At 41.7% G+C, this 144,179-nt stretch overlaps 1 protein-coding gene across 1 annotated transcript; it reads left to right on the plus strand.

Moving 5' to 3' along the window:
- Nucleotides 1–3,349: 3,349 nt before the first annotated feature.
- On the plus strand, nt 3,350–77,893 carry SLC1A3 (solute carrier family 1 member 3). Its single transcript, XM_059919248.1, has 10 exons — nt 3,350–3,431; nt 5,022–5,293; nt 23,984–24,121; nt 60,230–60,434; nt 63,800–63,842; nt 66,591–66,883; nt 69,401–69,634; nt 70,182–70,376; nt 73,459–73,593; nt 75,551–77,893. The coding sequence occupies exons 2-10, from the start codon at nt 5,113–5,115 to the stop codon at nt 75,753–75,755; spliced, it is 1,629 nt and encodes a 542-aa protein (XP_059775231.1). The 5' UTR covers nt 3,350–3,431; nt 5,022–5,112; the 3' UTR covers nt 75,756–77,893.
- Nucleotides 77,894–144,179: the final 66,286 nt, after the last annotated feature.

Consider the following 144,179-nt stretch of genomic DNA (forward strand, 5'->3'; position numbering starts at 1 on the left):
TCTGTACGTACAAGGTTGAGCCAGGCACAGGTTCTCCAAGGAGCTCTGGGTCCTCGTAGGGAGACCTGGTAAATAGGCTCCAGCACAGAGTTCCCATAACTTTCTGTGGGTCCCTCCTACTGCCCACTGTGTAATAATTACAGATGTGTCTGTGGGCTTCTAGAGAAAAGGGGCTGGTATTTGGAGCTCAGGACTTGCTCAAGGTTTGTTGAATGAGTGAGTAGGATAAAGGTTAATTATAGTTCACCTCTATAGTTGGGTTTTTCAGGCTTCACATAGGTTTAAGATAAACCCAAATCATTAAAAACCTAACCAGAATTCACCATCGATTTTTTGCTGTTTTGCTTTTTACATTCATAAGAAGGAAAAAATTTAAGACAAAATGAAAGACCAACTACCACAAGTACTGTGTCTACTCCTGTTACCTCTAGTACTTCCCCTGGGGTTAAATCAAGTCCCCTTCATTGTCTTAACATTCTACAATTTCCAAATTGTAGAAGGAAAATTGACATTCCTTATGGTGATCCTAAAATGTAAACTATTTGAGCAAGGAAGGACAAAATCTCCCATGAAATTACAAATAAAAGTGGAAAATATTCAATAAATGTTAAAAGGATTTCTAATCATATTCTTCCTTAAATTCCAGAATTCCCTTATCTTGACTGCTGAAATGTGATTGTTCTGTACTATGTTACAACACTTACTTGTTAATCATGATCCCTCATACTTCAAACTAATGGAGTTCAAGGATAGGTTGGATTTGGTTGTTTCCTGTTATGGTGACATCCCCCACCCCCCAAATGAATTTACCTACAGCATACTTTATAATAGCATGTTCAAAGAAAATTCTCGGAAAATTTTTCAAAAGGAGCATTTGCCACATCTTTTTTTTTTTCTTTTAAACTCTGGAATACCAAAATTAATATGATTTCCTAGCTCTGTGTCTCCTACCCAGAGTAGCTTTATATGAAATACATATAGAGACATATAGAGACATGTTCATAATTTCTTGCTGTTTCACTTATTTAGTATTTCTAAGAAGGAAAAAATGTTTGAATGCTCATGGGTCTTACTTATAAAATAGAGGAAAAGGAAGAAATATGTGTTGAGTAAACCCAAGTTGTCCTGAGGGCATTATTGTTATAGCTTTCCAAAAGAGAAAGTGGTAATTAAAAGAAGTAGTTCCCAATATTTCCCCCAGACTAAAACCTTGTAATTCAGATGAACTCTGAACTGAAACTCTTTGCATCTCATCTTCTCATTGGGTTTTTATTACAGCCAACAAAATTTTCAGTGGTGAATTATTTCCCTTCTCCGGGGTTCACCGGACTCCCATAATGTCTGTGCAAACTAAAATAATGAAATGGTTTTTAACCAAGCTCTGGGGATTAGAAAAAAGGAAAAAAGAAGGGGCACTAGGGACTTCTCATCTCTATGCTAACCAAAGTGTGGTTTTTCTAGTGCTTTTTCTTGCCTTTAAAAAAAACAGAATTAAAAACAAAAATGCCACTTGGCTTGAAACTCCATTGAAAATCATATAAAGATTTCATTTTTAAGTTCTCTTGAAATACAGGTCACTTCCACAAGAAATGTGAACAAATTAGTCTTAAACCCATGGCTCAGAGAGGACTTAGTGTAGTAAATAAATGCTTTAAAATGTAGTCATGGCATTGAGAAATGACATCTGCTCCATGTACCTAGACCAGAAGCGCGAACATAAAAATAAGTGATTTTGTTTTAACACAGAAGGTTGCAAAGTGTTTTGTTTAATACTCTTATATTATGTCATTCATTCATAGGAGTGGAATTTAATGTTTACTATGTATCAGGTATAAGACCCATTCTTGCCCTCAAAGAACTTACAATTTAGTTGAGAAGCCAAAATTTAACAAGATTTTTTAAAAGAAAGGGGCAGTAGGAGACTGTGTAACTCTGTGTTAAACTATGTGATATGGATGTTAAGTGACCTAGGAGATAAGAGGAAGAGAAAGATTGCTGAGGGGTGGGATGTAAGGAGTAGATATTCTCAATAAACTCTTAAAATGATGCAAGTTTAAAACTTGTTATAATTGCTGCTAATTTATAATTTTAGCATTTACATGATTCACCGTTGCTTTCCAACCAGGAGCTGTTCAAAAGAGTATATACATGCAACAGTTGAAGCTTGGCAGGACACATACCTTTAGAATCTCCCTGGATTTGCTAATAAGGGAAAAAGACATACTTTCTTGTTGGAAAACAGACACAAGAATTAAGCAGATTTTGCATGGGGAATATGAGATTTAATAAACAGGAATACAGAACTCTGGCTGTAATTTTTGGTATGAGTTTTGTTTCTATTAAACATTTTTCTTCATACTAAACAAGTTCTAAGTTTTGGAGTTGAGTCAGGCTCAAAAAATTTTCTTTTTAATTTTTAAAAATCGATTTCACAACCTATTTCCTTCTTAAGAAAGGTGGAATAGAAGTGCAAGTTATATGCTCAAGGCAATGAGAATTTTCTAGTTGCTAAAAATGATGGGGCAGGAGGGGGTGTGGGGGACATTTAGCCTCCTTTAAAATTGAGGCATCTGTCTGCACAGCAACTTATCTTTTGAAATTACCAAACTTCAAGTGTGCATTTATACTCTTGGTCTTAAAATGCTTTTTACTTTAGTAGTTTAGCAAAGATCCTGGCATCTTTGTGCTTCTTACCTTTTTGAATCTTTGCAACTCAGACGGTGAGCTAAATTAGATTTGCTATAATAGAGTTTAAACTGCTAAAATAGAGGCATGTCTCAGCTTGTGTCTTGAGTAAGTTTAGGCAAGGTTAGAGAATTATAGTAAGTATTTTTTTTCTCTATACTTGATTGCTTTCCGGGTCTTCCCAAGAAATGTCAGTTATTTCCCCAATTCTAAAAAGAGGGACTCTTTCATAACAGTTGTACAATCAGGCAAAAGAGCACACTCTCGTGTTTCCTTAAGGGGAGGAAACCTGCCATAATGTGAGATAATTAACTTTAGCCTCAGAAAAGTCTTCTTTGAAACGTTCTAATCAAGACTTCAAGCTTTCTGAGTGTTGTGTGCGCTTTATTCTTCAATTCTTCCTGGTCCCGGTTTTGCATTTCTAATGAAGGTGAACTGACAAAGCTGGAAAAGTGGTCTAAGGAGCAAAACAAAGCCAGCAAGCATGCTTCTGGTGCGCCAAGATTAATCAATATTCCAGAAACCTCGGGTTTCCCCCCTCCTTCCCTGTGGTGTTTTCATTTTTCCCCACTCCCCCTTTCCCGGGCACAGACTCCGCCCCTTTTCTTAAGTTGCCCCGATAGTAATTTGCAGTTTCAGAGCACATGCACGCCTTGCTCGCTGCGTTTTGTTGCTCCGCTGTACCTGCTGGGAATTCACCTTGTCATTGCCTGGGGTATCTTCCACCCGTTACAAAATCAGAAAAGGTAAGTCTGACGTCCTGTATTCCTGCTGGGCTACATTTCTCGTTCCATTTCTCTGCCAGTGTATTTTGTTTCCCGAGCAGAGGAGTAGCGAGAGTAAAAGCTAGCCATTTTGGTAGATAAAGTCCATGTTAGTAATTTAATGCATTGAGCGTGTGGTGTCCATTTACGCCGTGTCCTCTCTTAATCTGGAGTTGAGTCATTCGGGGTGGATTGGGGGCAGATTGTGGTTGGAGCTCTAGAAAAGAATCAAGGCTGAGCTGGTCTGTTTTAAAGTGACTGGGAAAGGGAATCAGAGATTAGTAGGAGGGGAAAAAATTTGGTCTCTCGCGTCTCCTCTTCTTTACTTCTCCCTAAACTTTTAATCTGCTGTGAAGTCTTGAACGAGCTGTACGTCTTATTATCACTGACCCCAGCCAGCAATTTTATTTAAAAGTCAAAACTGTTAAGACTAGTCTTTTTTTCCGCACTTGGATTTGCCAAAAGCTTCTTGCTTTCTAGTTACCTCCTCCACGGACGCACACACTGGCTTTTCGCGTTGCCAGATACACACGTCCACAGGCACGACTTGATTTTTTACTTGGATTTATCATGGGAAAGGTTACGGATTAGAAATCTTGTAAAACAGCAGAAGGAATCCCTTGATCTTTCAAAACAGCTGATTTCCACCAAGGAGAGATTTACTTAGATATATTTGAATAACCTAGGAGCACTTTAAAGAAACTAGAAACCACACGCTGTAACGTTTGGAATGAAAATTGAATTCATCTCACCTATTCTAGAGATCCTAAATTTTAAAATACTGAGAAGTGGGTGATAGTTTCCTCAGAAGACTCCAGCATGTTTGCCACAAAGACAAATGCTACTTTGTACTTCTACTTGGGACCAAAATGAAGATGAATTATGATTTCAGATAATTTATAAATGTGCCCAGCGCACTTAGCTTATTTTATGAAAAAAAAAAAAGTTACCACGTGAAAGAGTCAAATGTATTTCCCAGGGCCTGTGGGTACTTGTGTTCTTTTCATAAGCATATTTACTAGTTGATATTATCATGGTTTTTTTCTTAATGCAGAAAATAGTTACTTTATTATATATAACAGCAACCTCTGACTGTGAAATCTCAGTATCTTAATTCATTTCATTGACCTGGTTATGCCTTTGCCATGTATACAACATGAGCCATTAAGTATAATTACTGAGCGTTTCCTGTGCGTTTAATTCAATTGGACATTTATTGAGGGGGAACATTGTGCAAAGTACTTGGCTAGGTTCTGGGGGATCGGGTGGGGGTAAGGGTGCTCAGTCACACGCAGCTCTGATGAGCCCTTTTATAGCTTCACTGGAGAGGGAAGGACAAATGTTTAAAAATGTAACACAAGTACCTGCTCATATATTCTGGATTTATGCACATGTCTCACACGTGGTCCAGTAAAATATGCACATTCTAGCCTTGAGATCTGGCATTGCCACTCTCCAGCCCTTGATTCCTACTGAGATTATGCAGTTTGCCAACAGCTTCCCCTGGTGTCGGGCAGCCCTGATTTCTCACCCCTGGAGGCTGTAATTCTTGTCTCTTTCTCTCTCGTCTAGTTGTGTTCTTGAACACCAAAGAGGACTGGCTTTCTGGGGCTGATTCTGTGACATTGAAGTTCAGAGAAGAGACGCTCTGCAGAAGTAAAACATGACTAAAAGCAATGGAGAAGAGGCCAGGATGGGAGGCAGGATGGAGAGATTCCAGCAAGGGGTCCGTAAACGCACACTCTTGGCCAAGAAGAAAGTGCAGAACATCACAAAGGAAGATGTTAAAAGTTACCTGTTTCGGAATGCTTTTGTGCTGCTCACTGTCACCGCAGTCATTGTGGGTAAGTCATTTGATAACAAGCAAAAAAAACAAAAAACAAAAAAAACAACTGGATCTTGTTTCTCGGGGGCATCTGACTGCCTGGGAATATTATCAGATGAACTGATTGTAGGTATTCAGAAGGATAGTCCAGGCTTTCCTCTGAATTTGAAGATTCTTTTTTTCCTTTAAATGACAGTCTGTTGGCACATTTGGAACAACATGTGGTAAACACGTGGGAATCTGAAAAAATCTCATTAGGCATTATGCAAATCAATTGATTGTGTGGAGAAGGGAAATAAATCAAATGTTTCTCCATCTCATGTAAGGATAAAAGAGGATAATTTAATCTTAAGACCTGAGCAGTTAAGTAACAATAGAAACAAGCAAGTACTCTAGATTTGGCCAAAATGTGATCATTATGCAATGTCACTTTCACTTAAAACTAATGTACACTATTGGTACACCCAGAACGAGACACAGATCCCTAATAGTGATTATATTCTAACTGGTGCTGACTTACAGCTGAATATCAACACAGACATAGTGGCCGAATCTTTTCTGTTTGTACACTGTCTCGTCCAGTGACTGGGAAAGGCAAATTAGGGGAAATGTAAACACAGATCCCTCATTCATTGCCTCTAAGCGTCTGCCATAAATAGCTAAACCTTTTTTGAAACTTTTCAGTCTCTTACTAATTTAGCATTGTTGACAGCAATCTGTACAAATAAAACATTATTGTTTTGTTTGATTTATTGGTATCTGAAATTATAGTTCATTATAATTAGCAATTATATCTGCTACTTGTAGGTAGCGTTAATCTTCCTTTAAAATATAGCTGAAAAATCTACTTACTTGGAATTTTTGAACCAATATGGAAATCCTTAGGCTGGTAAACAGATAAGCCAATGTCATGCTGTAAAAAATGCTATAACTTAAATTTCTACTAATCTGCCACCCAAAAAAAGGCTTTAATCTCTACCTTGGAGTTTGCCAAGATCACCATCAAATATAAGAGATAATGACAATAAAAACTAAGAAAATTCTGTAGCATGTAAATATAATTATAACTATCTCCAAAAATAGGATTCTTAGATTGCAGACAAATAGGAATATAGCAGAAGAGTAGTTTGTCACAAGGCTTTAGATATATTCCATTTCAACATCTTTGGCTCCTTTTAGTAATTGTTGGTGATTAATGACTGTTCAATTAATTCCAGAGATGTTCAAAAAGAAAGTTTCCTGATTGACTCAGAGAAGTAATGGCTTTCTTTAGGTCTCCAGGTTTGAATACCTTCCCGGAAGAAGTATTTCAGTGCTGTATCATTGTCTTGGAAGTTGATGTAAAATACAGTATTCTCATCTCGGTTTTTTTCTTTGAATTACAGTCGTTGTCAAGCCAAGTAATGGCTGTGTAATAATAATTGTGAGCGATTATACAGCACTATTCCAGCTACTTTCTAGGTGTTTTGCTTATATTAGCTCACTTAATCCTTAAAAAAGCTTATGAAAGCAGTGGGTAGGTATGATTACTCTGATCCTCATTTCATAGCTAAGGAGACTGAGCACAGAAAGATCAAGCAACTTGCCCAAAGTCACGCAGCTAGTGAATGCTAGAGGTGAAAGTCAAACTCAGGCTGTCTAGTGCCAGAGGCCATTCTCTTAACCACTCTGCCATCCCGCCTCAGTGCTCTCCTGACTAGCTGACATCTTGTGAGAGTTGCCAGGAAGAAAAATGCTGCCATGTCTTGGTAGAGGCCAATTACCAAGCAATGCTACATGCATTCACATAGCTTTGTCATTTTGCTCTATGATTTACTCAGTTAAACTCAGCAGAAAACGTATAATTCTCCTGCAAATGATTAAGCTGCATTCCTCTCATTCATTTAACAAATGCCCATTTATTTTGCAACCTGATACGTATAAAAATAGAACTCAGTGATACTGGAGTATGTTTGGAAAAGATGCAGAAACACTGATTCAAAATGGTGTTCTAAACACAAGAGTTCCATTTCTAGGACAGAAATGTTTTCAGGTGAAGAACACAGAAACGGAAAGTGATAAAACCTGAACATGGAAAGCAGATCAATGGAGAAGGAAGTTCTTAAGTGATTACAAAGAAATAACATCTCTGATAGAAGGAAGATAGTGCCAGGATTTAAGAGTCCATTTTCTCTCTGAGTTCTGGGATCATTTCCTAGCCCAATGAGGACTTTTCCTAAGATTTGTGAGAACTGTGACGAGTTGGCTGCGCTGGGGTAGATAACTTGGCAGGATGCCCTCAGGGTTGGCTTTACTAATGGAAACTGAGGAGGTAGAAGTAACAAGAAGAAGGCACTAACAAAGAAACAAATAAAGAGATCTCATTGACAGTCAGACCACTGAGTCTACACCAAAGACTTGGAATCACAACTTAGTAGCAAACAGATTTAGGAGAGAAGGAAGAAGCCTTCAGCTATCTCTTGGTGCCTCTTGCACTGAGGGCCCAGTGAAAACAAAGGCTCATTTAGCTTGCCACTGGGTACCATGTCTACATCAACCCTTAAAGAAATAATAGGAAAAGGACATGTCTGGGACATCAGCTCTCAAATTTGTTTGCTGCAGCACAAGGAAAAACTGGAAAGATGCTAGGAAGGAAGGAGAAAATAGTTATTTTCTCCAAAGATGAAATGACAAGAAAGAACTACAGCTATTACTTAGTTTTCTTTTTTTAATTTCATTTTTATTTATTTATTTTTAAAATTATTTATTTATTTATTTATCTATTTATTTAGGCTGCACTGGATCTTAGTTGTGGCATGCATGATCTTCGTTGTGGTGCACGGGCTTCTTTCTAGTTGTGGCGCGTGGACTCTAGAGCACGCAGGCTTAGTTGCCCTGCGGCATGTGGGATCTTAGTTCCCCGACCAGGGATCAAACCCATGTCCCCTGCACTGAAGGGTGAAGTCTTAACCACTGGACCGCCAAGGAAGTCCCAATTACTTAGTTTTCAAATTCTTAGGTTTTGATCACTTTTACTAAAAAAGACTGGGAAAATCTACATAGTGGGGTGAATTTTTTGTTCAGTCTGTTTTCTTTCATCTTTTTGAAATAAAATAAATGTGCATTTAGTGTGTGGGAATAGAAACTAGAAATACAGAGGAGTAGAGACATGTGAATCCATATATTCAAAAAAAGTAGGGAATTGTAGATATTGCACTACCAATTCCTCTACAAACACAGGCATAGAACCACATGTGCAATGTGATGTCATTTCTATGCAATGACATTTCTAATGTCATTTCTAAGCCATGTCAAAGTCTGAAAGTGCCAGGCTGCAAAGCCCATGTAACGGGAGCAGACTAGCAACTTGAGAGAAGGCAGTGGCAAGTGCTAAGTCCCTTTAAGATAGTTCATCATTAAAGCATTAGATGAAGTGTCTTCCAGGGCTATTGCAGACAGCTGTCAGACAAAAAACACACTGAGTGGTCACTGACTTTCTTCCTCTGGGAAGCACTTTCTACTTCATACTGTGGTCAGTTGTGTCAGAGGGACCTCAGACATCTCCCTGAAAGAAAGAAAAATCCTTTGTCATGTTCAAGTCACAGAATGTCACTCATCTATTATCTGCTAAATAAATACTTTTTTTTTTTTTAAATTCAACGCTATTCAGCAATTTAACAAATATTGGATGTTGTGTATCTGGCTCTATGCTACACAATGTGACATCTCTGCCCTCAGGTCGTTTAGTAGGAGAGAGGGATGAAAAATGAGATGACAAAGGAATATATGGGGTTCAGAAGTAGTAATAGAGAAATTCGTAACATTTTTTGAAATGAGATCATATTGTATATACAGTTCTATATCGTATATGATGTCTTTCTGTGTTGGTACTTTAGACGTTCTACTTTGTTATTAACAACCACATGTGGAACCATAGATGTGCCATGTGGTAACATTTTTAAAGGGTGGCTTTTGATGAAGGATAGATCTGGATTCATATGCCGGCCGTACTTAATCACCGTGTGATCCTAAAGAAGGTGTTTACCTGTTCTGAAGTCTCAGTTTTCCTCATCTATCGTTACATGTATAATATATATTGTGGACACTTATGTGGTGCCAAGCAGTGTTGTAAGTGTTGTTAGTATGTTAGCTTTATTTAATCCTCACAACAAGCCAGGGAGGGAGGTATTTTTATTCTCATTTTATAGATGAGGAGACCGAAGCTCAGATACTTATCCCACAGTTGATGCATTTTGACCGGGATTCAAATCCATTATTCTGGCTCCAAGTTCATGCTCTTACCCACCACAGTGTTCTGGATGCTTGGTCCCTCCTCTCAGGAAATGTTCATTCTTGTTTTATTACCCCAATTAGCTAAGGATGTGCACTGACACATCAACAGGAGGGGTGGAAAGGAGAGATTGAATTGAGAATTCAGAACAAGGGTCACTCCTGAGTCCTGGTGGCTGATTGCATGTGAGTTGACAGAGAAGGTGGATTGCAGGTCGATGGTCTGATTTCTGGCTTGGGTGACCGAGTGGCGTTGGTACCGTCAGTCATGGTGGAACACAGGAAGACGGGGGAAGTAATAATTTCAGTTTCGGACATGTTGAGTTTGAGATGTGGGCTGCCACTGCAGTGGAGATACAGTGCAAGAGGCTCACCATAAATAAAGATTTGGAAGGTAGCCTTACCATCTCCAGACTGAACGAAGACAGGTTCTGTCTTTGAAGGTAAACGAATAATGATCAATGAATCAGGTTATCCTGCTGCATAAGCTACTCGGTAAGTGAGTCTATTCGGAGAGCAGTATTAACTCTAGGGCCCGTCTTTATAACTAGAAGCAATAATCTCCCAGAAATGCTGTCGTGGTATTCTGAGCCTTGGACATGTAATACAATATCCAGCCGAGTCAGTTAGTTCAGCCAAGCAGGTTCATCAATGTAGTGAACTATCAGCTGCTGCCTGGACCAAACTAGCCAACTGCTTGAGTTAGTGGCCCCCATGCTGACACCTTTCAGCTTACTAAGAGAACGGCATCTCCACCCAGATTGAACAACAAGAATCCAAAGAATGGTGAACAGATTTCTGGGTTCAGATTTCCAGTTTCTTCAACACTTCCTGGAAAAGAGAAGAAGAGAAGGAGCTTCCAGAAGCTTGGGGGAGGATGGCCCCTGAGGCAGGCCCTCCCCTGGTGTTACCAGAGCCCAGCTAGTGACTGTCACTCACAGAGACTCCCTGGGCAGAGGGCTGGGCTGGAGGGCGAGCTAAGAAGCAGTGGATTCATAATGCCCTGCTCTGGAGAAGTGACATAGGGATAGGGTGTAAGGACTAGAGTCTTTTTTTTATTTTTTATTTTTTTTTTCCTCTGCTTCATTGTCTTCCCCAGGGAGCAGAACTACAGAAAAATTGTTGGGGACAGCCATAGCAAATAGCTGACTTGCATTAGATCCCTGCCCTCCCTCCCACCTTCTCGAAAAGCATTCCAGAGAGCTGCCTCCCGTCCTGGGGATAGAGTCCAGGACGGAATAGGGGAGTAGATCAGAGCCACGGATTCTGGAGTCAGATGCTTAGGTTTATGTCCCATTTCTGGAACTGAGCCTCTGTTTCTTCATGTGTAAAATGGAATAATTATAACACCTCCCTGCCAAGATTCTATCCCAGTTCTGCCACTTACGACCATGTAACCTTAAATAATTTCCTTAAATGCTTGGCAGGCAAAGTGTCCGAAGAAACTGTCAACCCTTCGTCTTTGGCCTCCATCTGTGCTAGCGCGTCAAGTGAAGATACACGCGGGTTTCATGATGCTGCTCGGCCAGAGGACTGAGAGCCAAGGATGAGGGAGGACTGGGTGAGGGGAGGGGAGAAGATGGTCACCTGGTTTAGGTCTGGAAGTGTCTTCTGTTTCCTTGGCTAGAGGAGGGAGCCAAGAGAGTCGTAGGAAGGGACTTAATAGTTGTAAAGGGCTTTGAGAGGCAGAGATGAAAGCCTCAGTGTTAAGTGACACAGTCATTATCTGTCCCTTACCTACCTGGCCTCTTGAGCCAAGCAGAAAGTAATCCCCAGGCAGCTGTTATCACAACACAGACTGCTCAAGGGAGGGAGTGATGTCTCAGGAAAATGGGAAGTTGCTGAGAAAATGGTTTCAATAAATGTTGTAACATACTCAATAGTGCATTTTTGTTCATACCACTCAGGACCCATCAGAGTTCACCACCTCCCTGGTTTCTCCTTTTCTCCAGCATTTTGGTGTCTACTGTTCATTAACTGTCACCCCCATCAGAGTGGAGCCAAGCAAGATGAGGGGTTCTGGAAACTTGGAGAAAATGTTGCTGATTTCTAACAGCGTTGGTAAAGGTTATTTTGAAGTAGGGGGTAGAAGGCTTAATGTTGTTCTAAGAGTGTCTCTGGGTTTTATTTTGCTCTATTTTCTTCCTGTTAGTTCACATAATGAGAAAACTGAGCAGGCAATTTCAAATTTGTTTCTTTTTCAAGTAGGTAATCAAATAAGTATGTGTGTTCAGGACAATTACCTGCAATAATAATACCTTCTATTGTTGCTGTGTTACAGTTTACAGAGTGCTTTCCCATTGCCCTCTATAGCAATGTAAGTCCATGGCCAGTTCATCCCCCCTTCTGATTAGTATCTGTGAATGTCTGGAACACAGCTGAGAAAGCGCTGAGAGTCTAAAGGTCCTGCTTACAGACACAGCTCTGCCGTCAGCTCCCTTTATGATTTAAGACAAATCTCTGGACCTCATATTTCCTCATCAACAAAATACATTTAGACTAATGTCTGCCTCCAACTCCAAAATTCTATCATTTGAAGTCTAATTTGTCTTCCTCTAAAGCCAAAAATACGGAATAAGATACATGAGGGTTTTCTTTTCAGCCCATGATGCTGTACCATTGTAAGGACCTTTTTCCTGAACTCATGATCTCCCAACTCATTCTAGCCAGTCTCTCAAATCTATGAAGCAGCTGCCTTCTCTTGCTTTGAATTCTTGACTTTCAAGTTCTTGACTCTGGGAGTGGTGACCAATGTTTCCTAAGCAATGTTTGAGGACACAACTGAGGCACACCTCTGCAGAGCCACTCCTGCCCTTCCATCTTCTGCCCACCTCTTATAAATCAGGGGATGAAAATTGCAGGCCTTTGTTTTTGCTATAGAGTAAACAAGGTTGTGAAGAGCCTACGCTATTTGGAAGAGGCAACTGGAATTTAAGCACCGTCTTTTCCAAGCTATACATTCCAGGTGTTAAGAGTTCTTGATATTTATGGAATGCTGGGGTGCCATCATTCACCAAGTATTTGGTCTGACAGCTAGGTGAGCTATATCATTGCTGTGAGATGTGGAAACACACAGAGCACTTCAGGGCACACAGTTTAGTCATTGTGCTCACCCAGGATAAAAATTATGAGTTTTATGTCAAGCTTCAGTGCTATCAAAATGGCCCAGAGCTTATTCTCTAGACCAAGAATATTCCCAGCACTAGACCCAATCAAAAATGCACTCAAGGGCTTCCCTGGTGGCGCAGTGGTTAAGAATCCACCTGCCAATGCAGGGGACACGGGTTTGAGCCCTGGTCCGGGAAGATCCCACATGCCGTGGAGCAACTAAGCCCATGAGCCACGACTACTGAGCCTGTGCTCTAGAACCGGCGAGCCACAACCACTGAGTCCATGTGCCACAACTACTGAAGCCCGCGTGCCTAGAGCCCATGCTCTGCAACAAGAGAAGCCACCACAATGAGAAGCCCGTGCACTGCAACAAAGAGTAGCCCCCACTCGCCGCAACTAGAGAAAAGCCGGCGCACAGCAACGAAGACCCAACGCAGCCAAAAAAAAAAAAAAAAAAAAAAAAATGCACTCAAGTGGTTTTGAAACCAGAAAGAGAAGAATAAAACCCCCAAGGCTAGATAAAGGAAGATATACCCTGGCTGAATTAAGTCAATGTCGGGGAAAGGCACTCCTTTTTTTCCTCTGTGTATCTTATCAAAGAGTTGAAGGTAAATTTAGGAGCAGCGAGTTGAAAGGTACACTTAAGTTTTGAATTTCAAGACTGAGTCCCTGTCTCCTGAGAGGACAACTTCATTCTTCTTGTCCCCAGAGAGATTTCTCCAGTTCTCCAGCAATGATTCCAGGCCACAAACTGCTCTTGCTTCCCAGAGAGAAAACAGTGGGCTATTAGTGAGAGACTTTCTATTCAAAATCTTGTAAGATGAAGCTCATTTGTCCCTAATGAGAGTAGAGATGGACAATTACTGCCCTTCTCACCCTGAAAAGATGGCCTCTTCTTTTAGACACATTGCATCACTGGAAATTCCATTTTTAAAGCAAGGAAGGCAAAACCCCAGGGATCCATGTGCTTGCTGCTGTCTTCAGCGTGTTGATGAATGTGACAGTAAAGGCATCAAGAAGGAAATTATGAGTCTTTGAAGAGACTGCCTATGACCCAAGTTGTTTTCTTTTTTTTTTTCTTATTTATTTACTTTTGTCTTAGATTTGCTTTTTTAAGGCAAATGAAGTAGTCCTGTACATAAAGCTGCGACTCAATAAACTTGCCAGGGCTTTGTAAGTTCTGGCATCGGGATGCTTTACACAACATGACAGATGAGGAAAGAGCATACCTTTGCTGAGTGGTTTACAATGTGAGTTTTCACCTCTGGTATACTTGTAACTCTGGTTAATTGGGTGAAGCAGCACATGAGCCTGTAACGACTGAGTTCAAAGTTTTTTTCAGATTCACTTCCTTGTCTCCAGAAAAAAAGCCTTTTGGTCAGAAAGTGATCCACTCAACTATAAATCTGAGCACACTAGTGTCCCCCCTCTCCATGACCCAAATTAAGGAAACTCATTGTTAAAGCAAATTAAAGCAGATGGGGGACCAACCAACCCAGACCCAGAGTGAGTTTTTAGAAAGATTCAGGCATTTAGCAGAAAAGAGGTAAAATAGAATTCAGTCAGATTTTTTTTAAATTGTGGGCCATTTTTGTGTGTGTATTTATTTTGTTATTTTACTTATGAAATAAATAAATCTACATTGCCCCAAATCAAAAAGAACAAAAGTAAAATGAAATGAAAGTGTCACACTCACCCAGATCCCCCAGGGGTCCAATTTGCTTTGTTATCAGTTTCTTCTGTGACTTTAGAGTTATTTTATAAGCATGAAAATAAATTCATATTTATTTAATTTTTTTTTTTTTTTTGCCTTTTGCAAATTGTACCATAGTATATATAGCTCACTTCATACTTTGCTTTTTTCACTTTACAATATTCCTTGGATGTCATTCCTTACTAGCACAAAAAGAACCTCCTTATTCTCTCAAGGCTGCATGGTATGGGTGAACCACACTTTATTTAAGCAATTCCCAATTGATGGGACACTTAGGTTGTTTCCAACCCTTTGATATCATTTTTCAAATGGTATAATGAATAATCTTGGATAAAAGTTATTTCACCCTGGTAAAGTATATCTGTGGGATACATCCCTAAAAGTGAAATTGCTGAGACTAAGGGTGTACCCATTTGTGATTTTGTATAGCTAATTTATACCCCATAGAGGTTGTAGTCATTTACTCTTCCAAATTCTGAGATTTAAAAGAGTTTGCCCCAATGGGGCTGCTGCCACAGGTAGAGATGAGTGGACTTTCAAGTTTGTGTGGGCTGGCAAGCATATGGCACACAAGCCAAGGCACAGGGAGAACTTGGACATTTTTAAATATATTTCATTTCCAGTTTCTACTCACAACTATATATATTAACCAGAAAGGAAGGCAACAGATTCTGGTGATTTCAGTTACTATTTCTAAAATAGATTTTTTTAAATGACAGTGGATTGGACATTTAAAGACCTGTAGGATTATTTATAAATTATATTACCATTTCACATAGTCTATGTTAGCGCAGTTTTAAGAAGAAAAGCACCAGGCTTTTCAGAACTCCAAGGTTCTTCCGATTCAGTTGTCTCTCAGTGTTGCACGCCGTGCGGATTTGAGTCTGCATCTGTACCCGGCCTGGTCATCAGTCACCCACGGCTGGTTATCTGGGCACCACTGGTGGAACAAGGCTGGAACAGGTATTTCCCACCTCCAGCAACAGGAAATACCAAAGGACAAAAGAATGAGCCAAGCCAGGGCCCAGATCTCTGAAGGATGTGGGAACAGAGGAGTGGGGGAGGGTGGAAAGGTTGACTCAAACACAGAGTAGCTTCTCATCAGGAAATGCCTGGAAGTTTGGGCTGAAACAAAAGGCCAGGGACCAGCAGACCTCTTGGGCAGGTAAATTCTCCATTTTGCCCTTGGCTTCTTTATAAAAATGAGTTAATGGAACTTTACGTCCAGCAGCTTCATCAGGCTGGCATGAGACAGGCTTTTAACTTCTCCAGATTGGGCCACAATCTAGCCAAGTTCTGAAATAGAAACTTTTATTTGATCTCTCAAATAATTATTGAGTACCTGCCATAATAACCGTAATGGCCAAATTGATAAAGCATTTTATGACTTACTACAAGCTTTCGTATGCATTATCAAGGACTTTAGAATTCATTAGAAGAAACAAGATGAATGCATATAAAGCAGCTAAGATAATGCTCAGAATATGTAGCAGAGAATATTAAAGTTCAAGAAGATCGTAGATACTGCCTTTCTGATCTATTTCTCCCATTATTCAGATTAAGAAGGGGGCAGGGAGGGCAAAGAGATTATGTGACTTGAAGATATTAGCTGTGGAAATAGGCAGATCTAAGTTTGAAACCCCATTTTGCCAACATCAGTTACTGGCCATGTAATCCTGGACAGATGGCCTATTTTTTCTAGGGCTCAGTCTCTTCATCTATAAGATGGTGATATTAAGTCCTGTAGGTTTGCTATGAAGATTCAGTCATTTAAGTGAAGTATCTACTAGCGTAATTTACTGGCAGCATCAGGCCCAGAACCCTCATCTCTGACTCCCAGACTATGATCTTTCTACAGCATCACACCTGCTGTCTTTCATACTCAAAAAAAACCTGCCTAGTGAGAGAATTAGGAATCGAGAGCTGTCACTCCTAGTTTGTGAATCTAGAAACCTAAGCATATGAGAAATCATAGTTCAGTCAAGAACCAGTTTCCCAAATCATGAGAGAAATCACAGTTTGGTAGAGAAGGGAGGTCCCTAAGGGTAGGCTCCTACACTCACGGAGTGCAGTAGGGAATCGGATTCACGGTGCAACTAAGCGATTCCTCTGCTCGGGAAACTGTTCAACAGCAGCTGGGGGCCAGGCCTAGAGACTGTGCAGGTCAGACAAAGCCCTTATCATCCTGTGCAGCTCACTTGTTGGTGTGGTGGAAACTGTGACCTTGCTTTTAACCAATAGAACATGGCAAAGGCAATGGATGCCACTCCTGTGATTTTATTACATCATACATTAGATTGTTGTAAACTTGAGGCAAAGTAGTGCTAGTTTTTTGTTTGTGTGTTTGGTTTTTTACTACAAAAATGAAAAGACCCTAGCTGGGAAAGAATAGTATTTTGTCACATAAAACCAATGGTGCGCTATCAACAAAAATATTTGATACTATTATATCCTTGAGCCATCTTGCATTCAAGCAGACAGCATGGCCTCCTTTCTGGCTGAAGATCTACAGGCCAAACTTTTTCCCGGTAGGAGTTTGAATGGGCTTTGACTGGTTTGCAATGTAAATGCTAGAAGAGCTAGTTAGCTCACCTTGGGTGGGCCTTTGGTAGTTTTCTTACAGCTGGCCTCAGAATGTGAGGTCTTCCTCTCAAGATCAATGCCACTATCACTTTTAGATTCTCTTTTGACATCTGAGCTCTTTGGGGGGGCATCGTCTCTTTTTCTGGGGAATTTTGCATTGTGAATAATAATTCTAGAAGGCTTTGGTCTGCCGATCTGTTCATGACAGAGTTTGGAGATAGGGAGGGAACGTTAGTAAAACTTTATTATTTCAAACGCCAACATCCACCAAAAGTTAAAGTGGGTGATTTGGTCTAAAGTTTACTTCAGGTTGTGCTTCATTCTTTTACTCTTAAATATTTTCTGGCTTCTTAATATTTTCAATAATTTTTTTCAGATTAGATATGAACCAAATTCTTAAAACAGGTCTTTAGCTTTAACTTGTGAGTGTCTGGCCTTCAAAAGTGAGCCAGGTATGTGTTCTTTCTGAGGCTCCAGAGTGCACATCGTGTCTTAGTTTAGAAAGTGAAGTGATATTTAATCTTCCAAAGAAGTGTTTGTTGTATAGACTCCCCAGGGAGAAACAGTGAACCTCTGAAGGACTCTTTTCTTGAGCTTTCCACATTAGGGGAGAAAAAGTATTTTTAAAAAATGCATCTTTGTTTGCAGCATTCAACAAGCACAGTTAATTTTGATCACCGTAAACATTTTTGTTAAGATATTTCCTAGATTCTAGAAATCTTGTTAAAATACCAAAATAAGAATACTATGAGATCGTTGGCTGAGAATGAGCAATTTTGATATTGCTCGTGACATCTATGTATTACATAATGTCACCAAGATGCCAACTTTGCAAAGTTTGCTTCGGATGTAACAAATCCTGTTAGGAAGTTCTTCTGGTTTTTATGGTTATTTTTGCAGAGTAATCAATAATAAAGGATCTGTTCTCTTGCACTAAAGATCTTGTAGCCATAAAAGTTTTTATTAGTTCTGGGAATATCAATCAATGTGCTTAAATAAGTGCCCACTAATGGAACTCAGCTCTGCAGAGGCAGTGAGTTGCTTTACTGAAGGGAAGCAGGCTTCCCCCAACCCCTCTCCCTCTAACTGGTCAGAAGGGCAGAGTGGAGAGGGCTCTGAGAAGTCTATGTATCAGGCTGTGAGAACTTGTTTTCAGGGAAGACTCTTCGTTGCTGGGTTCTGTAATCAGAAACCTGAATTGCTTACCCAGAAAAGCCATCTTTGCATATGCAGGGCATCTCCTCTTGACTTGATGCTGATAGCTGGCTGACCTCAGCACGCTGGCTTCACCTCTAACGCTGCCTGTCCCAACAGAAAGCTGAATAAAAAAATGGCTTTTGTTTATTCATTTAAAAATGAACTGAAAAAAAGCTAGATGTGGACTTCATTAAGTAAAATCAACAAAATCTTTCCTCAACTTAAGCTCTATATTTAGTTAACCTAATTCAAAATAGAATGAAAATGTAGATAAAATATTTTGTACTAACTTAGGCTCTTTAAATTAGTACCATGTCTACTGAAAGACCGTGAGTACCGCATAGTGGGTGAGGGTCTGGGCCCTGGAGCTGGGTATGAAGTCCACCTCAGCCACTCAGCTGACCTTGAGAAGAGCTTGACCCCTCTCTATGCTGACTATGGCTCTGACCTATACAGGTTTGTGGTTTTGGCAGTTTACCCTCTGTCAGTGACTGGTTCTCCATCTGTGAGATACGGGTAGTACTATTCCTGGCCTCCATGGCATCTGTGCTTGTGAGAACTTGGCATCTTGCATGTGCTGAAGACTGTTAGCTGTTGTCATTAAGCATGAGAACCTGAAGCATGTTTTCATTTAATGTCTTTCCCACCTTTGCTACTGATGGTTTCCAACGATGAAAATGTGTGCACTGGAGGGAAAAGGCAGGCTACTTTAATTAATAAATTCTATATACATCTAGTTAAATCATTCCATGCAAAGGGACTTGGTGTAACCATTTTAAACAGTGACTTGATACTAATAACCATATTGTGGGATCCTCAAAAAGTAAGAGGACCTGTGGAAGGTTCCGAAGGTGCCTCTGGGACATCTCTAGCAGATCCAAGGTTAGTACTCAAGTGCTTCTACAATTTTGGGGTTAGAGATGCTGAAGACCCAGAAGCCAGGTGCATTTGAGAACTGTCTTCAAGCAAGCTAGTAGAAGGAGCGCTGGCTTTTGTTTGGAAGCCCCCGGGTCAACCACTTACTAGCTCTGCAACCTTGAACAAGTTAACTAGCTTCTGAGCATCAGCATGTTCATCTTTAAAATAGAAATGATAATACCTATCTCATAAAGTTGTGATGAAGATCACACCACCATTAACACATAGTAAGAGCTCAATAAAAATTGCCCTTCCCCACATAATCTTTCCTAAGAGTAGAAATGGCTCACTTGATAAACCCAGAGGCAGTAAGTAGACCAAAGCACAGTCAGGGACAAAACTGATTCAAAGTGTATTTACAATGTGCCATCACTCTAAACAACTCCTCTCTTCAAAGCACTTGACTTAAAACTATCCCTTATAAATAAATGATGTCATCTTTCCACAGTTCCTACTATAAAGAAGAGCTTTTAGAAAGTGTGGTTTCCGTATTGGAGACGGTAAAGAAACACAGACATTCTAGGGTAGATGCCAGGACTACACTTCCAAGCAAGACCAGCTTGACTGGAAGGAGACAGATGAAAAATTTCACCACCTCTTGAGACTTTGCCTCCTTGACTGTCTTTCTGTTGCTCTGTTAGACATTTTTTGGCATATTGGAGAGTTAAGAGACTTTGTCATTCATGTATTGCCCAGAATTCATTCACTGAGCTGGCTTGCTTTCCCTCCGAACATCTAGATGAAAATTGGTTGCACGAAGTGAATGTGGGGTTTGATGGGGGAAGGGAAGGGAAGGTGCGAGGAGCACTCAGGGAGAGAAAGAGGCTGCATACAGCTGGTGTGCTTGTAGACAGGGGAGTAGAGTCAATGTTGGCAAAGGCTGGACTCTGGGAAAAGGGATCAAATGCACCTAGTGTTTAGAAAGAATAGTCCCTTCTTTCATCTACACTGGCTTGTCTCTTGCCCCTAGAACCTGTATCATTAGTAGAGCAGCTATTTTACCAATTTTTTCTGAATTATAATTTAAATGGGTATTTCTGGGCTAGGCAGGATCCTACCCACCCTTGAAAATATTGTTGTACATGAGTAAATACATTTCTAAAAATGTATTTAGAAAGGGTCTTGTAAAACTAAGCTTGTTCTTAAATTGTTATTTGAAGGATATCTAAAATTCCTACTAGCTTGGTATGGTCAAATTTCAGAAGACCAAAATGAGTTTCTTGGGCTTACTGTGCATATTTTTTGTTATAATTGAATGACAAACGTTTAAATGCATGTAAATAAAAGTCACAAAACATAACCAATACCAGTGAAAATACATTTGATTGGAAGTAAACTTTATAATATTTATTTTATTACTTGCATACTTATTATAAGATAAAGCACAGATTTTAGTAACTTGACCTTTATATGAACAAGTAGGAAAGAACCAGATATAACCAGAGCTTTTTATAATTCCTATGTGCTGTTAATACTGTTGTATTGAATAATGCACACTGAAAATTGAAATTAAATACCTTACCCCAAACCGAGTTCCGGGGAGATTAAAGATTTAAGATTTTAAAACCAAGCAAACTATCAAAAAAGGAAAAGTGTATTAAAGGTTTCTCAAACTTGGGAGGGTGAGGGAAATTAAAGTTTATAACTCTTGAAGAAATCACTTAATAAAAAAGATGTGTAGACATTATTTGTAGAACACCTGTATATTTTAAGTAATAATATATGGCAAGCAAATTAGAAAAAAACTATAGCAAATATTATTTTAAACATAGGCAAAGGGTAATTATCTCTATTATATAAAGAATCTATACCAAATATACACACACATACGTAAACTCTTAAACTATCAGGATTTAGTAAATGACTGGTGAAAATACAATTAGGAGGAATGGTCAACATCATTAGATATTAAGTAAATTCAAAAGAAAACAAATATACAGACTATTTACTCATTCAAAAATTCTGCTTCTTTTAACAAGTTTTTATGATAATATTCTGTTCCTAGAGGTATGGGAAATAAAGCCTTCTCATTCACTAATGGGTTATTAAACTGCTGGGCCAATCCATTGGGAAAGCAATTCGATAGCATGAGTTGAGGTAGTCATATGCTTTATTTTTTTTTCTTCCAGTTTTATTGAGGTGTAATTGACATACAGCACTGTATAAGTTTAAGATGTATGGCGTGGGAATTCCCTGGCAGCCCAGTGGTTAGGACTCTGAGCTTTCACTGCTGAGGGCCAGGGTTCAATCCCTGATCTGGGAACAAAGATCCCGCAAGTCTTGCAGCTCGGCCAAAAAAAAAAAAAAAACCACACACATACACACACACAAAGATGTACAGCATAATGATTTGACTTGCATACATCATGAAATGATTATCACAAAAAGTTTAGTGAAAGTCCATCGACCAGGGATTGAACCCATGCCCCCTGCAGTGGAAACACGGAGTCCTAACCACTGGACCACCAAGGAATTCCCAACAACTTTCATATACAACATACAGCAGTGTTAATTTGTCATGTTGTCCATTACATTCCTAGTACTTATTTGTCTTATAACTGGAAGTTTATACCTTTTGACTGCCTTATCCAATTCCTTTCCCCACACACACCCCCTCTTGTAACCACAATTCTGATCTCTATGAGTTTGTTTGTTTTTGAGGTATAATTGACCTACACTATTTTAGTTCCTGGTGTACAACATAGTGATTCCATGTTTCTATACATTTCCAAATGATCTTCATGATAAGTATAGTTACCATTTGTCATTCTACAAAGACATTACATAATTATTGACTATATTCCCCACACTGTACATTTCATACCCATGACTCATTTATTCTGTAACTGCAAGTTTATACCTCTTAATCTCCCTCACCTATTTCTCTCCTCCCCCGAGCTGGTAACCAGATTCTTTAATGTACTGGTTCCCTTTCCCTGAACTACACTAAACAAAATATTCCTAGGTAAAAACCAGCCTTCATATATTCATAATGGTGTTTTTCATAAAAGTAAACAACCTGTGAAACAACCAAGTGTTCAACAACAAAAAGGGTAGTAAGTAAATTTTGATACAGTCACTGGATGTGCTATCATGAGGCTTAAAAGTGATGTTTATGGTGACTATATATGGAAAAGTATAGTCTGCGTGATCTCCGTGTATTTAACTCTGTAAGAGAACATTCTGGAAAGAAGCTCAGGGAAGAACTAACAGTAGTTGTCTTTGCTCTACTGAAGAGACAGGAAGTATGAAAAGTAGTCAAGAATGTGAAATCTGAGTCCAAACTGCCTGGGTTTAAATCCCAGCTCTGCCACTTGAATGGACGGCTATTTGACTTTGATATGGAAGAGCTGTTGAAATTGGGCATGTTTTAACTTCACTATGATTAGATTTCTCCATCAGTAAATTGGTGGTAAATTAGTACCTATGTCCTGGGAGTTTTGTGAGGATTAAATATATTGATACTAATACAGGTAAAGCACTAACAACAATGCCTGGCAAATAGAAAGAGCTCTCAGTCAGTATTAGCTATTTGCTATTTAAATGGTAGAACCAATAAAGGCAGGCTTTTGCTTCCTCTTTTCTACATTTTCCAGATCAACTTTTCTCTCCCGAACATATTACTGTTACATTGGGAAAAAGCAATAAATATTTTTCTGAAGGTCTTGAAAACAAGGTCAGCTGGATTTTCTAGTCATGTAGATTCAACTCGTAATTGGGATATCACGGTATGTAATCAAAGAATGGATACTTCATGTTGTTGGAATCCAAGAATTGAAATTGGAGATGCAGTAACAATTGAAATGAACTTTGTGTCTCATTTCATAAGAAGTTAGGATGGTTCAGTTTCCTTAAAGGACTGCTTGCTTCCTTTGGAAAAACTTGTGTCTACACAGTGTTCTCTCTCCTCCCCCCAACCTCTAGCCTCTAGACTACTCAGTACTTCTCTATAACTCACATGTTTTAGTAAAATTTTTGAAAATATTTACAATAATGGAATAAGCAAATTTGAGGGGGCAAGGAAAGTTTATTAGGGAAAGGGAAGAAGGCGTAAATTATTCAGTACATTTGTTAATTTCTGAACATTTCCAAAGGTACCATGCATAATTTGATTTATGTATAGAGTTATCATTTAAATATTTTTTAAAGTTCCAGGAGCAGAATCAAATTAAGGGGAAAATTGCTTTCTCTTTCCCTTATTATCCCCTAAGTTTTCAGGGAAAACTTTTGGAAAAAGTCTCTGCTAATTTTATAGTCTTCTTTTGCCAGCAACTAGCAAGTCTGTACAATATAGTTGCCAAGGCAATATCGGGACCATGTAGACAGAAAGTGTGGTGTGCAGACAGGGAGATGATGAAAATGGATTAACAGTGTGAACAAGAGGAGTTTTTTTTAATTGTAAAAAATAAAAATAAAATAAAATAAATTAAAATAAAATAAAATTACACTACCCTTTATAAGTGGTTATGCCAGCAGTTCTAACATCTGTTGTTACAAAAGAACTTCATTATAATAAGCCTTTTTTTTTTTTCCTATACTGCCTTGTGTGTGGATACATGATTTGTTTCCTAGGTATGCCCCAATCTTTATGACTGTGTCCTGGGCCATGTCAAAATTGGTTCCCCTACATGCAAGTTAGACAAAGAAATGTTTCATTTGCTAAGACCAGGAACATTTTTTCTCTAAGTTCTACTTGAAGCCCTGAATTCAGCCAGACCCTTCCAGACTATGATTGAAAAGATAGGCATATCCCTTGCTCCAAAGCAGTACAAATATTTGCTGCTTAAATAAATCGACTCTCGTTAGACAGGAGTGATAATCAGCCAAATGCTTGCTTATTTTTCTATGATTGTTACAGTTTCAAAAAAGACTCAACTTTTCTTCTTTGTTTTGTTTTGTTTTGTTTTTCTCCTGCAGGTACAATCCTTGGATTTACCCTCCGACCATACAAAATGAGCTACCGGGAAGTCAAATACTTCTCCTTTCCCGGGGAACTTCTGATGAGGATGTTACAGATGCTGGTGTTACCACTAATCATCTCCAGTCTTGTCACAGGTACCCTATGCAGTTTTGTTTTGTTTTGTATTTTTCATGTGTGCTTATTGCAAAAGATCGCTTAGAAAAACAAACGCTTTAGGTTTCTGCTGGATGCATGCTCTGTTCTAGAAAATAAAAGTCCCTTCAAAATGATGGAAAGGAGGCTTTAGTAATGCATGAATGATTATAACTCTCGTATTTTACCAATCACAAGAGGAAACGGATTTGAACCGCCACGTAATCTGGTCTGCCTCACTACAAAAGAGGCGCACTGCTAAACACTACACAACCAGCCTTCTCTGCCCACAGCGATGTAGTTGACAACAGCGTACAACAGGTCTGTTTTCTCACCCTCTTATCCCACCCAGATAACATCTGGTTGGACAGCCTATTAGCTATTGATGCAAGAATGCTTGTTCTCAGAGCCACCACGACTTGAGCGGGAGCCTTCTTGGAAGCCTCATCAAGAGGTAATGCCCACAACACACTCAGCAACTCTGCTGCCACCAACACTGTATCTTTTCCTGGTGAACCCGCATGATTTCGTTCCCTTCTCCATTGTCCCCCACCCCCGTTGCCTTTTACGCTGGTGGGAGAATGGGGAGGGGGTGGGAGATTTTCCCCATCCAGATATTTTGTCAGTTGACACTTGGATTTTCAAGGCATGGAAGCTTTGCAGGATAGGATTCTTATTTTCTATGAACGCGAAATAACGATTTACGCCTGCATGGGAAACGGTTGAAGAGTCACTGGTACCTGTGATCGGAGAATACAAACAGAACCAAGAAGTTGTAGAAAAATGTTGCTGTACATTCCTCCTTGCCCACTCTTCTCTTTCCCCACAGCACATCTCTGACTTGGAGAAGGAATGTCCATAGACACTGCCCCAGCAGGATGGTTTCTGAGTTTGTAGCTAAAACCCAGAACTCAGGTATTACTGGCCCTGTTTTCTCTTCCGTCCTTGGCTTACTGCCCACCCTTAGGCAGATCATTCTATGAGCTGGCTCTGAGCATCTTTTCCCCTCCCAGGGAGTTCTCAAGGATATTCATAATCTCCTTTCAAGATCTCTGTGTAATAAGAACAGCATAGAACAACTCAAAAGTCTTAGGGCAAGATTCTGACTACTCTGTGCCTTGGAGGGCTGGCCATTACTTGGACAGAAACTATGTCAGTTTGTTTTTTTTTTCAGCGCCTTGCAGATCTCTGCTGGCTTCTACTTGTTCAGGTCTTCAAACAAGTGATTGCATGTACATAAAGCTTCCATTGGAGGATGAATTGCCCATAAAACAATCAAGTAGACAGGATGATTTGGGGCACTTGTTTTTGAAACTGGCCTGGCCCATTGCTGACCAGAGGTAATCATAGCGGCCACGATTCTTATCACAGAAGCTAAATTCGTGCTGATGTGAGGGCACATTCTCATTATCCGTGTGCTGCCATTTTCCTGGGAAACAAGTTCTTGCAGAAGCACTTAGGGGACAGAACTCACATCCACTATTTTGTTTAATGGTACAGGGAGTCCCTTCCCACCATCCCTACTGGCTGGAGTCTGAATTGAGTACCTGCAGTTTTCCTGGATGCAACCTGTGGGGTTTGGGGTTCCTTTATACTGTCTCTTCAAGGGTGAGAACAGTGTTTAGAGGTTTCTGCTTTCTGGTAATTGTGCTACAGTGGGTTTTATAAGAGGAAAGCCCTCGTTTGGTACAACTAGAGAAAATATTAGCTCCCTTTAGTAGCAATCCTAGTTAACAGTTATTTGAAGTGGAATTTCCTGGTATTTTCTAATACTTAATACATCAACTTTGTTGAAGGAATAAGAGCTTTCGTTGAGTAATTTTTCTGGGAAAAAAAAAGAAACCACTATGATGCAATCCCTCTGCATGGTTAAAAAGAAACTGTGCGTAAACCTTGGAGAAATTATCAACATTTATGATATTGGTGTTAAAGAGAAAGGAATTATAAGCTGCAAACAACCAGTATAAAATGAACTTTTAAAATGTAACCTAACTGCAAGTTGGGAAAGCTGCCACTAGGGACCATTAAAAGATTGTCAGCTCTTTTCCAGGACTGTTAAGAGAAAGGGCTTAATTTAGCTTGCCAAAGATCTTTTTAAGGTGTTGGTCTCAAAGGAATAATTTCCAAGCTACATGGTAATTTAGATATTCATGATCAACTGGAGTGAGTGACAGATTCAATAAGAATTTCTTTCATGGTTTTAAGTACAGGGATTCTAAACCAAAGCAGGGTGTGACTCAGTGTGAATGAGGAGGTGGGGGGACTTTTGCAAAGTACACACACCCCAGAGGATCCCTGTGTGTGTTGGGAAGCATTATTGGAGAATGTGCTGGGAGAGAACAAAGTCAGGGTCCACTATTTTAGAATGGAAAAGTAAACTCAGATGCCTCCAATGGCCAAGCAGGTGACGTATATATATGAAGCTGCCCTTTCAGGCTACTTTTTGTTGTCCTACTTAATAGAGTCATGGATACAGAGAAATATTTCTCTTTGACAGGAGAGGTAACAGGGATGAGTGTGATGATAAATGGAAACTGACCCGCTGCAGAATAGCGTAGACAAAGGGAGGCAAGGAGGAGATTGTGACCTGAAAACTATCAGCTCCAGCCAATTGTTGCCATGTGTCAACAAGGGCCAAATCTTCCAATTTTTCAAAAGAATCCAGAAATCCAAAAATTGATAAGGACCTAGATTTTCAAACATTGACATAATCAACAGAACAAAAACAGAGCCAGCCAAACGAAGCACATCTGCAGGCTCAATCCAACTCTTGGGCTACCAATATTGGAACTCAGGTTTCAGTGTCAGTGCTATTAATTATAAGAAATGCACTGATAGATTTGTGCACCCATCAGGCTATCGCTGGGTTTCATATGTTGCCTCATTCCACTGTTGACAGTTGCATATCAAAGCTTAACTCAACATGGAATCAGCTACTGAACATCACGTTTATTGTCTACTAAACAAATAACTGTTGGAAAACTTCTCCTCCACCTTCTGGGTATTACTATGTTGTGTCCTAGCCATGTTGGCCTTTTCTGCACCCGACAGGAACACAAGAACTCAGCACTCTTAAGTTCAAAAGTCCCAGGGTCTGTACAGACAGAAGCTGAAATGCATGAAACCCTTATTGCATTACTTCCATTTGGCATTTTGTTTTAGAAGTTTCTGTACATTTAGTCGCATTTAAACTCTGAGACATTTAAGTTAGGTTTTCATAGTCGGAACATCCCTGTTGGTGAATTGTGGCACTAGACCCCCTGTAAGCCATGTTCTCCTTTTTCTGAATTTGAAATTTCAATCCTTCCAAACATCCTTGGTGTGTATTAGCATTCCAGAAGCTGCCAGAGAGAAGCTGGAGAAAGCCTAATGGCTAGATTTGTACTCAAGTACCTATTTTTTTGAACAAGAAGAATACTTGTATGCCAACATACCGCACAATAAAATAGGGGGTTGGCACCAATTTCTATTGATCTGGTCAAAATTGGCAGCCAGACTAGATATTTCATGCCAGAATTATGAGTTGGCTCGACTGACTTAACCCTGATTAAATTCACTAGATTAATAATTATACTCCATTTCAGGTTGCTCTGTGTAGACATAACTATCACCTGCTCCTTACTTTGGAATTTTTTCAGAAAACTAGTGCTTTCTTCTTTTCTCATTCTAAGTGTGCATTCCTTCTCAATCACTTACCTCGAAAGGAATCTTCCGTGTCTCCAGTTTTCTGGAAGGCGGATGCATCCCTTTTGACAAACATCTTCCAGATCTATAGACCAATGAATTCAGTGGAATGTGGGACTTAACTGTAGTTGAAGCCAACAAGCTACACTCAGCAAAAGGCTCTCTTACCTGAGAAAATAAAAGTACAGACAACAAATGGCGTACCTCAAAGTATGACCCTTAGTGTCAGAGAAATGACAGTTACAATAAAGATAATCTAAAATTTTATCATTTCCTTTAACACAAGAGGGCAAAAAAATGAGCTAGACAATTCTTAGTATTTGGACATGTGAAAGGTTTGTGAAGGCCTTGCAAAAATGAAAGCCAAAATCACACAAGAAAAATTTAATATTTTAAACTATTCATTGTCATGGCTCAGGGATATAGCTGAGGCCTTTGTGAAATACCCCAGGCACTTATGTACAAGAAAAGGGACTGGAGATTTCTTTCCTTTCTTCCCCCACACATATATTTCATTGAAGAAGGGGGAAAAAGTATCCATCTCGGGTGAGGAGGAGTTTCTTTGAGCCTCCTTTTCATTCTCTGTAAAACGAAGGTGTTACTGGTACCTATGTCATGGGTCTGTTCTGAGTATTTATGCCTGGCACACAGTATGTGCTCAATTAATGGTAGCTATTGGCAGTCAGAGTAGCAGCAGTGAGAGCTGTCCTGGTCCACATTGTATAAGTGAAAATTCTAGAAGAAGAAGAGAGCTTCAATTCAGGGGCATGTAACTGAGCCTCCACATTCCTCACGTCTCATATGTCTGTGATCTTTACAGCGATCAGTTTCCTATTAAAGGTAAATTAAAGAAACCATGAGTAATGGAGTAACAACACAGGAAAATTCCTTTCTCTCCATTGGAAGGGATTGGTTTTTGCCCTGCAGTGAGGGATGGGATGACCTTATCACAGCTGCATAATTCTAAATATTATCATTGGTTATACAACTGCCCAGTCTTTCCTGAGAAACTTAGCCCCAGTGTGTGGCATCCTGGAATCCACAGGGCAGCAAATTCCACGTGCTGCTTACATGCCAAAAGCGGAGCCTTCCCGGCTAATCAAAACTTAGACAAACTGAGTCTGTCTCAACACTCGAACACACTTCATGGCAGCCTGGAAACAAGGCACAGAGAAAGCAGCTTCAGCCCAGCTCATTTGAAGCCAACCGTTGGCCCCGCTTTATTTTCTATCTCCATCTGTTTACAAACATGGGAAGGGAGGCTAAATAACATCCATCTAGAGGGAGAGGTTGTAAGATCTAATGGGAAGACCCATCTGAGGGCTAAAGAGATCACCTGACTTTTTTGCATCCCATAGAAAGGAAATCTGGGAAATTAAATGCTTTTTATTTATTTTTAGTGGATTTGGGTTTTGGTAAAGCGTAGACAAATCTATTTAAGTCTAGGTGTCCCAGAAAATGTCTACCTTTCTGTCGCAGACAATTTCATTCACCTAGCACTTGTTGAGTTTTTTTACGTACCAGCCACTCTTCTAGGACCTGAGGATCCCAAATGAGGAAGACAAGGCCCCTGACCTCAAGGAGCTCAGAGTCTGGTTGGGAGATAGACTCATGATGGCAGTGTCACGGGAACAGTGACCCAGGGAAGAAGAGCCCAGTGGAGGACAAAGCAGGGACTGAGTATCAGGCCATCCCTCTTCCTGAGTCTTCAGTTTTCAGGCTCCCCAGTCAGCAGCTTGTTGTTGCTTTCCTCACACCTGGCTCACCATTAAACGCGGTAAGAGCCAGAGGGGGGGCCCCGTGACATTCCCAGCAAAAGTAACCCCGGGAAACATAGCCTCACAGATGGGAAGTCAGAGGGAAGAGGCACCTGACAGGGTTTCAGCCACAGAAAGTTTCCCTTTCAGAGCAGAGCCGCTCAGCTTTCAGGAGGAGGGACAGGAGACTGAGGCTGTCCAAGCTGGAAGGCAGAGCGAGGTGATGCTGTGCGTCCCGGCGCCCGGAACGGGGGTCCCCTCTCCAGCACCCCGGAAGGTGGCCGCCAGCTGCCTCCCGAAAGTTTCATGCTTACGTGGTCCGAACTTGAGCTGCACTTGTCTCCTGTGAGGCCCACCTAGTGGTGCTAATTGTGCCCCATGGAGAACAGTTCTTCAGCCAGTTTCAGGAGGGCATCTGAGCACAGCCTGGAATTTCTCTCCCAATTCTTCTCATGTGCCCACTCCTTCTAGGCCCCTTACCAACTGGGTTGCCCTCCCCGGAATCCCACTGTTTTCCCAGAATTGAACCCAGAGCTCCAGGTGTCACGTGACTGGGTAGGGAGAGTCACCAGGAACCAATCCTCTGCTAATACCAGCTGGGGTTGGGTCCGCTGTCCTATCAGCTGCAACAAACCACTGGCTCAGAGGGGTTCAGCCTGTGGTAACCTAACCCCTCAGAACTGAATGTTTATGGAAAAACTTTTGTGGTAAAAATGGAACAGTTCTTGAACTGAAAGATCAGAAGCCCCAGGCTCAAGGCTTTGTGTGAGGTTTGACTTTCCAGAAGGCTTGGGGTTCTATGAGCTGGGATTTTTTTTTTTTTTTTTTTTTAATAAAGGGGTACTTTTTTTTTTTAAAGGAACTCCTTTATTTATTTATTTATTTATTTATTTATTTATGGCTGTGTTGGGTCTTCGTTTCTGTGCGAGGGCTTTCTCTAGTTGCGGCAAGCGGGGGCCACTCTTCATCGTGGTGTGCGGGCCTCTCACTATCGCGGCCTCTCTTGTTGCGGAGCACAGGCTCCAGACGCGCAGGCTCAGTAGTTGTGGCTCACGGGCCTAGTTGCTCCGCGGCATGTGGGATCTTCCCAGACCAGGGCTAGAACCCGTGTTCCCTGCATTGGCAGGCAGATTCTCAACCACTGCACCACCAGGGAAGCCCAAGTTGGGATTTTTTTTTTGGCCACACAGCTGTGGGATCTTAGTTACCCAACCAGGGATTGAACCCAGGCCCTCAGCAGTGAAAGCACGGAGTCTTAACCACTGGACTGTCAGGGAATTCCTGGGAATTTTTATCTGTGAATTTCAGCAGCTTCAAGGTAGCCTGTGGTTTTGATCGGTTCTGGTTTGTAAGACATTTTTGAAAGTTTCTTTAATAAAATTAACAAGAAAGAAAAATTTAAAACTTCTTTTAAAATTAAATTATTCTCTAAGAAAAATAAGACTCTTTTCCCCTTATATTACCAATTTGGTGATTTCTTTCAAACTACTGTGGAACTACAGGTCTGCGGGCCGTGTTGGAAAGAGATGCTTTTCTTCTGCTCATATGATAATGGTTTTCAGTAGAGCAATGATGAATCCTGATGAATTCTGACTGGAGATGTGTGCTTAAGGACACACACAGACACCCAGTCTATTGACTTTGAGTTGAATGGACTTCTGCTAGGAGAAATGCTCACCTTGGGAATGACTAGGAGCCTGCATTCCATTACAAAAGACTTCTGTGTGTCCCATAAAGCCAAGTAAAAAGATGCTGGAGTTTCTACCAGCAGAAAGAGACAGACATAGAGATAGAGAGAAAGAGAGAAGGTTCTGTAGCCAGACAAGGCTTTCTGTGGCAATGTCATGGGTTGTATGTCTACAGGGGACAGTACGCCACCTTCCCTCTGTTCCGTGTGTAGTGGGTATTTCATGATAAGCAGAAAGAAGGCTTTGGGGTGACGGTATTCTCTGCTGAAGGACTGATCTGCTGGAATGATCCAGCCGATTTTGAGTCTGGGTAGAATCTAGGTTCTCAAGCCTTATGTTTGTGCAGATTTATTTCTCTAGGCAAGATAATCTTCTTTTTAGCTTCTTCATGGAGATCTTTATAATAACCCGAGATCCCCCAGGCTGGAGGCCAGCACACTACCCGTAACTGCACTTGTTTTGCTAACCCAGCAACATCTACATTATCAGTTAGTACTGCTTTCAAATGTCCATTTCCTGGACTCCCTCGTACGGGGAAATAGGTTTTGCTGTCTTTCTATTTAATTTTTTAAACAATTACTTGAGTTTCCATCTGAGTTTTCCTCAGAGGGAAGAAACTTCCCCTAAATTACCAAGGGGGTTTCCTCTCACAGGCCACTGGATGAAGGGAGGCCAGTGTCTGAGCTCTGTGGTGCTGGGGACAAGTAAACAAGTCAGAAGAAGCTCCTGGCTAATCATTTAGAAAGAGTTCTGTAAGAAGAGCATGATGGCAAGATGATTGTAGGCCTCCTAGATCCAGCCTGTTGAGATGACATTTATATTACCAGGACCTGTCAGTGCTGTTGGGGGGGGGAAAAATAAACACACACACACACACACACAATCTTGTCTCATCTATAATACCCCCGGACCCTGTCCCCCACCTATACTCCTTCCCACCACTGGATTATTTTGAAGCAAATACGACATACTTCATTATGTTTCTAAAAGCAAAGAACACGTAAGACAGGAATAATATTTTAAGATGATTTTAACTTGTTTCGTGTTTCTTTAATGTTCTACACACAACCCCCCCCACACACACACACACCAAGAGCTGTCAGTCACTTAGAGAAAGTGTTGCCAGCCAAGCTCTTTACTTTCTTTCTGTTTGTGGTATAAACTTCTCTACCAGTGCTTTACCTTAATTACCAATGCTTGCAGAGAGCCTGGTGCATCTCTATCTAGTAGGAGATAATGCAGTAAAATGTGGATGCTATGAAATTTGGGAACACAATTTTTCATTATAGCACAACATGAGTATGTGTATGTGCTCACATAGCTTTGCATGTTTGTTTTTTCCAAAGTTCTTCTGACTCTGAAAAGTACTACAGTCTGACTGTTGCCTCTACTCTTTTTAATTTGCAACTTTTCCAGAATTTCTTTCTGTGCTTTAAGGTTTCTCAACTAGATCATGTCTCCTTAACCTGTAATTTGAATGCACTGTTCTCAAAGGAGTTTGTGCTAAGAGCTGAAGTTTCATTATTTTAAAACTAACTTTCCTAAAGAATATTGCAAAATTTTCCTAAATTGATACATACCATAAAATCCTTAATATCAGCATACCCTACCTACACGCTAAGTATTTATTTTTTTAAAAAAGATGGAAACATTAGTAGCTTCTATACTGGAATCTTGCTGTATTTTTAAATCTTAGAATATAATTTGGCAGTCTTATCTTGGGACCTGTGCTTAATGACATATCTGAAAGCATTCCTTTGGCATGCTTAGGCTTAGAGCCAGACATTAATGTAGTAGTTCTTAAACATATTTAAAAATAATAAACTGGAAATTCATAACAATAACACTCATGGGTACATACAAAATGTTTACATTTTAAATGATGTAGGAACACATTTACTGTGAGAGAATATGACTTAGTATAAGAACAAAACTATAAGCATATTTCCATGAATAGTATAAGCTATTAAATCTAAGCATGATTGACAATTTCAAAATTTCTAATATCACTTAGGCATTATATTTCATAATTTTTAGCCCCTTTTTTGCCAGTATTCATATGAGTAGAGGCAAGAAACACTTATGAAAAATTTATAGGGAAAAATCTTAAAATTGAAAGAATTCAATCTATTGACTTTATTCATTTTTTTCCCTCTGAATTGGACACATGGCATCATTATTTGATTTTAGCAGAAAACAGATATTCTATGGAAAGATGGCTAATGTCAGTATATAATTTCCCATTAAATAAACACCTGAACACTAACGTAACACCTACAAAGTGAGGTCAAGGGCGTGAAAAGTGCTGTATAAATCACATAAGCATATTTGGATATATAGCAGTGTGTATCAGACTTTCAACTGCTAGAGACATCCTTGTTGCCAGACTTTGCCCTCTACCACTAACTTCCCCTTGTTCCTTGTTCCTTGGAATGATAGAAATCTATTTTACAATAGAAAGAGAGGAGCTTTTATTTATATGAAGTCCCTAAAATTATTTCTTGGTATTGGTAGACTTAGGTTTATCTTATTTTCAAGATGGTTTTTATTTTTTTAACAGTTTTATTGAAATATAATTCACGTGCATACAGTTTACCCATATTAAGTGTGTAATTCAATGGCTTTTAGTGTATTCACGGAGTTGTGCATCCATCATCACAATAAATTTTAGAACATTATTACTAACCCCCAAAAAACCACACACTTCCTAGCCATCACCCCCGAATTACCCCATTCCTCTAGCCCTAGGCAAACATCAGTCTTCTTCCTTTCTTTATAGACCTGTCTATCCTGGACATTTCATATAAATGGAATCATACAATACATGGTCCTTTGTTACTGGTCTCTTTCAAGGTTCATGTTTTCAAGGTTCATCCCTGTTGTGGCATGTGTTAGTATTTCATTCCCTTTTATGGCCAAATAATATTTCATTGTTTGGCCATCCCATATTTTATTTATCCATTCATGTGTTGGTGGACTTGGGGGATTTTTTACATTGCAGGCAGGGAGCTCTTATGAATAATGCTGCTGTGGACTTTCATGGGCCTATGTTTTCATTTCTCTTGGGTATATACCTTGGAGTGGAATTTCTGGGTCATATGGTAACTCTGCTTAACCTTTTGAAGAACTGCCAGACTGTTTTGTAATTGCACTTGTAATTGTAATTTTCATCCCCACCAGCAGCATATGAGGGTTCTAATTTTTCCACATTCTTGCCAACACTTATCATGTCTTTTTTTTTTTTTTTTTTTTTGCTTTGCTTTTACCTGCAAAAGATGTATGCTTTAGCTAAAACTTTTGAAGTCATAAGATATGTAGTCTGGGTACTATAACTGTGCATTTTACCTTTCAAAAAAAATAAAATTCAAATGTTACATCTTTGGTTATACTAAAATAATTGTTGAAATCCTTTGAAATGTAGGTAGACTCATCAATTATAACTTTTTGTTATGTTAGAATATAATGTGTTACCTTCTTCAGCTATAGTGAATAAAAATCAGCTTAATTAAAAAAATGACAGGTGACACAATGTGAATATACTTAACACCACTGAACTGTACCTTTAAAAATGGTTAAGTTGGTAAATTTTATGTTATATGATCTTTAACACAATTAGACATTTTCAAAAATAAGGTAGATGTAATATTTTAATGTCAGTTCTTTTGAAAGGGGCATTCTAAATGCTTGTTTGCTTATTAATCTAACCTACCACAGCTAGAGTTTTTACACATAGCTTTCAAAGGACATCATACACTGCTTAAATCAGATAGCTTTCTCCCTGTGCCGGGAATTCACTTTTGGAAATGTATAGTATAGATGCTTGAGGTATCCAGAATGTTAAGTCTTGAGGGCAGTGATCGGATAATCTCTCCAAATTGAGACATTCCTCAGAGGCCCCTGTGGTTTCCCTGAGGAGTGGTTGGGGGTCAGGGTAGGGGTATGGGAAGAGACAGACCGAAGCAAGAGGACCTCTGGATTACATACTCGAGTTTCCTCCAAGGAATGTGGATGCTAAGACTGGAGTGCTGGTACAAATCTCACTGGTATGAAGTGGCCTTTATGAGCTGCTTCAGTGGCCTGGTGCATCTTAATTTACAGAATGTTCCCCGTTGCTGAAAGTTCTGTTCAGATCTTTTACAATACTACTGAATTATATATTCATTATAATTCTCTGCATTATGAGCTATAATTCCAGGTCAGTTATTTTCAACTCAGAAGGAAAGGGTTTGCTTCCTTAGGTGTCTGCACTTGGGTAATTCCAGAAGAGCCCCTGAAGTTCCGTTCTTTTAGGACCCTCCACTTTTTAAAGCACTCGTAAGACCTCCAGTCCAAATCTTGGACTGTGTCTTTGTAGAATGGCTTCTACTGCCTTTTGACCATCAGTAAGCCAAAGTGAAGCTTGCCAACTGACCATTCTCAGTAATTTGGGGGTTGTTTCATTCAGCTTCCATCTCATTTCTTGAATTGCCAGCTGTGAGTTGTACCTCTGCTTGATGAGCTAGTTTATTGTGGTACTGATTATTGCTCATTTGTATGCCTGAAGAGGACTATAGCCCAAGCAACCTCTTGCATTGATGGTGATATCCTCTTACAAATGTATAAGTAATGTACAGGCTAATTATAAATCATTCATTTGTGTTTATTAAAGAAAATCCCAAAGACCCTTTGGTGTAAGCAAAATGTAAGCCACTGACCACTCTTTAAAGAGACAAAGCTATATCGCTAAGGGAAAACTAAAGGTGGTTGGGTCTTTTGAAGTTGATGTCACGGAGGGCAGCATTGGTGCTGCTGCCAGAGACAGGATGGATTATTGGTCTGACCAAGGGAAGTCTGGAATTTTAAAGAACACTGATAGAGTATTACAAGCACTATCCTTGATAGCAAGGGCTGGCTTTTTTTTCACTAACAGTTGGTTTCCTCTGTTTATGCTGCTGTTTCAGATTATCCTTTCTGTGTTGAAATCCACACAAGGGGCATGAGCTTAAAACCCTCAAAAAATAAACAAAATATCCCAAGCTTTTTGTAAGTCTAAATATTAGACATTGTTCAGTTATGTCTGCCCCCTCCATCGTTGGACAAACCACACTGTGGTATGTGGGTCGGCTTTATCCTCCAGCCCTGTGATCTGCTGTCAGTGGCTCTGGGCCAGTGTCCTCTCCAAGTGCAAGCTGCATGAAGGCAGACAGCGTGTCTCCGTTCTGATTAAGCTTTGCAACCAAGCTCCCCAAAAGGCGCCACACTGGCGCGGTGCTGTGCAACTGTGTGTACACGTTGACAATGACAATTTAACCTCCCGGCTGGGAAATGGGATTTGGATATTAGTAGGAAAACAATTTGTGGTCTCATATTTGTGGTCTCTTAAAGGAGAAAATTCTAAGTGGTTGCTAAGTCTTGGAAAACTTTCTATTTCAGTATCTCAAAAGTCCTCCCAAATAATGCTCAAAGGGGTATTTTTGAGAAAAAAAAAAGTTTTCTTGAAGCTTTGCAAGTACAAAAGTTCCTGCCTCGGTGGAGTACAAATAGTGTTATATGAGGGAAGCAGAGGCGTGGGCAGGAATTTAAAAGTACATTACATCCACCCGTGTTTATTGTGCTACAGTATTGGGATGTAAGGGTCAGAGGCAGAATTGGTCCCTTGGGATGTTTCTTGTTGAGATCATTTCTGTCCACGGCCCTGGTGTTACTAGCCAAAATGCATCTATTCTAATAAAATATAGGTTCCATATGACACCATATCATTATAAAATACATATTTGTGAGAGTTGCAATGGAATTAGACTCTGCCCACCTCATACACACAGGCAGTGCAGAGAAAGTTGCATGATTCTGCATAACTAAGTTTTAGGTTTTCATTAATTACCCTATTGGAAATACGTAGTTCTTCTTTTGTAGTTTCAAGTAAGAATCTAATTTGACCATTTTCCGCTTAAAATACTTTATGAGTCCTGTGGTACTCAACTAACACTCACTGTTAACCAATTTCTATTCTCAGCCACATGCCGCTCATAATGCAATTTATTACAAGGACTTGAATGAAATAATTTAATTATTTTCAATATACAAAAGGCAAAATTAGCTGCCATGAATTTCTCTGGAGCAAAGCATACTCGATCCTTCCAAATAAGTGTTCATTTGTGACATTCAATCAAGATACACTCAAATTCAAATATATCTTTTGTTAAGTAGAGTATTTCCTTTGGCGTTCAAAATGATTCCAAACTTTGCTCAGAAAAGAGAAAGAGAGAGAGAGAGAGCAGATGTATTAAGGAAATTTAATCAGTTTCACTTGGCACATTCCTGCCAATCTACTCATTGGTTTACTTACACCAAAGAGTACATATATAAGTTAAGACAGAATCCGTGATTCTTTCATGGAAAGAGATTTTTATCAACACTAGAAAAAGTCTGATTTTGGTGAAATTCTGACTGCAAGGCTATTTCCTTAAATATCCAGACTCTGATCATCCATTTTATTTTATTTTTACAACTGAAATCATTTTTTGAGAAAAGGTAGCCATTGCAACAATTATTATTCTTTAAAAAAGATCAGTTTCTTTTATTGAAATTTATCAGAGTAACTTCATGGCTTTTTTATTCCTTGTTTTTAATTTATACCAACCCTTATGTGGAGGAGGCTAAAATGGGCTCTGGGTGCTGTGAGTTTGTAGTGAGCATTCTCTGCATTTCTATGTGATCACTTAGAATTTTCTTTTAATTAAAGCATTAATCAGCATTAAACTTACCATTTGGCTCTTTTTCTTTTTTTTTTTTTTTTTTTTTTTTTGAGGACCAGCCACATAAGTGTGCAAGAAATTGTATTTTATTCTGCCAAATACCTTTCCATTATTAAATTTTTTAAAATGATTGCACTGTCTGAACGTCAAAAGGAAATTTTTAAGGTTTGTATGTTCGATTATTTTATCTACAGCCAGGACTGTGCCACTCTGAGCAACAAACTTAGGTTTCAAAATTTTAACTTGGGAACTTCTCAAGGAAATTTGAGATTTGTGTCAATAAACCTTTTCTTACTGATGACTAATGTAAGTTGGAACACAGTTCTTAAATTAAATCTACCATTTTTGCCCCCATAGTTCATTGGCTCTTTGGACAACCTCCAAATGCAGTCTGTACCACACTTCATGCTGTCTCCTCTGTGTAGTTTGAGAGTTTGGCTCTTACAACCTTCGATTGCCCTCGGAAGGTATTTATGGCTTTAATGGGCTTTGTTCACAATCACAGTGTTCTTGTAGATAAAACCCCTTGGCTTTCTTGTGACACTGAACTACTGATCCCAACTTCCCACATGTACAGTCAAAATCCACTTTCAAAAAGTGCAGCCTCACCAGGAGAGAGGCTTGGAAAGGATTTCTTAAGCATGAGCAGACCCCCTGTGTGACTGGTCTTTAGAGATAGTGAATCGCTCTGTTTTTCTTTCTAACCACAGACATTGTGAAAAGACTCAGTGGAGAAAAGAGTAGGATTTGATCTCTCTTGACTCTAACTGCATTGATGACCTATGGTCCAAGAGTTGCTAAGTTTTCAATAAAAGAAAAAAATATGAAAACAAAAACTGTTTTAAGAAAACACCACAGATACACTTTTTTGTGTGCTACATATCAGTATAATGAACAGTCCTAATAGTACAGTACAGTTATTATATTCCTTATGTATGTTGAATTATGAAAGTCACAGTCTATCCTAGCTGAATAAATTTATCTGATTGGCTCAGGGGTAAAATGTTCTCTGAGGATTTCGTTTTCTCTATCATGAAGAATGGACAGTTGGTTTAAATTCCTATTTTTAGGCTTCCCAAAATAAAAACACAATCCTAACTTCTGTTGGTTGACACGATGGAAAAGTGGCATAAAGAACAATGCTCTGGCCTTTCTGCAGCTTATTTGTCTGTTAAAAAGAAAGGTATTTCTATCTCTTTCAGGAACTTCATTCCAACAGATTCGTTCTAGAACAATTCCTGACTGTGTTGAAAGATCAAGGTAGACTTCACTTTGAGAAAATACCCAAAAGGGAAGTCCAGATCAATGGTTCTCAAAATTTTTCCAGTCCCAACTTACTTGAGAGAGAAAAATCACTCCTCCTAGTGATTAATAGTAGCTAATATAATTTCTTGTTTTTGTTTTTATTGGTATGGGGAGGAACAGAAGGAGTCTTCTAAGTATTGTTTAAAAGGTTTCTAAAGATATATGCTCTGATACTCATTTTTCCCCACTCCCCAACCCCTGAGGGAGATGTGCCTTCTCTATTGAGAATAAGTGTGTGTTTTCCAAAAATAATAAATTATAAAATGACTCACCGTGGATTATTTTAGTATATTTAAAATCTGACTCAAGCTTTTAGGAACATTGATTTCACTTTCAGTTCACTTTCAGGATTAAATTGCTAGGCAGATGTGAAAGTAGAGTTTGGGAATGTCAGTCTACCTTACCGTTTTTATCTGGAGTATCCAACTCTTAGTGTAGAAGCAGGTGGGGAAAGTAGATTCACTGTTGGGGAAACTTGTCCACTGTTTCTACCCTGACCTCTAGCTCTGGGATGAAAGTGAAAATCATCTTTCCTGGATACAGGCTAGGGGCTTTCTATAGTCTGAGGGAAAGTGTGGTTTCTGTAGGAGTCATTTATGTCTAAAAAGAGAAAAATTATTTTCCCTAAACATAACCATAATGTCCATGATCATTTGTTTAAAAATTAACAATGACCTCTTAATATCATCCAATCGGTTTCAAAATTCCCCATTTCTTTTCTCCCCCTCTTTTTACAGTGTGTCAGTTTGAATCAAGCCACATTCATAAATTGAATTTGTTTTGCATATCCCTTAAATCTTGTAATCTATAGGTCCTTTCTCTGTCTCTCTGTCTCTGTCTCTATTTCTCTGTCTCTCTCTCTCTTTCCCATCCTTTTCTTTTGCAGTTTATTGAAGAGACCAGATTGTTTGTCACGTAAAATTAGTTTTCCACATTCTGGATTACAGAATGTGATTCTGTACATTACAGAATCTGATACATCTGATTACATCTCCCTAGTGTTGCTTAACATCTTCCTCTGTCCCTCAGACCATGGTTTTTTGGTCAAGAGAGTCACAGATAGATACAAGCAGTAGAAGTCTGTATTGGAAAGAGGCCTTGAAGAGCCTTAGGATCCACAGCTTTCAGAAGCTGGTAAAACTCAGCTGGCCAAAGGCTCCTGAGTTAGGCCAGCTTTGACAATGTGATTGCTACTTCTTTAGATTCAAAAATTCTTCTTTTGTTTCAAGATGGGAGAGAGCTATTGGATGTGTTCCCAGGTGTATGCAAACTAGAATTATCTGCAAAATAAACTTAAAGACACAGTAAAGCCTTCATCATTCTGAGCCTGCTTCCCCGCCTGAAAGGGACCCACTGGTGCCTTTCAAGTTAAGATTTTACAGAGCTGGTTCATTATTATGAAGATGGTGAGTGCACGTAGAATAAATTTAGTCCTGGTGAAAGGACGTAAACGTGGAGGAGAATTCAGCTATTTTAGATTTAGAAACAGTAGGAAACTATTGAAAATTTGTTGTTGTTTTTCAATCAAAGGAAATGCAGAAAGGAGGGGCTAAATCAGAAACTTCGACCCTTCTCCCACTCCTCCCCACCCCCAGGCTTGTTGATTCTACCTCCTTAACTCTGACTTCTGACTGTGGCCACCCCTCCACCAAGTCCAGACAGCACCGTCTCAAACCTAATCTGCAGCCGCAACACCATCGCTAGTCTCCCCGCCTTCCCCCCACTCCCCATGGGAACTTGCCGTTTTCTGACCTGCTGTTTTACATGAAGACTGTATGATCTTGCTAAAATTCCCCACTTTGCTTTTGAAATAAAGGTCAGAACTCTGAGCATGGCTCCTGCTTTTCTCTTTCCATCTCATTTCTCACTGTCTTCCCCCCATGTCTGCATTGACTCTTTACCTGAAACCCCGCCTTTCCCTTCAGTTCTTACTTTAATGTCACTTCCTCCAGGAAACCTTTCCTACCCGTGCTGTGTCACCAGGTGGTCCCATTGTCATTTTCCACCTCCTCCAGCCAACTGTAAGTTTCAGGAAAGTGAGGGACCATTTTGTTTGGCACTCCATCCCTAGCAATCATTTTTTGAGATCCCAGAGAGTCTTCAGTTATTTTAGAAAAAGTCATGAAAGTCTCCTTTTGGATGTAAAAAAGTGTTATACCCTGCATACCATTTTTCAGAGAGGTTAATACAGGAGGGAAGAAGCATCAAAGTTCCAAGGTGACCCAGCTCCTCCTGAAACTATTCCACTGTGTCCTTGAGTAGCATCAGACCAGAACAACCAACATTTGGACTCCTGACTTAGAGAAATATTGCACCCTACTGCCAATTTATGCAGTTGGCGTGTTTGTTTTTTTTTTTAAACAGGCAAAGAGAGCTTTAACATGCTTTTCCTGGAAAGATTCACTGATTCAATCTTTCAGTTAATATTTGGTGGAGTGCCTTCTAAAGCCGTGGCATGCAATTCTGCCCTAGGACATGAGAGTGTGTGCCGTTTAAAACAGTGAACATTACATGGGAGTTTCTGATTGCCAGCTACTTTGCTTCCCTGATAGGCATTTCCGGATTTGAGGAAAGATTTATTTTGGCATCCCCAGCTCCAACTGGTATGCGCACACATCTACACACAAACATACACACACACACACACACACATACACACACACACCATACTTTCTCCCTCAGTGCTTAAGATCATCTGTCTTCAACGTTTGGAAATTGAATTTACACTACAGCAGAGTAGCTGGCTCTCAGTAATTTTCAAGGGGAGAAAGGGCATCTTTCCTTCCCCAGGAACTGAGTACAACAGCTTAAAAATAGAACAATGTGTTTTGGGTGTTTTTCTTTTCATCCTTTGCATCAATAGCAGGTGTACAGTTACAGACACAAAGAGCTAGATTCACGTCTTCTGCGTGCCTCTGGAGAATTCCCAGAGTTATCCAGGGAGCAAGAACTGGCCTAAAAATGTTTAGTAAAATGAAAGTAACCCAATACAGCTGTGTGTTACTAACGCTGCCGTATCACATGACTTTATTATTCTCCTCCCATAGTGACTCTAGGAGGTAAATGCCCAGTGGAAGAAAATTTCACCAAGAACAATTTTTAGGTACCAGTAAACCATATAAAGTTAAAACCTTGAAAAGTCAGATTAGAACAACTGACTCGGCTACTGTAAAATTGCAGGCTTTGAAATGGTTAGGGAGAGGGTGCTGAAAATTGAAATGCTTCCACTGGAGAGCATAGCTACAGCTTCACAAACCAAATGTGAGATGTGAGATTAATTTGCTAGTTTGCTTTTTAATGCATTTTCTAAGATGTATTTCCTAAGTTGTTTTATGATGTCTTAGGGGCATTGACCTCACATGCGCTCTGTGACTGAACTCCTCGTCCATTTTGCAGCATGTCCGTGGTCAGTAATGGCATTACTTAATGAATAAGTTCACACATAAATTTACAGCGTGGAAGCGGCATCCCCCGCTAGCACACTTCTCGGCAGCTGCATGCAATTCTTTCACTTCCTCCCCGAGGAAATGGTTTATAATAGATTTGAACAGATGCTAGGTGTTTGGCAGCATGGGGAGGGGTACTAGTTTTCAAATTTTGGGTTATTTCATGTCTCCGAATTAGAATTTCAACAGCCTTTATGCCTTTGATGTGCTTCAGCGTTCACAGAAATACCTAACCTGACTCCGCACTTAGCCCTCATGAGCTCTCTTAACCTATTTTATTAGTTCTGACGACATCACTGCTAAATCCTTGGCTGTCAGAGTCCAATCTGGTAAACATGCACAGGCAGATCTGATTTGGCACTAAAATTGCTCCTTCTTTCTAAATGTGCTTTTCCAGTTGTCCTGACAGCAAAGGCAAGCGTTGCCAGGACCCCAGCTTACAGGTTATCACAGTGCCCCAGCTTCCCTTCCCGGGTGCTCCTCTTTTCTTCTGCCAGCACTGCTCTGCCTGCCAGCCTGTGAGCATTAAGACCAGCCCTGGGTTGTAGCTCTGTCTGTAGCTCTGGGCCTGGCATACAATAAGTGCTCAATAAATTTCTTTCAAATGAGCCAAGGATGGTTCGCCAAGAAAAAAGCAAAATGTTCCTGTTTCCTTCTTAATCAGCTTCAATGTCAGAATCTTCCTCGGAAGCGGTTCCTATGCCCCTCCAGGAGCGTAAAGAAAACTTTGTGCAGACAGAAAACCCTCAGTGCATTGGATAAGCCAGTGGAAATGTTCTCATGCTTCCAAACACTCAGTGGTGGATTAAGGAGCACGTTTGTGTATCCTGCATGCTGATTCCCAGTGAATGGTTATTCTGTTCACCTTCTTTACACGTTTATCTCCCTACTTGAAATATTTTACATCTCTACTCATTTGGAAGTTATTCCACAAGCCCTCGTGAGGCATTTTCATGTGCTGCGGCCTCAGCAAGACTGTCGATACACTTCTCAGGGAGCGCGGGCTGTACTACTTCCTTTATGTTCCCTGTCAAACCTCGTCTAACTCTGTGCTTTCACCGGATACTCGGTAAATAGTCCTGACAGCATCTGCCATATGTTTTCATGCTTCATTCCCTTCCGTGTCCTCACTGCTTTTGTGCTCTGAGTCATGCACCGTGGCTACTGTCTAGGTGAGGCTGTTAATTCATTCAGTATTGAGCTCCTCCAGTCAGCTGTGTTAGGTGCTGAAGAAGGAAGTCACAGAGCTGTTAAACAGGGACTCCGGGCTCTGGATGTCCTTCCTCTGTGGAGAGATGAGATGTTTAATTCTGAAAACTTGAAGAGGGACCAACTGAGCAGTGCAGGGTATAGGATCAAAGAAGAGGCGGCTCCCTCCAGCTGCATGTATCCGTGGTAATCCCTGTTTGGTTCTTAAGAACACAAACTTTGGAACTCTCAGACTAGTTTTCATACCAGACTAGGTTTTCAGCACTGGTTAGCTATGGGGGAAGTCTTTGCTTTGGCATTCAAGGCTTATCAATGGAGTGGAAATAACGGTAGTGATAGTAATAGAAATATTTGTTGTCCATGCCACGTGGGGGGACCCTGACGTGAGCCCAGCTGAGATCGTGGCTGTGAGGGTACTCTGTGTGAATTGCAGGCACTGGACTAATATTAGTGATTACAGCCACTTTCGGATTCTGCTTTGATACTGTAAACACCAAGTTCAAAGGCCCTTTGGCTTCCTTGCTGGAGAGTATTCTGTGAAAGGCCCTTCCTTGCTTGTGCATCTCGCGTCTGCTCAGAGAGGATTATTTCCTCAGCCTTGGCACGGGTCTCATCAGTGACCATGCCTGGGCTGTCACTAATTGGAAGCCAGTTTCAGAGATCGTGTTGTGTGTTACTCCACCTCCTTTCAGTTGATTTGCTACTTCCTGAGACATGCTTGTCAATGTTTCTGAGCAAGGAGACTGCTTGTAGATGACCCTGAGTAAACAATTAAAGTCACTTTACTTTCTACGTTAGAATAAAAAACCCATTTGCCAAAAAAGCTCATGACCTTCCAGGATTGGGAAAACTTTATTTGTTGTAAACTTAACCGGTTTCAAATTGGTGCACTAACAAAGCTTTAAACTATTTTGCAAAGTTCGTGGTGAAGCTTTTGTTCTGTCCTAGCCTCACCGCTAACTAGTGGTGTCATTTTGTATATTATTGAGCCTCTTGGTTTCTTGGACTCACTTTCCTTAGCCATGACCTAGCCCCAGTTTTAAGCAATTAATTTTGGCTTTTTGATAACAGACTTGGTTTCCAAGGGTGTTTGCGGATTCTCCCGTGGGATTATGTTCTCTACAATCAAGTTTCCATAGCATTAAGATGTGTGCAAATTAGAGACAGTGCTACATGGTTTACTTAGTCTGGGACAGAGCCTGGCACATGGTAATTCCTCAAAACTTGGCTAAATAATGTGTGATTTACATCTGAAGCTGAAAATATATGAGAACACTGGTATTGCCATTCAGATCATGTTTACCCTCTTCTACCTTAAAATGGTGACGTGATGATCTTGACTGCAGATTTATTCTTTGATTGGTCAGTGACTTTTAAAATTTCACCTGCATATTAATTGCTAGCAGTTACTGAGTATAAAAGACATGCTGGGCATTGAACACACATACTTGTTATTCCTTCTGCAAGATCATTATTATTATCCCCATTTTCAGATGAGGAAACTTCCCAAGGTGTCCCTGGCAGCAAGTGGCCAAACCTGTGTTCAAACTCAGATCTATTTGTCACAAAAGCCACCCCTCTGTAGTGTCATGCGGTGTGGCCGCTAGATTTATACTGGATCGATTTATAATGCTAAAGTGCATTTGTTGCCTTAATTTTACTGCCTCTGATAAAGTCTTTTCTCCACATGAGCTAAATATTCTCCACAATTTTCCCATACTTGTGCACTTAACTTTTTATGTCACGTGTGGTTGATCATTTGATTATTTGGTGAGAATATGACTTGTCTACTCAACGAAAGAACTCCTTGAGAATAGGAACTACTGTTTGGACATTTGCATCTCAGCCCTAGTTACAGTGACGAGTTATAGTAGATATTACATAAATAACTCATTGATTTGTGGATTGAGTACAGTTGCTTAGTTATTCCTACCTGCTGAATTTGCGGGCTTTGTCACTCATCATTTGTTCAACAAAATATCTTTTGGGTCCCTACTGTGATAGCCACTGGACATATAGCAATAAATACAGACCATCAGGTATGTTTAGAACTGAAGGTCTACAACCTGGAAAACCACAAGCTGATATGTTACTGGTGGAAGGAGTAAAAGTAAAGATGAATTAAAGGCATACACTTAAATAATGGACTTTTTAATGATCAACGTAACACATTCAGAATTGTTTGCCAATGAGTTATCCAGTGAACTTTCCTGAAGCCTAAAATAATTATTATGCTATTTCTTCCTCATATGAATAACTTACATTTTTTTGTTTTGTTTTTAAATTTTATTTATTTTTGGCTGCGTTGGGTCTTCGTTGCTACACTCGGGCTTCCTCTCTAGTTGCAGCGAGTGGGCGCTACTCTTTGTTGTGGTGCGCGGGTTTCTCATTGTGGTGGCTTCTTTTGTTGCGGAGCATGGGCTCTAGGTGCACGGGCTTCAGTAGTTGCAGCACTCAGGCTCAGCAGTTTCAGCACGTGGGCTCAGTAGTTGTGGTGCGTGGGCTCAGTTGCTCCACGGCATGTGGGATCCTCCTGGACCAGGGCTCGAACCCGTGTCCCCTGCACTGACATGCAGATTTTTAACCACTACACCACCAGGGAAGTCCTGAAAAACTTATGTTTGTATTAATCCTTGACATATTTAGGTATCTACCCAATGATATTATATTCCCATTTAATAGAGAAAAATATTTATCAGTGTATAATTTTCTAGATTGATACTACTGGTTCTTTTAGAAAAAGAGAGTTATTTCCTAAAGTTACAAAGTCAGGCTTACTGTATTCTCACAAAACATCTTGTGACAGTTACCTGTACTACAAGGAATCTTTTTATGTTTTAAAAGTACTCCCTTCCTATAATAACATTTGGCTGTGGAATTCCTGATACAATTTATTTTGGTTATTCTGAAATTTTAGAGTCTTCTATAATACCTTTGACAATAAAATAGAACCTAATGAAACGGTGGTGTGGACTTGAAACTGACTGAACATTTAGATCTAAAGAGTGTTTAAGGCTCCACGACAACCTGGAAAGATCTCTGATAAAGTACCCTAGTGCACTTATTAAAAAAACCCTGTCCTGTTCCTTTTTTTTTTTTTTTATCAACAACTTAAAGACCTAGAAGGCACCTACACTGTGTTTTGAGATGATATAAGCCCCCAAAGAATGGCTTCAACCACATATGCCTCTGAGCTTGAGTCAAAGTGACTTCAGTGGGCTGCAGTGCTGCATGGAAACCAACAAAATGAAGTCGAGCAGAGGATAAATGCACATTTCTGCTTTTAGATTCAAAAGATTCAATCACAGGATGGGGAGTGACTGAGCTTGGCAGCCATTAATGTGACTAAAAGCTTAATGTGAACCAACAGTAGGATGTGGTGGCTAAAAATGAATGAATATAGTCGTGTGCTTCCTTGGTAGAATTATGAATAGTTCACTGTACTCTGCAGTGGTCACAATGCCTTGGGAATATTTGTTTAGTGCCAAGCACATTCAAGAGTACCTTTGACAAAGCAGGGTATCTACTAAGAGGGTGTTGAATCCAATCCAAGACACATTTATTGGACATCTATTTGGGGCAGGTGATGTGCTAACCGGTGTGCAGAATAAAGATGTGAAGAGACATTACCTGTCTCTAGCCTCAAGGAGTTGAAAATATTAATGGAGATCCCAACAGGTACAGACATGACTGTAAAACAAAGCTGGCTCTGAAGCCAAGAAGCACAGAAAGAGTGCTCTGGGAATTCAGGAGCTGGACCGGCGGGAGGATTTCCACAGGAAATGAGGACAAGAGCAGAAGAAGCCTTAAAAGCAAAGATGCAGAGACAGGAAAACTCAAGGCGTGTCTAGGGAATACTGAGTAGTCTAGGTTGCCCAGAAGAATACGGTAGAATCGGCCCTCGTAAGAAATGAAGCTGAGAAAAGAAGGTTTGGAGCAGAGCATGAGGGCCCCGACTGGTAGGCAGTGGGAAGGATTACAGGTTGATGAACCTCTGAAAACAGTTATACATGAGGATCAGTTGGAGAAATGACGTGCATTTAGTCTGGAGAAAAGAAGACCGAGGTCTCTCTGGTAAATGTGGACCGGACTGGCTCCAGAAGCAAAAATGTATCTCAGGGGCAATATAAAGAACCAGATTTCAGTTCTTTTTAAGCACCAGTTTTTAAAAATCAAAGCTGCCCAACAATGAAGAGTTAGCCTAGGAGGTGGTGAGTGCCATCATGGATGGGGTCAGAGAAAGTTTGATAACTGCCACTCTGAAGGGTATGGGGTGGAGGGAATAATGCAGCTTCACCAAGAGACCTGGGAGTTCCAGGAATTACCCAAAGGCCTCTGCATGGGTGAGGTTTCTTTTTTCTCTTTGATTCAGGATATCTGTTAGTATGTCAACTTCTGAATAAAGCTGGCATGTTATGACTCTCCAGTTCAACAAGGTATCGGACTAATTCTAGTGCAGGCTGCCCACTGCTTTGACAGTAGCCACTCATTATCACCGCTTTCCTTTTCATCATATGCACCAAGACTTTTTTACTATGATATAAGGCATCCTTTCAAATACGAATTTAACAGATTTTTGCCAGAATTCCCCATTAGACGAATCAAATGCAGATCAACAATTGATACAAGTCTGGTGCAAAGAAGACTTTATTTTACAAAGAATCTCCAGGGCAGTTCTGGGGGTAGAAAGATTTGAGTTCAGATGCCAACAATAGCCACTTACTAGCTGTGTGATCTGAGCACGTGGTGTCACCTCCCTGTTTCCTAATCTGTAAATGGTTATTGACCATTGTTAAGTCCCAACCAGGCAGGTCATTTGAGAGGATTAAATCAGATAAAGCACTTAGCATGTGCCTAGAAATATAAGGTCTAATTTTACTTACTGAGATCTCACATTTTACAGTAGTGTTCCAAGGAGTCTTTCAGACCTAAAATATTTTTTAAAAACAAACAAACAAAAAAATGACCGTCATCATGGCTAAGATATGTGCCAGATATTGTCCTAAGGCATCACATACGGAATTTATTTAATTCTCAGAACAATCCTATGAAGTAAATACTATTATTATCCCTCATTTACTGAGACACAGAGAGCTTGCATATCTTGACCAGTCACAAGCTAATAAGTAAGGGAGCCAGGATTCAAATCAAGCAAACCCTTCAGTTTATTACAATCATTTCCGTCCAGTATATGCCAACAAATTTCCCTATTTTCCTCCCAATTCCATCTCAAATCATTCTGCTGGATAATTTTATGCATTTCACTTGTTCAGGGCTGTTTCACAATAATATATTTTTTAGTCTTACTTCTTACTAAATACATGAGGGCCTTAATGATCATGTCTTTGGCCAGAGCATTGAGAAGGTCCTTAATGAAATGTGAGTGAACACATAAGTGAGAAATTTTTAATTATGAAAGCAATCAGTATAGCCACTTTCAAAAGAAGTAAGTTACCTTTAATATAATTTCACTTCCTTACTGCCGCTTTCCATTATTTGTGATGGGGCAGTCATAGTCATTTGAATTAGTCATTTGAAATCAATGTTTTGTACCTGCTTTTCTTTATCTTATTTATAAATCTTTTATCCCATATTCCTTGTTAAAGACAATGTCCCCAGTTCATATTCTCTCTCTCTCTCCCTCCCCCTCTCTTTGCCATTTTGTGTTACCAAATTTTACTCCAATGTGCCCATCCACTAGTTGTGTTTTTTTCCAGACACTGGTGACTGTATCATTACCCACCCTCTCCCTAAATTCCAAGTTAAAGAATATTATTACCAATCCCACGCATGCACCATCAGTCTCAAAATCAACCAACTGTCATTTCCACATCTTTTCTTTGACATCCTCCAGCTCCTTGAAGTCTACTCAGGATAAGTGAAATTCAATGTAAGGGGCTGCCTGTAATTTTCTTTGGAGAATTTTTTGGAATTCCTAAATACCCCGTGGAAAAAAACATCAAAATATGAAACTGATGCTGCAAAACTAACTCCCTTGTGTAGAAGGAAAAAAGCTGTAAAGTGTTGCACCACTTCTAGTGGAATATATCAGGAATAATTCAATTCCATTGTTGCCCTTAGCCCTGGGGGCAAAAATGCAGCTTTTCCTGTTCCAAGGAGGGAATGTTCTCTGACTTATGTGTAAGGCAGAGATGAGGGAAGCCAACCAATTCTAGAGTTTACAGTCTTTTTCACTCTGCGAAGTGATACTGCTTTATTGTTAGGGTCAGGTAGTTGGGAGCATAATCTCCCACTCCCTGGGTGCAACTATTCCTTTATAGATTAGATAAGAACAATTGATGAACTTTTAAATGCTGAGAAAACTAATCAGAACTGAAAGGAGGTGTGTTGGCCATAGCCCAAGAAACATGCTGACTGAGATAAAAGCACCTTCTGAACTGTTTCCCCATCCCATACTTCTCTGCTTTAAGTCTCCCTTTCTTTCTTCTCTTTTCTCTCTCCCCTTTCTTATCTGTCATTCCTCAACTCTCACTAGCTTCCTCTTCTCCTCAACTCCAACTCTATCCCCAAAGACTTAATTTTGTACACTCTCTTAACTGGTCAAAACATGGACTTGAATTTTTTTTTTTTTTCACACACACACTGTATTTTATTTTTACAAGAGATAAATAAACTGACACCAAGCACTGTAAATGGATGACCACAACAAAAGCAACAATCATTGCAATTACCAAACACGAAACACACTCATACTATGTGGACTTGAATTTTTAAAAATTTATTCTTTATTCTTCTTTATTGTTCTTTCTAAAGCTCATAGTATATAAAATTCTGTATTCTGGATTTAATTCAGAAAATAGCTGAGGTGAACATGTTTTACTATCAACTATTTCTTTCTTTCTTTTTTTTTTTTTTTTAAGAAATTATACCTTTTAAAAATATCTTAATTTCAGTTTCAGGCAACAGAACTTAACCTCAGTTCATTTCAGAGTTTTCAGGTTGGGTTATGGTTCCAGAATCTTCTGATGGCAAGGAATTGGAGGGGTGGGGTGGACCTTGGGTCACATAGTTTGTATGACACTTTTGGCCCCAGGAATCTCTGCTGCTTCCCAGCCTCCTCAAGGCCTGGAGTCACACTCCTGCTTCAACTGTTCTGGGAATCTGGGCCAGATGGATTTGGGTTTTAATGTCCATATGTCGCTTTCAGTTTCTATGAGGCTTTCAATTCCTTTTTTTCCTACGAGGGACAGGACTTCCATGGGAAGAAAGAGCACCCCTTGAGTCTGACATGTTCTGCAGTCAACTCGTGACGCCCTTTGATTAACTTGGGACAAGTCTGGCCCAATGGTGGAACTCAGTCTCATTCAGCATCCTGCCAGCTAGAAAATGTGCTTTTTTTTTTTTTTAACATCTTTATTGGGGTATAATTGCATTACAGTGGTGTGTTAGTTTTTGCTGTATAACAAAGTACATCAGCTATATGTATACATATATCCCCATATCCCCTCCCTCTTGCGTCTCCCTCCCATCCTCCCTATCCCACCCCTCTAGGGTTTATCTCCCTGTGCTATGCGGCTGCTTCCCACTAGCTATTTTAGAAAATGTGCTCTTTTGATCACCATCTTCTTAAGAAAGTTGCACAAGGCCCAGAACATAAAGGTCTTTTCCGTGGCAAGTTAGACAACCCTTAGTAAAGAGGGCTGTTACGGAAATTGCGAGCAACTCATCCGGTGGTTGGTTGTAAATTGTGATTCTTTTGCAAAGGCAGAGGGGGCTGGAGCTCTGGCCCTCAAAGAACTTCCTCTCATTAAACCAGAGCAATTTGCTGCTCTCTGCGTGCTCTTTCTGTCAGGAGTGAAGTCACCTACTTTCCCCACTCACATCAGTGCTCCTGGCGGGGGCTGGTTGAAGGTCCACCGCCTGCGGGTGTGACTTTCCACATCATAGGGGTCTCTTTTCAAAGCCAGGCTTCACAGGTAAAACCAAGAGTCGTCTGATCGGCCCTTGCTCCGACCACCCAACCCACACTTTTTCTTTTAGCTGCTATTTTCTGTGGTCCTGGGTTTCTAAGTCTTGGCGAGAAGACAGTCATTCCTTTGTGCTCCGCTGCTACACAATGAGGTAACCAAAGAAAGGGTCTCGGTCTGAGGCTGTCAGCTGTTACTAATCACTACTCCCCAGCTCATCGTGGGTCCCACTCGCCTCTCCCTCTTGCTCTGCTTAGCACACATAAAGAAGATGAACGACTCCCTGGTTCCTCTTCAAGAAAAGCATATTGTGTGGCACATTCCAATACCGTGAGCGAAGGATGGGCTAGTGTGTGGGGTGAACGGTCACCTCTCCGTGGGGCTCGCGCCGGCAGCGATGGCCTGTGAGACGTGAAACTCAGAGCTGGCCCTTCTGAGAGTTTCCTGGGACCTTGCTGAGAGAGAGAGAGAGTCGGCGTGGTGGGTTTCCGCGTTACTGGAACCATTCATGGCAGGGCCGTGTCAGGCTGTGATGAGGCTATTGGATGGTTAAGACCAGTGTAGAGAAGAGCAAAGCTTGACCACTCAGATGGCTTCACCAGCTGGTACCCCGGAGAAGCAGTCCCCCTCCCTGCCCAGCCCCCGCCAAAGGTTAAGGGGAAGGACCCAGAAGCTCTTGGACATGAGAGGTAGCAGCCATTGAAGCTGGGCCTCTGCTTCCCCTCACTGCTTCCTTCTGTGAAAGTTCATTTTCAAGGATGTCTATGGCCAAGGAAAAGGGATCGTTTGCTCAGTCCTACCAGACTGAGAATAAAAGGTGATTTATGATAGGACTTTTTCTGCCAATGGTACCAGTGTCTGCTCTGCTAGTTTTTCTATTTAACAATCTTTTGAAAGAGAAAGTTTCCCTTTTACCTTTCCACACTGCGTTCTACTAATGCACACTAGAGCTCAAAAAAAGATTCATTGACAAGTTGTAAGGGTCAAGTTAAAAAATCAACTTGCCTGACAAATGCCATCACAAGTGGTAAATTTGTAAGGAAGCTTCCTTGTCATTCTGATGCAATATAACTTCATAAAACTAAGTGGTGTTATAGGTGAATGAAATGCCAAGTTTTGTGAGACTGTGAACAGCCATAACGGGAAGGAAAAGTTGGCCAGGGTGAAAACCCATGTGAGAATACTTGTGATTTAATTGACTGTGAATTCCACAAAATCATTCTCAGCTCTTTGTGGAGATGGTTTAACTCTCTTCACTAAGAATCACTGATTAAAGTAAAAGAATCACTGATTAAAGTAAAAGAATTTTCTTGGCTCAATATTCCACAAAACAAACCTTTTCTAAAACTTTTTCCCTCGTTACAATGTCTGTAGAATTTCTGTTCAAATGAGTTGCCCAGATTCCAGAAATCAGCACCGTCATGTCCTTGGTCTCTGCTAGCAAGATGGGATGAGGTCTTGGGTATGGTGGGTGGGCAGCCCGAGGGCATCAGAAGCAAGGTGAGAGGAAGGGAAGCCCATAGCTCGTGGCTCCTTGTTAAAGCCTCTACTATTAACTGAAAGGAGGTAGATACCAGTGTTTGCAAACCTTTTTTTTTCTTTTTTTTTACCAGAACCTGCAAAGAGGATACAGATGTATTTTACACTGTGACCTGGATACACACAGACATACACACACACAGCTGAAAAAAGTTTCACAAAACAATACCTTTACCCCATGTATGCACTCTATTGTTTTCTATCCTCTTTCATTAATGGATAAAAATACTAGCCATGACCCACTTAAGCACATGTTAGACCCCACCCCCTCTTCCATTCCCTTCTCTGCATGGAGGTGTGCCAACCTCCTGCCCCTCCTGCCCTGCTCTGATGACCTCCCAGCTCTGGAGATAAAGCTCCAGGTGATACCGAGTCACTCCCCACAAGGTCTGTCTCTCCTTCTTCAAGATAGAAGGAACCTCACTATTTTGGATTAATTGGCGGGAAGAGCAATCAAAATTGGTGAGTCCGCATTTCAGAGTGCTTTAAGCAAAAGCAACTTTAGTGCTCGTCATTTGAACAGGAGCCTAATCTAAACGCTTTTTTAAAAAGTGTGTGGCCTCCTTCGGGCATAACAGCCGCAGTGGTGGTAAGAATGACTATTCAACAAACATTTATTGGGCACCTTCCTGTGCAGACACTGTTTTGGGCAAGGAGGCTACATCAATGAATAAGACATATGGTTCTGCTCTCTTGGCACTAAAATTCTAGTAGAGGGAGTCATATAATAATCATAACTAACATTTATCAAGGGCCTATTTTGTACAGATTCTTTATATAAGTTTTCCCTACACTTGCAATATAGGTATTATTATCTTCTTGTCTAGGTGAAATGGAGGCTCAGAGAGGTCAAATAACAGAGAGTAGCTTATTATTTATCTGATTAATTAATAATAATAACAGCTAATGTTTCTTGAATGCTTACTATGTGCCAAGCACTATGCTAAGTGCTTTCTGTATAGAAGTCCCTTTAATGCCATGAAAACCCTGTGAGAGAGCTTTCCTTATTCCCATTCTATAGATGAGGAAACTGAGGCTTACAGAGGTCACATGGTACCAGAGCTCGAAGTGGAATCCAGGTATTCTAACCTCACGGCCGGAACTCTTAATCACTGTGCCGTCATTTTTTAGGAAGAATGTGCTTCTAAAAATGCCTGGGGTTGGCCTCAAGTAGTTTGAAATATTGTCTCTTCGATGAAATTCTGAGGCTATAACCAGCGTATTCATTGTGATGCAAAATTATGATACAGTTTTTTTTAAGAATTCTATTTTTTCGTGTTTTTTAAAAATTTATTTATTTAATTTATTTTATTTTTGGGTGCATTGGGTTTTCGTTGCTGTGCACGGGCTTTCTCTAGTTGCAGTTCTCTAATTGCGGTTCTCTAGTTGCGGTGAGCGTGGGCTACTCTTCGTTGTGGTGCACGGGCTTCTCATTGCAGTGGCTTCTCTTGTTGCGGAGCACAGGCTCTAGGCACATGGGCTTCAATAGTTGCAGCACACGGGGACTCGGTAGTTGTGGCTCATGAGCTCTAGAGCACAGGCTCAGTAGTTGTGGTGCACGGGCTTAGTTGCTCCGCGGCATGTGGGATCTTCCTGGACCAGCGCTCGAACTCGTGTCCCCTGCATTGGCAGGTGGATTCTTAACCACTGCGCCACCAGGGTAGCCCCCTATGATACAGTTCCTAACTTAACTTTTAAAGATTTGCCTTCTGTTCCAGAACCCCTACAATCATAGAACTTTTTTTTTTTCCAATCTAGTCTATAAAGAAGCCAGAAGACAATATTTCAGTGAAAAAAACCTTCGCATAGTTTTAGACAGAGATTTAAAGTGATTTGTTTCACACTCCCTCCCTCCCCCTCACTGCCTTTCCTCGGAGCTTTGTGGCTCTCCTATTCACTGTCCATTGCTGAGGGTTCCAGTGTGCCCTTGCTCCAGCAATGCGCAGCTGCTTTAGGACACAAGAGCTCATTTTTCAGTCTGTAAATATGAAGTATATTGTATTTCTAGAGCTTAACTTTCTTATTAAAAATCATTACCTTTTATTCAAATGAATACGGTACATACTAGAGCTCATCCTTGATTTCCTTGTTGTAAGTTTGCCCATCTTGAAATTCTAGGAGGGTTGAGAACAGGCGGCTTTCATTAGATGAGTGTTTGAGAAGCCCATGGTGGAGAAGGAGTATATGTAAAATAAAATAACAACTGAAACAGAACAATATTCTTGAGTCCACAGTTGCCATCCCCCCTTTTCCGTTCTTTCTGGGCTGATCCAGTGGCCCTGGAAGAACAATGAAACACCACGAGGACGAGTAGAAAGACAATTCATAACAGACGGCTTCTTCTTTAGATTTCACATTTCAAACCAGAAATAGGAGTTATTGGGGGAATAGACTGAGGCACATTAATGTATAAGACAGATTTTTAGCTGATGGGAGAATAAAATCCATGCAAATAATAGAGCCTTGGGAACTTGACATTATTTATGTTACCCTCTAATACTTGACTGAATACATATTTCATTTGTCTGAGAAGTCATACCAAATATTATACCAGAAGAAATCTAATTTACAATAGATTTACAGAGTTCCATACACATATTTAGGAAACACTCCCTCCCCAACCCCACCCCAAAAACGTGAACTTGGCGCATATCTGTTGTGCTGAACTGATTACCTAAAGATTGTCTTCATAAATAAAGAGGTAAATGCATATTGACCCATTTGTATCAAGAAACTCTCTTCTCCTCCTTTCCTCTCTCTTCAAAGTGACTGCTGCCTAAAATACCCAGGTGTTTTGAAGCAAAGTCTAAATCTTTTACATTCTAGAAAATGTCTTCTTCAATCTTTCTTAGATGCCAAACTCATTGGTAAACTTATAATAGGTTTGCAGGAATGAATGATTGATTAGTTTCTTGATGACCAGTTATTGACAGGTTGATTTTTAGAAAAGAAAGTAAGACCCATGTGCCCACAGTCAGCAAATATCCATGACCCTCCACCCTCCATTAGAACATGCTCTGGGCTGTTTTTCTAGACATAGAGAGGAATTTGAACTGATTGATCAGCTCTCTGGCTGGTCCTTCTGGTGACCAGTGTTACTCACTTCCCCTCAAGGTGGGGAATGTCAGAGTTTTTCCACAGTTACCTCCCTTCGTGAAATTTTCTTCCAGTCAGGTGGCTCATTTCAATATTGATCTCAAAAGCAAGAAAGTTAGCATGGATAACAAGCAAATGAAATGTGGGTGACTCCTAGCTTGTCCATTAGAATTGAGGTATAGTGGAAAGGGTACTCCCTTGAGATTGTGGGTACGAATCCTGCCACTGCTGTTTACTAACTGTGCAACACTGGGCAAGTTACTTAACATCTCTGGCCTCGTCTCTTTACCTTTAAAATGGTGTCAACAATATCTACAACATACAGTTGTCATGAAATTAGATGAATATGTGCCATTGATCAGAGGGCAAATTTGGTGAGTTAGTGAACCAGCACAAAAGTTAACTGAATATTTACAAAACATATAAACTTACAAACATGTAAGACAATATAGTATTTCTTTGGGTTTCAAGAGGATCTTAATTCTGATGACAGATTGTTTTCATAATAAAGATGTCAGGATGTCTTGAATGGGGCTGGTTTAGCTAAGCCCAGATCAAATGAAGCAAAAGGGACCAGTCAAGATCATTATCTTTACTACTTGCTCTGGAATGTGTTTCTCAAATACGTATTTAGATGAACACATAGTTGTCATAACATACTCCCGCAAGTACCTACATACCCAAGGGACCTCTTTCCCCCTCACCACAGTGCCCTTTTCTTCCATATATTTTAAAGTGACAAGGCTCAATGCAAACTTTTCCCTTCTCAAACATTTAGGGCACTTCCTACCAGAGTTCCCTTTTCTACAAAGTGATTTAGTACTTTACCCTTGTGCCCAGGCGCGTGTTATCTCTAGTGTAGAGCTTTGTCTGGAATTTCAGGAGGCTGGGGGAAGAAGATGGTCACAGTGTCTGGGTAAGAGACAGGAAGAATGACAGCTGGCTTATGTGGGGTTTCACCTTCCAGAGCTCTTCCTCCATTTTCTTGGCTCCACCAGCATCAAGGCTATTCTCTTTCAGGCCCAGTGTTGTGACAGATCGTCCACATCCATCCTGCTGTTGCCCTGATGACAGTGTGTGGCTTTGCTTCTAGTGGTCCCTTTAGTTTTACAAGCCTGCCTCAGAGAAAAGGGGAGTGGTTAGAATTGGAAGGAGGAGAGGGGATGCTGGGGTACCCTGGGCAGAAGTGGGCAAGCAGCCCCGCTGTGGGACACCAGAACCCTTTTAGGGGAAGGACCTACATGGAGAATCGGTTAATGAAGATACTCCCACACATTCCTTCTTCCGCTGAAACAATCGGAGCTGCTGCTTTATTCTCTTTCAGAGGAACAAGGTCAATATGCAGAGGTTGGTGAGGCCTCTCATTTGACTGTTGATTCTCCTTCTGGGCTCATTGCTAAAAAATGCCTCAATGTTTGTCTTCGTCTATTTCAGAATTAGAGCATATGGAGAAAATACTTTCTTATTGGTTTTCACTTTTTTTAAACTTTATTTCTTTAAAAAAAAAAAAAATCTATAGACTTTGTTTCCTAGAGCCGATGGCCCTGTAGCTGTGGATTCTGGTATAATTTTCCCCATCCCTCCCCCATGGTGGGAGGGAGGGAGATTTAAGCCTCCTCCTTTGTCTGCCACGTTGGTTTCCAGTGCTCTGCCTTGACCACTTAGCGCTCTCTCTGAATAGCTATAGGTCGAGAATAGTGGGCAGGAGCGGCAGAGAAGAGTTGGCGAGAGAACGGAACAGCACCACAGAATAGAAGGCGAGAGGGAAAGAAAGCATCTCGGAGGAAGAAAATACTGCCGCCTGGTACCCCTAGCAGAGATATCCGGCCTTTTGTGCCCACACCACTCGCTCACCGAAGAATTGCAGGCTTCAGTGGTGACAAGCTCAGGCAATGATGGGAAAGAGAGTGGGCCCCTTCTGGGAGAAATGATTTCAAGCACAGGAAAGCCAAGATGTTTTGAGATATGATGGAGACCTGAGAATGAACCTGGGGGGATGGGACCACTTGGACTGAGAACAGATTAGCCCATTTTTAATGATGGTGAAGTGTTGAAGTGGCGCCACCCCCATAAGTGGGTATTAATCCTGGGTTTCAAGAAACCCAGGGCAAGGATAAAAGAAGCTACGTTCATGCATTAAAGTCAAAATTGGCCTCCTTGTTTGTGGGAACTGTAGTTGGTTTTCTCAGGGGGAGAAAGTACGTTAAATTCAGTTACACAAGATCTGGGTTCAAGTTCCCCCTTATTTGGTGTTAACTAAGACCTTAGAAAGTTACTTATTTGTTTTTTAATCTGCCTTATAAATTGTTAAAAATAAGAACGTAGCAGGTACTAAGTGCTTATTATGAAAATTATGAATGATATGATTCAAATACACATTATACATGAAATTATAAGTTGAAGGTCATGGCTTCAGTTCCCATAGAGCTCATTACCATTGTATCAAGATTTTGGAGCAAACCCAGCGAGGTATCTGGCAATCATGGACACTATTTTTTTCAATACTTTACCTTACTCTAAATATCAATACATTAGTATGAACAGGGTCACTACCTACATGTTGAACCACTATTAGAATCTGATACTGATCATTGAAATACAATATAAACTTTTAATACGTTTATAGAATCATGATTTTAAACAGTAAAGAAAAAAGTTTGATTAACTATAATTGGATGATGCTATAATTGGATTTTAGTGTTTTAGCTGGTTTGGGGAGGAGAAAGAAGGAAGAGAAGTGAGGAAATGGTTAATGAAACAGAAGAGCCCATATTATTATTAAGATGACTTAATCTCTTGAGAGTTTTGGGTCATTTCCAATTTTTTTCCATCCCAAGAGGCATGGAGATGTGTTCCATTGGCTAGAGCAGTTAGGGAAACCTTCAAAGTCATACCTCCTCTCTCACAGGGGATAATGCCTTGCCTGAGGTAGATTTTGAAGATGTCCTAAAAATGAGGGAAAGAATGTTTCACATGAGATAAGATACTCCAGGCCTATGGGACAAGGTGGAGGAAGGCAGAGTGCAAAAATGAGAAGAACCCCACCAAAATTATTCTTTTTAAAAAATTGTGATGAGATGAGATAAAATGAAACAACAGAGAAGCTATTCGAGAACTTTGGCCTACTTTAAATGTAAATTGAAGATAAATCAGTAGGTGATTAGAATAATAGCTGAAATTTTACGTAAAAATATCCAAAAAAAGGACTCCCAAGTACATACATAAAATAATAATTCTTATAAAAGAACTTAATGGCAGCTAATCTGTCTGAGTCTGCACAGTGCTCAAAACCTGAGATATGCTTAGATTATTCTGCCAGAAATCTTTTAAGGTATCTCTTCACACACACACACACACACACACGCACACACACACCTCACTAATTAACACTCATAACTTCCCCAACTAGTAGCAACCTAGGAAAGAATTCGATTGTCCCTTCAAACCATCAGAGAGCCTCATGATATCAATTCTTGGGGCAGAAAATAGGTGATCACGAGTTTGCTGACACAGCTGATGCCTAGACGTTCCATGGCTTTTTCCCTTCACCTTTTGTTGATGGCCTGATTAAATTTGGTGCCAAGTTCTCATAACATGTATAAAATCCCATTGCTGGGTGGGAGAGGGTAGGGGAGTGGTGAAGGAAATGCTCTTCCTGTGACCTTCCACTGGAGAATTCCCTGAACTGATTTGCTGAAAATCTCCTTCTGTTTGCCTTCCCCAGGAATGGCGGCCCTAGATAGTAAGGCGTCAGGGAAGATGGGGATGCGAGCTGTGGTCTATTACATGACGACGACCATCATTGCCGTGGTGATTGGCATAATCGTTGTCATCATAATTCATCCTGGGAAGGGCACAAAGGAAAACATGCACAGAGAAGGCAAAATTGTACAAGTGACAGCTGCAGACGCCTTCCTGGACTTGATCAGGTACGTCCTTGCAAGCCCATCCTTTTGGGTATATTTTGACCACCCAACCCCTCTTCTTGGGGGAGCTGATCAAACCCTAGAAGAGGTATCTGACTGAACCAGTCCCGCTGGGCTTGAAATGAAGGTCACATCTTTACCTCTTTCTAACAGAAATGGAAGTAAGGGTCCGTTTTCTGATCTCATGTGAAAGAGGTGAGAAGAGCAAGGAGAAGATAAGGATTTAAGAGCCCTGCTTTTAGGATTCAGAATCTGAGCACTCAGTCATCCTCTCAGCTGTGCAGCTCACCTTGCAATATTAATAGTTCTTTTGTGTGTGTGATTTTTTTACTGAAGTATATTGCTGTACAATTACATATGTTACAGGTGTACAATATAGTGATTCACAACTTTTACAGGTTATCCTCCATTTATAGTTATTATAAAATATTGGCTTTATTCCCTGTGTTGTACAATATATCCTTGTCGCTTATTTTACACCTAATAGTTTGTACCTCTTACTCCCCTACCCCTCTATTGCCCCCTCCTTCCCTCTCCCCACTGGTAACCACTAGTTTGCTCTCTATATCTGTTCTCTATATCTATATACATCTGCTTCTTTTTTTGTTATAATCACTAATTAGTTGTATTTTTTAGATTCCACATATAAGTGATAATCATATAGTACTTGTCTCTGTCTGATTTATCTCACTTAGCATAATGCCTTTCAATAATTCTTGACCTACTTTTCTCAAGTCTTGCTCTTTAAGGCTACTTTTTGTTTTTTTTTCAAGTATAGCCTGTTCATTGGATTCTTTTAATTTGGAACTTGTGATCTGTATCATCATCCATTGTACACGACAACTTATTTCCAAAAGGGACTTTAGAGATCATCTGATCATACCTGTCCCAAGGTTTTCCTTTTGTACTATTTATGAAGGTCAATAATAAAAGACTAAAGGATGGCTTCTTTAGCATTGTTTTATACACAGACCGTACACTGATTACAAATTAGCTTATCTAATACTTGAAACAGACTTGAGGATAGAATATGTTGGACACAGAACTGAGAAGTAAGCCCAAGTTTGAGCCTGGCACGTCCCTGCCTGCTCTCTCTCCACACTTGCCTTTGCATCAGTCAGTTGCTGGCAGGAAGCGTATTGCAAGCCCAAAAGGATCACTGAACGGGGTTTGCAAAGGTGTGGGCAGGGTAAAGGGAACCTACAAGTGATGGTGAGACACTAGAGGACTAACAGCAATAGGAAGCTGTTTTGTTACCACCTGTGGCTCTGAGGACAGAAGGGAGCCGATACTGGAAGTCTGGACAGGCTGTGTCCTGAGGGAAAGGGCCCTCAGGATAGGGACTACAGCTCTAATTTGGAGGGAGGGAGCTGTTGCCCAACCTGCCAGAGGGAGAGCCGGAAGAATATATACATCCACTTCTCTCCTCCCACTGCCCTGTGATCTGTCAGCGCCTCCCACTGGACAAACCCAACAGGAAGCCAGAAGGTGAGGGGTCAGCCTCCCAGGCACAGAGCAGGTTGGAGAGTGGATGGAGAAAGGCAAATGGAAGATATCCCAGCACGGACCTCTCAATGCCCCACCTGCTTAGCATGCCTCCAGCAAGTAGCCCACCCAGGCTGTCCTCCCCAAACCTAGCCCTTTCCTCCCTTCTCTACAACGTACTTGCAGAGTGACTGGCTTACCAATCCTAGATGTTTACTCTAAAGGATTCCCCACCGACCATCTGAGAGAAACTCCTCCTAGGGACTTGAGTTCACGTGCCATCTCAAGGAATGGGTCTGTGGCCGGTAGATTCAAGAGTGATTTGGACAACAAAGGGTCTCTTCAGCAGCACCTCTCAATTCCGACCATGAGTGACTTTGTGTCATCTATATGTAAGCACAAGGCAGCCCCATGGTGCCTCCCTGAAAGCCCTTTTCAGGGAGTTAATCGCAATTATCCGAAGGTAACAAGCCACTCTGTATTATTTCATACCAAGTTGGCACCCAATGATAATGATTTTATTTAGTTCGTACAATTAATTAAGGCTTTTCACCATTTTCTTTTCAGGAACTTTACCCTGAGGGAGTTTGGATTAGGGGTATTTTATTATACTTTCTTTCTGTATAATTTCTACTCCTTGTTTAAAGAATTGGGATCTTGTCATTCTCTATCTGGTGTGTTTCTGCCCCTCCTTGCCCCAGTGACAAGTGTAAGACTAACCTGTCCCCACCCAGACACCTGGTTCGAGCGTTTATCTTGGAATCTCCTAAACTCACTTTTCTCTCAGGGTTTGTAGAAACAGACCCATAGAGCATAGATGGGAAGGACAAAGAAACTGGATGGTCTAGGCCAGCGATCCCCAACTTTTTGGCACCAGGGACCAGTTTCGTGGAAGACAGTTTTTCCACGGACGGGGGCTGGGGAGTGGGGATAGTTCAGGCAGTAATGCGAGCGATGGGGAGCGGCAGGTGAAGCTTTGCTGGCTAGCCTGCCGCTCACCTCCTGCCCCACAGCCCGGTGGCTGGGGACCCCTGGTCTAGGCAGTAGGAAGAGACAAGAGTTTATAACCTTAAAATCTGATTGATGACATACACCTGCTGGAATCTCAGACTCTCCAGCTGCCTGGGTCATGTCTCCTTCTCCCGAAGTCTTTAGTCTTGGAGCCCTAGTGATAGTTTAATCCAATCTCCTCTTTAACAGCTGAGTCAACTGAGACCTACATGGGTGCCATGAATTAGCCAAGGTCATACAGCTGGCTAGAGATTCCCCAGCGAGAGTGTTGCCTCTTACTTCTTCCCCACCATGAACACAAACGCTGCACTGAGGCAGTAACAAACCCTGCCACATGGGCCTCAAGTTCAAGTTTTGTGGGCCATCTCCCTGTTGGTCACCAAAGAGCCTTAGAAGCTCTAGCAATTCAGAGTCAATATCTCATCCCCCAGAGGGCCTTTGGGAGGACTCTGTGGAGAACAGTCTGACCATGACATTTGATTGCGAACACTTGGTCCTTGAACACATGGCATGATACCAAAATGGCCATTATTGAATAATACCTCAGTTAACCAGAATGCTTATGATAAAAGGCATTTCCATTCTCGCTTGGGTTTTTCCTAGGAGCAGGGTTTGATGTTGGAATAAAAAAATCCCATTGTCTGACAAAAGGACAGATGAGTTGAATTTGGGACTTCCTTGAAAAATATGAACTACATGGGCCACGCTGAGGGATGACCTATGTCCCATTTCATAAGATCCACCAAAATCTTTCTCTTTTTCCATTTGCTGCTTATTTCAGTGCAATCTTTACCTTAGACACAATGAAAAAGTATTTAAGGAACTGATTTATTATTTGGGAATTTTTCAAGTGACCATTATTTTCTTTACAGGAATATGTTCCCTCCAAATCTGGTGGAAGCTTGCTTTAAACAGGTAAACACAGCCACTAATTCACCTTTAAAATTCCTCTTTGGTGTACCAAACAGAGTAGGGTTCTCTTTTTAATTTAATTTAATTTTTTCCCATTTCTCTGTAGTAAGAAACACTTCTCTTGCCAAGCAGATGGAAAGCACTAGAGTTTTCTGGGGAATTGGGAGAGGAGGGGGGGTGGTCTTCCCTGTACTGAAGGCTTTATTAGTTGCCAGACACTATATGTCTTGCATACAAATGACTCATTAAGTCTCTGTTAATTAGTAAGAAGGCTAATCAGGAGACTCTCTCTCCTCTCCTCCATAGCCCATACACAAAAGCTCACCAAGCAAGCAAACTCCAGTATAAGATATATTTACAACTCGCTTTAAAGATTAGGGAGATTATTCAAGTTTCTGGGTTTGATTTTAAAAATCAATGGGTTGTTTTTTTCAAAGTCTACTAAGGGCCTTATAGATTCTAAAGGAGGAACCACATCAGAAAGCACTGCCACCATCATGTACTGAATGTCCGCTCTGTACCAAGCACTAATGTTATATTTACTCTTCACATAGATATGATGGGTATCATTGTCTTCATTTCATTGATGAGACAACTTATCTATGATAATTCAGAGAGGTTATGTAGTAGGTGTAAGATTTCACAAGTAGTAAATGGCAGACCTGAATTCAAATCCATTGTGTTGATTTCAAATTCCATCCTCTTTCTGCTTCTACATTCTGTTCTGCTTCCCAGGAAGGGGTATCCAGGCTGATGAGACCCCTAGCAGGAGGCCATAGTGAAATCCAGTTCCCTTTAGCCCCAAATCCAAGCAACTCTTGGCTCTCTGTGTTGAAGATACAAATACATTTTACTATTAGGGGATAAAATTAGTAAAGTTCATTCTAACCTCACCTGAACAAAAAAGCTTTGTTGCCCAAGATACTAAAAGGGAAACAATTAGACATTCTAGTTGTTAAATTATAGCTCCCAAACATTTCTCCAGATGGTGTCACTTCACCCTTGTTGTAATTCCCTAACCCTTGTGCTTGGGATCTGTAAAACAAACAAAATCAAACCCCAAACTCATGGAGGACCAAGTTTTACACTCTTTGCTTTTTTCCCTTTTAAAAACTTGTATTGACCATTTTTAATAGGTAATGCATGTGCACACTGCAAAATTCAAACAGAATTCCTTCTTTATTTAAAAAAAAAAAAAGCCTGCGAGGGCAAAATCTAACTCTCTTTATTCAAAACAACTGTAATCATAAATAATAAACCCCTTTCAACCCAACCAGCCAACCCCAGCACCATGGAGTTGACTATTCCAGTTAGTCAGCTGGCACTAGGTGACATCAAAAATGCTGATGTCTAGCAACGCTGGGAAAAGTGCTGACTCATGAAGATTTATTGTATTTGGTTTTGGATTGCATTTACAGGATTTTGAAAGGGAAGCAAATGTATCATCCCAGATCTATTTGTCTTAGATCAGAATGCAAATGAGGTTGCAATTTCGGTGTAGGCTGCAAACTGTGTCTAAGGGGAAAGAGTTGGAGGTGTAGGAAAGGCTAATTGGGATTGAAAATTCACCCTAGACAATCCGTAAAATGCATAAGCACCCCAGTAGAATAGAGATTTGAGAGCTGACTGACAAAAAGGTGTCACTTTCTTTGTTAAAATTATGAGCAGTGCCACTGATTGTTTAGGGAATATGTCTACAGTATTGACAGCTGGCCATGTCCTTGTTTGGGAATAGTGCTTTCCCACTGGACAAAAAAGTCTCCCATTTACTCTTGGTAGAGAAATGGCCCAACACTCATGTACACCTGTGCTTTCTTCACCTAGACTCTAGATCCAGTCAACATCCATAGATTATTATTCTCTCTGGTGCTTTACTCCCATCAATGTGAAGGCCAGAAATTCTGCTCTTGTTAAAATCATAGAGAGATGGGCTTAATTGTTTCAAACGGCCACAGTAATACACTCAGCATCTTCTGTCTGGGGCATCTATGCAGAAGCTATGGGGAAAGAGGAGACTTTTCTATAGACTTGAGAACTGGGTTGTCATCCTCAAGTATTATTCACGCAGCTATTCTTAAGAACTAATACTCTCAGGAATACTTTGAAGAATGTTGTTTTGGGGATTTTAAATTGTTTAATATTCACTGGTCTCCAACTAAGTCTAGTCCCTGAAGGGCTTTGTTATTGAGCACCACCAGCCAACATTAGTATAGTGCTTTAAAATTTACCAGATGTTCTCATATATTCTGTTTAATTTGATCATTACAACAACACTATGAGGTAGAACCAGCACAGTTATCCCTGTTTCACAGCTGTGGAATATGAACAAAGGGATGTTAGGTGATTTGTCCATGATCCCCTAACATGAACCCATAGAAGGTAAAGGGATTATTGTGAATATTTGAATTTATAGTCATTTTATTAGGGTTTCAGAAAAAAGCAGAAGCACATGTATCTGTTTACTCCATCTTCAACCTCTTTCCTATTATGGTTTGTTGTGTATTTGAGTGTGTGTGTGTGTTTGTCTGTGCTGAGGAAGTAGTAGAGGTTTGTCACAGATTAGGTAGATGATAAGTAAATAGATAGAAGATAAATAGATAGATGATAGACAGACAGGGTAGATAGATACTTTGTATAACGCTTTTCTCTGAATTTGGGGTAATGTATACCATTATAGAAAATCCGAGCAAAAAGTACAAAAGAAGAAAACAAAAATTACTTTTAATCCCTGTTGTGCCTTTTCTTTTTAAGTTTAAAACCAACTATGAGAAGAGAAGCTTTAAAGTGCCCATCCAGTCCAATGAAACACTTGTGGGTGCCGTGATAAATAATGTGTCAGAGGCCATGGAGACTCTGACGAGGATCACAGAGGAGTTAGTCCCAGTGCCAGGGTCTGTGAATGGGGTCAATGCCCTGGGACTAGTTGTCTTCTCCATGTGCTTCGGATTTGTGATTGGAAACATGAAGGAGCAGGGCCAGGCCCTGAGAGAGTTCTTTGATTCTCTTAACGAAGCCATCATGAGATTGGTAGCAGTGATAATGTGGTATGTATTTCCATTTGCTATGTATGCTATCTAGAAGATGCTTATTGCCATCAACTTGTGTTCTGTACTGAGGAAGATGCCACCAGGCAGGATGGCCAATTGCAATGATCTCATTCGGGTAAGCACAAGAAAATCAGTAACTTTCTGGGCTGGTAGTGGCCTTGAACATATCTGCAAGCCTGTCTGCATAAGTTTGCTTCCTTGTTTTTGAAAGGTGTCAACTCCCTTACTCCAGCACTGATGGGATCCCACTCCTCATTCCTCCATTTGATAACTAATTAGTTATTCATTCAATACTATTTATTGATTGTCTCCTATATACCAAGCATTTAATGCCAGGTACTATGGGTATAGCAATGAAGAAAACAGACAAGGATGTCCTGGATCTTACATTCTCTTTTTTTTTTTTAATCTTTTCCATTACAGTTTATGACAAGATATTGAATATAGTTCCCTGTGCTATGCAGTAAGACCTTGTGTGGATCTTACATTCTTAAACAAACAAACAAATCATCCATGTGCTTTAGTCACAAGTGCTATGGAAAAAAATAATAATAAAATAAAACATGAGGTTTTCTTTCACGTAATATGATGTGATGTGATAAAAAGTGAATGGGGCAGAGGCTTAAAATTTGCCTTGGATGGGACGGAAAGGCCTCTGAGGAGGTGGGTGATCAGCAGAAGCTAGCCATGCAAAGTACTGAGAGAAGAGCATTCCCAGGAGAGGGAAAAGCCCCTAGACCATCAGAAAAACCGAGCTCTCCTCGCCTGCATTTCAGTCCTAAGAAAGAAGTGTAAATGGCCATTCTGCATCCAGCCTGAAGGACTCATGGGAAGTATTATAGAAGGCCAAGCCACAATTTATAACACAACTTCCTTCAAAGAAAGTTGAGAGCAGGAGACAAAGGAAAAGACTAAATCCACAGAGGAACACTGGCCTTGGAAAGTAAACTCTCCCCAGCAGGGAGAGAACCCTGTGATTGGTTTAAGCCTCCTGTGAGGGTTGCTTTCCCTTTTTCCTTTGTTTTAAATCCAGACTCCCTCTTGGCACCTGAGGCAGGAAGACATCCATTTCTAAGAAAAGCCCTCACCATCATGATTAAAAATATCTTTTGTCTTTATTGCCCCCAAAGCCCAGAGAAATCCATTTTTCAGGAGTTTGTTCAAGATGGATATGAACTTGGGGGCACAAAGATGATCAGAATGTCATCTCCCCAGGAGTCCCCATTGAAATGCTGGGGGCCCTCCTTGGAAATCTTGGCAGAGCTGAAAGTGGACATTTATCTTCATATTATTAAAATGCCTCCACCTTTCACCTCTTTTATGAAAGAAGCCTATTCAAGGCTGCTGAATGAACCTCACATGTAGCTTTTCTAGCTGTACGTTTGCCTGCACATTCAACATTGAGTTATTACATTTCTGAAAACAGGTACTCTTATAATTTCCTGGCCTATGTTTTTAAAGGAGTTTTAAAAGAACCATTGTATTTTTCAATATGAAATAAGTCCTCCATAGTTCCCAGCAGACCCTTCTCCTGAAGGATGATCAGCTTCTCTGTTTTGGGTAATGTGAGTTGGGTTGTAGTTTACAGCACACGTCGGACAAAGAGAGTGGGGCCTTGATTCAATGTGTACAAGACATTTCATGTCTCCGTTGTTCATTCTTTCGAGTCTACAGGCGAAAGATCACAAATGGCAGTAGCAGCCTGTGGGTAATAATTGCTTAACTAGAACACCCATAACCTGATTGTGGTAGTACAAACATGCATGTTATTAAATTTGATAGCTCTGAATTTATTTTATGATTGTCTTCTACTTATGGCAAATGATGCTAGCTTTTCATTTGCATTGTAACATACAATTTCCTCTTATCATACATTTATTTAAATTTAAAAAGATTAATACTAAGTAATATTGTAAGTAGTGTGTAATATGGGAAAAACTAATAAAAGTTGTCCTTGATTAAGAGAGCTGTCTGCAAATCTAAAACACTGCAATGCCATCGTGTGCATCTTGCTTTAGCTTGGGAGTCAAGCTCCAAGGTAGGAAATGCTCCCAGAAGTCTGGATATTGGTTCACTGGATTCTGACTGTTCAGAGTACTTAGCAGGGGAGCAGGAGACAGCAGGATGGGATGTGGGGTGGGGGGGGGGGGGTGGATGGCATCTGAGGACCCCCAAAGTGACCCAGGTGTGGTGAAATGACAGGTATTTAGGAAAAAAAGAGGTGAGTAACAAAACCTCTGAACCTGCCTTTTTTTCCTGGTTTAGGAGAAAAAAAGAATTGTGACCTAGAGAAATTCTGAGTGAGAGGAAAGCCTAATTATGCACTAGTTATATTTAAATTTATATTTTAAAAAAGAAAAGAAAGACGTTCACAGTTTCTGCAAGTCCTCATAGTATTCTGCGCAGAAAAGTTTGGAAGTCAACTCTCTGACTTTTTCTTATCACTTGGTAATTTCTGTGGAATAGCTTGTTGGAAATCAGACTTCCAACTGTGCGTGTGTTGCTTCTACATAGGTACGCCCCTCTGGGCATCCTCTTCCTGATTGCAGGGAAAATTGTTGAGATGGAAGACATGGGAGTCATTGGCGGGCAGCTTGCCATGTACACAGTGACAGTCATCGTGGGCTTACTCATCCATGCCGTCATTGTCCTGCCCCTCCTCTACTTCTTGGTAACGCGGAAAAACCCCTGGGTTTTCATCGGCGGGTTGCTGCAAGCGCTCATCACGGCTCTGGGAACCTCCTCCAGGTACGCATATATCCGTGGCTTATTTCTATCAGAAAATGTATCTCAAACTTTACTTTGAACCAGAACCTTCAGATTGAGGGGCGGGAGTGTGTTTTTCCAGGTTTTAAATGTCCACACGTAGGAATTGGCTTTTTGACTCCAATGCTAGTCAGACCTAGTTGGGATTCAAAGACTAGCTGGCTATATACCCTTTCAGGGGACAAAATGGAAATCAGCTATCCTTTCCTGTTGTCATCTTCCTCGTCCAGTTGCCATTTGCCTAAGGGAGAGATGGCCGAGCCTTGGCACAGGCTCTTGTTGGGGGGTGGGGAGTAATCACAAGTGATGCCTCACAGTGGAACCCAGAAGCAGGGGAGCTGCCAAATGACCCAGTGAGGGGACCCACTGTCCCTAGCCCTGCTCCCCTATTTATACTAGTGCTGACTTAGTTCCCTTTCACTTAGGATGTGGGGAAGGAAGGAACTCTCTGTCCAAAATACCAAAACGGACAGGCACAGTCTGAGCTGTGAGGATGGTCAGCTGACATGTCCTGTTTTACTGTGCTCAGCTCTGCCACCCTACCCATCACCTTCAAGTGCCTGGAAGAGAACAATGGCGTGGACAAACGTGTCACCAGATTCGTGCTCCCAGTAGGGGCCACCATTAACATGGATGGGACTGCCCTCTATGAGGCTTTGGCTGCCATTTTCATTGCTCAAGTTAACAACTTCGACCTGAACTTTGGACAGATTATTACAATCAGGTACAAGGGACATTCTATACGACCTTTTCTTAAGAACGACATTAAATGATGAGTGGTGATCAGGGCTTGAGTGAAGAAACTGGGAGAGGGGACTCTTCATAGGAATAGTGTTATTTTTGATATTGAGAGATTTTTATTTTTTTTAAACTACAGATGTGCATATTTATAAATAATGAATTTCTAATAATACAGAAATGTATAAAGTAAAAAGTGAAACTTGTCTGCCACCATCACTCCTCATCTTTCTATAGGTGACCAGGGTTACTGTTTGGTATACAAAGACCTTTTCCAATGCACAGACATACACACTTTTTTTTTTTTAATTAATGGAATCATACCATACATACTGCTTGCCACTTGATTGATTTACTCATCCGTATACCATCTATAAACATATCCAGCTCTTTCTTTTTAAAATCTGTACAATACATAGTATGGATATTTCTCTTTTTAAAAAATGTTAAACTTCAATAAAAGGCCTTGAAATTTTAGCTTTTATTATTCATTAGCTTTTATTGAAAAAATTAGGAAATAAAAATACATTTGAAAAACTGGATTAACATTTTCTCTTGGGTTAATTTTTAGACAGTATATATGACAGAGCACACTGACAAACAGGTTGAGAATTTTCCTTTTGTGGACTATTTTTAAACTATTATTTGAGCTGTCTAGTGAAAGGTAATTTTCCCTCTCCTACCTTCCGCTAATCTCTTAGTTTCCTTCTCCAGAGGCAACCACTGTTGCTTGCTAGTTTCTTTTGTATCCTTCTGGAGACAGTTCAGGCATATCCATGTGCACATGTGAATATCGTCCCTTCTTTTTGCTTAATGAAAGTCATCGTGCACAACAGACCAATGAGTATAATGGAGACAAAATCTCACAATCCAGATCAGACCCTGCACACGTGTGTGTGTGTTTTAATTATTATTAACAATTTAATTTGGAAATCAAAATAAATCAGTTTTTTCACAACATTTTGATTATAAATTGTCTTACACATAGGAAAGTTGAAAGAATATTACAACACACATCTTCTACCTAGAACCAACAATTGTTAACATTTTGCCATTTTTGCTTCTTTCCCACCTCTCCCCGCCTTCATGACACTTCATTGTACATAGTTCAGCATGCATCACCTAAGAATAAGGATAGTTTTCTACATAACCACAATAGTAAGATTCTTAAAAAAACTTCTGGAATATCCAGCCTATATTCAAATTTCCCCAGTTGTTTCAAAATATCTTGTATAGCTTTTTCCCCAGACTAGGATCAAATCCAGGTTTATGGCTTGTATTTGGTTTTTATGTCACTTTAGTCTTTTTAAATCTCTATCAGTTCCCTCACATTTGTGTGTGTATGTCTATCTATGTTTATTTAGAAATAATTTATGTCAGACTCTGTATACATATTTTGTACTATCGGGAAATGATAATAGTTGTAGGATGCATTGGGATAAAAAAAGATGGGGCTGATCGTGGCCAGAGGTTCTGGGAGCCCCAGGCCCAGTCTAGCTAAACTGGGGCTGGGATCTCAATATCTCCGTTCAGTATAACCTATTCTTGGGCATACCTTGACATACTGGTTGAAAAACCCTGTGTTATGAAAAGGTTTCAGTTGCGTGTGTCAGAGTTAAAAATAATAATAACAATTACAGTGCCTTCAACAAGATAGAACTGTACTTTTCTCTCATGTGGAGCAGCTCCACCCCACAAAGCCCTCCAGGCTGGTAGGTGTTCTACAGTGTAAGGGACCAAAACTTGTGGTTCCATCATCCCCGGGGTATCACCCTCATCCAGGTGGTCCAGGATGGCTCAACATCACCTCCAAATTTTAGCCAGTGGGAGGAGGAGGAATGGCACAACCTGCAATTTGCTTGATCACTTTCACCTATGTCTTTTTTTTTTTATTATTATTATTATTTTTAATTTTTGGCTGTGTTGGGTCTTCGTTACTGTGTGTGGGTTTTCTCTAGTTGCAGTGAGCGGGGTCTACTCTTCGTTGCAGTGCACAGGCTTCTCATTGTCATGGCTTCTCTTGTTGCAGAGCACAGGCTCTAGGCGTGCAGGCTTCAGTAGTTGTAGCATGTGGGCTCAGTAGTTGTGGCTTGCGGGCTCTAGAGCACAGGCTCAGTAGTAGTGGCACAGGGGCTTAGTTGCTCCGTGGCATGTGGGATCTTCCCCGGCCAGGGCTCGAACCTGTGTCCCTTGCATTGGCAGGCAGATTCTTAACCAGTGCACCACCAGGGAAGCCCCTCACCTATGTTTTATTGGCCAGAACTTAGTTTAAGCTCCAAGCAGGGCTGGGAAATATAGTTTCATTGTGGGCGGCCATACACCAGCTAAACATTCTAGTACTGTACAAGGGGAACAATGCGGGGGAACCATGAAGAGTCTCTTCCACAGACTTATTACTTTATGAATATCACTTTATATCTAGGTAATACTTTATTGTTCAGAAAACATTTTCACATTCTCACATAAGCCTATCAAATAGATATTTAACAAACTGAGTCCCAGACAGTTTATGTGCCCTACAAATGAGGTTCACACTGCCTCCATAAAAAATATTGCTAGTGCTACAGAACCTTGTTCATAAATCATTTTGTTTTTGAATTAATAAATTTGATTTTTTTTCTGACCCCAGTAACCATACAAGTTCAGTATCTTTACAATCCTCTGCTTGGATAAGGGAATTATTAGAAACAAATTGTTATTGTAACTGTGCAGTATTTTAGACCTTACAAAATACTTCCAGGTACATGAAAAAGTATATAGGCACAAGTTTCTTCATTTAGAAACAGCTGTAAGAACAGGACCAACTTCCTAAGGGTTGTTGTGAGAAATAAATGAGGTAAGCCATGCTTAACAAATCAGGAGGCACGTAATAGGCATTTGATAAATATTAGTTAATATGATTATTAGCTCAATGGGTTTTACACAATCTCACTTACAGTTTTCTAAAGCACATCCTCTTATGTTAACTTGGCAAGTCAGACATCGCCCCTGTGCATGTTTTACAGGGTCTGCTCTCTATCTGGGGAGATTTAAACAAATGTTTTCTGTTTGGGGACTTCCTCTAACAGTATCACAGCCACGGCTGCCAGTATCGGGGCAGCTGGGATTCCTCAGGCGGGCCTGGTCACCATGGTCATCGTGCTGACATCTGTGGGCCTGCCCACCGACGACATCACGCTCATCATCGCAGTGGACTGGTTCCTGTGAGTACGCTGAGACTGCATTCGGCCTGCTGTCGTGGGGCTCTCCTCTGTCATCCTAGGGCACCAGGCAGCCTGGCACCCCTGCCAAAGGGCTCCATGAAGAGGGGAGGCTTGGCCTGTAATTAAATTGTCCTCCCTGCCTGATCCCTGCCGTTATCTGGCCACCAAGCCCCAGGCGCCATGCACACTCTCCCTATCAGCCTGCAGGGCACATCTGGTTGCTACGCTTCTCACTCTATAAAACCATTCGGGGATTGGGAAACCCGTTGTCTACAAAGCCAACATAAATCAGCAAAGCCATTTCTGAATTGCACAACACATCCCCATGGTGGCTGGGACCGAACAGCGGGCCTCCCAGGCTGGCTCAGGCTTTCTTCTTGCGCTTCCCATTCCAATGGCGTAATACGGTGCAGATGTTCCCATCTGACCCCAACAGCGAGTGGGGCAGCTGTGCAGACAGTGGGAAGAGAGCTGGCGTCATTGAGTGGAATTGATTTTTGGCTCTGGGGAAAGTTTCAAGAAAAGCACCCTCAGACCCTAACCTCTAGGGCCCACCCCTCTGCCCTTTTCCCGTCACCCTTCCAGCTAACATTCTCTGCCTCTTTTCTTTTCCTTGCATTTACAATTGCTCCCCAGGATGCCCAAGGTGACAGCCTAGAAGGACACAGTAGGTGTTGGAGTCTACACAGACTCCATGAGGTAGATCTAATGACCACAAAAAGTTCAGTGTCCTCAAGGCACAATAAGTGGGGGGAAGATAATTAATTGAGAGCGTGAGTTCCACGGTCACTTGGATCTGGGTTTGTGTCCTGCGCCTGTGTGACACTGGCCAGGTTACGCAGCCACTCTAGTTTCCTTCTCTGCAGAATGAAGACAATAATGTCGTCTACCTCCCGGTGGTGTTGTGAGGATTAAATGCATTGACACATGGAAAGCATTCAGCTCACTGTCTGGCCCACAGTCACTACTTGACTCATGTGAAGACTTTTATAGTATAAAGCTGTGGTTCTCAAACTTTTTAGTGTCACAACCCCTTTACACTTAAAAATTGATGACCCCCAAAGCTTTTATCTGTGTGGGTCATATCTATCAATATTTATCATGTTAGAAAAACTTAGGCATTTTTTAAATGTTAAATTCATTTAAAGGTTACAATAATCCATTCATTACATGTTCACATATATAACATTTTTATGGAAAAATATCATTTTCCAAACCAAAAATTTAGGGACAAGAATGATACCATTTTACATTTTTGCAAATCTCCTTAGTGTCTAGCTTAATACAAGACTAACTGCTTCTGCATTCAATCTGTTGTGTTATCTTTGGTGTTGTGTTGTTTGTTCGAAAAACTCCACTAGACAGACATTCATGAGAAAATGAGAGGGAAAAGGGCAAATAACATCTTAGCATTATTATGAAAATTGTTTTTGCCTCAGGGACCCCCAGGGGTCTCTAGATCACACTTCTGAGACCTTCTGGTAAAAGGAAAGTGGGTGGTAGGAAAGAGAACCAAAGAAAAATTTATTTAAAAGGAGAAAGGAGAGGGTCATTCCTACTGTTGGTACTCTAATTAGTAACTGAAAATTAATATTAATATATATCCTTAGTTATAAGTTATTAATTAATAATAATATATTAATTAAGTTATTAATTATAAGGATAATAATATTATTAATAATATAATTATTAATATAAGTTATTAATTATAAGGATAATAATATAATTATTAATAATAATATAATTATTAATATAAGTTATTAATTATAAGGATATATATTAGTAACTACGATTTTGAATGTTATGTGTCTATTATGGAATGATGCAGTGGGTGGCTATACCAAGCAGAATTTTAAGAGATGCCCCCAGTGACTTAGCCAGCTGGTTCAAAATATGAGCTGAAATCCCGTGATGTTCACAGGAGCCTCGCTTTTCCTTCCACCCCTCCCTTCCCCAGGGACCGTCTTCGTACCACCACCAACGTGCTGGGAGACTCCCTGGGAGCTGGCATTGTTGAACACTTGTCACGACATGAACTGAAGAACCGGGATGTCGAAATGGGTAACTCAGTGATTGAAGAGAATGAAATGAAGAAACCATATCAGCTGATTGCCCAGGAAAGCGAAATTGAGAAATCCATTGATAGTGAGACCAAGATGTAGACTAACACAAAGAAATGCTTCCTTGAGCACCAGGTGTTTGAAAACCATTATACAATGTTTCCATCTCATTTCAACTCATTCTCTCCAGTCAGCCCCTTACCTCCCTTTTCCTCCCTGCCCTGATAGGATTGGGAAATATTCATCCAAAAACAAGGGGGGATTTTGCAGTGGCCAAAATGTATAGTTTTCATCCCATGTTTGAAATTTTTAAGTCATTTCATGTTAGTCTTATCTAATAAGGTACTGAGATCAAAAATAGTCTTGATCAGATCTTACAAGTTTATGTGGCACACAATCCTGTAAATGTGATAGTTCTTACAAATTAAAGAGTCAAAACAAATACTAGGCTAAAAACATGGTTTTAAATCAACTTTCAGAATTTAAAAATCCTTCAGAATACAGTTCAGTTTTAGTATCAAAACAAAACAACTTGATCAGCAATGGGTTATCGGTTGGACATTACAAGGGTTTTTTTTTCCCTTTCTCTTATGATTTGTGTCCTTATTTTATTAGTAGCAGGACAATACAAATACACACCCAGCACAGCTGTGAGGAGGCGCAGAAAGTGAAAATTCCATGTGGCCATGGGCAAGTTACGTCTCATCTCTAGGCCTCAGTGTTCCCATCTGTAAAATGAGAGAGTTCCTTAGATGCCTTTATGGTCGATTCTCACCCAAACATCCTGTGGCACCATAAAAGAGCCTGCCCTCCATTTCCCCAAAGAACATCCTGTAGCAAGTATCATTCCATGGAGCATGGGACTTTCAGAATAGACATTGATTGGGAATGAACATTTCTAAGTGGAGGCAGGATGGCTGTGTGGTTTACCAGGTCCTGTGTCCAAAATGTCAGTTACACAAGTCACCTGGCTGGAGGCCATTCCAGGAGTGGAATTGTTCACGAAACTCTGCTTAGTTCTTCCCAACAGGGGAAGTATTCCCTTCTTTCCTACTCTTCACAAACTAAAGGGACTACTCTGGGAAGGATATCTCCCACCACTCCTCAACTGACCACAGACTTTTAGAAAATAAAACATAAGACTAGCAACTAGCAAGGGTGCTCACGGTCTTACTATGGAACACTAAAGATGGCCAGGAAAGAACGGAGCATGGTTGACATTATAAAGAGAGGATTTGAAAACACCAAGATTATAAGTCATCTTTAAGGAAGGTTTTTTTTTTTAAAGGAGAGGTTCTTTTTTTTTTTTTTTAACCTGAAACACTTTTTCTTTTCAGTTCAAAAATCATTCCTTAAGGAAGTCTGCAGATCAAAATATAAGGTCACTTCTTATATGTTTTAAAGAAGTCAAATGAATGAGCTCTCTCTCCACTAGAGGTCCATGAACCGGGTGGGTGGCCTCTTATTTGAAAAGGTTTTTGACTATCATCAAAAGTTCTTAGAATGAGAAAAACAAGATATTTCTTTGTGTTGGAACTCCATTCACCAAATCATTTAAAACCTTCAGCTGAAGTGGGGTTTGGTTTGGTTTTGTTTGCGTCCCTGAGAGAAACCGTAGAAGATGAAACAGTATGAAGTCATGTCAGTGTGGTTCCAAGAAAAAAAAAACAAAACAAAACACTAGGGGTATTAGTTTCAGGCAAGGCAGCTACCAAGTTTAGAGGAGATTAATTTTTTTACCCTCTAAGGAATATCCAGTCAAAGATGTGAAGTGGGAGCTGTCAGACAATACCAGCTGTGTTTGAGTTTCTGACTGAAAATGGTGAGGAATGGACTTAATTATGCTAACAGATTGAAAATCTAGACATACATCCTCTGATATACAATTAGAGATATTTTTATATAGATCGCGAGCATTACGTACATGTGTACAAAAGTTAACATTAGGCTGTGGTGGAGTAACCATTTAATGTCAAGGCTCTATTTGGGAAATACACTACAAAAGTTAATGTACATGGCTGTCATGACACCAGTAGAGTAAAAATTAATCATGTCAAATTAACTCTGTTACACAATGTGATCTTTTTTATACTAACCATCTCTTATGGAAAGCAGGTCCTCTGGGATGATCCTCTTGCCAGCCCATCACAGGCTCTGCGTATTACATGCACCCAGTGTGGACTGAGAAGCATTACCTTGTAGATGTATTTTCAATAAAGAAAAAAATTAGTTTTACATTATACTTTTGCATGCTGTTATTCTTCTTCTCCCTGAAGGAAAATAAAATTTTCATTCATGGAAGTATTGCAATGAGTTCAGGACAATGCTGGGGAGGGTGCCACGCAGATTATTTTTTTTTTTTTTTAGATTTTACTAGGTAAAATTTTGGAAGGCCCAACTGGGGAAGCCAACCACAGGAAAATAAATAAGGACACACTCTCCCTGCCCAACTCCTAGAACTGGAAACAGGAGGAGGTGAGGGAAGCACTTTGCTGTAACAGCATGCATTTACTTGTTCACCTCAGATTCAGATTTCTCCAATACATTGAATCATTTCCATGTTGGGATTAATTAGAAAAGTGTAATGCCACCATTGGTTCTTCCAAAAAAAGTAATTTCCTGTCTGACCTTCAAATTAGGTAGGTAGATTTATCTATGTGATTACTGCTGCCATTTGTGAAAAGAGCTGAATAAGTTCTCAAGGGATATTTCAGAAACAGCCAATGTGCTAGTGAACCGTTCTATTCATAAAGCACGAGTTACGACAACTGCTTTTTTTTTTTTCTGTCATGCTTTTTAACAGAGGACTGGGAGGCAATATCATGGAATGCCCAGACCGAAGTTGTGTCTAGAGACATTTTAATCTGACCCTCTACTAGCAGGTGGCAGCCATCTAGAGGAGGGGCTCTTAAGTATGGTCCACAAACCCCTAGATCATCCATGTGAAGACTTAAGTGAGTTCTAATAGCCCTTGAAAGCGTGGGGAGAGTTTTGTGCATTTGCCTTTTTCTGGGGGAGAAATCCTTAATTTCCATCAATTTCTCTAAAGGATCTTTTGACCAAAACATTTACAAATCACTGTTTGATTAATCTAACTTTTTACAAGGCATCTATGGTATTGGAATGGCTGATTGGGGAAATGCTCACAGCCTGAGGGCATCAAACCAGCTCTCATCAAACCACCCTGAGGGAATCCCGATCTATGGGACTTTCTGGATACAGAAGCAATCAGGGAGATGCCACCAAAACATGAGTCCACCCCTAGGAAGTGCTTCTTCCTGCAATCACCAGTTTCCTTCCAGTCGCTGCCTAAGCTGCATTTTGCCTCCACCCTCCCTCTGCCCACAGTCGCGCCTGCGAAGCTGGTCATCAGCCTGTGGAAGAGCTGGAGATGCCATTAGGGCGGAGGGACGTGGCAGCCCTGTCAGGGTGTGACTAAGGTGATGGGGAAGCCAGCAGAGATCCCTCTGTGTGGTAGCTCACAGATCTGTTCACAAATGGAACTTTGGAAAATTTTCAGATTAACGCTTTTTTTTTTTTTAACGTTTCTGATGAGTAAATAACGCTAACAATTTTTTTTTAAATCCTACACTGTGAGAAGTTGGGGGTCTGTGTGCTTCCCATATTTATCCCTTCAGCAGCACTGTCTCACCCCAAGCAGGATTCCCTTTCCCGGTAAAATGCTTTCTTTTTTTTTTTTTTTTTTTGGTAAGCCTTTATTCATATACAGAGTGTTGAAAATAGAGGTTTTGGTGCCGTTAATTACGTGCGTCTGAAGGAAGGGTTCATTTCCCGCTGGAAGGGGCGGGGGAGGGGGAGGGGAGCACACGCCCTCCTTCCGGGTGGCCCGCCGGGCACTTGACCTGAGGCTGCTGTCAGTCATCCGGCCTCCGCGGCGGCGCGCTGCCCCTTCTCCCGCTCGGGTGGTCCCAGAACTGGGGCAACAATGACCAGCTCTGTGTGGCCTGTTCCGGGGGCCAGAGCAGTTGGGAGGTGTCATGCCATGCCGAAAGCAGGCTCCGAATGAATAAGCCATCAGAAAAAGCAGGGAAGGAAGAGCGGAGGAAGCCGATGGGCCGAGTTCTAAGAGGGAAAGTGAGAGATGAGAAATCTCGGGGGTAAATGAGGCAGGGTCTGGGGGAGCGATACCCACAATAGCCACCGGGGGGAGCCCGGAACTCTCCGCAGGAAGGAACTGAACTTCCCCTTAGAGAACTCGCTTGGAGGAGCTCAGTATGAAATTCCAAGGTCGTCTGCGCAGAGGGAAGATCAGTATGTGAAAGCCATCAAAGGGTTTCAAATTCTTCCCCGCCCCATTTCTCCTTTCCCTCTGGTCATCCTGCTTCTCCAGTCCTCTCTCCCAGGAGCCCCTTCCTTTCCGGGTATTCTCTGTTTCCTCTCCCCTGTGCCCTGCCTCTCTCCTCTCCCACCTCCTTTTTTGATGCCATCCTGCTCTAGATTATTATCTTCCCATCCTATCACTTATGTTTCCTAAGCACAGAACAGGTTCTCAGTAAGTGGCTCGGTAACATTTTTTTAGCTGGTCTTCCCTCATCATGCCCACAAAACTGGTGTCTCAGCCTTCAATTTGGAAACAGTCTCATTTTACCGAACGTACACATACAAGTAGGATTGTTAGATAAAATACAAGACACCAGTTAAATATGAATAGTAACAAATAATGTTTTAGTGTATGTTCCAAAATACTGTATTTTTTTGGTTAATTTGGCAACCCTACGTACAAGCAAAATGAAAAATTCAAGACAATTTATGTTTGCTTTGATGAAGAGAATATTATAGGTGAAATAATTTGTGTGATTATTAAAAATAATCATCCTAATTTCTAATTCCTCTTTGCAGACAAAAACATGCTTTAAAAGGCAGTCCAGATCTGGGACTCTTCTTACTATTTATTTGTTTTGGGGACGTTATCACTCATTATGTGCTTGTAAATCTTGTTGCTGCATTTAAAACGCCTTATCAATCACCTTTAAGACTTCACAGAATGATCTTAAATAGATTAAACAATGTTTCAGTTATCCATGCTTGAAATATTTTAAGACTCACATCTGTTTTTCTTTTCTTCTCTTTTTTTTCCCCTTTCCTTCTCTCACTCCTTCCTCCTGTTCTCCCCTGCCCCCCCCCCACCAACTCCAAACATAAAATACTTTCTGTAATCCGTTACAGGGCTGAACAATTTGGCGTTCACATATTGTTTTCCAATGTGAACATATTTTTTTCATTTGGGGTGCTCTTTCTAGAAACGCACCCATATTCTTTTCATATTGTGCTACTCAAAGACCATCATTTTCCAGTCATTGTAAAGTTCGGAAGGAGGCATTTTTCAAAGTCTTTTGAGGGGACTCTAGCCTCCGTGAATGGGCATCATTCCCACAAAAGCCCCTTCTTTCAGCTGAGGCTGAAGGATATAAAAAAGCGGGGCCCAATCAGTACTGCAGAAGGAGCACAAAATATGCCCCTTAAAATCATAAATTCTTTCCCAATAATCACATATGTGCAGCCAGGTTAAAGACAACAGTGTGTCTCACAGAAGACGGGTGTCAGATGACAACTTTTGGATTTCCTTTCCAAGTCTGTAGGTCCAGGGGATCATTAAAGAAAAAAAAAAAAAGCTTGAAGGCAGCCAGCCGGGAACTTGCAGACATAACAGGAGAAAATAAAGACCATCCAAGGGTCATCTCAGCCCCAAAAGGAAATGATGATCGGTCTGCCCTGGGGAGAACTTAGCATTCAAAAGTTCTGTCAGCAACACAAGTCTGAAAACTGTCACCAAATTCCATGGCCTTGGCATTACAGGGCTTCAGTGAGGTATTGTTTCATGTAAGCTGATGATGAGCCATTAACCAAAGAAGCAGAATGTCTACACGTGTGTTAGAAAACTAACACAGCTAGACTAAAAGTACCTTCATGCTTCCTAAAACTTAAAGGCCTTCAGCTTCAGAGTGGTGGTTGAATCCAAACCTATTAACCCTAAATTCTTGAGCAGTTTCGTCAAGGTCCCTGGACTGTCTTGGTTAACTCTGGAACATGATCTATTGGATTCGTGGTGATGGTAGTTACCTGGATGAGAAAATGTGAGTTCAAGTCCCTGACTTGCTTTTAACCGACTGTGGTACCTTGACCTAATCCTTCAGTCTCCCTGTATGTCCTCATCTGTACATGTGAAGTTTGGCTGAAACCTGAAGTCTCCAAACCAGTTTTCATATCAGGTTTCCATATATTGGAGGAGGCTGAATGGGGCTCTGTGGTCAACTAAGCTTGGCACGTGATGGATCAGACTTCAACTCCCTCATCATCAACAGGTATAATAAGACCATGAGGTGTAATGAGAATTAAATAAATGATAATATAAAATTCTCAGCACAGCTCCTGGCACTTAGGAAGATTCTTAAGATGTTTACAACAAAACCGTCTCAATGAAAAAAGAAGAGGCCTAGGGATGAGGCTGGAGGAGGGGAGAGTGGTTCCCAGCTCCATCTGGGCCCACCAGAGCAGGAAGGAACTCACCGAGGAGGCCACAGACCAACCTCTCCTCCGAGGGAGGCTTTGCGGGGTCAATCACCCCTAGAAACGGGCATCCTGAGAAACTGCCAGGCCGGAGGGGCCCAGGCCTCTGCGCGCGCCCGGGGCACAGGCAACCCCTGCCAGTCTCCTCCCGGCCTTTGTCAGGCCCGGCTCTCCAGCGTTGCATGACGGTTTTGTCAATGGCACAATTCGACACTCTGAGGGGACCACCCAGCTTTCTCCCGGTCTCCCAGAGAACAAAACCACCACTCTGTGTGCCAATGACCTCCCCTTCTGCCAGGCCCCCTCCTGCTGTCTCCTCCCTGCCAAGGGGAAATGGAGAGGCAATCAGGCCCACACTCTGTGGGAACCAGGGGCTGGTGTGCTAATGAGCTGTCCCCAGCTCCAAGCCAAACTCTCTGTGCCTGGGGTGCTGCTGCCACCCTGTGGCAAAGGTCTTTCTCCAGGCTCCGGATGGCCGCTCCAGACAAGGCGGAAACACCAGGCGTTTACTGCACACTCATTTCTGATGGACTCAAGCAAAGGTTATAGTGACAGAAAATAGCTCAGAAGTCTGAAAGAAAAAGGAACTTGAAGTATTGTACGTCTACAGCAGTGATTCTCAAAGTGTGGTCCCCGGACCAGCGCTATCAGTATCCCCTGGGAAATGCAAATTCTCAGATCCAACCCTTGACCTATAGAATCAGAAACTCAGAGGGTAGAGCCCAGCAGTCTGTTTTAACAAGTCCTCCAGGTGGTTGTGAAGTACACCAGAGTTTGAGAACCACTGGTCTAGAGTCTAAAAAGAAATGGACTTTGGAGTTGACAGACTAGGGTCCTAATCTTGACCTTGCCTATTAGTTGTGTGACTTTGGGCCATTTACTTAACCTCGCCATGCCTCTATTGACTCATCCCTATCACAGTAATAATCATTCTTATTTTCTAGGATTTTGTTGAGGATTAGATCAGAAACTAAGGTAAATTCACTGGCATATGTATATGCTTGATTAATGGTGCTTATTTGAGATGTTATCATAATGGAGTCATAAACTTGTTTACACTACCACTAGGATAAGCAGAGTAGATCATTTATTTATTGAACAGATTATTTATAGAGTGCCTACTATGTGCCAGGCACAGTAATGGGCAATTTAGGTATAGCAATGTACAGACTATTCTAGTAAATACTTTCTAATAAATGTGTAGTTATAAGGGCACCATGGACTGAATAGTGTCCCCTCCAAAATTCATATGTTGAAGCCCTAACCTCCAATGTAATTATATTTGGAGATAGGGCTTTTAGGAGGTAATTAAGGCTAAATAAGGTCATAAGGATAGGGACCTAATTTGACAGGATTGGTGGCCTTCTCTCTGTGCGTACACACACACACATACACACACACACACACACACCCCCCCCCAAGGAAAGGCCATGTGAGCACACAGAAAGAAGGCTGCCTTCTTCAAGCCAGGAGAAGAGCCCTCACCAGAACCCTACCATGCTGACACCCTGATCTTGGACTTCCAGCCTCCAGGCTACGAAAAAATAAAATATCTGTTGTTTAAGCCACCCAGTCTGTGGTATTTTGTTATGTGGTGTTTTGTTAAAATGTAGGCTCAAGTTGTAAGCATTGTTATGAGGAATAATAAAGCCGGGCAAGAGCCTGGAGAGGGGTTGGAGCACTATTTAAATAGGCTGGTCAGGGAAGTCTTCCTGACGAGGCTCTGTGTGAGGAGATACCTAAATGGAATGAAAGATCAAGCCTGTGGCTTCAAAGGGAAGAAAGAACCAGTGCAACCCCCCCAGCCCATCCCCCATGCCACACCACCCCTCACCAGGTGCAGTTATGAGCGGTGTGGAAGCAAGAGCCAGGAGGCCAAGGTGGTTGGAAAAAGACAAAGGGGTCAGAGAGGGGTCAAAGGAGTGCTGGCCTGGTGGGGTCTTGCCTACCATGTGGAGGATTGTGGATTTTAGTCTAGGTGTGATGGGATGCCACTGGGGGTAGAGAGGCAGGGGATCCTCTATTTTTTCTCTAACTTCTCTGTTCATCCTCCAGGTTGGCAATCCCAGTCTTTGCCCATCTAAATAGTCTCCTTTGGGTAACTCAGCAACTTAGTGCGATTCCCTAGACTTTCTGCTCCCTCCCCTCTTCTCCACATTCTTTTTTTCTTTTTATATTTAATTATTTATTTATTTTGGCCGTGCTGGGTCTTCATTGCAGCACGCGGGCTTTTTGTTTTGGCATGCGGGATCTTTAGTGGCAGTATGTGGACTTCTTAGTTGCAACATGCACACTCTTAGTTGCAGCATGCGGACTCAGTTGCAACATGTGGCCTTCTCAGTTGCAGGATGCGGGATCTTTTAGTTGCGGCATGTGAACTCTTAGTTGCAGCATGCATGCAGGATCTAGTTCCCCAACCAGGGATTGAACCCAGGCCCCCTGCATTGGGAGCACAGAGTCTTACCCATTGGACCACCAGGAAAGTCTCCTTCCCCACATTCTTCATCCAGCCCTGGAACTCACTCACACCAAGCCAGGGTCCCGGTTTAGACCTGCTGGCTCTCAGCCTGATATCCACACTGTACAGGAAATGAGAGAGGTCTCAGATGAGCAAACCGTACCCTATGCTGGCACAGGGCAGCCCAGCACAGTAAAGGGGGGGAGTCGGAGGTCTCTGCCCACGGGGTTCTCCTCAGCCTATGTAACGCCTGCCTCTTGAAGAAAATAGTTCTCTCCTGGCCTCCCTTCTTTTTCCAGCCACCCCCATGACTGGAAGGGATGGGGTTCTGCCACCCACCACTCTTCCTGCATGTCTCACAACAAAAACCCTATGGGCTGGTTCACCAGGGCTGGGTTTTGATAAGCTAAGGAAGGACATGAGTGAATTGAGAAAATCTCCTCTCTTCACAATACCTGCTCTCAAGTCTACTGCCTTGAAATTAGATCTTGTTTTGAGAATCAGACCTGAATACTATTGATTTCTTTCTGCTGTAATTATCCTAATTTCTTGAGGCAGATGAGTGCCCTTGTCTGGGCTCGGCAGAAAGTATATTCAGAAAAGCAAAAGAGAAAAATCATGCCAACTTTTCCCGCCAAAATATTACGTAATTATTATAATACTAGTCATTATTATAGAAAGATGAGGCCTCGTGGCAGGGAAATTTCACTGAGGTTCTTTCATTCAAGGGATTTTTCCAGTGCAGGGTCACGCCTAAACCAAGCCCAGCCATTTTTCTCAGGTAAGAGCCCTCTTGAAGTGGAAAGGAGGCTTGAAGTAAAAATAATGGACATGCTTTCCCAATCCACTCCCCAAAAGGCCAAGGAAAGCCTTGACATAGGAAAGAGGTCAGCATTTTCTATTCATTTCCTGCCCTAATGGGAATCAGAGAACAGAATGTCTATAACACTCTCGGGGGCCCTTGCTGGACAAAATCAAGAACCCTCTCTAAGCAGAATGGAAAAAACTCCCTCACCCACATGTCTCAAACTCTCAAACTCCAAGCAGATGCTTTCCTGTTCCCGCCTTGTCCCAGCTATGAGCTTCTGAGACAGGCGTCACCCCAGAGTTGTTAAGCCTAGCATGGGCCTTGCAGCCAGGAGCTCCTAGCTCAAATCAGACACCTCCACTGACTCACTTGTATCCTGAGACACTAATGTCACTTCTCTAAACCTAACGTTTCCTCCTCTGGTGACGTATCATTGGGCTCGTGGGGTTTTCTGGGGATTTAATTAAGCAATGCTTAGCTCATGCCCAGCACATTCACGTGCCAGGGCTGAAATACAGCTGAAAATCAGTGGCCGGTCCAGCCACACCAGATATTTGCTGCTGTGTCCTTTCTGATTGGTCGGCATCCATGCTTCAGCAATTGTAATGTATGTTCACTATCACCTCCGGCTATTGTTATCATTAATGTTATTATTCTTCTTGTTTTCACACTGTGTGTCCCTGGTGGCTTTATCTGGAGAGAGAGAGAGATCTTACCACAGGATGGCAGCAGATGATCTTCAAAGTCCTTCCCAGCTCGAAAGTTTCATGAGTCTATGAAAATGATCTCTAGCTGGAATTGACTAAGGCCAGAGAGGACTGAATTGTAACACAAACCAGTTGCCGGAACACAAGGCGCATCCTTCTCTGTTCCTTCCCATCCAGGCGGGAATCTTCAGGCGTTGTTTAGAGAGTCTGGGGCTGTTCTGAGGGTCAGAGGACTTGTCCCCCTCCCTGCTTCCCCTCTCTTTACCCCTCTATTCTCCCTTGATTGCACGTAATCACTCTCTTTTTCTCATTCTCTCTCTCCCTGGCCCTCAGACCAAGGACTCAGCTTGCTAGTTTTTCATTTCTATTCCCCCTAAGGCATTATCTTTTGCATCACCACTCCCCTGGCTCTGTGCTCTGAAGCATGCCCCACTAACCGGGTCCAGGATCCTGGAACACTCAGTTCCAACCTGGACACTGCAATACAGGCTCCGGCTTGTCTGCAGGGAATCAGACCTCGGAGTCCTGGGTCTATCAGCCCATCAACCATCAACACATATTTCACTTATTTGTTTGTTTTTATTGAAGCATAGTTGATGTGCAATATTATATGTTACAGGTGTACAATATAGTGATTCACAATTTTTACAGGTAATACCACATTTGTATTTCTTATAAAATCGTGGCTATATTCCCCATGTTGTACAATATATCCTTGTAGCTTATTTTATGCATAATAGTTTGTACCTCTTAATCCCCTACCCCTATCTTGCCCCTTCCCCCTTACCTCTCCCCACTGGTAACCACTAGTTTGTTCTCTACATCTGTGAGTCTGCTTCTTTTTTGTTACCTTCACTAGTTTGTTGTATTCTTTAGATTCCACATATAAGTGATATCATACAGTATATATCCTTCTCTGTCTGACTTATTTCACTTAGCATAATGGCAAAATTTCATTCTTTTTATGGATGAGTAGTATTCCGTGCGTGTGTGTGTGTGTGTGTGTGTGTGTGTGTGTGTGTATATATATATGTATATATATATATATATATATATATATACCACGTCTTCTTTATCCATTCATCTGCTGATAGACACTTAAGTTGCTTCCATATCTTGGCTACTGTAAATAATGCTGCTACAAACATTGGGGTGCATGTGTCTTTTTGAACTAGTATTTTTGTTTTTTCAGATATATGCCCAGGAGTGGAATTGTTGGGTCATATGGTAGTTCTATTTTAAGTTATTTGAGAAACCTCCATACTGTTTTCCACAGCGCTGCACCAATTTACATTCCCACCAGCAGTGTACGAGGTCAACACGTATTTATTATGAGCCCCAACTCTGGCATTAGGGGGGTGAGTTTGAATCCTCACTCTGCTGTTTGCTAACTGTGTAACCTTGGGGAAGCTTTACACCCTCTCTGAGCCTCAGTCCCCTCACCCGTAAAATGGAGATATAACAACATCTACCTTGCTGTGGTAGCTGTGAGGGTAGGTGATCATGCACACGAAGAGCAGGTAATCACAAAACAAGAGGCTTTATTGTCATAAAACAGGTTCAAAGAACTTATAATCCAATGGAGAGGAGAGATATAAATACATCACAAGAAAACACTGCCAACGGTGCTATGGATTCTTACACCAGGGGTTCAGAAGAGCTGAAGTGCTAGGAAATCAGTCTCTTCCTCAGGTGACATAACTTGGAGGCTTTCGCAGACTGAAAAAATCTATACAGGCAGTTTCATTATGAAACAAATCATAGTGCACTTGTGATCAGTATTTATTACCTTGAAAATTAAAAAGTCTTCCTAGCTCCCCCTCAGCATGTCACAGGGCTCCTTGGCTAGAATTCTCCAGATAGAAAGTCTGACCCACAGTCCCATGCTCAGTCATAAATCTGCATTAATATCAGCAATATTTTGAGCACCTACTGTTTACCAGCCAAGCACAGATCCTAGCAGGGAAAAATCATTAAATGAGTAATAATATCTGTGTGATAAGTTCTAGGAGAGGGCCAAACAGGGGAGTTCCAGGAAAGCATCACTGTAAACAGGGCATGTCGTCCTCTCCCCAAAACTTTAAGAGGCATTATTCCAGCTCTCTAACTGAGCACGATTATGCCTGAACTATAGGCACAGGATAATTCTATTCTTTTTTCTTTTAATTTTTTTTTTTTGGCTGCACCACGTTGCTTGCAGGATCTCAGTTCCCGGACCAGGGATTGAACCCGGGCCACAGCAGTGAAAGCACCGAGTCCTAACCATTAGGCCACCAGGGAACTCCCGGATTATTCCATTCTTAAGGATTTCCAGGAATTGGTTTTAGGATCTAACCTCCCTTCCACTTTAGAATGCCCTGGTTTATTTAAATTGTAATTTCTCTAACCACATATAATATAAAACCCTTCAAGTACAGAAGGGCAAGGCATATGTTGAAAACCTGTTATATATCAGGCACCTCACAACAGTCCTGTGAGGAGGCATTATTATATCCATTTTACATACAGGAAAGTAGAGGTTCAGGGAATAAGTAACTTACCCAAGGCAAGGTTGCAATTTGAGTCCAGATCCATACCCAAAGCATGGGTTTCCCCCCTTGACTACTCTAACCCTGGAATTTAATTCTGACGAAGCACTGCAAACCCAGGACCTCATCTAAAACATACTATGGCGTAATCTCCTAGGTCAGTGTTTTTCAAACTGTGGGTCATCAGTTTGGTGGGTCCCAACCAGCATTTTTTAATGAAAGAATAGAAGAGAAAATATCAGAGTGCCCCACATGTAGTAGAATATTGTTTTGGGAAATTTTTATTTTAATTGTATAAGTATGTGTATAGGATTACATCATGAGTAAATTACATTTCATGGTTTCAAAGGTTAAAGCTACAGTTCCAAGCTTTTGCTGATCAATAACCAGTCACCAGTCAATAACTTTTTCACCTCGTGAATTTAAGGGTTTGAGTGCCTTTTGGTTTCCACAACTGCCTGCCCTCAAGGAAAGTTCATCTTCCAAGTACAAATAGCTCGGGAACTCCCTGGCAGTCCAGTGGTTAGGGCTCCGTGCTTCCACTGCAGGGGAATCCCGCATGCCAAGTGCGGCGCCGCCAAAAAAAGAAAAAAGTGCAAATAGTTCCTTAGGATGTGATGATTTGGACTTTTATCTTAAAGACCCAAGTGTTCTGCCACCATATATTTTCCAAATTCAGTTCTGGGCTCTGCTAAAATATATGACCCAGTCCTCCAAAATCATTCCACTCTCCGGTGAACTTGAAGATGGGCTCCACGACCAGGTTAAACTTCTCTTAGACAGCCGCATCCTCCAGTGCTGCTTCCCAAATGAAGACATAAGTACACTCTGACACTTAGCTCTGGAAACAGGTCCAAGGGGAGGAATGCCTTGTTAGCACTGACATCTGGTGGCCGTCAAGAGGCTGGCAACCCAGTACCTCGGCCATTTGAAATTCATCATGTATATATATAAATATACATAAATTTACGTATATGTAGTGTTTACTCGGTGCCAGGGACCAGAGCAGGAACCAGGTACCAAGCCTGACTGCAGCTGAATTGATTCCTTGTCTCCCCACACCCATCTTGACTCGCCTCCCTTCTCCCTGCAGCTAGACGCAGCAAGGTGGAGGGAAAAGACAGGGACTTCCAACATACCAGGGTCATGGGATCCTGGGTAAACTACTTAAACTCTGCAAGACTCAGGTGCAAAATCAGGGTAAGAAAATTACAAGCTACGCTGGGCACGGGGGTATCTTATTTTATTTAAGCCTCAAAATATCTCCTTTGATGTTAAGTTCCAGATACTTACTAAGCATTCAAAAATACTGGGTTTCTTCCCCCTCTGTCATTTTAGGTAAGGCACTCACTAGTTGTCTTTCACAGTCTAGAGTCCTACCTCTTTCCCATCATGGCTTGCTTGCCTTACTCAATTCAAATAAAAACATAGATTTCTGGAGAGCTTACTATGTGCCAGGAGCTTTCTAAGAGAAATCTAAGAGATTTATGTGGTTAAAATCAAGTCACTTTAGCCCTCTGAAATAGAAACTATTATCACCCCCCATTTAATACCTTGTCTCACCTAATCTCTATTAAAACCCTGTAAGATAGTTTTTTTCATTATCCCCATTCTACAGATGAGAAAGCTGAGGTTAAATAACTTGCCTGAGGTCACAAAGCTAACAAACACTAAAGTTGGAATTCCAACTAAGTTTGATTCTAGAGACTTAGGTCTTTCTTAACTGCTCTTCTCCTTTAGACTTTCAAGTGGTTTCAGTCTCCCAAACTAGCCTGTGATCTCGAAGGCAAAGCAGTTTGCCCGCAGAAGACGCTCCCTCACCAGGTGGTATATTTAACACGAGAACAATTTAGCAACTTTTTAAAAATTGAGCACTTCATGACACTTTTGATATAAAAGGCTCTCCTGGGCTGTTGTGCAAAAAAAAAAAAAAAAAGAAAGAAAAGGCAGGAATCACTGGGGCCAACACATGGGGACTGCAATCAGCCAACCCAATCTTTGGGTGACTGTTTTCTTTTTGTTAATAAGCTGTATTAGTTTCCTATTGCTGCTATAACAAATTACTACAAACTTACTAGCTCAAAACAACACAAATTTATTCTCTTGTAGTTTTTATTCTCCTACAGTTCTGGAGGTCAGAAGTCTCAAATCAAGATGCTGGCCTGGCTGCATTCCTTCTGGGAGTTTTGGAGAGAATCTATTTCCTTGCCTTTTACAGTTTCTAGATGCTGTCCACATTCCTTGGCTGATGGCCCCTTCCTTGCATCACTCCAACCTCTTGCTTCTGATGTCACATCTCCTACTACTAACTTTAATCCTCCCTCTCATAAGGACCCTTGTGATTATATCGGGTCCACCAGATAATGCAGCATAATTTCCCCATCTCAAGACTGTTAGCAAAGTCCATTTTACCATGTCTGGTAACATCTTTACAGGTTCCAGGGACTGGGCATGGACATCGTTGGGTGACCACACTTCAGCCTACCACACAAGCCCAGGTCAGGTTTCCTCCCATGAGGAGTTTTGCGGGTTAGGGCCCTGCTTCTCTAACAAGGCGGTACTTGGAAGCTCTACAAGGCCTGGGCTCCACATGCATGAAGTGAACTTTTACTCTCAACAATAAAACAGCATGGTGTGGTACTTTAGAGCCAAAGGATAGCAGGACTTCTGAGCTCTCGTTTCCTTTTATCAGGTAGATCACAGACCATTCACTGCACTTGACTAAGCTTCAGTTTCCTTGTCTGTGAAATGGAAACGACACCTGCTCTCAGGGTTGACGTGAGGATTGAAGATCAGCTCTGGAAAGGACCAGGTGCTTAGTAGGCTCTCTTGAGACCCTCTTGGGAGACAGTGAACTTGAGCTGTCCGGCAATAGCATTGTCGTGTTGAGTCTGCTCACGATAGAGATGAAGGGTGAAGAGGAGGAGGAATCTAGAAAGAAGAAAATGTTGGTCATGTTGCCAGGGCAAGGAGCGGGTCTGTGTCGAGAACAAAAGGCTAGCTTCAAGAGATGCCTTATGTGCTTTGAAGATGGTGCTGAGATTTTGAGACTTGAAAGCTATGCTGAATATTCAACACTGATACCCAGTTAAATTGGGAAAGCAAAAATCCTTAATTGATTGGTGGTCTCAGCTTCCTTCTCTGCAAATGAGACAATTTTTTTTTTAATGCCTCTCTTTCTAACTGGGTAGAGCACAGAGGAACCTCAAAGAATTTCATTAATGAACGTGCCATATATTTGTCTATTTGAAGGATAATCATTGCTTAAGTCAGGGCTTGTGTCTTAGTTATTGGTGTCAGCATAGAAAAGGGTTAAGTATGGGACTCTGTTATGAAAAAGATTTGTGAATCTCTGCTATTATTTCTTTTATACTCAGAGGCACTGATCACTTTAATCAAAAATAAGACACCTTGCCTAAAACAATTAGCATTGACAATACACATATAAGCAGAACATTAAATTGTAAATGTGTTCATTTTCGTCTTCCCTGCCACACGTATTAGGTAATAGCGACAAGAAAAGTAGGTGGAAGATGATTCCAGGTAATTTCAGGGCATTATTACAAAGTGAGGCTGGTGAGATTTTTGTCTTTTTGACAAATTGAAGGAAGCCAGCAGAACAAATCTTGTTTCAGGAGTGCATTTTCACTTAGCTATCCTCTAAGTGGAGATGCATTTACCCCTAGAAAGAAAAATTAAAGTTCTTCAACTGCCAAAGATAAAATGACAAATTTGGCTCCCAGCAATACATTCTAGACAGCCACTAGAGTTCCAGGAAAAGAAAACAAGAAAATTAAATTTGACAGAAACGGAGAAGCGGGAGAAAGAGGGAATTTTTTTTCCAGTTAGCACCTCAGTGCCTTTGAAGGGATTTTAGGACCATTCAGTAACAGACCACTTAGATGTCTTCCCCATTTTACCCTATATACATGAATGTTATTTTCATGGAGCTGCCACTCTATAGACAATAGGTAGTATCTACACATTTAGTCCACAGATTGACTGCATGATGATTTGTTCAAGACAACTTGAGAACAAACATGAGCAACTACCTGTCTGGAAATGAATTGTACAGCCCTCATTTCTGTATTTCCAGAACACCTTTCCACAGAATTCTTGCAGAAGCCTGTTCTCTAATCTGAGCTTTGGACTGAGGAGCTTGTGTCTTCCATATTTGAAGAGCTGTGCTATTTAATATGGTGGTGGTTATTTAAATTAATTTAAATAAAATAAGTCAATTATTTAAATTAATTAGTCAATTTTATTTAAAATGAAATAAAATGTAAAATTCAGTTCTTCAGTTGCACTAACCACATTCCAGGTGCTCAATGGTCCATGTGGCTAGTGGCTGCCATGTTGGACAACACAGATACTGGACATGGCCATCATGGCAGAAGATCTCATTTATTGAGTTATCTCTGCGCTCAGGACACTGCAGGTTGATAGTGAAGGGTGGGAACTGGGAGAGGTGGTACATGAGTACTACAGTCGGGGAAAAGGAATTGAAGTAGACGTCTATGGGCAACCAGAGGGAGATTCAAGTCAAAAAATAATCGCTGATTGCCTACTCTGTGAGCACCAAAGCTGAGAGAAACAGAGATGAATAAATGAGATGTAGTTCCTGCCCTCAGGATATTCAGGGTAGGACAAAAACAACAAATACACATTACAAAACTACTCTTATACAAGTTATAATGCCAAAGGAACATATCATGAGAGAGCTATGGGCATGCTCAGACAGGTATTAATGGAAATTAAAGATGAGAATAATCAAGTGGCTGACGGGTGGAAGAAACAGGAGACCACAGGGTAGGAGAGGATGCCAGAGGGAGATTATAGGGATTGGAGAGAAATGTCAGAGCGGAATTGCTAACAAACACAAGCCCAATATGGAGCCAGACTAGCAGAGGGTATAGATTCCCAACATCACCAAACACCATTTTTTATTAGTCTCCCACTACTATGTTTTGAAAGATGTTTATCATTATTACCTGAAATGATAGAACATGCATGTGCTTTGGAGTCAGAAGGACTTGGGCTTGAATCCCAGCTCTACTACTTACCAGCTGTGTGACTATAAACAACTTACCTAACCTTAAACAACTTACCTAATCTTAAACAACTTACCTAACTTCTCTGAGCCTCTGTCTTCTTCCTCATCTACAGAACTGTGGATTATAACTGCTATTTCTAAGTATTTTCATGAGGATTCAGTGAAATAGTGTAAGTGAAAGTGCTTAACAGAGCACCTGGCACATGGTAGATACTCAACAGGGGTTAGGTTTCCCTTCCCTTTCCCGAAGACAACGGCTAAGCCTACAGGTTTTAGAGGCAGACCTCTTGGTTCAACTCCTGATTCTGCCTCTTATTGGCTGTGTGATATTGGGCACATGGCATTCTGAGAGAGGCCTTCCCAAGTGACAGGTGAGTGTGTACACGTGACAGCTTAAATCTGAGTATACCACTTTTTTAGCAGAAACGGGAACTATTGGCAAAATCACTTGGTAGGACTCCATTCACACTTCTGATGTTGAGGATAAACACTTGCTAGTTAACATCACAGTAACAATTTGAGAATGGAGGTAACCAATACTGAAGCGACCACTCAGAGCAATTAGTGAGTGAAAAGAGTTAAGCAGGGTTATATTTTGTTTACACTTGTATGGTCAGCTCTGTTTTAATCCGCATCAGCAGTGATACCTCATAACATTTCCTATGGGTTTACACTTTTAGAACTTAATCACATACATGTTGGGCTTGTGGTGTTATCTCTTCCATAACAGATCATCTGTTTCCTTTACATTTATCTTATCTCCCAAGCCAATACATAATGTTTTTGAAAGCAGGAGCCAAGTATATGTTTTTTACATCTCACATGGTACCTAGCACAATCCTGCACTTGTTGCAGAAGGAATGGAGAGGGGGAAGAAGGAAAAAGGGAGGAGCTTGTGTTTGTGTTAGAAATCTGAAATAAACATATATTTGACAATAAAATGGCCATACTGGGTAAGACTCACATGGTTCATTACAGCCTAATGGAAGACTCCTGTCCTTCTTTGTGCCAATCTCAAATAATCAAGACTGTATTCTACAAATACACTAGAAAACCTTTAAGGCTCTGCAGCCATTACTTGTTCTAAATTATTTTAAGAGATATATTAAATTCTTTTCCTTACATTTATGTTTTTAAAAATAGAACATAAATTCATTCCCTTGTAAAAGACTTGAATGACAGGGAAACATACAGAGTAAACCACTGAAGTTGCCTTCACCTCCTTATCTCACTTCCCACCCCACTGACAGCACAAATAACTGTTTGTGTGTTTCCCTGAATCAATTTATATTTTATGCCTGTACCATGTTTTGGGTTGCTGGGTTCCTTCTAGATCAAAGATTTCATGATTTTATAATTAGGAAGGGGCCATTAGATATATTCATTCATCTAATAAACAATTACTGGGGATCTACTCTGGGCTAGGGGAATATAGAGGTGGATTAAACCTACAGTACTGCCTTCTCTTGCTATTAACATCGGGATTCCAAGAACTCTGTTTCGAAAGGGCATTTGGGAGGGGGCACTGGGATGGAAGCTAGATGTCAGGAAGTTGGAGGGTAGATGGGAAGGAAGACTGAAAGCTGTACTGTTGTGGTTTTGTGAAATTTAGCTGTGAAAGAAATGTTGTGAGGAGGTAATAGCTTACAGAAGTACTGGGGGCAAAAGGAAAGATTCGTTTCAACATGGGAAGAGGCTGTAAATTCATGTAAGGAGTATTTTGGAACACCTACCATGGCCAGGCACTGGGCTTACCTTCCACAGGAGTATGTGTCACCCGTGTCCACTCAATAAGCATGCAATGAGCTCCTTCACATTTGGCTGGACACTGTGGGTGTATAAGTGTGTGTAAAATAACCACTGCCCATTTACGAGCACCACTACCACATTTGAAGCAAAAGTGCAGAGAAGAGTTGATTCATGGGGCCAGTTCTAGGAAAATGCTAGGAGGATGACTTATGTGACCAAGTAGGAAGATTTATTTCGGACCAGTGGGAGGACATCTTTTCTTCTCATTGGAGGGAATGGCCAGTTAGTATAAAATAATTGGGAAAAATATATCACAAGCCTTTAAAATGTCCATGCCCTTTGGGAATTCCCTGGTGGTCCAGTAGTTAGGATTCTGCGCTCTCAATGCTGAGGGTCCAGGTTCAGGGAATCCCTGGTCAGGGAACTAGAATCCCACAAGCCACTCAACACAGCCCGAAAAAAAACAAGTCCATACCCTTTGACCCACTAATTCCTCTTCTAGAAGTCTTCTCTAAGGAGATCATCAGTATGTGGTAAAAAATGAGAAGCATAGTGGTAGTTATAGAATATGGACTCTCAGTTCAAATCCTGGCCACTCCACTAACTAATTACATTACCTTGAGCAAATTCCTTAACTTTACTCTCTTCAATTTAAAATAGGGATAATAGTATTTATATATAAGATTATTGTGAGGCTTAAATGAACTGATATGTCAAACATTTGAAACTTGGTAAGCACAAAAATATAAAGATTTATCATTAAAGCAAAAGAAAATCGAGATATCAAAAATCTCTAGCAATAGTATGTGGTTTATATAAGCAGAGGACAGCCAGGCAAAGTGTGGCAGAAACTGCTAGTTGACCCTCAATATCTGTCTTCTTCTTCTAAAGTAGTAGAAACCCTGGATTTTAGTTGGGCATATGATCACCTAGAATAAATACTATGATTCCCAGCCTTCCTTGAAACTGGTTATAGCCATATGACTAGATCTGGCCAATGGAATATGAGCAGAAGTGATGGGCATACTTTCTGGGTTGTGTCCTTAAAGACTAGAGGCATGCTTCCCCACCTTTTTTCCTCCCCTTTCTGATTTTCACATAAACATGGTGGTGAGACATCTTGGACCATGCAGACAAGGGCTATACCTCGGGATAGCAGAGCAATTCAATAAAAGAGTCTGAGCCTCTGACAACTTCACAGGGCTTCACATCAGCTCAGAGTGCCACAACAGAGAAACACATTTCTACCTTGTTTAAGCCACTATTGTTCCATGTCTCTTTCACAACAGCCAAACCTACTTCCTATTAGCAGAAAGAAATAGTATGCAACTATTTAAAATGATGCTTTAAGAAGCAGTTTGAATGTCACAAAAGAATGTTTATCATATATTGGGTGGAAAAAAACTGGATATTAAATTTTATATATATATATATATATATATATATATATATATATATATATATATGATATTATCTCAGCAATTTTTTTAAAAAATTCATGGTTAAAAATACTGGAAGGAACTATGCCAAAATAGAATTATGTTTGGATATTTTTCTTCTACTTCTCTATACTCTTCCAAATTTTCTGCAGTGCACATCCAATATGTTGATAATCAAGAGAAGATACAGTATAGAATTCTAGCCACCTATATTTCAAGACAAAGTTGTCCCAGTTGACAGGAATGCCCTTTCTCCTTCTGCACTCATGGGTCATTTTGTTCCTGCCCTGGTTAGATTGTAAGCAAGCACTGTGTCTTGTATAATTCTGTGTTGCACAAAATTTCACCTCTAGTAGACACTAAATAAGTATTTCATGGATAAAACATCACAATTAGAAAGGCAGAGATGTTTATACAGCTAACAGAGAAAGGCACAGATGTTTATACAGCTACATACAGCTAACTTAAAGCAATAACTTGGCTGCTTTATTTATACACTCCCTGTATTACAAGCAAATTAGTCACAATTCCTTGCATATAGTTTATCTTCCAATATTATACTTAAGAACAATACAAAATTTACTATAGCTGCATTTGAGTTTTACACATATTTTTAAATATGTATCACCACTCTATTAAGCATATATTATTATCACCATTTTACAGATTTCAAAACTGAGGCTCAGAGAGGTTATTTGCCCCAGATCACAGAACTAGGAAGTGACAGGGCTAAGACTGTAACCTTGATCCTTCTGACTTTACAACATTATCCTACCCAAAATATATATATTTGTATATATTATCCTACATAAGATACATGCACACACATACTATTTTAATCCTCACAGTAATCTACCTAAGTATTTTTAGTGTGCTAATAATATATTTCCTTTTTTATTAACTAGTTTTTAATTGAAAAAGAAAAGAAATACATGCCCCAGTCTAATCATGACAAAAACATCAGACAAATTCCAATTAAGAGACATTCTACTGACTAGTAGCCAGTACTGACCAGTACTCTTGAAAGGTCATCAAAAGCAAGTCTGAGAAACTGTTTCAGCTAAGATGAGTCCAAGGAGACATGACAATTAAATGTAATGTGGTGTTCTGTGTGGCATCTTGGAACAGAAAAAGGACAGTAGGTAAAAACTAAGGAAATTTGAGTAAAGTATGGAGTTTACTTAATAATAATGTATCAATATGGATTCACTGTGACAAATTGTGAAAAATGAAACGTACTAATGTAAGATGCTAATCATAGGGGAAACTGGGTTTAGGTATATGGGAACTCTCTGTACGATCTTGGCAATTTTTCTGTAAATCTAAGACTATCCTAAAATTAAAAGTTTATTTTTTTAAAAAAGAAGCGTATGCATTTGAAAAAATTCAAATAGAATCAGAGTATATAAAATGAACAGTAAGTCTGCCTCTTACTTTAGACACTTACTCTCTTGGTTCCCCTTCCAAGAAGCAAACATTGCTGCTAATTTCTTGTGTCTCCTTCTGTACAAGCACATACAGGTACAGACATATTTTTCAGTAGCGAGACCTATGTTCATGACTTAAGAATCTAACTCCCTAGGTTCAAGTTAAGTGTATCAGTTTCCTACGACAGGTGTAAGAAATTACCACAAGCTTGAGGGCTTATAACAATGAGATTTATTTTCTCACAGTTCTGGAGGTGAGATATCCAAATCAGCATCACTGAGTCAATATCAAGGGGTCAGCAGAGGCTCTAGGGGAGATTCTTTTCCTTGCCTCTTCTAGCTTCCGGTGGCTGTCAGCATTCCTTGGCTTGTGACCACATCCCTCCAATCTCTGCCTCCGTGGTCACATTGCCTTCTCCTCTTCTTCCTTATATGTCGTCTCCCTTTATTTCCCTCTTAAAAGGATTACACTGTGATTACGTAGGGCCCATTGGATAATTCAGGATAATTCCTCCATTTCAAGTTTCTTAACTCAGTCACACCTGCGAAGAATTTTTCGAAATAGGGAAACATTTACATGTTCCCGGGACTAGGACATGATATCTTTGGGAGCTATTATTCAGCCCACTACAGTAATTTATTTTTTTAATTGAAGTTTTCACTCACAAATTAATGACAAGTACAAGAACAAAACTGCTGTCTACACCTTATTCATGTTAATAAAACTGACATTCTGATGACTCTCTAACATAACTCATCACTTTCCCTCTAAGTGACATAATTATATTCCCTTAGGTCATCCTAAAAGATGTGGAATGGTCTCAGGTAATATGCAGCTGGTCATTTAAATTCAGTGCCTCAAGATATTGTTTTTAATTTTCCTTTCTGTCTTCCCTTTAGCAAGGGTAACTTAACTCCCCGTGCTTCCAGCCCCTTCTATCCCGTTGCATCAGTTTTCAACTGTGGTTTTCTAGCCTCACTGTGAGAGCAATATGATGAAAGATCTTCAGCATCTGATGCAAGACTGTGCTCCCTTGGTGTCCTCATGCCCCAACAAGTTGGCTCTGTGCCCCTGTGTGAGAACAGGGCTGCCTGACTGGGGAACATTTGCCAGTCCCTGAAGTCGCAAAGATTCTGACTTTAAAAGCAATCTGTAGGGCTCTACCTGTGAAGCAGAGGAACTCTGGAAAACTCTGTACTCTGGTGGGATCACTAGGACAGTGAGGAAGGTAGGAAGGTGATATACGGTCCAGGAGGAGGAAAAAACAAAAACAGAAATCTCAGCCTCTACTGACCTACCATCCTCTCCAGACTCATTTGCTCCAATCCAAAAGGTCAGACCCTCCAGAGACAGCCTGGAACATCTTGCCTGCAAAATATACAGCACGGAGACCTGGTACTTTTTGTTCTCATATGATGAGGCATTGAAAATAATGGTTAATACTGAGCCTGTCAGGAGAGGTTGAGTTCAAAACTTAGCACTTTCCTACATCTTAGGCTCTTAATCATCTGTACCAGTATTTTTTTTTTTTTTTTTTTTTACTGCAGGGAAAGAAGCAGTTAAATTTCAATATGAAACAACAGCTCCCAGTACTCTCATCTACCACCAGTAATTACTGCTCAGAGAAAGGATTAAAAAATATGTAAAGCCTAACCCCAATTTCCTATAGCCCGCCTGCTAGTTCCTTTCTGTAGCCAGCATGATATTTACCAATATATTTTAAACCAAGCATGAAAAAGTCAAGAATACCAATAACTTTGTTATTTGGAGTGCTGACAAAGGCTATAATGGAGCTATTAGGCACCATGTCTGTCCGGGCTCATTACACAAGTATGCCCATCCTCTGGGAGGACTGCGGGAGGAATGAGTGAGGTAATGTATCTAGGGCGCTTCGCAGAGCGCCTGGCAAGCGGTAAAGGCTTGATAAACAGCAGCTATCGCTATTATTAGCACCACAGTGGGGCCCGCATGGAAACTCCATCCAGCGTCAGGCAAAGGGAGGAGAAGTGAGGAGGAACGTGCAGTAAGAGGTGGGGAGGGAGAGAAAGGGGAGAGACCAAGAGAGACCAAGAGTCAGACAGACAAGTTTTCCAAGTTTTCGTCAGGATAGCTTCTACCCTAGATGCATCATCCAAAATGACCTTTTCCTAAATTTGATTATTAGATGCTGCCAATTGAGCCAAATTTTTATGCTTTTTATTTATGAAAAACATTTTCCCAAGATTGAAAATTCAGTTAGCTATATTTAGGTGGTTTTTGTTTTTGTTTTTGTTGAAGGGGGAGGGTGGTTTGTGTGTTTGTTTCACAAAAACGAAAAACGCAGATGATCATTTTTCCTACCTACTCAGTCCCGAGATTAAATTCTGGTGGGTTATAGTTTCATTGATCATTGTCTATCTGGAATATCTGGAAAAAGTGCCTGATTGGGTAAAGCTCCCCTTTTCTGACCCAGGCAACCAAGACCTCCTTGATCCACATAGTGGAATAGGCGGCATTGGCACCATCCCCTCTGCCCTTTCAATGTAGAGACATCAAATACACGGCTGACACCATCCCCAGTCTCTCGATGGGGACATCAGTGTTACTATTCTGTATACTAATTTGTATTCTGTATTAGTCCGTGGAGGATTTGAAGAGCTTTTCACCAAAACCCATACAATAACATTGTGATGTAATAAAAGTTAGAATAAAGAATCAGCAGCAGAGACAATATAAATAAAAATAGAAAGTCGAGACTGAGGAAAGCCCATGACAGCTTATATAGGGCCTATAATTGTGCCTCAAATTTAGCTTGAGAGAGAACTTTCCAGGCAACCAGAGCAGAAACCTAGGAGCCGGGGCCCATGAGGCCAACCTCAGGCCCAGAGAGGAGAGAATGGCAGGGGCCGCTGGAATTACAGAGAATTGTAGGCAAGGGTGAGTCTGTCGGGCCTGCCAGTCTGGACGGGGGGCGGGGCAACCAGTGAGCCAGAGATGCCCAACTTTGTTTGCATTTTTGCAACCTCAATCCACGCCCATTCCTATTTAGTGTGGCCCCAGGGAAGCACAGATTATGAGTTTTCAGTCAAGGACCCAGTGTGCAGATAATTCAAGATGCTGGTTAAAAGTGGATCCAGGTGCTTTTGAGATCAGACGAGCAAGTGGTTAAGGCAGCACCTGCAGGGTACCAAGGACCAAGCCAGGAATTTTCCTGAGAACCAGGGTCTACTCTAGCACGGCAACAAGCAAAGGCTAAGGTTGTGGCATTCTATACTACGGATCGTGGCTCCAATGCTCTTGGCATGGACTACGCTTAAAGCAAGTGTGACCAATCATTCAGCAAGGTCAAAAAAGAGAAAAACCGTATCAGAAATACTGTCAGCTTCCCAGCGAACCTGCCTGGATGAATTAGCTGCACAGCGTGCCGCTGGAGGAACTAGATGAATTCGCCTGCAGCAGCGGTTGCCAGATATGAAGCAATAATTTTGAAGGACATCTGCCAAAAGCATAATTTTTATTTTAGAATGGTTACTGCAGAATGGCTCTTAAAGAGGGGAAAACAATTAGCTAGCAGGACCACCTGTTTGTGGTAAGCCTCTTGGTTCCTAACCAGAGGTCAGCAAACTGTAAGGCTTACCTGTTTGTATTTTCCCATTATCTATAGCTGGGCAACCAGGGGATTGCAAAGAAGCTTCAGATCATTGAAATACAATTTTGCAAATAGGAGAAAAGTGGCAAGACTAAACAATCTCAAATTATAATCTAACGTCTTAGCAGTCCATTCTGGCTAACAATGCTTCTTACAGAAGTATGAATACACAGTGTACCAGGCTCCCACTTATGTCGAAATTAATAGTATAATAGCTTTTGAGTTCCTTGGCCTCTCCAGTTGCCTCTTCTGATTCAAAAAGTGTGGGGAAGGAATCCCTGGGGTGTCTCTTACCCAGTGATCTTGTCCCTTATTTCCTTAGGAAAAGCAGGATAATGCCCCCTCAAAGATATCCAGATCCTAACCCCCAGATCCTGTGACTATGTTAAGTTACATAGCAAGATGGAATTAAGGTTGAAGGTGGAATTAAGCTGCTAATCAACTAACCTTGAGATGGGAAGTTTAACCTGGATTGTCTCAGTGGGTCGTGTCATCACAGGGGCCTTAAAAGCAGAAGAGGACGGCAGAAAAGTCAAAACCAGGGAGACAGCATCGTGAAAAAGACTCAGCCAGCCTTTGCTGGCTTCGAAGATGGAAGGGGGCCAAGAACCAAGGGTTGCAGGCAACCTCTAGAAGCTGGAAAAGGCAAGGAAACAGATTCTCCCCTAGAGTACTCAGAAAGGAACCAACCCTGCAGACACCTTGATTTTAGCCCAGTGAGACCTATTTCAGTATTGTGACTGTGAGATGGTAAATTTGCTACTTTACTAGTGTTTTATTTCTCCTCCACTGCAACTCATACATAACCTGAGAATTCACCTCCCTCTCTCTTCCAGACTGCGGTGGTTCTCCAAACTTGGACACACATTGGAATCACCTGGGCAGCTTTTAAAATACTGAATGCTGAACTTCCCTGGTGGCACAGTGGATAAGAATCCACCTGCCAAGGCAGGGGACACGGGTTCGAGTCCTGGTCCGGGAAGATCCCACATGCCGCGGAGCAACTAAGCCCATGCACCACAATTACTGAGCCCGTGCTCTAGAGCCCACGAGCCACAACTACTGAAGCCTGTGTGCCTAGAGCCCATGCTTCACAACAAGAGAAGCCACCGCAATAAGAAGCCTGTGCACCGCAATGAAGAGTAGCCCCTGCTCGCCACAACCAGAGAAAGCCCACGCGCAGCAATGAAGACCCAACGCAGCCAAAAATAAATAAAATTAAACCTTTAAAAAAAAAAAAAAAAAGCACTGAATGCCGGGTCCCACACATAGAGATTTCTGATTTTATTAGTCTGGGGACAGTTCATGAACCAGGAATTTTTCAAACTCCCCATATAATTCTAATGTGCTGAGTTTAAGAATTGCTGTCGTAGAGGGTGTGATAGATTTCTCTCCGGAATAGAAGCATAACAAGCAGTAGTGGAGAAGCTACACCTGAACCTTGCTTGCTCCTCATGTAAACTATTGGCACAGGACAGTGGGCTCCTAAGCCCCTATATTGATCAGGGTTTACTTGCAAAAAACAGAATCCATTGTAGCTGGTTTAAGCAGGAAAAATACTTATTACAAGCTTACTGTAAAGGCTTACTGAATCATTGGGAAAGCTGAAGAAATAGCTTCCACGACAAGCTTTCAAGAACAGAAAGTCTCAGTGCAGAAATGGGTCACCAAAGGAGCTTCTGCCTCTTCTGTGGTCAGGAAGAAGCTGGCTCCAGAATTGTGGCAGGAAGCTGCTACAATGAGGAACCTGCCACATCAGGAAGTTGCACCATCCCTGCTCTGATACACACCAGCAGGGAGGCCTCATGCTCTGCCTTTTAGTACTCAAACCAACTGAGTTCCTAGACACTGGTATCTATGTTAATGCTGCCTCAGCGGGAAAAAAAATCCCTCCATGCCTGTACTTTTTAGAAAAAAAAAGCAAGTACAGCAGAAATACAGCCTCCATTCCACTCTGCCTTCCAAATCTTGCACAAGTGTATTTGATTGGCCCAGCCTAACAAATTCCAAAACCTTAGCTGCAAGAGAGTCCAGGTTAAAAAAAAAAAACAAACAGAATTTTTTTTTTTTTTTTTTTAACTTTCTAACTTCTGCAGATTGGGAAAGTTCACAGAAGAAAACTTGAATGGACATTGAGCACCAATCCACCATAAATGCCATAGACCCTTCCTCTGGCTATTCAACATCCATACTTACCTTCTCTCCATATTTAAACTTCCAAACAATAACATAATTGTCCCTGTACCAAAAAAAACAAAAAACAAAAAACAAATGTACTCACCTCCCCTCAAAAGGGAACACCCAAAGTTCCATAAGTCTCTGTATCTATCTTTGGGTGATATTTATTCCTTCTCTAGTTCAGTAACAATTCCATCATGATATTCCATGCTATATAAATTAACTTGTAAAATTAACCACCATCAGTAGACTATTTATAAAGTTTTGAGAAAAATGGAAAGGGAGGAGGGAAAATGTTTAATGTATATAAAAACACATAACAGAACAAGGAAGAAATCATTTGTGGTCATGATAGTTCCAGAGGTAGCTGGAAGTCTACAGTTGGTATTTACAACTTATTTCCTCCACAGCCTGTTATAAGTTACTTTTGTCCTCAGCCAGCATAACAGCTGGGCCAAGTTATTTAGCTGGTAGAGTGACCCGGATCTTCATTCTTAGTGGATCTAAACCCTCAGGGATCCTGACTATACTAGATTTCTGTAGTCTTCCACTAAAAGTTATTGTTAAATATATAAATTAAATTAAAATACATATTGAATATATAATTTAATTTAACTTTTACCACTGGGCATGGCACTTCTATTAAGTGTCCCAGAGGATCTTCCAGATTCCAAAAATACCTCTCCCTGCTCCCATAGTAAAGCAGCAACACTATTTCCTCTTGATAACTGGGCTGAAACACTCCTCTGACATAGTACTGACCCCTCTTTTGCCTGTTGGTTCATTTGCACGTGGTGGCCAAAATGGTGAATAGCAATCTCAAGTTCCAATTTAACAGAACAAATTGATATCACGTGCTTCCTGATATTTTCACTGAGAAGGATACATTAGTTACGTAGTATTCCTGCTGAAAATGCATAACCTGAATCTAATCATGAGGAAACAATCCATCAGACCGAGGAAAGAGGCTTACAGACATCCACAAAACAGGTCAATGTGTCCAATTTATTTTTCAGCAACTTCTCCTCAAAATATGCCCTATTTTGAACAAACATGTGAGTCACACATATCTTCCTACTTTGTACCCATCCTAAGAGTTCCATTTGCACACCTCTGATACCAGTCCTCCAATCTTTTTCCTTCCAAATCTCTGGCCACCCAGCTAATCCAGAGCCCATTAGCCATTACCAATGAATCTGTGTTGACCTGGACATCTGAACAGCTTTATTTTCAAGCAACATTGACAAGTTCTTCCCCAAGAGAGATTATCTTTCCCTACTGTTTTTCAAGGTCACTGCTGAGTGGGGCTGTAATGTTACAGAAGCTGACTTTCAGCTGATGCAAGCACATCATATGGATGCATTCATAAACCAGGCTTGACTTTTTTTCTTTCTAGGGTAACTTCTTCATTGGGCTCACCCCAAGGATCTACAGGTATTGATTGAGGGAGAGGGCAATGCAGCAGTGGGTGATGCCCTGGCAGTGTGACCCCTCTGTTCATGCAAAGTACTCATCCTTCAAGACCACTTAATCATAAAGTGTTGGAGAATGAAGAATGAGAAGACCCATTCCTGTAGCTTGGTCAATCAGATAACACCCAGCCCACGACAGACAGCTCAGGTCACGTGGTCACTTGACCGTGAGAAGCAAGCCAGGCCTATTTCTCAAAGAGAGAGTAATCAATTGACAAATAGAGGATAACTTTGCTCCAAACTCTAGGGATGTGTACTGTATCGCTCCTGTAGAAGCTCCATACTCCTATAGGTTCCATGCACCATCCTCATCTGATAAAGACACTCCAGTCACGTGAGATAGTTGAAAATATATATATTGGTCTCTGCCCTGGGTTCCTGGCACAGAGCTCCTAAAACCCTTGTTACTTCCTAAGTGATAAGAACACTAGGATCATCTTGTGTTCCAGTATTTATATCTGACCCAGTCCCTGACATAGGCTCCTAAAGCCTTGTCAATTCCTAAGTGGTAAGAGCACTAGGAGTATCTTCTGTTCTAATGAGGCAACTCTGGGTGGGCTTCTGATGACTCTTGGATGGGGGCCAGTCACCACAAAGACCAAGTCATGATTAGAAGTTTGGAATTTTCAGCACCTCTCCCCCTCCAACACTTCTCCAAAATAGGGAGAGGGGCTGGAAATGGAGTTAACAATTGATTGTGCCTATGTGAGGAAGCCTCCAAAAATCCCAATAGTACAAGGTTCAGAGAGCTCCCGGGTTGATGAACACACACACACACACACACACACACACACACACACGCACTGGAAGGGTGACACACCCCAATTCCAGCGCCAGAGCTTATGTCCCCGAGGTCCTCTCCTGAGGACCGTCCCAGAGCTCCTCCTGTGTATCTCTTCATCTGGGTGTTCATCTGTATCCTTTATCGTATCCTTTAATAAACTGGTAGTCATTAAGTGTTTTCTTGAGTTCTGTGAGATGCTCTAGCAAATTAATCAAACCCAAGGGGGTGTTTTTGGAGCCTCTGATCTATAGCCAGTTGGTCAGAAGCACAGGTGATAACTGGCATCTGAAGGGAGGGGTGGTCTTATGGAACTGAGATAGTGTAAGAATTGAGTAAAATTGTAGGATACGCAGCTGGTGTTGCAGAGAATTGATTGGTGTGGGGGAAACTTCCACACATTTGGTGATGAGAAGTGTCAGAATTGAAGTGTCTATGTAAAAGAAAAGGAAACTCTCAGGGAAGAAACGCACAGTCAGGAAGAACTGGGTTTTTCCCTAAGCAGTTAGAAAAACAGCTGAATTTTTTCCTTTACAAGTCACCACTAGATCGGCTGGATTATTAGGCCAAGTGGTAGCCTGCTTCTATTCCTTTTTATGCTCTGGGCCCCCCATAAAGCTGGCATCTTAAGGTTACTCAGTAAATGAGTCCAGGTAGCACATGCAGATGTGGTATGTGCTGTCTCCAAAAGCCAAAAGAAAGCTTCCAAGCTTGAGCCTCCTTCTTAGCAGAAGGTACAACAGTTAGTCTTTCACTTTGGATGGGATATCTCAAAATGCTCCAGACTATTGGTCTTCCATAAATTTTACTGAAGTGACAGACCCTTGTAATTTTATGATCTTTTAAATATCCTGTCATGTATGCATCTTACCAAGAACACATGCTACTTCTTTTTCACCAGGCTCAATTGAATGATGTCATCAACATAGTGGACCTGTATGATGTTCCATAGCATGGTGTGATGATCAACTTCCCTGAAAACTAAAGTATGTCTGAGCATCTGATACATGACCCAGCCCAGAGATAAACAGGGAAAGTATACTACTATCTCTGTGAGGTAAAATATAACTGAGTCTAGTGTTCTCTACCAACTAGAAGGAAAAAATACTATTTGCTAAATGTATAGGTCCCTTCCAGGTGCTAGAAATTATGTTAATTTGACATGTCGAACAGCAAATACAATTGGAATCACCAACTGATTAAGTTTACGGTAATCCACTGTCATTCTCCAAGACCCATAGTTTTCTTGTATATCTACTATGAGTTAAATGTAGATATGAGAAGAATCATCATCCCTGCACTATTTTAAGCCTTCTATGATGACACTAATCTCTGTGATTTCCTCAAGATTGCAGTAGTTTTTTTTGGGGGGGGTGTTGGTTTGGTTTACTATTTTGATGGGTAGGGGTTACTCCGGCTTCCACTGGACACTTAATAGTTAATAGCTTTTACTCCACAAAACCAACGTGGCTACTCTTCAGTTGCTGAAATGTATACTCCAACTACACATTTAAGAGTAAGGGAAATAATTACAAGAGGGCTTCACAAATTCAGTGGGACCACTGAGAGACAAGCTCAGACCCAAATTTCATTTATCACCTCTAAAGGACCACAGTAGTATTTGGAGTCTTAGGGGATTCATGTTAATGAAAGCTAGAATCCAATCAGCCCTCATCAGTTTTGGTGGTTCTCTTTTCCCAGTGCAGAGTTAAGTTATTAAATAGCTACAGGTTTCTTTGAGGAAGAATAGGAGAAATATTTATGGTACATTTTCTTGATAGGATCTCAGGGTTCTGGTTTCCCCTTCATTAAATGGCTCTAGGTTTATAAACTGGTCTGGAAATTGTGAAGGCCTATGACTTTCCAGATGCACAGTATTTTTGATTATATATATCAACAAGTGGATTCTGATAGAACGGCCATCTCTTCATTCCTAGAAGGCAGATGATCAATTAACTACCAGCAAGGATCAGACTGCCGCTCTGGCTGTGCTGCCAGAAGGTGTTTCCACCTTGCTTCTAACATTTAAGTATCGCTACTTGCTCTCTGCCTCTCCAGGTTCTCAGCAGACCCATTGCAATCAAAATGTCCATTTCAAAAGCAGCATCTCTCACCTTCCTGACTTACAGATGACTTCACTGCAACACTTCTCAAGGATGTACTTCTCACAGTTTTGTTTCTCAATGCTCTGGTGAAAAGTTAGTCCCTTGGCCCTCTTACTGGGTTACTGGATTATATGTGAAATACCTACCCCAATAGTCCTTTCTCCTAAGTGTTTGGATTCCTCCCCCTATGTTATATACAGGTTTCTGATACCTCAATTTCCTTCGACTAGGCCACCATTGAGTCCCAATTCCAGTCAATCAGTCAGGCCAAGAGTTACAACCATTCCCAGCTGCTCCAACTAGAACAATCCAGAATCTCCAGAAAATGCAACCACACCAATAAAGTAAGCCAGATTTAAAATTATGTTTCTTATTTTCTAGCCTAGATTCTCATAATCTATTCCTACATATATTCCCTAGGTTTTTGCTGATATAAGTGAGAAAATCTTGCCATTCCCTAGGTGTGTAAACTTTTGCCTCCTAAGATAGACAGTGTACTTGTTCTTCTGAGTTCATGATGATGTTTGACTCTAGTAATAGATCTAGACCAATGAGTGATAGGAATTGGGGTAAGAGGAAAACTGGCATCCCCTTGCAAGGGAACTCCCTCAGCAAGGTCATTACAGAGTCTCTAAGAAAGGCTGGACCAGCCTCATCAAACAGAGGAAGAGGAGATGCTTCTACTGGCAACAGAGGTTCAATGGAGTTTTGGGGATCTTTGTACTCAGGTGCAGCTGACCCCACCCAAATCGTCCCAGTTCATATGGTCTCACTCTCTCCCAATCAATACTCAAACTTTCGCATAACAGACCTAGTGATTCTGTGAGTTCAGATTATCTTTTAATCATCAACCCACAGGATCAGACGGCATTTGATGTTAGAATGTATCAGCCCTGCAGCTACATGAAATAAATGATTCTTCTAGAAATTCATAGGCACTTCTTGTCCTCTGATCATGCCTTACGACAGTAACTTTAAAATCCTAAGCAGATCATTTTTTCTTTAAGTTCTCTAAGGTAGGTGAAAACAGCCACCCGGCTCCACCGTGCTTGTATGCCTCATTCTCACCGTAGGTGGTCAACAGGCACCCAGTGCACCAAAGCCTTGCCTGCACTGTACACTTCATTCCAGGTGACCCGTATTTTAAGTAACGGTTACACCACTCCATGTCACGCACTGCCAGTATTCCATATTCTAATGCTAATGTCATTGTTGCTCCTCTCGAACCTAATCAAGTCAGAAAAAACAAATCCAGATTTCCAATTCCTTTAGAGTCTGTTGCCTGTAACTCTCCTCTACCAATCACAGTCATGGGCAGGGTTTAATTGCAGAGAACATAAGCCATCCTAGCAAACTGAAGCATGGAAAGGTTTATCATAGGGCATTAAAAAGCTCACTGAGTCATTGGGAGAGGTGGCGAAACAGACTGAGGTTGAGATTTCAGAAATGACTCCCCAGACCATGTAGTCAAACTGGGTCACCAAGGGAGCTCTTGGTTATCCCAAGATTAGGAACCTGCCACCTTCTACACAGTATGACAGCCAAAGCCAGGAAGCCACCGCAATGTGAAGGCCCTCAGGGACAGGAAGCTGGCTCCCCACCAAACCAGACATGCTTTAATCCTCACCTGCAGGATGGGGTCCCTGAGACCTGGCTCTTGGCACCCACAAACTTCTGCTAATGCTGCCGCAGGAAATGCAAATGCCTCTACAACCAGACTTTTAAAAGAAAAAGCAGAAGCAGCAAAGGCATGGCCTCTGCTCATTTCTGCCTTCCAAACCTTACACTAGTGCAAAGTAATGGCTGGACTTAAATCACATCCAGAGCACATCCTGAGGTCAGGGGAGTCTGGGAAATGGGGTGTTTGGCTCTCCAGCCACTACAGTGCAGGAAGTGGCAGAAGGCAGGTGGGGTGGACACTGGGGGGGGATCTACCAAACCCATCACAAAACCCCGATACTGAGTTCTAGTCTTAAGCTCTGACAAAGAACCTACGTAGATATAACTCTATTTGCAACCAATGAGTCCTCCACTGACATTTCTTTATATTCCCCACATACCTGTATAATCCCTGACAGTTAAGAGGTAAACTATAAATTCCAATTGATTGAATGATTGGCTTAGAGTATGTGACAATAGAGAAAGGCATTTATTTTTATTTTTCTGACTCATTGCTAGAAGTCACTGGGAAATGGCTTGTCCATACAGCTGCAGCACAAAATATTTGCTGTTTGTCTTAATAAGATCCCAGAGGGTCTTCTGAATCATCTGAGTAACAGTAAGTTATATTCGGTAACATTGTAGATTAAAGTACATTGTACAATACACTCATTTCTGGAAACTGATATAGGGAACCAAAACACCCCTTTTTTTCCATTCGCTTCAGAAAACAGAGAGCTTACTGTCTTAAGGAAAGGCACACTTTCATAGCCTCTTGCCTTGAAGTCAATAATGTGCCTTCCAGAAGAGTCCCAGTAGGGATAAGCAGCCTATCTTCCCCAAGCTATCTCCTTTCTTATCTTGCATCCAGTTGTCTTGAAACTCCTCAAGTCTCTGGAGTAATCATTGTGCCTGAAACAGAGAACATCTTTGTGAGTGTTTCTCAGAGGAACAACTGACCGTCCTTCAAATACTGCTCTCAGCACCAAGACCTACTGATTTGGATGTATAAATCCCCATGTCACACAGTGTGCCAAGTACTGGTCAGAACCCACACCTCGCACAGCCCACCAGCCTGCTCAGAATTTGGGAGAGCAAGGATCACCCCCGTCCTTCCCCTGCCTTCAGTCAGAACTTTGCAAAATCACTCCCGACCTACAAGAACCCCACTGTTGACTCGGAAATGATATGAGATACTAAATAGACATTTTCTTCTCAAGTCAAGTATCCCCTGTTACTTCCTAAGCTACTGATTGAAAGAGAAACGTAACTATTGAAAGGTGGAAAAGTTTTGTCTCTGAAGCACCCAGGAGACCTCGCCAAGGCCCATAAAGGCCCAAGAAAATGATATTTCAATGATTACTGTGTTTTACTAAAAAGTGAAGGATTTAGGAGGCCGCCCTCACCCAGCAAGGTGGCACACATTGACACGAGCAGACCAGATCTCTCTCCGTGAACAAAAAAGAAAGGAAATGGAGGTAATTATTCTAGTAATTCAATAGCTCCCCTTCCTCCTAAATCACTGGAATAATTGCCTCATTCTTTAGTGGAAACTAAATTATTGCTTAGTAGCTGCTCTGGCTTGGACCTTAAGAGACTTCTTCATGGTGGAGGAGTCTCGCATCTCCACATTCCTACTGCAAACTTCATGTTCCTGGGCAATGTACATATAACCACCCTCCACTTTCTCTCCTTGAATACACTCAAATCCAAACTTTCCTGTCTAACCCAAAATTCTCGAATCTTGTGTATCAAGTAGCATCAGGACCCAGGGACTATTGGCTAGGGTGGAGGTTTATGGCTCCAAAGGAAGGTATTTAATATGTTATTATTTTTAAAAGGAATCATGGACATTTAGATGCCATTTCTACTCCTTTTTATTCTTAAAAAGGGAAGAAGTGAGTAAGAGAAACTTTTCAGGGTCTTGTGCTAGAATCCTTTCTGGCTCTCAAGGCAAGCCCACTAAGTTATCCGTGAAGCCAGCTGAACATTTAAGCCTGGGAAGCAGAGGATCCAAGGATGGCATATGTGCTGAGATAATTTCCCACATTTTTTTCCTTTTGGTGTATGGTTGTCTTAAAACCTATCTCCTAAGCAGTGATTTTCAAACTTTAGTGTTAATAAGAGCCAGCGAAATGTGTTAAAATGTAGAATCTGGGCCCTCTCCCCAGAGATTCTGGTTCAGTAGGACTGGAGTGGGGCCTCAGATAGGGCCGCTATTTGTGGCCACACGGGTTATTCCTTGCACTCCTCTGGGGACACATTCATACTGACTATGATGTGTGTGCCTCCTGCGAGTTGTGCAGTGCACAACCTGCCCAGCTAAACATGGCCGCTATCCTTAATTCTCATACAAGTGGCTCCAAGTTCACACTAAGAAATATAATTTTTTTTAATTAATTTATTTATTTATGGCTGTGTTAGGTCTTCATTTCTGTGCGAGGGCTTTCTCTAGTTGTGGCAAGCGGGGGCCACTCTTCATCGCGGTGCGCGGGCCTCTCACTATCGCAGTCTCTCCTGTTGCGGAGCACAGGCTCCAGACGCGCAGGCTCAGCAATTGCGGCTCGCAGGCCCAGCCACTCGGCGGCATGTGGGATCTTCCCAGACCAGGGCTCAAACCCGTGTCTCCCGCATTGGCAGGCAGACTCTCAACCACTGCGCCACCAGGGAAGCCCAAGAAATATAATATTAAAGGTAACTTGGATATGTTCCCTTTTTGCTATTTAAAAGGATCCAGCAAATACCAGTTCCCTGCTGACCCACCCCAGGTCCCAGCCACTGTTCATATCTACTGGGTATCGACAGTTAGGAAGGGCTGAAGCAGAGGGGAAAGGATAGGCAGAGAAAGAACCAGTGCATTTGTGTTTTGTTACATACAGAAAGCTTCAACGAGAGGCTTGATGTCTAGTCAAAATAGATGTCCTTTCTGAGTGCCACTGGCTGTGAAACAATTGGAATGAAACCAAACACAAGGAGTGCAAAATGAATTGCTCATGAAAACCTTACAACACCCCAAGGCACCAGCATCGTGCTCCCAGCTCCCTGCCCCTCGTTAAAGATGTTGCTTTCCAGACCCATTAATTGGCGAGGGTCTCAATATAGTTAGGAAATGGACTCCACAGGCCCCTGAAACGATAACTGTGCTTCTAGAGAAAGGATTTATCATCTGTCAAGTGAGTTCAAGTCGACGGGTTTTTAATGAGCACAGTTAGGTGCTGATTGGATAAAAAAGAATTAGAAGACTCCATCCCAAGCTTCCCAAGGAGACTGAGGGGAAGAGGGGCACAATTCAAAGAGACAAAGAAATTGGAGGACAAGGAAGAGAATATATCATCAAGTGCTAAGTTACTGACTCTGTCCATGCAATTAGAGTTGAGGAAACCAAGAGACCAGTGAGGCTACAAACGCCACAGGGAGGTCATTGAAGAATATTCCAGGGGCTATGTTCATAAACAGTGAAAATATCTGAGGTTTGAGGGGAGAAACGGACTTGCTCCTTTTCCTGTTGACTGGCATTTCCTTTGATCCCAGCATGGGGCCTGGTTGTGTTCACTTCACATACTCTGGAGCTTTTTACTCCCATTTTCCTGAGCACATATGACTTCTGCTACGTGCTTGCCTGGGCTTCTCAGACACCTGGCCTAGGACACCTACAAGAATAACTCAGCACTTGTGCAAACCTGGCAGTGTGAGGGAGTTAACATCTGGGGCCGATCCTTGGCCGGTTAGGGATGGGAGCTTGTGGGTCCCACTTGTGTCCCCTGAGTGCACAATTCTGAGATGCATTCCTCATGGCTCTCAGATGGTCATAGAAAGATCAGGCCCCAGTTTCCCACAGCCAGGACCAAACTTGACTGTGAACTTCCTATGAATTGTCTCCCCTTCTTTCTCTGTTTCCCCTCTTTCCAATCCCCTAGTCCCATTCCCTGAGGTCACTTCCCAAACTACCTGCATACAAGCCCTTGTCTCTGGCTCTACTTTCTGGAATGAATCCTGGCTAAGACAAGCTCTGAGAAAGATGATTTCTGATTCTGGAATTCGAATATTTTATGCTCAGTTGGCAAAGAACTCTGACACAGGGCTCCGCCCCTAAGCACACTCATGTCAGGACAGTTCAAACCAAAATACAGGGTCTGCTTGATTTGAGGTTTTGCTAAAACTGAGATGTATTTCATGAAGGCCCAGAATATGAGGAAAAGGAGCAGGGGCAGGATTTTATACTTCTGAAGTTCCTATTATGTTCCTATTATGTGCTATACCTATTTGTATATTACTGTTACATAAATCTAATGAGGTAGGTAGACTCATCCCTCATTTAGAGATGAGGAAACTGTGGCTCAAAGAGACCAGGAAGTGACAGAATCAGGATTTGAGTTCAAGTCCAGGGCCCCCCAAATCCATAGCTTGCCCATTTACCTGATGTTTTCTCCCACACACTATTTTATGCATGGGGTTAGGTGCCTTTCTCTCAAGTGTATCAGTGCTCTTCATTAATTCTTGTTTTCAGGTTTGGAACTAGAAATCAGTGATCTGCAGCAACTGGTTGGCATTTTAGTCTCTCCAGGTTGAGGGATGGAGGTGGCCCTTTAAGCAACAGTGAACGCTCAGAATTCTAGAAAGCTGCTCACATCTGTGTGCTACACCCAGGGATTGAACACCAGCCTCAGTTTGGCTCTAGAAATGTAAGACAGCTGTCTGGCTGGTAATGAACACAGAACATGAGTCAGGCCTATCATGGCCTGGGGCTCAATGCTGAGCACACAGTAGGTACACAAGAAACATTTGCCAAATTACCTATAAGCTGTCAGAGCCAAAGCTCCATTTTCCTCCAAGCACCTGTTGAAGGTAAACCACTGTGGGCCACCTAACACATGTCTGTGTCATCCACATGTGCCCACTTGTACCTTCTTCTACACATGAGCCCCCAGAATAATAAGGATCTAAATAAAGACATTTATTAAAGCCACACAGTAGCATTTTGAGACTGAAAAACTCCCACCCGCCTCTCTTGCGCTCACATAGCTTCTGGAGCTTTATAACTCACAGGCCTTTGAGCTGTCACCCTTTATATCGTTTCTACAGGATTAACTAGCTCCCCACTGCCTTATGTCATCCTCTGTGCTTTTCCTGACTTTGTGTTTATTTACTAATTGGCTGACTCTGGTTGTTTCTTATTGATTTCCAAGTCAACCCAGAAAAAGTGATTCAAGTGCAGTGTATTGAAAACTCGGGTCTATATCCCCACACTGCTTCTTTGGCCACGGTGACCCTGTCACATCTCTGGGAATATCTGCTCTCGCCTTGCGTCTCCCAGCCTTGGTGAAGAAGGAATCAGAAGCACTAAACCCCTAGAGTCAGCAATGCTACATTCATTTATTTGTACTTAATGATATATTAATGAGATACAACAACATTATTTCTACACAGGAGAAGTAGGCACTTTAATAACCGTAATCGATTTTCTTGAGCACTTGGGTGCCATGGAATTAGGACTCTCTATGCAGTGTCTCTCAAACTGTGGTCCTTCAACCAGCAGCATCAGAATTCGCTAGAATAATTGTTCAGAATATAGATTCCTGGGCTCCATCCCAGACTTAATGAATCAGAATTTGAGTTTTTTGTTTTTTACAAGGTAACTGTTAACAAGGAGATTCTTGTCACACTAAAGTTTAAGATCCCCTGTGTGTGGAGACCTGCATAGTCCTAAGTGCCAAGCAAAAATTTAATTGGTGCACGTCACCTCTGCCTTTTCCAGCTCAGAGCTCTCAGCCCAGTTCTGACACTGTGTCACCTAATAACTGTTTCATTCTATGCACCATTCTATGTATTGGTGGTAGTGAAAAGAAACCAAGAAGAGAAGAAAAAGCAAAGAATTACAATCCAAGAAGTACACCAATGAGCTGAGGAGGAAATTGACCCAAGAGTAGACCATGACAAGCAAGTCACTCTAACAACATATGTACTTCAGTTATTTCCCACGTCTGTGTATGGCCCTCGGTCGAAATTGGAATCCAATTTTGGTTCCAAAACCATAGTTATCCAAGAATACCTTGGAAGCAGGGAAGAGTTAACCTAATAACCTAATTTTCATTGGGAATGTAGGAGAAATTTGGCTTTATATCAAAGCCATGTGTTGTAATAATAACACTACCACCTTACATTTTAAAAGTAATTTATGGTTTCAAACAGTCTTTCAGGACAATATCTCATTTAAACTCTGCATTGTTGGAGATATCAAATTACAATTTATATTGGGCTTCCCTGGTGGCGCAGTGGTTGAGAGTCTGCCTGCCAATGCAGGGGACACGGGTTCGAGCCCTGGTCTGGGAAGATCCCACATGCTGCAGAGCGACTGGGCCCGTGAGCCACAACTACTGAGCCTGCGCGTCTGGAGCCTGTGCTCCGCAACGGGAGAGGCCGCGATGGTGAGAGGCCCGCGCACCGCGATGAAGAGTGGCCCCCACTTGCCGCAACTAGAGAAAGCCCTCGCACAGAAACGAAGACCCAACACAGCCATAAATAAATAAATAAATAAAACCCAAAAAGTTTAAAAAAAAAAACCAATTTAAAAAAAAAAAATTACAATTTATAGACTGAGGTTAACAACAAACCAGGATTTGATTATCTCCCCAAATAATTTCTTTCAAACACAGTGAGGTCTTGGAACCAGATCAGAAGACATTCTTCAGCTATGATATAAGAAACATGCAAACTCTGACTCACAGACTGAGTTTTCCAAGACAATCCTAATCTCCAGGTATGTAGTTAATGGCCAAAAAAAAAAATATTATGATTTGCCAGAATGAAAATTAGCTCCTCTGATTCACTGGACTTGAGTGTATAAGTTTTGTTAACAGAAGCACCTGCCATGGATCAGGTTCTAGGAGACATATCATGTTTTAAATCACTTCCTGAATTTATTCAAATCTGCCTGTTGAAGAAAGGTTTACTCTCACGCATAATGCCTTTGACCACAAATAAAGTCTCTGCCATCTGTTTTCATGCTAGAAAACACAATTTGGAATCAGTGATGAAATAAATCCTATTCACATAAATCCAAATCTTGTTCTCTTACCCTGGGATATTTCCTGCTGAAATTACAAGAAAAAGAACTTCGTTAATTAAAATGATGAAGTGTGAACATGTGTTATTCAGGAATACCAATACCTCCATCTACATTTCTAAATTATTAACATTCACATAGTCCTCAGTGTTCATGTGTTTATTAAGATTTTTTAAATCAGAGCTTCAAATATCATCATTTTATAAGGTACCGTGATACTCTGGAGGGTGGGAAGCGGTGTCTTAATTTTATGTCTCCTTTTAGCTCTTTGCACCAAATATTTCAAGGATATTTATCACCACTAAGTATCTTATCAAAATGGGAAGACATAGGCAGGTTAGACATTAAAGAACCTGTAGGGGACTTTAAGTCTGATTAGACAAAAGAAACATCATTATCACAGTTGATAAAGGCTGATTCTGAATCCTTAAATCCCACCCCATCATGACTTCTTCTCTGGACTTCTTTTTTTTTTTTTGCCTTTTGAACTCTCTATTCTCTTATTGGTGTACAGAGGTTTCATAAGGTATGATATAGAAACAGGTTGAATGCAGAAAGGAATATGAGAATCTAGTGGTCTTCTAATAAGCCAGACTTTAAGGAGATTTGCAGAAATGTAAAACAATGATACTCTTCTTGCTAAGTTTTTTATTTTTGGAAAATATAGTTATTTTTCATAAATACATTATGTTAACATGTAATGAGCTTATTGTTATTTTTAAATGAATTAATAAGTACTTTGGAAATTTCTCCATTTAATATTTAAGATGGTAAATATCAGTGGATATAAGCAGCATAAATAAAAGCTCTTTGATATTCTAAATAATTTTCAAGAGTGTAAAGGGGTCCCAAGATCAAAAATTTGAGAGGTCCAATCTGGTGCATTCCTCAGCTCCTGCATAATTCTGACCTTGACTCCACTTCCCTGTTTCTATGCTTTCTCTCCCTTATTTTGATGATTCTACTGACAGATTTCTGTATCCCACTTCTCCCCTCCTTCTTCCCTCCTGACTCTTCTCTGAATTACAACGAGGACACAGCTCAAGGGCAAATGGATAGTCTTCAGTACAGCCTGGAGTTTTGCCTCAATCTCCTAGCCCTGCCCTGTGGAGCTGAGCTTTGAAGACCACTCCCACCACCGTTTTTTTTTTTTGGCCCCATAGTGCCAGACCTAGAACAAGGGCAGGCTGAATAGCCTGTTACTTGGCTCATTTCTCTCTAGCCCTCACCATGTTCTTGACTCTCATAATTACCATGACCTACCCCTGAACTAGCCCTTCATGCTTCTTTTCCCTGGTCCCACCCACAAGGACATCCAAGGGGGTTGGGGTCATGCCCAGGCCCAGAGGTTCCTGGTACCTGACTTTCCATCATCCTAGGGAAGACAAGGGATGCAGGGTGGTTCTGTTTATCATCCCTTTGCTTCTCCCAGCGAGAGCCCCACCCACTAGCAAGCTGGTCCTCTTGAGTGTAACTAACCCACAGCAGCGTCCCTCCTTTTGGGGATAGAGTATGGGGAGATGGGAGGAAGCTTCATCTCTGCATCTTGGAAACAACCTTATCAACCCAATATCTCAGGGCCACACATGAGTCAAAGGCCCTCCCTGCCACCTCTACTTCGGACCATGGCCTCACCATTCTCTCAGGGCCGAACATTTCCGGTCATGCTCTTCCCTCTGCGTCTTAAGTCTTTCACACCATCTCTCACATCTATAGCTTTCCATATTCACTGCTACCGCTCTAATTCAGACTTTAATTTGCATACCAGGATTTATTACCAGAGGCTCTTACTGGATTCCTTCATTCATCCATCCATCACTCTATGTCTCTGCTTCCAAATGTCTCTTCCTGAGCACCACTATCTTCCTGTCACGCTTACTTACCAACCTTCTGTATCTTCCTACTGCCTACAGACTGTGGTACAGGAAAATATTAAGAGCATGGATTCTGGAGCTGGTCTATCTGGGCTCCAACCCTGATTCTGCCACTTATTAACTCTGTTACTTTGGGCAAGTTACTTAGCCTCTCTATGTCTCAGTGTCCTCCTGCTGAAGTAGGGATAATATAGCACATATTGCACTTCATAGGATTAATGTGAGGGGTAAATGAATTCATATAGAACAGGGTCTGGTATTTAATAAGCATCCAGTAAGTGACAGCTATTATTACTATTGTTATAGAATGTGGTCCAAGCTCCTTGACCCAGCATGCATTGGCCTATACAAGCTGTACCCTGGAGCTGTACTCTTAAGATGGTAGATGCTCTCCTGGAGCCCCTCAACCAGCTTCCAAAACAAATTAGAAACCCACTTCAGGTGATCGACATGGTGGCCAACGAGCCATTCTCTGCTCTAACAGAATAAATATTTAATTTGAGCCAAGAGCCTAGAAGAAGTACAGAAAGCTGGGGAGGAGAAGTGGTTTTCTCCCTTCTGCCACTGCTGGGGACAGATGTTATGCTCTGAGAAGCCAGAAGGGAAGATTTGAGCTGATTGTAATCTAATGAAGCTGCCAAATCAGTTTTACTTTCCAATACAGGATAATGACTAGTGAGTCCCATGGGTCCTGAGCCAGGGTTCTTTTAACTGGTAGCATTATCTGGGTCAGACCTGTCAGCCTCTATGGGGAATACTCTGGAAAATGTCATCTTCCAAGCCAGAGTGGGAGTAACGTTTGCCACTAAATAGGTGGTGATGGCCAATCTCTGAGTTCATGAGATGTAGCAGGTGAGCACAGAATGGGAAAGGAGAAGGAAGAAGGGCAAGTACACAGCATAATAGACGAAAACAGAACAATACAGGTGGAATGGGAGTCAAGGGAGAGGAGAGAGATGACTTTAAAAGAAAAAGAAAACAAAAAACAAAAAGAGTAGAGATGAAAGGAACTGGGTACTGGGGAATAGAGGCATGTCTGGAAAGAAAATGAGAACTTCCAAGGGGCTTGAGTTCCTGATGGGTTCTGAAGACTTAAAATAGACAACACACACACACAATACACAAGACAGCAAGGACACCCCTCTGTATTCTAAGCAAGGTCGTTTGTGAATATCTGTTAATAAGCTTAGTGACACACTATATGGAAGAATAATCTGGCAAAATAGAAAAACTGTGCACCAGCCAGTTGGATTCTTGAAGCCTCAGAGTCCTCTTCCTGCTCCAGTGGGCTAGTTACTTAGGAGTTCCCCTGATGCTCTAGCTCCTTCTACTGCTTGGAAACAAGGCTGGTTCAATGTGCTTACATTTCCAGACAAACCCGTCCCTGGGTTTGCCCCCAAGGGTGGCAGCAGAGGAGCAGGGCCTCTGACTCCCCGTCCCCTCCCATACCCCAGGCGACTCCTACACTTTCACTCTGGGCCTGCGTGGGTGGAGGAGGGCTTGGCAGCCCCAAATACGCTGTGGGGTAGTGATTTCGTCACCCCAAGGGACTGTGTCAACACCAGTAGTCACCATCCCTCCACACTACCTTGTGGGCTCATATTTCTGAGCTATTTTTTCCTCATATGTGAGTAATTTCATGAAAAATACAAGTGAAAACAGCTTCTGTCACCTACAGAGTCAGGAACAGAGATCAGATTCACAGATCAGATTATCCTTTAGAGGCCCTCCCCACTCCCACCCCAAAGGAAGACAAATAATGAAAATATGGGGAAATGCCAAGGTGTGACATTTATATAGGCAATATTTTTCAAAAGCCAAAAAATTCTTCTCTATTAAAAGTTCCAAACAGGAGATGAATGCATTTGTTGAAAATAAGGGAGCGGGGGAGGCGGGGTGTAATCAAATAAGATGACTCTTTAGACTAGAAGGCACTACTCCGTTTTCTTTTGCTTCTCCTAAAGTTTCTGAACGTTAGCCAAGTGCAGTGTAGCTTCTGTTTTTTCATTCACCTTAGGGCAATGACAGGGGCTTGGTGAGGATGAGATCCATGTTCCATGGCGATAGGTTAGATCCTTAGAGGGTTCCTGAGTTTTTTTCCACTTCGCCCCAACTCCAGGGCCACCACTCTAATCAAGCCACCATCACCTCTCACCTGCTCCCCTGCCACGGCTTCCACTCTCTCCACCTCTTTACTACCCACTCTCCCCCCGGCAGCCCGCGGGCAGGGCACTTCCTCTACCGCGCCCCCTCCCACTTACTGCCCCCGGTGCTTTTCCTTCCTAACACTGACCGCAGCTTGTAAACGTGTGATTGTGAAACTCTTTGACTAGTGGTTCTCTCCCGCTTGCCTGTAAACCTAGGAGAATGGGGACGGTTTGCAGCCTTAGCGCCTGGTTCAATGCCTGTCACATAAGGGCCTGGATCTATGGGGGCCTTCTAGATCAGATCACAGGACTGTCGCGGAAGGAGCAGGAGTGAAGGAGGAGCTGCCAATCGAAGGCCTGGGGCGGGCATATGACCTTAGCTGGCCAATCAGAATCCTCTCCTGAGTTGTTGAAAACTGGAGCGAAAAGCCTTCTGTCTTGGGTTGAGTTCTCCCAGAAGCAGATCCTGAGTTGATGATTCAGGTGCAAGTGCTTTTTAAAGGAAATGCTTCCAGAAGAAAGCAGTAAGGGAGAGGGAGGAAGAAGGATAGGGAAGAAGCCAAGCAATGGAGCAGGCATCGAATCAGGAGGAGGGGGAGGCAACCCCGGAGCCCCAGTGTGGGCTGTTGAGGAGGTGCGGTTAGTACTGGAAGGTCGGCCCAGGTAGCCCTAAGCTCCCGTCTCCCATCTCCTGTCTCTGCCTGGGGTCATGGGCTCTACATAAAAAGCTACCACAGCCACCTGCCTGGGCTTTTGTTCTGGCTCGCTTGTCACCCGCTTTCTCAGACTCTTTCTGCCTTGGTTGCCTCAGCTGAACCCACAGGTTTTGCATTTTGCTCTTCACCACCAGCGCAGGTAACCTGGCTCCAGATGTTAGATCTGTGCGAATTCTCTGCTTGGCGACTCGTGCTGCTTCCCAGGCATGAGATGCCCCCGTGGTTTCTACCCACCTTCCTGGGAGGGAGATCCGAGGCTCAAAGACATTGCCTGACTCCAAGACCCTGTGCTTATTTGGGCTTAAAAGGTTTTTTTTATCTTATTGAAGGACAAACCTGGAATCTACTAAAATCTCTTGATTATTTTAAAATTAACTAGATATTTTTATCAAAGGCAGCTTAAATGACTATGAAGAGGGAAACTACCTTTTTAAGATTCATTGCTCCATTTCTTTCATCCGTCTCCATCACTGATGGTATGAGCTACCGCTTATTAATGACAACAATATGTCAGGCTTCATGCATTCACACATACATGTCATTCTCAGTGTTAGAGAAGATAATTTCCCCAGAGTCACACAACTGGTATTGGGAAAGGCTTAGATTCCAACGTGGGTCTATGTGACTCCAAACCCATGTTCTTTACTGCTTCACTCAACTTTTTTCAGCAATCATATCTCCTGGGCTGAATGCCAAGATCTAAATCATAGGGATTTGGGAGTGTAAGGAGGAGAAACAGAGTAAATCTTTGGAAATGCTTCAGAAATGGTTTCTGCGTATCTGGGCAACAGTCCATGACCAAAGGATCCCAAGTCCCTTACCACTTACAGTTCATTCATTCAACCGATCCTTATAGAATACTCCTTGTGTTAGGCACTGGGTGTTTCTCAGTGAACAGACAAAGCCAAAAACACTGTGCTTGCTCATAGAATTTACATTCTAGGATGCAAGAAGGAGGCTTTGCAGGGAGGTAGGAAATAAACACAAAAAATTAAGTAAATTTTGTAGTGATTGCTATTGGGGGGCGGGGAAGAGCAAAGTAAGGGAAATTTGGAGTGCAATTTAAAACAGGATGGTCAGGTGAGGCCTCCCTGAGAAGGTGACTTTTGAGCAGACTAGGAGATGAGAGAGTGAGGCATGAGGCTGTCTTGAGGAAGAGTGGTCCTGATGGTAGTGATGTGGCAGCTTCACTTGTTCATTAAGCCATTCCGGTCCTACCCACCCCCGCCCAACACCCAGACTCAACTCAGTTTTTCAAGAAGCTGGGGTGACTGGAAACCAGAAGCAGCAAAATTCCCCACCTCTCAAGCCACCTGCCGCTGCAGCTCCTTTCTTGTTTTTTTGTTTTTGTTTTAGTTGTAGGATTTTTTTTGTTTGGTCGGTTTTTGTTTTTACAAACAATGCTGCAAAGAATATTCCTATAAATGTATCTTTGAACATGCACATGAGTAGTTATATAGAATAAATTATTCCTGGAAGTGAAATTGCAAAATAGCCACTGCCAAATTGCCCTCCAAAGAGTCGATTTACCCTCCCGCCAACAGTGTATCAGTGAGTGAGAAGATTAGGATTGTAAATATTTTTACAAAGTACTTTTTCCAAGTAAGGGAGGCAGAAAGGCATTGGGAGCTAACGTCATTAATTAAGAAAGTCCAGAGTGTATCACATCTCAGGGACAGGGTTAGCACATGATGAGCAAATGAATGGCAAAGTCAGGGGCCAGGAGAGGGACTGGGTGAGATGTGAGTTGCTTGAGAGTGGTGTCCATTTCAGAGATTCTAACTTGTGCCTAGAGGCAGCTACTGCATGTAAAGGAGCTGTCCCAGACTGCACAGGTATGGCTTTGTGCAAATCTCACTGTCATGAGTGCAGGTCGTTGGCGTTTTTTTGCTCTTAACTTATTGGTAAGGGGCAAAGCAGAGCTTTCTGTTCCCTATGGCTCTGTAGAGGTGATACTGCCACGTGTCAGCCAAGACTGTTTACACAAACACATTAGCCTCGCTGCTACTCTCCCCTGAGGGAACATAACACACAGCCAAGCACACAGTTGCAGTTTGGGGTTTGAGCTGCATGTAAACACATCCAGCATTTGGAGTCGTGCACAGGAAGAAGGCAAAGCCATAAACTGAGAGGTCAGAGACTTAAGGTTGAACCCCAGGTCTGCCACTTAACAGCTGGGTAGCAAGTTACTTAAGTTCTCTGAGAGTCTTTCTTATAGAAAACGAGGGTATATCCAGACCTCAAAGGATTGTTGTGAAGATTAAACAGGATGTAAAACACCTGACACGATGGCTGGCCCGTAGCACCTGCTCATACAACCTCTTTTAGAAGAACACCATTCAGGACGTCTGGTGGACCACAGAATTAGATGCCACATTTGAGAACCTGAGAGAAAATATGGAAATTTCAATAAGACTCTCCTCAAAAACACACAATTTACTTTCAACTCTGCCCTTCGATTCCTGCGAATCTGAGGGAAAGTGAATATCCACCCTTCAGCCAAGGGCTTTGGAACAATGACTCCAAACAAACCCAAGTGAAATCTGACTTCGATGTCTTTTCTTTTTTTTCTCAGTGTATTTTACAGAGAAAAATACATAAATAAATGAAAAGTTTATTCCAATACAACATCCTCTAAAATGACTCTGTGGAAAAGGCAGTAAGTAAAAATCTTTAGGCTATATTCACTTTCTTTGACATTAACTCATATAACACAAAATCGTTGATTTTTAAATATTTACCACCAAAAACCATTAAACGCAAACGTGGCCAATGTTTGATTTTTAAATATTTACCACCAAAAACCATTAAACGCAAACGTGGCCAATGTTTGTGTAAAGAGTCACCTCTTTCTTACAGTTTTGGACCTTTACAAAAATATTTTTATAAAAAAATAGGGATTTCAATGTTGACTGGTTAATGTTTTAGCAAGAGATGTCAGAAAGATCTTTGGTAAATCCAAGATTTTTTTCTTTGGTTCTTAGCCTCTGTAAGAAGCGAATGATTTCCAAGAATTACCACCAGAGGGCACTGATGCCAAATTGAGTCACAAAGTCACATGCAGTATATTTGGCCTTGCTATCACCGAAATACTCCCACTTAAACAAAATGCCCCCTTATAATTGAGCAAAACTTTGAACAAAAATACCTCACACTAGCACTAACTGAAAGCAAAATGTCTAACTACATTCAAACACTGATATAAACACAAACTATTCAGGAATAGTACACTGGTGTTTTTTCTTATTAAAAGTAGGCATGCATAAAATTTAAAATATGGCAGAACCAAGAACGTGTTCAAAATAACTAGGTACTCATCTTGGGTCTGCTTCTCTGTGATCCTCTAGTTTTCAGCATTTGTATGACTTTTTTTTTATGAGGACTTTTTTTTTTAATATTTATTTATTTGGTTGTGCTGGGTCTTAGTTGTGGCTCGCAGGCTCCTTAGTTGCAGCATGCAGGCTCTTTAGTTGTGGCATGAGAACTCTTAGTTGCGGTATGCGAACTCTTAGTTGCAGTATGCATGTGGGATCTAGTTCCCTGACCAGGGATCGAACCCGGGCCCCCTGCATTGGGAGCATGGAGTCTTAACCACTGCGCCACCAGGGAAGTCCCTGTACCACTTCTTGAGTTTAATGTCTAATAAGCTCCAGTGAGGCTGTATTGCAAAGAATGGGTATCTAGACAAGATGTGGGTTTGAATCCCAGCTTTTCCACATAATAACTTTGTGACATTAACAAAGTCTCTAGGCCTCAGTTTCCTCACCTGTAAGATGGGAGCAGTAATAATTAGCCTGCCAAGCTGTAGTAAGGTGTATGAGACCATGCTTATAAAATCCTTAGCACATTTTGGGTGCCTACTTAATACTGAAATTTACTAGGATTGTATGTAGGATTCATGCATAAAAAGATCCTAAGACTGAAGTTCTATTATTATTCATATATTACATGCATGAAAACTGAGGTTATATAACATGCCAAAGGTCACAGAGCTACTAAGTAGTAGGGAAGTTTACAAAGCTCATGTTTTTACTTTCCACCCTTAGAGGGTGGAGGGTGGGTAGGTGGGCACTGTATACTATGCTTCTTTGCATCAAAGCTGATAAACGATTGATACTCAATAAATGCCTGGTGGAGGTGATGAATTATGTATATGTAGTAACTTCTCGGGGGGAGAAACTGAGATAAAAATACAATTTGCTCTGAAAAGTCAAAAGAACTTTACCACAGCAATGTGTTTTTATCATTATTAATATTATTGCTATCATTATGATAAAATGCATCACCAGTTTGGCAGATTGCAGGGTAATGATATGCAGAGACTATAATTCAGTCTAAAAGGTGCTAAATTTCCAGGAAATAGAAAGAAAGAAAGGCCAACCTGGGGTTCAGCTGGTTCAGAGTTTCTGAGCAGGGAGAGGAGCTAGGCCCGTGCAGGGGGAGGGAACACAAGGGGAGCACTTAGACACTGACAGGTAAGCTGGCCCAGGACCACACCTTCCGCACACCTGGATGAGCCCCACCTCCCCAGCCAGACCCAAAGAACAGCCTGAACCTGAAGGGGCTTCAGCCCTGGGGCCAGTGAGAAAGATGCAATCCTTGTTTGCTTCCGGGCCTCTGTGTGTCCATCCTTGTCACTACTGCCGTCACAGTTCCCTGCCATCAGAGAATGTGTCTAGGTCATCTTTGCATGCCCAGTGCTACACCTAATAGCTCGCTCAGTGACCCTCTACAGCCTGAAAAATTAAAGGCCCCATACTCACCAGCACCGCCGCCACAGGAAGAGGCGTTTGCCAGCATCTGTCCTGAAGCATCAGCATCAAGTGCTTTCAGCCACAGCACCCGCAGAGCTCTGGGACCTGTGTTTTCTTGCTACACAGGCAGTGAGAAGCACAGGCCTGCTGCTGCTACAGCAGGCCAGACAGAAGCTAATTACGGCAACCTGAACCTGCCATGACTAACAGGCTTATTTAATTTCAAATGTTTGTTTGTTGACCTACAAAAATCAAATACAGTGGCCTCACAGGCCAGGCTGCCACTGGGGCCCTGGGAGGGATGTCTGTGTGCGAAGCAATTACGTAGGCCCCATTCAGGCAGGGATTGGATTGCATGGTGATACCTGGAAGAGAATCCACTCTGGAAACCTGTCAATTCTGTGGGGAATGTGGTTCAACTTGGGCAGCGAGTGAAAGGCATGAAGCTGGCCACGGAAGGCCCTCAGCCAGTGAAGGTTCTCCAGCATGAAGGCTAATTTGGGGAAGTAATGAAATAGCTCCCTTCATGAGAATCTACTATGTATCATGTCCTTTAGGTACATTATTACATCTGTTCCTCCCATCTTTATGAAACAGATATAACTATTCCAATTGTACAGGTGAGCCTCTGAGTGATTAGATAGCTTACTCATGGTCATACTGTGATAGCAATAATAATAGCAAATATTTATTGGGTACGTATTAATTCTGAGCTGAGCACTTCACGTAATACTCTCTAGTCCTCATACTAATCCTATGAAGTAAAGATTATTATTAACCCCATTCTCCAGATGAGAAAACCGAGGCTTGGGGAGGTTAAGTAACTTGCCCAAGATCACAAACAGGTACTATGTGGCACAGCCAGGGTTCCTATGATGATAATAGAGTAAGTCTCCTACATACAAATAAGTTCCATTCAGAGAGCGCGTTCGTAAGTAAGTCCAAAGTTAGCCTAGGTACCCAACTAATACAATCAACTATATAGTACTACTATACTGTAATAGGTTTATAATACTTTTCACACAAATAATACACAAAAAAGAAACAAACACAAGCACAGAAAATAAAGAAAACACTTTTAATCTTACAGTACAGTACCTTGAAAAGTACAGTAGTACAGTACAACAGCTGGCATCCAGGGGCTGGCATCGAGTGAACAGGCAAGAAGAGTTACTGACTGGAGGAGGGAGAGGAGGTGGGAGGTGGTAGAGCTGAAGGATCGTCAGCAATAGGAGACGGGGGTGGGGGACAAGCTGCAAATTCACTCACACCTGACCTTGATGACACACGTTCTGGTTCCTTGCTGGATTCAATTCTATCTACCTTCTTGAAAAAAATGACCCAGTGATGTCTGGGTAGTAGCTCTTTTTTTCTCATCATAGATGACACGGTAGCACTGGATTGCTTTCTGAACGGCTGCTGCAATCTTCGTCTACCGTTCTATGTTCAGGTCCTGGGCCTCAAAACCTAACAGCACCTCCTCAAATAAAGAAAATCCCCTTGCCATTTCCTACATTGTGAATCTCTTCGGTTCTTCAGTTACTTCTTCCTCTTGTCTCTCTTCATCCTTTCTCTGGGCCTCCAATTCCATCAGGTCTTCATTAGTAAGCTCCACGTTCGCATCTTTGAAAGTTCGCAACTTGAAGGTTTGTATTAGGGGACTTACTGTAACAGTTAATATTTATGGTAGGTACATTGCTCCATGTCTTTTGTCATTTCAATTCTCACAACAACCTTGTGAGGTGGGAATCAGTATCCCCATTATACAGATGAGGGAACTGAGTCTGGGGGAGATTAAAGAAATGTATCTAGGGAATAAGGATTTCAACATAGACAGTTTTACCCCAGCACACAAGCCTGAAATCACTGTGCTATGCTAGCTCCCTGGGCTAGACATCCTCAGATCGCAGGATGTGAAACTAGGCTTCAGACCCAGTCTATATGGCTCCACAGCCTTTACTGCTTTCTGGCTCTTGATTATACAATCCTCCGAATGAGGTTCTTGTCTAAAAAGCAGCAATTGCCCTTGAAGTCCAAGCACATCAGTACAGGTTACTCTGATCCAAGGGCAGCCAAAGAGAAAGGAAAGTGCATGGAGCTAGAAGGAGACTGGACTAAGAGGGGAAGGACTGAGGTTAGAATTTGAAGCCCATCGCCCAAGTCAGCAGCCAAGCATCCCTGTCCTGGCCAGAGGCAGGCGCAGTCAACACTGGCAGCAAGGTGCCATCCAAGCATGGGAATTTGGAGCAGGCTTGTTATTAATAATAATGATGCAAATGGCCACTAATATTTACTGAGCACCAGTTAGGTGCGAGATATGGTTCTAGGCTCTGACATACATTCTCTCATCTATTATTTCCCCATTTCACACACGAGGTAACTGAGGCTCAGAAACCTGGAAGACCTGCCCAAGGTGACAGGTAGGAAGGGGCAAAGCCAGCACTTGGATCCAGATCTCACCCTAGAGGCCCCAAGCTGAGCTCTTTCTGCCACTGATGTCACTAGTGGGTGAGCTAACTTAGTGCCTCAGTTAATTAGGTTTCATCATCTACAAAATGAGCTCAGAAGTTCCTCTCTTATAAAGGAATTCCCTCCCTCTTAGGGAGGGAAGGTATTAAGGCAGTTCTTTCCAAAAAAAAAAAAACCTGGCAAATCTTTAAAATTTTCCAAGCTGTCACTAAATAAATATACCTGTCACAGAAAGGATGCAGGACCCTTGAAGAAGACAGCACAACATCAAAACAAAATAAACCTCCATTGTTTATTGTAATCAAATCCACAAAATGTAAAATGGAATTGTATGACGTCTCTTGAAAATATGCCAGTTACACACACAGACACAGACACACACACACATACACACACACACCCCTTCACTACCCTACCATTAATGGAGATTCCTCTCTGTAAGGCAGTGGGCAGGTCTGTATAGACTGAACAGTGTGAAGTTAACTTCCAAGATTTGTAGGATGCGTTATGACTCCCCTACCCTCCGTAAGCTCTTTCTGCCCAAAAGTATCAGAGAGCTTTGCTGATAAGCTTAGAAGCTTAGAAGCTTCTTAGAAGCTGATATGCTTTGTTGAATATCTCCAACGTAGTCACAGAACACAGTGTAGAATTTGTCCCAGAAGGTCCCCATCATGAACCAGAAAGAGCCCTTTGTCTTCAGCAGCCTCTCCCCCAATAGTAAGAGAAACCCAAAATGTTCGTGTTAACTTGCTACCTTCACTTGAACTCAGGAAACACATTTTAATTCCTGTTTGCCTAGCTCAGAGTCACAATATCAAGACAAAAAATGCTATCAAATATTTCTTCAAAAATATTCATTTCTACATGGAGCTTTACAAAGCTTTCATGACTCAGGGTGTCTCTGAGTCATCCTTATGCCATATTTATTTGGTAAGAATGCAGAGTCCAGCTTTATTTATGCAAATACATGCACTTTTATTTCATGTTAAGATTTTAAAAAATTCATTTCTGAATGTTTTCATATAACACTAGAATCTTATTACGATGGTAACAAATTTGCACTAAAATCCACATCTTCAGCTGTTCTGTGTGATGGGTTTATTACTCTACATACTGCTCAATCCCTGGAGATGGTCACTTAATTAAATTCAGAGAAGTCTTCATGGATAGAGTCCTAATTTAATGTTTCTATGCCAAGAGTGTCAGAGGTCTCATTTCCGTACAGAAAATTCTACTGCCACAAAAAGAGAAATTAATGAACTCAAATGGCTACTATCTCTCCTAAAACTGCCTGCTGGTAGCTGAGCTCTGGATCTAGGGTCTAGGTTAGAAGAACACCCCCATCAAAGGGGAAACCTCTTTCCTCCACCTACCTGAGCGCCTCTCACAGGCCACTGCACGTCCAGCCAGAAGCAGCCTTTGATCTTAAAACTCCATAGAGATATCACAGGGCTACTGGAACTGCAGTACTTAAAATTCTCACCAACACCTTTCTCCACCCCATCCACCATCTTGGCAGAAATTCTTGTAAAACTGATGAAAAAGAGTCAGTGTCAAGATCTTATGAAAACATTAAGGCTTGCTGTAGAAGGGGGTGTGGGTGGCATTTTTAAGTCCTAGGGACAGTTCCGACTTCTGGTCCTCCTGTCAGGTTTTTGAATTTTTCTAACAAGCTAACAACAAATGTCTAACCTCTAGGGTGCAGGGTCGCACAGCTTAAAACAGAACATGAGCCCTGCTGTCCATCTCACCCACACCCATCCTGCTACACATGGCTTACCTTAGCCTGAGGGAACGAAAGACATAGCTTTTGAAAAGGCATCTTTAATAGAGTAGAATTTTGTCTGTTGAGCATTCTGTCAACCAGAAGGCTTTATGAGAACGAAACTGCCTACACATGTGTAACAGTTATTATGGTTTAAAATGAGAATTTTGAGGTCCTATGATTCTGTCGCACCACCCAGCAGCCACTGGTGTCCATATCCTGAGGATTCTGTTTCCACGGTAACCCTGGCTACACATCTCCTCTTTTCACTGCCCTTTCTCAGAGGAGGACTTCATCCTGTCTCACCTGGTCTGCCATCATCATCTCCTAACTGATGTCCTTGCCAGTCTACCCCGTACATCACACACTGCCGTGTTATTCATCCTGAAGCACGGGTCCAGTTTTTGTCATTCCTCTGCTCAAACACCTTCAGTAACCGCCACAGCCCCTACAGTCTTTGATCTGCCATTGAGTCCTCTCCAGTAGGTGGTCCCCAACACCTACCTTCCTAAACTCATCCTCCAGTGCTAACCTTTTCACAGCTTCCTGTGATTTCCTACCTTCCACCCTTTACTCCTCAAATTTCCAATCACCTTCCTGCTCCCGTTTCTGCCTGTCAGGATCCTACGCCTATCTTTTCAAATAAATGCTACCTCCCTCGTGAAGGTCTTTTTCACTCCAAGTCCACCGTCCCTATAAATAAACACACACCAGATATGACCTCCTCTGAATCCCCATTACACTTTACACTTTTCTGAAAATGCCATAGCCTACCCAGTATGAGAGCTAGTTGTGAGCTTGCCATAGCCACAAATACTTTACAGGGTCATAGCAAATCTGCATTCTTACAATGCTTGGTACAATGTGCTAAGCATGTACCAAATACCCCAGAAGTGTTAGTGGGTGCTATGGAGTGAAGGTATCCACCCAAAATCTATAGTTTGAAGCCCTAATCCCCAATGTGATGGTATTTAGAGGTGAGATCTTTGTGGGGTGATTAGGTCATGAGGGTGGAGCCCACATGAATGGGATTAGTGCCCTTATAAGAAGAGACACCACAAGAGAGATGTTCCCTCTCCCTACCATGTGAGGACACCACAAGAAGCCAGATGAGAAGGACAATCCTCACTAGACACCAAATCAGCCAGCACCTTGACCTTGGGCTTCTAGCCAGCAGAACTGTGAGAAATCATTTTCTGTTGCTTAAGCCACGTAGTCTGTGATAAAATGTTATAGCGACTCAAACTAAGACAGTGGGTGTGTCCATGCAGGTAAACAATACACATTCATTTTGCTTTCAGAAATATTTAGAAGACTTTTAAGTTTTCATACCTGGTAATAAAGAATTTTAAAACAAAGCCTGTGCACTCTAGAGCCCACGAGCCACAACTACTGAAGCCCACGAGCCTAGAGCCCATGCTCCTCAACAAGAGAAGCCACCGCAGTGAGAAGCCCACGCACTGCAAGGAAGAGTAGCCCCCGCTCGCCACAGCTAGAGAAAGCCCCTGCGCAGCAACGAAGACCCACACAGCCAAAAACAAATTTTTTTAGTAAAGTAAAAAGTTAAACGAAAAAACAAAGGCTGAAAGGCTTGAGAGTATATATGATACATGCAAAATAATTAAAATATCTTAATCAACTGAGCCACCTTGCACATAAGTGGATTTGACAATTCTAATGTATAATATTGTGAATGCTGCTATTTAATATATCCCAATGATCTGAAGCCAGCCTTACGTTTCCAGGCCTTGTCCCTTTCCTCTGTGGAGTGTCTTTATAGGCTTTTTCTTTTTTAACTCAAGTTGGTACTGAATTTTTGGCACTCACAAACCTATCACTTTAGCAAAGGAGCTCAAGAAGTAATAAGCAGGCCCAGATTTGGGTTCAGTGCCCAAAATAAAATGCAGTTTCTCCACTTTAATCGGATCCAGCCAAATGGCCAGTCCAATATGCAACATATGTCCAGCCAACTGGTTGGGGTCCATACATTTGGTTCCTTCTGTAGATTAATGAGATTATGGCATTGTTAAAAAGAGGCAGAAAATGCTAATTTGACATCTACCATGATATACTTTACAGTTTGGGGGGTTTCTGCATTTTAAGACATTTTTAATTACTTTGGTGTGCTGTGCCAATGAGGACCATATGCCCGTTCTTGTCCTTCCCCGGCTGTCTCCACAGTCACCTGCACATTCCCAGGCAGTGCAGACTGTCGAGAACTTGCTTATCACAGCCTCTGTCGAGAAGAATCAAAGGGCAGCTTTCTCTTCCACTTGTGCATGCATTTTCTGGTTAAAGCTGTCTCAGAAGAAAATAAAAGTCACTTACATATTCAGAGCTAAAAATTAATTGACCTGTAATGAAAACCTAGTTCAAAACAAAGGAGCTTACCTGGCTTTAAGAGAAAGCCAACCACATAGCAATAGAGGCACTCGCTAAAAGTACCTTCCTCTGTGACTTGGAAAAAATTGGAATTTCACTCATATGATGTACATTATTTACATTAAAAAAAAAATTACTTGTGGTTCTGCAATTTGTCACTGGGCTGTGTGCTATATGCTGCCCCAGAAGGTTGCTGGGAATGATTGATGTGATGTGTCTTAACATACAGGGTATGACTCATCTTTTGCAAATGCTTCTGACCACTCAGAAACTTTAGCAAAGCAAAGTTGTACCTCCCTCCTTCGATCCTCAGGGAAGCCTCATCTCATAATCATCTCCTTGTATGGTGATGAACTTTACATGCAGAGGGTGCTCAGGGTGAAGGTCAGCACAACTTATCCATCCAAACCTTTCCTAAAAGCACATTTGGAGCTGAGGACTACAGTCTCAAAAACAAAACAAAACAAAAACAAAAGACTATGCAAGCTAAGTCATGAATAATAATGGTAGCTGGACACTTGTGAAGCACCTACTATAGGCCAGACATCATTCTGATTAACTCATTTAATCCTCATAATCACACTATGAGACAGATACTTTTATTATCTCTTTCTTACAGATTAAAAAAAATGGAGGCACAGAAATGTTAAGTAATTTGCCTAAGTTCATCCAGCAGGAAAGTTAGAGTCAGGATTTAAACTCAGATAGTCTGGGAAAGACAGCGCCCTTACCTGCTACATTAGAGTAAAAGAAAAAAATGAACAAAGGCCACCATCCTGCTGAAAATATAAAGATGAAGAGAACAAGCTTATTTTTCCAAATTCTATTGAGCAATTCTTAAAAATGTTTTGTTTACCATGAAAGCATTTTAACATTTTGGGGTTCCAAAATATGAAATAATGGTTCATAGATTTAGTTCAACGTTGGCATGATGGCAGCCCTCCAGTGAGGAGGTATACAGGAAAACAATGCAAAACAAAACACAAGCACATGCATCTCAAATCCACCCAGCAAGAGCACAACTGGCAGCAAAGAGAACCCAAGTGTCTTCTCCTGCCCACCCGACACCTTCTCCGCTTACAAGGGGGGAACCTGGTTCTTTTTCTTCTCATGTTTTAGGGAGGCAGTAAAAGGCTCCCAGATGCTGCTGGACAAGCAGCTTCCACACCACCTGGAGGCAGCCAGCTTGCTGCTTGCACAGATGTGTAGCGGACAGCAATGCTGAGCCCAGGAAAAGGGCGGAAAGCAGTAAGGGGGCAGGAGGGCTGTCACGGAACCGCTCCTCGGTGCCAGCATCTCCCACCTGTCCCTGGGCTGAGACATACCCTGTTCTGGAGCTGCTGCAGACCCAGGGAAGTGGAAACGGAAAGCCCATATGGGCTGGGAGTTGGAGCTGAAAAAGATGGGTAGAAAACACAAGTGAGTCTCCACCCGTTCCTTTAAACTCAGGCTGAACCTCAGTTCCAAACCTGATTTCTGGTCATAAGACCATGGGCCAGTCACTTGACCTGCTCCTACTTTGTTCAGGCCACCACTACCTTCATCCTCTGCCTGGTTATCTTGAGATCAAGTCCAAGATTTTTACCATAACCCTTAGGATCTGGCCCCTGCTTACCTCTCCAGCTTCATTTCTCAGTCCAAATCTATATTCCAGCCAGGGTTAACTTTCAAGGGTCATGTTAGTTCTCACCTCTGGGCCTTTGTATATTCTGTTCCCTAGAAACACCTTCCCACCCTCTCCCTTTTTTTTTTTTTTTTTTTTAAGCTAGCCAACTCCTATTCACCTTTTAGGTCTCAGTTGGATGTCACTTCCTCCAAGAAGCCTCCCTGACTGTCTCCTGTGTGCTCCCATAGCACCTAGTGCTTATTCGCATGGAGCACTTATAATCAAGCCCATCGTAACGGACTGCTTACTCTTCAGTATCTCACTGTGCTGTGAGCTCCTAATGGGCACCCTCCTGCTACAAACTTCAACAGCACCCTGTTAAGTCATGTCTCTTACCTCTTTTATGTTTCTCTTTCCTGCTAGATTGTAAGCTCCAAGAGAGCAAGGACCTGTCATTGCTATAGCCCTAGAGCCTAGCACGGTGTCTAGCATGTAGCAAGAATATAATAAGTATGGTTGACTGAGTGAATAAATAGACTTCTCTGAACCTCAGTTTCCCCATCTATAAAATGGGGGGAAATAATATTCATCTCAAGAAGTATGTGAGAATCAAATGAAACAGCATGTACAAAGCACCTGACACAGGGTGGGAGCCCATAAATGGCAGCTATACTGACCAGCCAGGACACAGCTTCCCGTTCCAATCACCCTCTGAGTCTAGAGAAAGTCTGAATGCAGCAGGTGCTCACACTGCATCTCAAAAATATCACCATCACTTCCCTTAAAATTCACTAGAGAGGAAGCCACACCTCTGCCACTAGCAAATACCTATGTTTGCCAGAGCTGTTAATTAGTCAATAATAATGTCTTAACCATCAACATATGCTAGATTTTCAACACTCTTCACATACTTATTTGATATCCAAAGGAAAAAAGTCATCAAAGTCATTTCCAAGAGTCATTTATTCATGGTCTTTTTCACCTTCTCTGTCTCTCTCTGTCTCTGTCTCTCTCTCTTACACACACATACACACACACACACACACACACACACACACACACACACAGAGTCTCCAGGACCCTGAAAAAGTTTTCAAAGGACAAAGAGATAGCCATTCATTCACCATCCACTGAGGGCTCACCCAGTGCCATCTAGAGGCTGAGGCAGAGGAACAAGGACAGATGAGACACAGGCCATGCCCCTTGGGTGTTCACAGTCTACGAGGAGGAACAAGCACATAGACAAGTAGTAAATGGAACAAGGGTGGGAAATGCGGGGTAGTACCCGGGAAGCCCAGAGGAGGGAGCTAAAGCACAATCTAGTCAGGCTTTAAAAAGGACTTAGGAGCAGGCTATTTCTGACTTGACTCTTGGCTATTTAAAATGAGGCTTTAAAATGGCCTTAGAAGCAGGCTATTTCTGACTTGACTCTTTTAGCTACACCTTTGGCCCACTTGCTCTCATTCTGTCCTCTGTGAAGATGGAGAGCCGTTCATCAACATCTTCCTCATAATAACGGCCTTGATCCATCATAAAGCCCAGCTCTAATGAACACAAAAGTCACCAAGGACACGGTCCTGGTCTGAGTATTTCACCGTCACAGAAGTCTGCAAGACAGGACTTGGAATCAGTCCAGTTGAGCTAACAGGAGCTTTCTGAGCACTAGCTATTCGACCCTTTCATAGATAAGCTCTTCGTAGGTGGTTGTGCAAAAATATCCCTCTATTTGTTTCCTCTGAGGGCTACTTTTTAAGTTCTGACTTGGTCTTCAACCCTCCAAGCACTTTATTTTGTGTTTTGAAAAGCAGGGCCCAGCTGAGATTCAGAATCATTACTAAATTAAAAAAAAAAAAAAAAAACTCGTATGAATTATAAATGCAGTCAAATCTCATTTTCAGGTCTTGTTAATGAGGAAGGACCCATTTCTTTCTGTTCTGAGTATACTTTCAGAGGAAGGCAATGGAAGAATCTATCGCCAGAGACAGCCTTAGGAGCAGGTGGTGGAATGTTCCTCCAACAGCTGTGAGCTGGGTGCTCAGAAAGGCATCTCTGACCAGCGCCCTCTCCCACAAGCCCTGCTCTGGACACTGGAGTGGCCACCGTGGGGAGCCTCCTGAGATACACAGGACTGTTATCAGGGAAGAATAACATTTTCAGTTCACAGGGAACAACTTTTCTGATAACTACTAAAAACCACCCACAACATATCCAGAGAATGAGTGGCTGGGAAACAGACCTGGTAAAATGTAAGCAGGGGGATACACTGGCAGACGGGGTGCCCTCAGCTCAGACAGGGTGGTCATACAAGAGCACTGGTCCCTGGAGGAGTATATTAGTTTGCTGGGGCTGCCACGAAAAGGTACCACAGGCTAGGTGGCCTAAACAACAGAAATTTGTTTTCTCACAATTCTGGAGGCAAGGAGTCCAAGATTAAGATGCCTGCAGGGTTGTTTTTTTCTAAGTCCTCTTTCCTTGGCTCATAGATGCCTGTCTTCTCCCTGTGTCTTCACATGGTCTTTCCTCTGTATGTGTCTTTGTCGAAATCTCCTCTTCTTATAAGGACGCCAGTCACATTGGAGTAGGGCCCACCCCAATGACCTCACTGAACTTTAACCACCTCTTTAAAGACTATCTCCAAATGTAGTCACAAGCTGAGGTGCTGGGGGATAGGACTCCAACTTATGAGTTTTAGGGAGACATAATTCAGCTCATAACAAGGAGTGAAAAGGGAAATATGGAATGAGGAAAAAAGGGATGAGGCTAGGAATCCACCAGGGTGGCACTAAAATGGTTTTGATCAGGAAAGGCTGGGGGGTGGGAGTGGAGGATTTCAGCCACCGCCTCTCTGCTGAAGACTTCCAAGCCAAACTATCCAGCTCTGACCTCTCTCTCAGAGACAGCGCATTTCCAATGCCTACTGGATATGTGCCACCTGCATGGCCTGCCAACATCTTTAACAAACACAGGAAAACTCAAATTGAACTCGTTTCTGATTTCTATGATTGCTATCATCAAACTTCCAGGAATTTTTGATCCTTTCCCTCTTGATCACCAAGGCCCTTTGCCCTTGCTTTATTGTATCTTCTTGCATCCATTCCCTTTTCTGAGGCTGTGATTGCCATCACATCTCCTCCGGCCATTATTATCTGGACCACTGAAAACATCTCCCAACAGGTCACCTTACCTCCAGGCTCTGCTATCAACTCACCTACACATACTACTCTCAGATTCACCTGTCTAAGCACTGCTTTCAGCATGAATGTACCTGTACTCTGAAACATTCTATGGCTCCCTGCTATCACCAGGAAAGATCTTAACTATATAACAGCATTTGAGGCCTTCCCTTCACGTCTGAGAGTCTGCTCCTGCCCTAAACATTCTGAAAAACATTGAAAATGAATGAATGAATGAACACTCCTCCCCAACCCTCCCTTCCATAAGATGATCCTCTTACTTACGGCCATCTTGTAACATGCCATGTATACTCTCCTGTGCCCAGCATTTCCTCCTCTACCTGTCCACAGCCAACCTTTCTTCTAGTTCCAGCATCCATCCTACTTCCTCCATTCCTACCTTTCCTGATTACTGAAAATATCTTCTATTTCCCTCAACAGCAATTACTGTCTCTAGTACCCCATGTAGCCCTTAAGCATGATACTCTTTTATATTTTCCACTATCTGTTCCTGTGTAGCTTACTGCATAACTACATGTGTGAGTGTGCTTTACTCCCTAAACTCCACGAGGACAGATATCATGCATTTTACTTCTTTGCAATCCCCAGGACACACAATAAGAACAATAGCCAAAAACATTCACTGAGTGTTTACCACGTGCCAGGCACTGTGCTGTTTTCTAGCATTATCTCATTTAATGCAAACAACAATCCAACAAAGTAGGTACTATTACTCTCCCCATTTTACAGATGAAAAGACTGAGGTTAGAAAGGTTAACTGCCCCCAAATAACATAACTAGTAAGTGGTCAAGCTAGGACTCAAACACAGGGCTGTGTGACTCCGAGGTCCCTGCTAATGGTACCTTTCACAGAGTTAGTGATGAGCACATATTTATGAATTAATTAAGGCTATCCCTGCTACCAAAGCAATTGGGGTGTGTGGCAGGCAGAATAATGGCCCCTAAAGGTATCCATATCCTGCTCTTCAGAGCCTGTGAATGCTATATTACATGCCAAAGGGGCTTGTGTCAGATTTTTAACCTACACAACTGTTAGATAATGAATTTTGTTGTTTTAAGCCACCAAACATGTGATAATTTGTTACAGCAGCAATAAGAAACTAATTCAGAGCTATAGAGTCCCAGCTAGCCCTAAACTGTCCTGATGAATGGACAAGGCCCTGGTGAAAGGTAAATAGACTGCTTTCTATAGAACCCAAATATCTGCCTTCCACATCCATGAAAATCCTTCATAGACAGACACTGTACCATTCCCAGGATCACCTGTTTCCTGACTTGACCCTTTCCCATCCTGTTCCTGCACTATTCTGAAAATGGCCTTACCAAGAAGGACACACATGTTCCTGACAGAATTCTCTCACGAAGATTATTATTACAATCAAAACATGTATGGTATCCTTTTAAAATATCATTACCTAGAGCTTTTATTCCGAAGCACTTCCCATGTATTATCCCAGGCGTCTGTGCCAGCCCTTACGTGTGCATAAATGGCAGTTTCAAGTGCACACCGTGGTTTTTGGACTGCAGTTGTTGAGTCAATTCCAAGAATTTTACTCTTAGGAAGCCCAAATAGCCCTGCAGAAAACTGTATTTTTCAGAATGGCAGGAAAACCAACAGTTGTGAATTTTTTCGTACTGTCTTAAGTAAGTGATGTGCAGCCAGTAGGTGACAGAAGACTTTAGTACAGACTCATAGACCGAAGTCCCTTTTCGTTGAGCCACCCTGACACTGGGCCTTTACCTAATTGGTTTTCTAGGGTCTCTAGCCATGTCTAGGCTGTGGACACACCTGGTAGGGTGGTGGTGTGGACACATGGGTGGGGTGAGAGCTGGGATCCACATTTCTAATGCTCCATTCCCTGTCCAGCTGCCTCTGATGGATTTCCCATAACCACCTGGACCATCACCCCCTCTGCCCCTTACCCTGTAAATCAATAATGAGTCCATTACATCTTAGCTAGGATCACTCTGATGTTTATGTGTCTACAGTAATGGAAACAATAATAGCTTCCACCCTGCTCTGTTCCAGGTACATTACATGCACATTATCATTTAACATGCAGTTTAGCAGCGTAATTAAAACATAAACTTTCGAGCTAGACCACCTTGTTTCCAGTCCTACTCCCACCACTCATCAGCTGTGTAACCTTGGCACATTCATTAACATCTCTAGGACTCAGTTTTCCCATCTGTGAAACGGCAATTTAAAAAGTGCTTCTTTATAAGGTCGTTGTGAGGGCAGAGTGTTTAGAATCCCATTACACAGTCAATACCACTTAAGCGTGTCAGCGCTTCTCGACCTTGTGAGGTACGTATAACACCGCAACTCTGAGAAGTATCAACCTGCCCATGGTCACGTAGTTTTTTGAGAGGCAGAGACAGGATTTGGAGCGAGGTCATTTTGTCTGTAAGGCCATGTACTTTCCACCCTGCCTCACTATGTCACTTTTGTCCCTGATCCCTTCTGAACCACCTTCGTCCTGCCCATCCAAAGATGAAATAGGTGGTCCCCCGTGCCCCACTTCCACCCCGGGAGCTCCCTGGAACGCTTGAGAAAACCAGAAACACTGAGAAGTGCGCCCCAGAAAAAGCCAACCAATCTGCTCTTGGTCCGCCTCTGCCGGCCCTGGCACGTGGGCACGGGCCCTGGGCGCAGTGGGTCCCGGTTTCTGAGCTGCACGCAGAGGCCAGAGGGTAAGAGGCTCGCGGGTGGCGCGCGGCGCGCAAGGCGCGCACCGTGCGGGCAGCCTCGCCGCGACTGCTGCCCAAGTGCTGCCTGGTGGGAATCCCTCCCCAGCTGGGGAGGAAGGCAGTTGTTTTCCTCCTAGTGGAACGTTCCACTTGAAATCGTTCCACAAGGGCTGTTCTCGCCTCCGACTCCGGGAAGAACTGTAATTAACACAGCAACAAACGCCCACGATGCTAACTGGCAAAGGGAGTGTAACACGAGCGGCTCCTCCAACCGAACTGGGCCAATTGCTTTCCCTTCTTGCCTCCCCATTTGGTCTGTTTTGGTTCCGCAGTCATCCAACTGTGGCGTTTCTTAAAACATGTCAGTGGCTGGTGTTTGTGTTTTGGGTGGAACAGTTTCACACACGTCGCTGGAGACGGTGCTCCACCAGCTGCTGTGCTGGGTCCTTGCTTTCGGCGGCTTCGGGAGTGTCAGGTAGAAAAATGAAGAAGCGACTGCAAGGGTGGGAGGGAGGATGAGGAAGGACGCCTGCCTTCTCCGGTGGTCTGGAGTTGGGTCGGTAGCCTCCCCCGGACAAGGGCGGGTAAAACCGGTCTGCCGGGTCTCCAGGGGGAGCGGTGGGAGAAGGCCCAGGTGAGTCGCGTCGTCGGCTCGTGGGGATTGCGCTCACCTGGCGGCAGCGCTCCGACTCCGGCTCGAAAGCCCGGGCACTGAGGCAGCGAGAGAAGCGAGAGGGGCGGGCCCTCGCGGGTCCTGGAAAGAGCGCTCGGAGGCCAGCCCCGCGCGACCACGTGCGGGCTTGTGCGGATGCGGGGAGTTGGGGGCGGCCAGGGCCGCGGGGAGTGCCTGCCTCCTTCATCTACTGTTATCAGGGTCTGATCTCTGATGCACCCGTTACAAATAACCTTGCCCCGGCCAAGCGTGGCCCACCAACGACAAGGAGCCCTGGCATCGCTTGGGAGCTTATTACATGCAGAATCTCAGGCCCTTCCCCAGGCCTGTAGATTCACAATCTACTCTTTAACAAATTCGTACGTGATTTCTAGACACACGGAAGTTTGTGTAATGTATATGCCTTTCTCTAACGCCTTTCCATCCTATAGTGTCAATACATTACCTTCAAAATCTGTGTCCAAAACATGGCTTTTGGAAAAACGTAACCCGGCTCTCAGCTAAAGGTCTGCACCAGTGTGATGTTTAGCAGCAGCTCTCTGCTAATTACTGCTAATGGGGAATAAGTGGATGGAAGGCAGAGCCAGCTCTACAGTCCAACCTGGAAAAACTCAGAGACTAGATGGGGAGCCAAAACCCAAACAACCCAAATAGCTATATGAGATAACAAAACCCAAATAACTATGTGAGATAATAATTCAAGAGGTTACACAAGGGAGAATAACTCGTATGAACAGCTTAAACAGTAGTGCTACATATTTAGTAAACTCTACTAAATTCACTGTACCACCAATTTTGTATGTGTGTTCTCTATATATACAGATTCATATATATAAATGTATGTATGTATATGTGTGTGTTATATACACAGAGAGAGAGAAGGGGGGACACAGAGACAGAGTATATATTCTAACATAGCGCTTCATACATAGTAGGTGATCAATATTTATTGAATCAATAGCTGGATCCTGTTACAACATATTCTACTGGAAAGAGAAGAATTTTGTGTTTTAAACCAAACCAGCATGGATCTGTTTTAAAATCAAATGTATTACCGATAACCAACAGTGCATTTAATATGTCCTTAAAATATTACTTATACACACATCCACCATAGATAGATACATGGCCCCCATTGGAACACGATGGACTGTAGGAGCCCAGAGTGCTTCTTCAAGAATCCTGCTGTTGGGCTTCCCTGGTGGCGCAGTGGTTGAGAATCTGCCTGCTAATGCAGGGGACACAGGTTCAAGCCCTGGTCTGGGAGGATCCCACATGCCGCGGAGCGGCTAGGCCCGTGAGCCACAAATACTGAGCCTGCGCGTCTGGATCCTGTGCTCCGCAACAAGAAAGGCCACGATGGTGAGAGGCCCGCGCACCACGATGAAGAGTGGCCCCCGCTTGTCGCAACTAGAGGAAGTCCTCACACAGAAACGAAGACCCAACACAGCCAAAAAACTAAATTAATTAATTAATAATAATTAAAGGTGCTAATGATTAAAAAAAAAAAAAAAAAACCAAATTCCCAATGGTGCATGTAAAATACCTGGATAAGCATCATGTCAAAAAAAAAAAAAAAAAGAATCCTGCCAAGTCGTCCCAGTCAGAATAACCCAACATGCTTTCTACATGTCCATGAAGGCCTCCCAGGCCACAGTACCCTCATAGATCATGCACTGTAACTTTTTTCAGAGTTGTTTCAGTCTTATGAGTTATTGATCTGCAAGCCAAACATTTTCAAACTGAGGCTTCACTGAATGACCTCCAATAATAGCTTCAATTTATTCTGTCAAGTACTCAGAGTTCCCTTATGGGGCACTTAGTTGTGCATCATGAGTACCAGAGAGAAGCAGGGGTGGAACATCCCTCACCTGTTGGTGGTTAGAAGGGTCTTTACAATTTTAAAATTCATTTATTTTTTTTTTTCTCGGCAGTGTTTCGTTGGCATTAACCCACCAAGAGACGAGGGATGCTCCACTCCTGCCTTCCTCTACACACTATGCACAACTCACATGACGGCGTGCCTATTTAGGGAACCAAGTACTTGACAGAATAAATTGGAGCTATTACAGGCCATTCAGTGTGATCTTCTTGAGATATAGGCAAAGAAAAGATGATTCTACCTAGCACAGTCAGGGCAGCCATTGGAAAAAGACAATCTTTAATGTTTGCACCCCAACCAAATTAGGCTTTTCAGTTTTACAAAAGTTACACTTGTTTCATCATCAGAGTTCAGCAGAGCTTATCCAGATCCACTATCTAACAAATTCTGTTGGGTAAAAATGAATTGTCAAGTGCTGGTGAATAATGAAAAATCAAAGTGTCTACATCCTGAAAGTTTTCTTTGCCTCCACCATTATATTAAAGCAAAACCAAAAGTTCTTCCCAAAACTTTCAGGAGAGCTGAGCAGCAAATATCCAAACTGGAAGAGAGTAATCCATTTTTGGTGGGCAGTCCACAAAGCTACTTTCTCTTGTACCATTTATTTTAAAATATTGGGAATCTTGACATTGAAAGAATTCAAAATCCGTTTCAAATGAGAACTCTAGAAACAGATTTGAAGAAATTGCCACAGGGAATGTTGTTGGTAAACTTTACAAACGGCATTATTGGTTTGTAAAAGTCACCAACATATTGTCATGATTTTGGTAGAGCCAGGCACGGTATCTG

Source organism: Balaenoptera ricei, chromosome 3, assembly GCF_028023285.1.
Source record: "Balaenoptera ricei isolate mBalRic1 chromosome 3, mBalRic1.hap2, whole genome shotgun sequence".
Lineage (NCBI taxonomy): Eukaryota > Metazoa > Chordata > Mammalia > Artiodactyla > Balaenopteridae > Balaenoptera > Balaenoptera ricei.

What these genes read in the sequence shown, in the direction of transcription:
- SLC1A3 (XM_059919248.1), top strand. Translation starts at nt 5,113, where the DNA reads ATGACTAAAAGCAATGGAGAAGAGGCCAGGATGGGAGGCAGGATGGAG. An exon ending in CATCTCCAGTCTTGTCACAG is followed by an intron (nt 24,122 to 60,229) that starts GTACCCTATGCA and finishes TGCCTTCCCCAG; the next exon opens with GAATGGCGGCCCTAGATAGT. An exon ending in TGGAAGCTTGCTTTAAACAG is followed by an intron (nt 63,843 to 66,590) that starts GTAAACACAGCC and finishes TTTCTTTTTAAG; the next exon opens with TTTAAAACCAACTATGAGAA.